Genomic DNA, 144,179 nt, shown 5'->3' on the forward strand with positions numbered 1-144,179 from the left:
CCATAGTACAAAAGGGTTTCTGAGACATCATTATGGCCTTCATTCTACAAACTTAAGTGAAAAGATTATAAACATATTCCTTCATTTTTTGTGAAATTCTGTAGGAGGATGGAGGGTGTAACAGGTAAATAATAATCTCAATAGAAGTTGTATAAAATGGGACCTGATACATCTTTCTTAGAATAAATTGTTACCAGAACCTCGGTATATAAAAAATGTTAAATAAATTAAATAAATAAATAAGACAAATCATTTTTTTCCAGTGGGATATCTAAAGCATCTACTAATGCTTCAAGTGTAATATGTATTTCTGATGATGTTTCAAATCTAATACAAATTATTGTTCATTATTTAGATTCAGCTCTCACCTTTTCAACTGGTGACTCAAAGCGAGTTACCTATGGTACCCTGCATCTATTTCCCTTTTCCCCGAGAAATGAGGCCCAAGGTCACAAGCGATGTTCGTGGGAGAAGTAGAATTTGAATCCCAGCTTCTCTCGCTGGCACCCTACTGCTCTAACCCACAGCTTCTTCCCGCTCTCTAGGCTCTGTGACAGTGCAGTAGTTACAGGACAGGGATGGATTTTCCATTGCCCGGGATTGCAGGGTCTGGTCTCTCTATTTTTCCCTTTCCATTCCCTGTTCAGTAATATTTCTTTGCTGCTCCTAGCTAGGGCTGTGTCCCTCCACTCTTATTTGCCCCTGTTGCTGAAAGTTCTGGGAAGAGGGTCCTGTTATTATGTTATAGTCTTACCTGATGTTTTGAATCAAGAGGTAGCAATATCACAGCATTGGTTGGTTTGTGATATTTTGCCAGTTTTTTGGTTTACTTTGATAGTCTTTTCCAGCTGCTGCATAACTGAAAAATCATTGTTAAAGTCCAAAAATAAGTGTACATTAGACTTCTCATGACTGCATGGTTAGAAACCCAACCGAGACCAGTGCTGTGATCTTAGGGTTAGTTTCATTTAATACAACAATGGAGCTTTAAGTATACTACTTTATTTTATTTCTGATTACACAATCTAAACACTTAGGAATTGCTGTATTTACATTTAGCTCAGACCTTATCATTAGTAACTCAAGGTGAGTTACATTCAGCTGCAGGCAATATTCTGATTCCATAATATCTTTCACAGTGGCTAGTAACATCACAAAGAGGCAGCATTAATGGAGAAAATACTTACCTGATAATTTCGTTTTCATTAGTCTAGACAGATGGACTCAAGACCAATGGGTTATGCTCCACTGCCAGCAGATGGACACAGAGTCAGGTTGCAACTTCATCATACATATACCCCAGCGGCGACCTCAGCTCTCCAGTATTCTCTTCCAAAGCCACTGTGGACATACTAGTAAAAGGACTCAATTGGAAATTTGACCAAAAATTAAAACACGGATAACCGTCACTGTACTCAGTCAACCATAAACACTGAACTCCAGAAAGAATATAGGTACTTTAATCTAGGGACTGGATGAACACTTACCTGTGATCCCTTCGATTCGAGGTCAATTCCACAGGAGGACCCACAGGCAGATCTTGGGCAGCCGTGGGTGGGATGCTGACTCCATCTGTCTACACTAAGGAAAACAAAATTATCAGGTAAGTAATTTCTCCATTTCTTAGTGTGTAGCCAGATAGACTCAGGACCAATGGGATGTACAAAAGCTATTCCTTAAGAGAATGGGAGGCTGCCCGCGGTCCAGTCAACACCGCCTGTGCAAAGGCAGCGTCCTCTCAGACCTGTACATCCAGGCAATAAAACCTGGATGTTGTCAAGGAGGACCACATCGCCACCTGGCTGATATCGATGGGAGACAGCAGTCTGATCTCCACCCATGAGACCGCTTGAGCCCTAGTGGAATGCGCTCTAATCTGAGAAGGGTAATGGCTTTCCAGCCTCCACATAGGCTCCTGTGATCACCTCTTTAACCTAGCGAGCTAGGGTAGCCGGCAAAGCTGGTTCGCTTTGTTTCCTTCCACCATGAAGGACAAACAGGTCTTTTGGACTGGTTTTGAGACTTCCAGATACCGTACTAAAAGCCTCTTGCCATCCAAAAGAGCCGATATTCCTCCACGTCCTTGAGTTTATCTAGGGATGGCAACAAAGTGGACTGGTTCAAATGAAACTCTGAAGACTACCTTGGGCAAGAAGGACAGAACAGTACATAGCTGCTGTGCTCCTGGATTCATCTGGAGGAAAGGCTCCCGGCATAATGCTTGTAGTTCAGAGATGCAATGTGCCGAGCATATAGCTACCAGGAACACTGTTTTCAAAGTCAATAAACGCATGGAAAGATTGCACAGTGGCTGAAAGGAAGGACCTGCAACAAATTCCAGCAGTAAATTAAGATTCCACAAGGAAACCGGCAACCGCACGGGAGGCCGAAGGTGCTTCACTCCCTTCAGAAAACGAGCCACGTCCGGATGAGTCGACAGGGAGACCCCATTCTCCTCATCCCTGAAACAGGAGAGAGCTGCTACCTGCACCTTCAAGGAGTTAATGGCCAAACCTTTATTCAAGCCATCCTGCAAAAATTCCAAAATAGGTGGGACTTTGACCACCCGAGGGAGGACACCACATTCCAGGCCTCAAATACTCTCCAGACCCGAACATATGCTAAAAAGGTGACAGCGAGTTCCATAACCGCTCTGGAATTCATCCCCAAGTCATCAATCTGAGAGAGAGGAAGACACAAACAAGCTACCAGAGTACAAGAAGCGATCTGTAAGGTCATTGATACAGTGTCAAAGGCCTGTTTAAGGATAGACTCGATCCATCTATCATGCGCATCTTTTTAAGGCCACTCCTCCCTTCACTGGGATAGTTCATCACTTAGAGATGGCACAGACCAGTGCATCCACTTTAGGGAAACGCAAACATTCTCTTACCACTGGGTCCAGAGGGTATAGAGCTTCCAACGCCTGGCCTCCTTTAAAACTTTCTTCTAGAGCATCCCATTCCAGATCAATCAACTCCTGGATGGCATCCATCACTGGAAAGTAGCAATAAGCTTTCCGCAGGGAAATCAGAATGGGATTCTTCTTTGGTTCAGTCACAGAATCCACCCCAGGAACTCCCAGCATCTTCAGGGTCTGGGAAACCAACTCGTCATCCAAATGGGAGGATCCTGGCTTAGCAAAGTCCAAGGAGGCCAGTTCTCCTTGGGTTTCCTCACAGTGACGACATAAGTTGGAGTCCAGGTCTGGCTGTGAGGCTCTAATATGGCAAGCATTGCAGAGCGCAAGGCACTTAGGTTTCTTGGTTGGTGTCACCATTGTCAAGTGGTAGTTGTGCGCTCTCTCGGCTTGTTCTTAAAAATGTATGCGTATAAACGAGTGGCAGGACACAGCGAGGCGCACGCTCAGCCTGTGCTCACAGCTCTTCCTGTATCATAAGCTTAAAAAAAAATGTGCATATAGGGATGCGCCCAACATTACATGCATAGCCGACACACTGCACGTACTGACATCCTATGGAGGGCAATATGGTGCGCACACAAACATGCGCAAGATGGCACTGCCGTGGCTTACCAAGCAGTGTGCCGATCAAGTCCACAATGGGGCCTAGCTCACCGGGGGCTGCTCAACCCGCTCAGAAACCTAATTCCCCTTACCCCCAACCGAAGCGGGAACGATGTTGGTATGGCATGTCATGCATGGAGACTGAGGGGAGACCTACCGAAACTCCTTCTAATCATCTCTGAACCGGGAGATAAATCTTTTTTTTTTAAACTTATTTGGGCTCAGCACTTACCGACTGAGTACAGAGACGGGCTCTGGTTAATGGGGGGAGAGGGCTTTGGCTGGCTCTACTGCACTCAGCTTCCTGCCCCTGCTGCCTTTTAGCTTTCTAAGCAGCAAAGTCTAAGCGGTTACCGGACCAAAGCACACATCTGAAGGATCTCAGAAAACACCTCAGGAATTTTCAATGGGGGGAGGGATCTTTAGGTATCACTGCAGGAGAGCGGGGCTCAATTTTCTTCAATTTAGAATTTCTCCTTTCAAAAAGTCAGCAATCCCTATAGGGAGAGGTACGATCACCGTCTGCTGGAGACTGAGAATACTGGAGAGCTGAGGTCACTGCAGCAGTGTATGTACGGTCACAGCAGCTTTGTAATCTGACTTCATCTCCTTCTGCTGGCAGGGGAGCATAACCCATTGGTCCTGAGTCCATCTGTCTTCACACTGGGAAATAGTAGGTTACAAAATGTAAATTCTCTGAGTACTGAGGAAAAATCCTAGATCTTCTGTATCTGCCACATACAAATGCTATTTATCTTTCAGAGAGTTTGTTTTCACCCACCAAACCTCAAACTTCCTGCTCATTAGGAAACTTACATTATTGCAACATTGGTTTTCCTAGCAAGTCTAAATTAAAGCAAAACAATATGTGCATGCATTTTCACCCCAAGAGAAGACCATATCCATTTCTATTCATTCATACTAGACAGAAAGTGGTCACCTCTCTTTTGCCTGTCTCAGTGCTTTGTTGAAGGAATGAACGTTTTCTGCAGTGACCAGGTGCTAGTTTTCTCTTTTGCCTGTTCAGGCTATGGTTGGCTTAGAGACGATCAGGCCCGCGAGTCACCCGAACTACTTTATTAATCCTTAAAACACTCCTGACTAACCCCAGTTATGGGAAACCTGCCTTATTTCTCCCGTCAGTGCTCTGAAAGGCTATTACCCCCTCCCCTCTTAGCTGACCGATAGCATTGTAAGGGCATCATAGGGCATCTGCGTAATTTCTGTAAAGGTCCCTGATGAGACCTCACTTGGAATACTGTGTACAATTCTGGAGACCAAACCTTGAAAAGGATATAAGCAGGATGGATTCAATCCAGAGGGTGGCTACTAAACGTGGTCAGTGGTCTTCGTTCTAAAGCATATGGGGGATAGACTTAAAGATCTAAACATGTATACCCTGGAGGAAAGGCGAGATAGGGGAGATGTGACAGAGCCATTCAAACATCTCAAAAGGTTTCCATGTACAGGAGGGGAGCCTCTTTCAATGGAAAGGAGGTTCTAGAACGTGGGGTCATGAAATGAGGGTGAAAGGGGGTAGACTCAGGAGTAATCTTAGGAAATATTGCTTTACAGAGAGGGTGATGGATGTGTGGAACAGCCTCCCAGTGGACGTGGTGGAGACAAAAACAGTATCTGAATTCAAGAAAGCCTGGGATAAATACAGGGGGATCTCTAAGGCAGTGATGAGAATTAATTCTAAATTAATTGGACAAATGGGCAGACTGTCGTCATGATTCTGTGTTTGTTTCACTTCAGGATTAAACCTTTAAAGAAATAATTTAACAGTTCTGAACTTCCCTATCGTAAGAGGAATATAAAGTTAGAAAAAGCAGAGAGGCACAGGCCTTTGAGAAGAACGAATGGCATGCATCAGTAGGAGGAAAGACTTCGGAGGTGAGCATGGTCTGGCAGGTATAAAGTAACATCACATCGATTCAATCCATGTACTCTCCCTGGCATTTGGACACGTGTTGCCGATAGGTTCCCCAGTCAAGCTCAGGTGAAGTAGAGAATGAGTGGAGTCGTCAACAGTCTTTCTTTAATCAGCAAATCACTGATAAAACCATTGTACATAATGCTAGCAGAGTTACACCAACTTCTGGAGTGGAGCGGCCTAGTGGTTAAAGTAGTGGCTGCAAACCAGGGAAGCGAGTTTAAATTCCGATGCCTAGGCAAGTCACTCTCCATTGCACCACATACAAACTTAGTCTGATTTACTCGGCATATTTTTTCCATAGACACAGAATGGGAGAAAAGCCTTGGTAAATCAGGGCCTTAGATAGTAAGGCCTCTGGAGGGGGGAGGGGGACGGGACAGTGAAATATTTACAGTACCTGAATATAACTCGCTGAACTACCAATGAAAAGGTGCGAGCTACATACAAATAAATAATAATAAAACATCTCAGAAACAGTTAAACACACCGAGGTGCAATGCGTGTAAATATGAGATGGCGACACATGCCGGAGATGCACGGCATGGAGAGTGGGGAGAAGCAGCCATTCTCTGCCTCTAACAAAATCAGCATGAGAAAAGGACCAGAAGCACAGTTTGGGATGAATCGCCTTCAGCTCATTGGAAAGGTGATCCAAAGTCAGAATAAACCCAGTTCCGGGCATTAGTGCAGGGGCTATGAAGAAATGCTGATTCTGATCAGCCCGTTCTCTCACAAATGCCACTTTGGCATAGACTGCAATTACTGAAACTAAATAACAGATCAGATTAATTAAAGGCTGCATAATTTATTCATTCCTGATCTCCGACTCACAGATCCTGTGGATGAGTTATGAAATCTCTTGATCAGCCCTTCCTATAAACAGTGCGGGTACCTAAAAACTGTATGTTTCCTGCTCATGTGATATCATGAGCAGGAAACATACAGTTTAGGTACCCGGGCTGAGGTACAGAATGGACTCTTGCTTACTGTCAGATCTGCTAAAACAGGTGCAGCAGTAAAGACTTGCAAACTGAAGGACAAACTCAGCTACAGCTCAATTAAAAACAAACAAAAAAAAAAACCCCAACCTCTATCATGAGTCCTAGGTCTAGCCACCATGCTGCTTCCTCCTCCTCCACCAGGGGCTGTGAGCACTGCCTCTGCAGCATCGAAGCAGGGCCCTCCATGGGGCAGTGCCTAGAGCTGACCCACATCATGACTTATTCTAACCAGTGGCCTGACCTGCTCGCACATGAAAGTAGGTTGCAATACAGGACAGGCTCCTCTGCTACTAGTGCCTCACTGCAAAATTACAGAACAGGAAGGAAAGCAACCAACAGATTGCATCTTTCCTAGTGATAAAGGTAACACCACACTGCTACATGAAATCAGACGTATGCATAAAGCTTTATATAATGTACAGACAGCATGAGTATGACATTTTAACAGTAAAAAAAAATTTTTTTTTTTTTTTTTATTTATAAAGTACAGCTCAGTCTTAAAGCAAATAGATCACATGCATCACCAAATTTAAAAAAAAAAAACCACATATTTGTAACACTTTTCTTAAATGAGGTCTCGAGACTCTGCCAGTTTATACCCACTGGCAGAATCCAGAATAAACTGGGTCCTTGGTTTATCACAGAGTTAAGGCACTTTTTCTTTCCAATCAATATAACTGTAATAGACACAACAAGGAATTTCTCTCAGAGGTTTAGGACAATCTGATATGTCTGTGCTTCTCAGCAATACTGAACTCCACACATTGGGATGTAAGAAGAGTTTCTTCATTGTTATGAGTCATTTCTGTGATTAACACTGGTTCAGCAGAGAACTCTGCAAAACAGCTTTATGTCAAATCAGCCCAACTATCAAAGTCAGGACGTTGGTATAAACTGTAATACACTAATGGCAAATGTGGCAGCCAGCAGTCTGCGTACAGAGCTCCTGTGAGTCAGTGCTGTCTGGAGTCTCACGGCAAGGAGAAAAATGGCAGTTTCCTGCTTTAAATCTCTACGAGTGCTAGAGGTGGCCACAAAAATTATCTTCAGGTCTGTCCCTTTTGCCATTTCTATTGTTCAGATTAAAAATAAAACTTTAAACCTGTCCACCCAGCCAAGCAGCATGCACAATTAGCAGAAATCTGCCTCTAGCAGTAAAAGACATGTTAGGTTCCTTATTTTACAGCTCCCCTGCAAGTCCCCTGAACCTCTGCTGGGAGCAGCCATGTCTATGTCTCGCTGGACCCCATTGGCCCATGCTGGTAAAGCAGCCATGACATCACAACTCCATAAACCAATCACAGCTAACCTGGACACTGTTCTGACCAGGGCTGAGCAGTACATAGAGTTTAAAGCAAGGAGCTGACAGTTAAAGTTTTGGTATCCAAAGGAGGCATTTTACTACTGGAAATGAATATGAATTAAATATTGCACATAACACAGGTTAATACTGAAATTGGTCACTACGCTTTCTGAGAACAGCTTCTGCCGTGCTGCCATCACACAAAGTCTGAGAAAAGGAGAAGGTAATTGTTGGTGCCAATTAGATTTAAACAAACTCCAGGGAAGAGATGTTCTTTCTCTCTCTCCCTCCAGACATTTCTGAACTTTCTGCAGAAGGCATTAGATTACTGGGGTCTTGAAAGGTCATGGTACATCACCCTCTCTGGAGACTTGTTATGCTGGTGTAAGAAATGAGGTCACAGCTGTTCTCTTAGAACCCTGCAGCATGAGATTTTGGGGTTCACTATGGCCAGATCTCGCCCGTCCCGAAAACCAACCCACTCATAGCTTCCGTGGGTCCCTCTGTTCCTGAGGAAGGCAGTGGGGATGAGGAAGTCTATTGGTCTTACAAAATGCAGACCTTGGGGAGGATAGTGAGGCCACCAGGACTAAACTCACCAAGAAAGGAGGTGCCCGCAAGAGCAGCTCTCAGAGGAGGAGAAAGGGGCTTCAATAACCAGCAATGCACCCAAGTCTCTGCCATCAACATAACTCCTAGGAGAAGTACAAATATGAAAACAAAACTTGCAAAAGAGAGAATACCTGTGAATGTTTCTTTCCCCCAGCAAAAAACAGAGAATTAAACTGCATGCCACATGACCCCCAACCCCCTTCCCACCTGTTAAAGGCACCTACCTGACCCGTTAAAAATGTCCTCGTAAGAGGAGAAACGCAGACTCAGCTTACCATCCTAATTAAACCCAATAACAGTGAAAATGGTTTTCCAAACTTTAGAACTTGTAGCAAGATCTAAATAGAAATCAATAATACTGAAATGCTTTAGCGTGAAGCCCTCGGCATGCACCAGATAGCAGCTATAACCAGCCGCTCCCGAACAATTGCAGAATTCGGTCAAAGAGCGAGCAACTGGCATAGCTCATTAGCCTTCGTCTCAAATGCGAAGAGAGCCCCCCTCCCCCACCATCCACCATCACCACCTACCGTGAGCTTCTGGCTCAGACCATGGCTCGCCAGCAAAGGATTATACTGTTTCATGACTGGCTGCAAGAATTTGCTGTGTCCCCCCCATTCCAGTATTCTCCTCCCATTAATGCTATTCTTTTCTACAGGGAGGTGGCACCTTTTTGCATAGCCGCTTACAACTCCCCAACTGCAGTTGTTCTGCTTGGATTCTCAGAGCAGATTCTAGGTTGCAACCCTGCTTTTTTTTTATCCATACATCTGTTCTATCAATTCCATAACATTTTTTTTAAGCCTGTTTCTCTTAATCATCTCAAAACTTGGCAATAGCAGGTAATCTCATACCATTCAGAGGTGAGGAGACGACATTCAGCAAATCTAAACTGGAATCCTCTCCAGAAGGTTCTCCCTGAAACAGCAGGGACTACGCCCAGGGCTCGAGGGTTGCCCTTCCCTCCGAGTTCCACCTCATTCTGGGTCTCTTTCTACAGAATACCAGCAACCTGGGCACAGTCCCATGCTACTTTGGTATGAAATGCAAGGTCCATCAGGTTTCTCCTGGATGCAGGGTCCAGCCCTCAGCAGCCAATTCTGCACTTCCAGAAAACATTTTATTCAAGCCCTTCTCTTTTGGGATCAGCACGTTGAGATAACAGTTGTAATTGTCTGTCCTGAAGGCTTTAAGAGGTGAGAGTTTACTTCTCCTTTTCAGCACAGTGCATGTTAGTCTCTCTCCCCTACATTTTGTCCTGCTTACAACAAATCTCCAGCGCAAGTTGAGTTTTATTCTTGCGCGCCCTTGGTCTCCTTTCTTTTCTCCCACCGTGTCAATGATTTTCCTCACGGCTTGTGCGATCCGCGCCCTGATCCCTCCGCTTCCGTGCTGAAGAAACTGAACAGCGGCTCGTCAGAGGGCTCCGCCGTTGCGCAGCTCCCCGCGAGGGTCAGGCTGGCAGCCAAGATGGAGCGAGGGTCCCTGAGGAACACCACCATCACGGTAATGTTGTCGCTGGATCCACCATCTTTGGCCGCCAGGACCAGCCTCTCTGCGGTCCTGGCCCCATCTCCGCCACTCTCCCGCAAGTGCTCCAGAACCAGCCCTGCCACCTCGCATGCTCTCACAGAATCAAAGAAGCCATCGCAGGCCAAGACAAGATAGTCTTCTGTGCCCAGGAGCTGGAAGGAGGCCCCATCAGCCACGCCAGAGATGTAGGGTTTCTGATCAATGTCACCTTAGGCAGGAGGCAGAAAAAGACAATGGGCTGTAATCTATCCTTTTTTTTTTTTTAATTAAGGGCAAAGGAGACAACAGTCCTGGCTTCACCTGTAAAAGAGATCTGGTTACTTTCCTCTCTCCATGCCGATGTAACTAAAGAGGAAAGCTGATCCTCAGCTGGTATGCAAATGGCGCTCCGCCTCCCGCCGTATGGGAATTGGGCTCTGCCCCCTTTCCCTATACTCATCAACTTTGCCCAGTCCACTCTCTACTACCACATAAGGAAATTGAGCTCTGCCTCTTTCTGGCTGTACTCTTCAGCTCCTCCTCTCTCTCTCTGAATATAGTCAATCCATTCTCTACTACCACACAGTACCCCCCCCCCCCCCCCCCGAGCTCAGCTTGCACTCTCTACTACCACACAGTACCCCCGAGCTCAGCTTGCACTCTCTACTACCACACAGTATCCCCCGAGCTCAGCTTGCACTCTCTACTACCACACAGTATCCCCCGAGCTCAGCTTGCACTCTCTACTACCACACAGTATCCCCCGAGCTCAGCTTGCACTCTCTACTACCACACAGTATCCCCCGAGCTCAGCTTGCACTCTCTACTACCACACAGTATCCCCCGAGCTCAGCTTGCACTCTCTACTACCACACAGTATCCCCCGAGCTCAGCTTGCACTCTCTACTACCACACAGTACCCCGAGCTCAGCTTGCACTCTCTACTACCACACAGTACCCCCCGAGCTCAGCTTGAACTCTCTACTACCACACAGTACCCCCCGAGCTCAGCTTGCACTCTCTACTACCACACAGTACCCCCCGAGCTCAGCTTGCACTCTCTACTACCACACAGTACCCCCGAGCTCAGCTTGTACTCTCTACTACCACACAGTACCCCCGAGCTCAGCTTGTACTCTCTACTACTACACAGTACCCCCGAGCTCAGCCTGCACTCTCTACCACCACACAGTACCCCCGAGCTCAGCTTGCACACTCTACTACCACAGTACCCCCCGAGCTCAGCTTGCACTCTCTACCACCACACAGTACCCCCGAGCTCAGCTTGCACTCTCTACTACCACACAATACCCCCCCCCGAGCTCAGCTTGCACTTTCTACTACCACACAGAACCCCCGAGCTCAGCCTGCACTCTCTACCACCACACAGTACCCCCGAACTCAGCCTGCACTCTCTACTACCACACAATACCCCCCCCCCCCCCGAGCTCAGCTTGCACTTTCTATTACCACACAGAACCCCCGAGCTCAGCCTGCACGCTCTACCACCACACATCTCAATTATGCACTTCCAACTTTTCACAGAATGTACCCATTCTTGGGTGGGCTTTTATTACTGGTAGTAAATAAATACTAGCAAACCCCAGACCTTAAAAGAACCATACACCCACCTCAAGGGTCTGCATTAGAAAAAAGAATCTAAAACTATGAGAACACATACAAAAACTTTCTTTCTGGGGACAGTGCTATCCTGTGATTTTCCAACCCTCTGATCTACCATAGCCAGCAGCTGATTATCTGAAGAAAGTAAAACTACAAGTCCCAGCATGCAATGGGTAGAGAGCCAGAACTGGCTCAACCTTTTTTCCTACATACACGGAGCCATATGGTAACCCTAATCCCAAGTCCATTTCTCCTTTGGTGAGGGATCACTTACCAATAGCTCTAGAGACAGCCAGAGTCCCATTCACCCTCCAGCACCCCATGTGTGTTACGCAGCCACCGAGTGCCTCGATCCTCTCCTTCTCATCCTACAACACACCAGCAAGCTATCAGGTGTTGGAATGATTTCCCTATGAGGAAAGGCTGAAGAGGATAGGAATCTTCAGCCTGAAGAAGACACAGCTGAGGTCTTTAAAATGAGTGGAGTGGAATGGGTAAACATGAATCTGTTTACTCTTTCAAAAAGCACAAAGACCAGGGGACACACAATAAAGTTACTAGATGATACATTTAATATAAGAGAAAAATGGTTTTATTTAACGCTTAATTAAGCACTGGAATTTGTGGCCAGAGGATGTGGTGAAAGCTGTTAGTGTAGATGCGTTTAAAAAAGGTTTAGACAAGTTCCTGGAAGAAAAGTCCATAAATCATTAAGGTGGACTTGGGGAAATCTAATGCTCATCTCTGGGATAAGCAGTTTGAGAGCACAGAGGACAGGATCACCTTGCTGGTGGCTGAAAGGAATCAGTAAGTTCTGCTTGGGAATTTTTTTTTTTTTTAAGTATTGGGGAGAAGTAAACTATTGGGGTATATTATTTCGTGTGCTTGTGCTTTAAATAGTAAGGAAGATAAACAAAAATTAGTGTGTTTGTATTTACCAACCCTCCCACCCACCCCTAGCTCATCCTTTAATTTATAGGCAGGTGCCACTTTCACACTTAAAAAAAAAAAATCAGCCTTTTAACTTTACTTCACGAATTCCCCACACCTTTTTGAGAGTTTGATCATTCCCTTGTAGGCCACTGCCAGTTATAGAGTGAATTCACTAATACATTTAAAAGACCCTAATTAGACACATTCCTACTGCCATAGCAACCTAAAACTTAACTAGGAACTGAACACATTTAAGATGAAGGTAGCAGTCCAGCAGCAAGAAGGGGGCCTCCCAGTCTTTTGCATTGAGTATCACATGTATGATGTTTTACCCGCATCCAATGCAAAGAGCAGAGACCAATCTCTGGAGGCTAGAGTGGCAGACCTGGAGGAGCTGAGGCAGACAGACAACTATATAGATGAAACCTCCAGGGACACAGTAGCCAAGTCCCAACTCCAGTCTGGCAGCCCTCAAAAAAGATATAGCTGCGATGGAGAAGGTACAGAGAAGGGAGACCAAAATGATAAAGGGGATGGAATATCTCCCCTATGAAGAAAGACTAAAGAGGTTAGGGCTGTTCAGCTTGGAGAAGAGACGGCTGAGGGGGGATATGATAGAGGTGTTTAAAATCATGAGAGGTCTAGAACAGGTAAATGTGAATTGGTTATTTACTCTGTCAGATAATAGAAGGACTAGGGGGCACTCCATGAAGTTAGCATGTAGCACATTTAAAACCAATCTTTTTCACTCAACGCACAATTAAAACTCTGGAATTTGTTGCCAGGGAATGTGGTTAGTGCAGTTAATGTAGCTGTGTTTAAAAAAGGTTTGGATAAATTCTTGGAGAAGTCCGTTACCTGCTATTAATCAAGCTGACTTAGAAAATAGCCACTGATATTACTGGCATCAGTAGCATGGGATCGACTTAGGGTTTGGGTACTTGCCAGGTACTTGTAGCCTGGATTGGCCAATGTTGGGAACAGGATACTGAGCTTAATGGACCTTTGGTCTGACCCAGTATGGAAAGTCTTAAATCTGGATTCCACCTCACAAAAGACCTACGGCACCCGAATGTGATCCGCTCTGAAGTGTCAGGAAAGGTGTAATATAATAAAAGCACTTAAATTAAGACTCCTGGCAATGGTCTCCAAAGGATGAAATCGTAATCTCCCTGGAAATGAGTGCACTGTTAGTTCCTCTGGTGTCCCATTGTCTACAATGAGAGACAAACCCCACTGACCCCCTACAGTTAGTGCAAGTTTGTCAACAGCAGAAGATCCCGACACTCCTCAAGCCATCCCAAGCCTACCCGCCCGCCCTCCCCATCCTCTTCTGGAGCCTAAGGCAGGCAAACGTCTGGACCTTTAATGACTTTTGGCACCGTACAAATATGCTTTCCCCATCACACTTGCTGCTTACTAATACAGTGCTTTACCGCCTATGACCTCATTTCCAGAACAAGAAGCAATTATGTCATAGAATTCTTGCACGTCACTAATGGTTTTACTTAGCGGGAGTAGAGAGGATGTGGAAAAAAAAAATATGAGCCATCTTAAGCAACAATAAGATTACTGGCAAGAGGTTTACCAATGACCAGCACCCCCGGGGACGTCACTCTCTTACCTCTCGCTCCGGCTTGTGGGGGTCCATCAGCTTCACTGCTTTACCTTGCCGTACTAGCATGACCTGGGAATCTCCCAGCCAGGCTACGTGTAGCCCTGCCCCCACAATCATGACTGAGACAGCAGTGGTTCCGCTGCGCAGCCTCTAGGAGGGAAGAAGAGCATCAGCACTCGCTCTCGTCATAGGGAGAGGAAAAGCATGTGCGAGGAGGTGCCACGTCCTGAGGGGGCTCACACACTGACATACCACACTGTCCCTTCACCTACTCAAAATGCAGTTCTTAAAGCAGCCAGGGTCCAACGCTCAGAATCAAAAGAACAGACGTGCAATAGAGCAGTACTAGCTCTGGCTGCATAAGACGCTCGGCAGCTAAGACCCAAATTAGAGGTCGAGATGCTCTGCAGCCCTGCTTGGCCACGTAGGATGCAGGACAGCTTCTTTCTAAGCAAAGTTACTAATGTACTGAATAAAACTGGAGCCCGAGGAGGCAAGAGCACTTACAAGCTCACACCCCAATCTCAGGTGCTCAAGCAAGATTAACACTCCTCTGACCACCAGACTTCACCTCTCTTCCAAGTAACTAATTCATTCAGGTCCTGTACACTCCCTCGCTCCTTGTGGCTCTTCTATCCTGTACACCCTTCTCCTTGGTCACCCTCTGTGTCCCATGTGCCACCTGCCCCGCTCCTCTGTCACAACCCTGACCTATGCACCTGCCTGGCCTACTTCTTATTCACCACTGTTCCCACGCACCTCTTTTCGGTCAGCTTTCTGTCCCATGCGCTCCCTTGTCCCTCTCCCATGAACTCTTCATTTCCCATGTGCCCCCCCTCACCTCTCTCCTGGCTCTCTTCAGGAACATATCATCAGTGCGCTGGAAGGATCCCCTTAGCGCTTCGGCTGGGTTCGGCACTAGCTCTTTGTGACGGGCGACGTTTGTGTGAAGGTGTGTTGCTGCATAGTTGGCAGCATCCACTCCACCATGGCCATCAAATACAGCAAAGTAGGCCCGAAGAAGTCCATCCTTTGGGAAGAAACAGACATTAAAGATACTAAGATGCACTATTTAACTGCTCGTGTTTGCAAGTGCACACAGTAACAGCTCACAACTGGGGCACTGAACATGTCCTCTCTCAATATCATATGTGTGGACAGGTGCATACAGCAACGAGAAACAGCGTAGTATCATTTAATGTAACATCTGAATTACTTTGTATGCTGCTAGAACTTGTTCCCAAGGACAGGGCTATGGCAAAAACTTTCTGCTAGCCCTGGGGCACTGGTAGAAATGTTTTTTGGGGTTTTTTTCAACTGTACACGATCCAAGTCTATTGCAAGAAACCAGGAAACAGTAGATACTGGGGGAGGTGTGCATTTAATTTCCACCACATACTTCACTGCCAGCATACTGGTGTGCATTATAGCACTGATAGGGTTAAAGCTGGAAGGTCTGTGTCACTGGCACAGACTAGGAGAGAGCCCTATATATATATATCTATATATATGGGAACGTAAGGCAGGCTGTGGAGCTCCAGCAGGACATATTTCTGCACGGCGTCTGTTGCAAGTTCACTCTGTGTGAATGATAAAACAAAGCAACTCTCTCCCAGCGAGATCCACCACTTCAAGACACAAGGTCAGTATCCCCCGGGGAAACCCTCCCAGCAAGATCTGCTGTTTCAAGATGTACGTTTTACTGGTTATGCAGTATATACATTATGCAGACTCCCTTCCTGACAGAATTTACTACTTAAGGAAACACAAAGCCACACACACACTCAGAGTCAGCACACAATAAATACCGGGATAAGCAGTGTTTATCATTAATGCTAAGTTATATTCCAGAAAGCAAGGTAGAATGCACAGATATAGCAAAGGCAATAGCTGTACTAATAATGTAGTACAAATACTCTCTTATGATTAGGGCATCTGAGTTGCTTCTGTGGGTGAGGATTCTCTCTCACCATCTGGCCCTCTGCCATCTCCCTTCCCTGCCTCTGTTAGTTATACCCTATCCGTCCGTGCATCTTAAATCATGTTTTGAGAAATGCATACAATTTCCCAAAATTTCTCTTGCAATTCTAACTCCCTCACAACAGATCCTGCACATCTGGTGCTTACTTCTTCCATTCTCACATTTGTTATAGTAACGTGACGTGTGTCAGTGTGAGAACCCCGAATCCACTAAAGGCCTAGCTTCTGATTACATCCTTGGCCAGAGTAGTCAGACGTAGGCTAAGCAATTCCAGGAGTGTCTGACCCAGAAGCTTCTGGACCATGTGTCACATGGCAGGTGGCTGTCAAGGCATGTAGAAAGTGTATAAGTACTGAAGGATCCTAGCCATGACTTACTGTAAGCCCAAAGAGCTGATTGAACTCTGGGAGAGAGACATGCCGGTCCTCCATCTTCCGGCGTGCGTTCCGGATGGCGTGGACAGATACCAGCAGATAGCGTCCGAGCGGGCAGAGGGGTGGCAGCTGCTCGTGCCACTCACCGCATGTCTCCTGGAGTTTGTTCCACCAACAACGCTGCATGGCAGCTGCATCCAAAACTGAGGACACCAGAGGCAAGAGAGGCAAACATCAAAGGAGACACTGCCTCGCCATGCCCCCAACTTCAAATTACATGCACCGACCAAGACAATCTACAGAGGAAGGGTTAACACAGTCTGCAGCGGGCTTAGGCAGAGGATACAGCACTCCGGCATGAATCGCTAACCCAGAGGGCAGCGCTAGGTATCCCCCATGTCAGGTTTTATCAAGAGCTACTCACACTGCTGCTAATGGCTGGGGGTCATTTCTGATTTGCAATCCAAAAAGCCATCACTATGAACATTCAAACCTTTTTTTTTACAAAAGTGATTTTCTCAATTATCAAGTATATTAAATATTTATCATGAAGAAGGGAAGAACCTCAGAAATGATGCAAATGAGAAACAGGCTTTATTTTTATTTCAAATATTTCTCACCTGCTTATCTATAATCCTAGTCAAGGGACAAGTAAAACACATCTAATTTAAACTGACATGAACAATGTCATCTGCAATTTTCTATCACAAGTGAAAAAAAAAATGAATCCTTTCTTTTTCAATCAGTGCAAGCAACTACAGATCCAAATAAAGATACATATAGGGAAAAAAATATAATATAGAAAAACAATCTCATTGGTCTCTAATGAATCCACATTATGAAGCGGGGGAGAGCGAAAAGTAAAAAAGAAAAAAAATCCCTTTTTAAGTTTACTCAACACAGAAATATTTTTGTCACAGAACCTGTGCAAAATATTTGAATGTCTTAAGGGCAATTTCTTTATCTCTATAAAAGGCTTGCACTGGTCAGTCAGACTGTTGTGTCTCTCTGTAGCCACCAGATGGTGCTCAGAAAAATGGAAGGTGCAATGTGCAAAGACAATCAGGCTGAGTCAGTAAGGGGTAATAATAGCACGTGGAAAACGCGCGTTCAATCCTCCCGAAACTAATAGCGCCCTTAACATGCAAATGCAAATGTTGATGGGCCTATTAGTTCCGTGCGATACAGAAAGTAAAATGTGCAGCCAAGCTGCACATTTTACTCTCAGAAATTAACGCCTGCCCAAAGGTAGGCGTTAATTTCGGCCGGCACCGGGAAAGTGTACAGAAAAGCAGAAAAAGCTGCTTTTCTGTACACCCTCCGACTTAATATCATAGCGATATTAAGTCGGAGGCCCCAAAAGTAAAAAAAAATTTAAAAAATCTTAAAAAAAAAAAAAATCTGCCCACGTGTTGGAAGATGGACGGTCAGTTTTGCCAGCGTCCGTTTTCCGAACCCGTGGCTGTCAGCGGGATCGACAACAGATGCCAGTAAAACTGAGCATCGGCTGACAAACCCACTGACAGCCGCCCCTCATACAGAATCACGCGCCCAGGAGAGTGGCCTGGGCGCGCGTCGGGAGAGCGGGTGCTCACCTCGGAGCACCGGCTCTCCCGCGCATTCTACTGAATCGGCCCGCATATGATCTGCCTGCAAAGTACTGTCGCATCCGCACACACACTGGCGGAGACCCCATAAATATAAACACACAAACACCAGGCACTTTTCACTAGTATTTTTTTTTAAACAAGAAAACAGTCTATGATGCAATTATTCACTGCAACAGAAGGAAGCCAGCTCACTTCCTGGAGAGGATCAGAAAGCAGCATCCTGTTCAGATGCAAATGGACATTGTCACATTTGACAACAAGAAAGCTTTTTCTGTGGCTAATTGCATTATTCCTTGCTGCAGCTTCTGAGGTGAAAGGTGGGCCATGTGGGAATTTGATTTTCCATCTTAGGTGGTATTTTGAAATTCCCAAGTCAGCTGGTCTTTACATTTGAATAGCAGGATGCTTCCTTCTTGATGCTCTTCCGGCATCCTTCTTGATGCTGGCTTCCTTCAGCTGCACTGAATAATTGCATCATAGACTGTTTTCTTGTTTTAGAAAAAGAAAGAAACCAACATTAAGACATTCAAATACTTTGCAGTTTTTATAAGAAAAAGAACTGCAGTGTTAATGAGAAAATTGCAGATGTAATTTTCTCACCTGCGAGATTTCTGGGGTTTTCCCTTCTTGATATATTTGATATTTGAGAACTTTGCTTTTCCAGCGTTTTGAATTTTCAGTGCACTCGTAGTAGCCTGCCATTTTTGTCCTTTGACAGTTCTGATTTACACCAGCAGAGGGCGCTGAGCACCACAGTACAACACATACAAGGGACGAGCAGCCTGGGGCCTGACACCCAGCGGGACGTGGATTTCTCCATCTCAGTCCTGCACCTTGGCACTAGAGGCTGATACCCCACAGATCAGCTCAGGAGACAGAACCCATCATCACTCCCTCTCTCCTCCCCAAGAAAGTGAGAACCTCTTGCTTTTACAGTGCCTGTCCCCGAGAAGCTGGGAGCTCCCCGTCAGCCGGGGGCTGGTAACCACAGCCAGGAGTTAGAAAATCCTGCTGCAAATATTTCAACATGCTGCAGTACTTATATGGCACATTTCCATACATTTCCATAGAATTGTAGAAGAAATATTTAAAATGAAAGATTATCTATCATTTTAAAAACATTCCTTTAAATGTCTACACCATGTTCTGCAGTTCAACAGAGTCACTTTGCTCTCTCACACCCCCCCTGTTTCTCCCCTTCTGTGAAGTGCTTCATTTCCTCTCACCACCCTGACAATTTTGCACTTCTTGCACCTCTCTCCTCCTCATTCCAGCCTCACCCCTCTTCCTGCCTCCATTTCCTCCCCCCCCACCAGATGCAGAGCCACGCCCACAGTGCTGACAGCAGCACTTACTTGGCATCTTGGGTGGAGCGATTCCTGCTGCCATGGGGGGGGGGGAGGAAAAGCCGGTGGCAGGAAAGTGGGTGGCTGGAGAGGATTTTAGAGACCACTGGCTGGCACCATCAGCTGATGGGTTTCCCGCCTTCTATGAGAAACAGCAAATTTTGCAACACTTGCCACAATATCGCAGGAAAGCAGGAGCCCCTTTTATACATGGTTAGGAGTATATTTACCATCCTGCGGATACTAGGGGCTAAGTAAATGTTAACACTTGTAGCTCTAACAGTCAATGACATCACAGATTGGCATGTGAAACCCATTTACAAAAGAAGGGGCCGATGCAAAAAAATCAGCGCAGAAGACGGGCGCTCAGTGTTGAGCACCTGCTTTTCCTAACGGGTGCCCGCAGCCACCTCTCTGGGGCCCGAGACTGAATATTTAAATAAGGGAGTCACGCTGCCAAGGAGGTGCTAGGGACAAATGTGCACCCGTAGCACCTCCTTGGCAGCGGGTGCCCAGGAGAGGTGGCTGGCAGTGGATTAGGAGAAGGACCCTCGATTTTACGAGTGTCCATTTTCTTAACCTGACTGCCGGCAAACTTCTTTTTTTTTTTTTAAACCTTTTGGTTCCTCTAACTTAATATTGCCATGATATTAAGTCAGAGGATGTACAGAAAAGCAGTATTTTCTGCTTTTCTGTATACTTTTTTGGGCTGCTCAAAGCAGGCGTTAATTTCTGAGTGCAAAATTGCACGGGTCGGGCACACATTTATTTTGGGATATGAGAAGACTAGCTAATGCCCTCATTAACATGCATTTGCATGTGATGAAAGCTATTAGTTTAACGGAGGATTGGACACGTGTTTGGGACGCACTAATCCCCTTAAAGCATAAGGGGTTGTGGACATGCGTCCAATCAAGAGTTAAACAGTGCATTTGGCTGAAGTCATCCGGAGGAATGGTTCCTGACACAATGCCTGCAGATCAGAGATGCAACATGCCGAGCATATTACCACCTTTTTCAAGGTTAATACATGCAAGGAAAAAATGCACAGCGGCCGAAAGGAGGGCTCTGCCAAAAAATCCAATACTAGATTAAGATTCCACAAGGGAACCGGCCACCATAGGGTTGGCTAGAGGTGTTTCACCCCTTTCAGCAAAAAAACGGGCCTTGTCCGGATGAGCCGACAGGCGGGTTCCGTTCACCTTGCCCCTGAAACAGGAGAGAGCTGCTACCCAGACCTTCAAGGAGTTAAGGGTCAAACCTTTTTCAAGCCATCCTGCAAAAATTCCAGAATTAGTAGGATTTTCACCACCAGAAAAGGGGGAAGGGGCGGGGGGAAACAACACTGTGTTACTCGCACCAGGCCTCAAATACTCTTCAGAACCTCACATGCGCGGAGTAAGGTGGCAATTACTGCCGCAGAATATCCTTGCTTCATCAGGCGAGTCCTCTCAAGGGCCCGACCATAAGATAAGAGTCAAGTCGGATCCTTGTGAAGGACAGGTCCCTGCTCAAGCAAGCCCCTATGTGGTGGGAAGCACAGGGGGGTGTTCTCCACCAGGAATCTCCGCATGTCCACATACCATGGACGCCTGGGCCAATCTGGAGCTACTAGTAGGACTAATCCCTTGTGGTGCTTGATTCTATGAATGACCCTGTCCAGCAGGGGCCATGGAGGAAAGGCATATAGCAACTCTTCTTCCGACCAGGTCTGAATGACAGCTTCGATCCCCCAGGGACCACTGATCTCTTCTGCGACTGAAGAATCGTGGAACCTTCAGCCAGCAGGTCGATGGATGGGAGACCCCTGTGATCTACTATCAGCTGAAAGGCTTTGGCTGACCACGTTTACTCTCCTGGATCCAGACTTTCCCTGCTTAGAAAGTCTGCTTCGACGTTGTCTTTTCCTGCAATGTGGGAGGCTGAAATCATCTGTAGATGTGTTTCCACCCATTCCATAAGGAGATCTATCTCTCATGATACTTGCTGGCTCTTGGTTCCACACTGGTGGTTAATATAGGCTACCTTTGTTGAGTTGTCCAACACTATGCAGACCGCTTGACCCTGAAGTCTTTGACTGCATTGTAGACACGCCAATCTGACTGCCCAGGTTTCCAGGTGGTTGATGTTTCAAGGGCCTCTTCCTCAGTCCAACGTCCCTGGGCCGTCAGTTCCTGACAGAAAGCTCCCCAACCCCGGAGGCTCGCGTCTGTCGTGAGGACCAGCCAGTTCGGAGGGGTCAGGGGAACACCCCTGCCCAGATAAGCTTCCTGCAGCTACCACTGGAGCCGAGAGCATACTCCCATCGGTAAGTGGAGGCGAATCGAATAGTCTTGAGACTGTGGGTTCCAATATGACAGTACTGGGAGCTGAAGTGATCGTATGTATGTCCTTGCCCACAGCACTACTTCCAGGGTTGCCGCTATCAACCCGAGAACCTGGAGATAGCTCCACACCGGTCGAGTGTATTGTGCTCACCAACCAACACACTTGGTACAGCAACTTCCTTATCCGCATAGTCGGAAGGAAGACCTTGCCGTGCTTGGTGTCGAATCAGACTCCCAGATATTCCAAGGACTGGGAGGGTTCGAGACTGCTTTTGTCCAGGTTTATGACCCAACCAAGTTCCTGGAGCAAGGAGGTCACCCTGTTGATCACCTATAGATCCTCTTCTATGAACTTTGCCCACATCAATCAGTCATCCAAGTACGGGTACACCAGGATTCCCTCTTTTCTCAACACTGCCGCTACGACCACCATAATCTTAGAAAATATTCTGAGGCGATGGCTAAGACAAAGGACAGCGCCTGAAACTGATAATGGCGACCCAGTACTGCAAGCGTAGGAAACAATGTTCTTGACAGATTGGAATATGTAAGTAGGCCTCGGATAGGTCCAGGTAGGTTAACAACTCTCCTGATTGTACAGCCATTATCATGGAGCATAGGGTTTCCATGTGGAAATGAATCACTCATAGATATCGGTTGATGCTCTTGATGTCCAGGATGGGGTGAAAGGAACCTTCTTTCTTTGGTACGATGAAATAGATAGAATAACGCCCCTTATTTTCCTGGGGCACAGCTACTGGGATTATAGCCCTCTTCCTGAGGAGGATTAACAGGGTATTCTCCATTGCCTGCTTCTTGTGCTGTGAGTGCGAAGGACATATCATAAATATGTCCCGAGGAATGATGTGAAATTCCAGCACATATCCCTCTTGTATGACCTCCAGTACCCATTTGTCCGAAGTGATCTCGACCCACCGTTGGTAGAAGAGTGACAGTCAACCCCCTATCTCCTTGTTCTGAGGGTGGGTTGGCAAAACTTCATTGGGGGGGGTGGTTTCGGGATGAACCTGAGCCTGCCCCGCTCTTGGGCCGTCGGCTCCAAAAGGACTGAAACCTCCTAAAGGACCGAGACCTCTGAAATGTCATGTTTCTGTAGGGGCAAAAGCATTGGGAGCCCTTGGATCAACCCTTCATAGGCGAGGGGCACTGTAACTGCTTTCGCTTGTCTTCTGGTAGCCGGATTATTAGAGATTCGCCCCATTTATTGGTTAAGTTTTCCAATTCGCTTCTGAAGAAAAGTGATCCTTTAAAGGGCATCTTTGTGAGATTTGCCTTGGAGGTTGCAATCTGCTAACCAATTCTGCAGCCATAGCTGTCTTCTGGCCTGCCACCACAGAGGCCACTCCTCTGGCCAAGGGGCAGACTAGGACCAAGCCTGCATCAGCTAAAACGTCGGCTACCAGGGCACAACAAGTAGCAATCTGTAAGGTCATTGGTATTGCATCAAATGCCTGTTTAGGGATGGACTCCTATTAATCTTGACCCATTCCCGGGAGTACTCAGGTCCAGGGTACTTCCAGTTAAGGCTGTGGCTGACCCATCCTCTGAATGGGAGGAGCCGGGCTTAGCAAAATCTGGGGAGGCCAACTCTCCCTGGGTTTTCTCACAGTGCTGACATAAGCAAGAAACCAGGTTAGACTGTGCAGCTCTAATCAGACAAGCAGCGCAGAAAGAAAGGTGCTTATTTTTCTTTGCTGCCGAAGCCACTGGCGACGGTAACAGCGTGTTCAGTCGGCTCATGCTTAAACTTTTATATGCACAGATTTCAGGCGCCTAAGTGGGCTGCAGCAAGGCACACGCACAGCCCGTGCGCCCGGCTGTACTTGTATTCTGTGCCTAGTAAGTTGAGTGCGTATGTACGCGCATGACATTATGTGCACAGTGCGTGCGCAGAGCTGACACGCACTGTGCGTTCAGACACTCTATGGTGGGCAATACAGCACACACAAAAACGCGTGCAAGGTGGCACCGCCGCGGCCTACCACGTGGTATGCCGACCAAGCGTAAAGCGGGGCCTAGCTCACCAGGGTTTAACCTTCTTGGAAGCCCATTTCCCCCCTTATCTCAAACGGGATCGGGAACGTCGTTGGTATGGCGCGCCGAGCAAGGAGACTGGAGGAAGTCTTACCAAAATCCCTCAAACGATTCTGAATCGAGAGGAATCCTCTTCTCTTTTTTTTTTTTTTTTAATTTACCTGGGCTCAGCGCTTACCTGCTGAGTACAGAGACAGTCTCCGGATGCAGGGTGGAGAAGGCTTTGGCAGTCACTGCTGCACTTGGCTTTCTGCACCCGCTGCTTAAGCAGCAAACTCCACGCCAGGAACCGGCTACCAGACCAAGGCAAACCTCTGAGGGATCTCGGAAATCACCTCAGGAATTCTTAACTGGGGGAGGGACCTTTAGGTATCACCACAGGAGAGTAGGGCTCAACCTTTTCTCCAATTTAAAAGTAGAATTTCTTCTTCCAAAAAGTACAGCGATCCCCATAGGGAAAGCAAGTCCACAACTACTGGAGACAGAGAAATACTGAAGGGCTGAGGTCACTGCAGGTGTGTATCTAGGGTGACATCAGCTTTAAAATCTGCCTCTGTCTCCAACTGCTGGCAGGGGAGCAAAACCCATTGGTCCTGAGTCTATCTGGCTATATGCTAGGAAAAATACAGTTTAATTATAGGTCCTCTCCTGAAACACACTCACCCACCCGCATAAACTTAACACGAACCCTCCTGGCCCACCAGGTACCCCACAAACCAGCTACCGCCACCATGAGCTCCATGCAATCATCCAGCGTTGCTTTCACAGCAGCACTGGTAGTATAATGTAGCAGTGCTCCCGTTAGAATAAGACTGTCAAAGTAATGCTGGATGTGCCAGGAGCTCCTGGCAGCGAAATGTACCAGCATTCCTGTCTGAATAAGACTGACAGCTGCCAGGTGTTGCTGGCAGCACAGGAAGGGATTTGGGAGGTGCTGGGTGGGTGCCTTCAGGAGGGGACCTGCATTTTATTTTGGGAATTTGGTGTGGGGGAAGGGAGGTTTTTCAGGTCTATAGGCCTGCTACGTTTTTGGTACATTTTGAAGGCTGGAGGGGAACCGGGTGCAATACCAACATCTGTTTCACTGGGATATGGCTTACAACTTAAGCAGCTAAATTCTTAAAAGTAAACTTATCCAAGAACACATTCTCAGATACCCTTCAAATCGAACTGGCCATATTCAAATATAGCTACATATACCTGGTTAACTATACGTCAACATTCAGCAGATTTTATCCTACTGATCATCCCAGATAAACGTATCCAGCTTATTTTTTAATCATTCTCGGGCAGCCCTACTGCAGGCACTACCTCTCCCCAGAAACCCTTCAGGGGAGCAGCTAGAGATACTCACGGGTGGCTTCCTCTTCCTCCTCTCGGTCTGGCTTCCTGATGAAGACAGAAAGATCCGCATGCAACAACTTCTGAATGGAAGCATGGGCCAATGCCGCAGCAAGCAGGGGTGAGGCATTCCTGAGAGTCACAGAGAGGAAAGACACAGCTGTTACACCCGCTGAGCAGCTGAGGGGGCGGCCATTACGTCTGAAGGGCTCTTCCTTAGCCTGAGATCTGAAGCATTCTACACAAACACTGCAGCTTGGGTCTGTTTAAATAAGATTTTCCCTCAGATTTACAGAAAAAAAAAAAAAAAAAGGTCATTACAATTAAAACCCAACTTAGTAAATGCCAGCGGCTAAAGACCAATTGGTTCACCCAGACTCCACCATTGAGACTATTCATTTCTGGTCCTCTCCCACTTGATCATATACATTCCCACACTCAAACCAACGCTATGACTTTTATTCACCCTCTCAGCCCCGTTTCCTAGCGCTGCCCTCTGTATCTGTCCCAAGCAAGCTTATATTCTGTTACAGTGCTGGCCTTGCTGGTGGGCTATTGCGGGCCTTGTCGGCTTCCTCTTGGCTTTCATAATCAAACACCCAGGCCTGCCTCCCATGCCTTGCTACCAAGTTTTAGAATAACCCACACAGCCAAAAACTAGTGAGGCTGCTGCCCAAAATATTTGGACTGCCCATGCTCGCTGATTTGTGTGTGTGTGTGACTGCTGCGGCAGTCAAAAAAGCAAACAGAATGTTGGGAATTATTAGAAAGGGAATGGTGAATAAAACGGAAAATGTCATAATGCCTCTGTATCGTTCCATGGTGAGACCGCACCTTGAATACTGTGTACAATTCTGGTCGCCGCATCTCAAAAAAGATATAATTGTGATGGAGAAGGTACAGAGAAGGGCAACCAAAATGATAAAGGGAATGGAATAGCTCCCCTATGAGGAAAGATTAAAGAGGTTAGGACTTTTCAGCTTGGAGAAGAGACGGCTGAGGGGGGATATGATAGAGGTGTTTAAAATCATGAGAGGTCTAGAACGGGTAGATGTGAATCGGTTATTTACTCTTTCAGATAATAGAAAGACTAGGGGGCACTCCATGAAGTTAGCATGGGGCACATTTAAAACTAATCAGAGAAAGTTCTTTTTCACTCAATGCACAATTAAACTCTGGAATTTGTTGCCAGAGGATGTGGTTAGTGCAGTTAGTATAGCTGTGTTTAAAAAAGGATTGGATAAGTTCTTGGAGGAGAAGTCCATTACCTGCTATTAAGTTCACCTAGAGAATAGCCACTGCCATTAGCAATGGTAACATGGAATAGATTTAGTTTTTGGGTACTTGCCAGGTTCTTATGGCCTGGATTGGCCACTGTTGGAAACAGGATGCTGGGCTTGATGGACCCTTGGTCTGACCCAGTATGGCATTTTCTTATGTTCTTATGTGTGTGTGTTTTAATTGTGATTGCTCTGTGCAGGCTGCCCCAGTCTTCTTGGAAGTCCGATGCAGTCACAGCCCGGCTCTTTAGGGGGTGTAACCGCTGGTTCCATGCAGGTTCCCTGGGATGACTGAGAAAGCAAATCTCTCACAAAAAACGTCAGTGGAAGCCCTCTGGGGAACAAGGCTGGGAGGAAAGAGCAAAAGCCTCAAGGAGAGGAAAGAGAGAGAGAGATTTGGGACTGCAGTGAGCAGAGAGGTGACGGCTACAGCACAAAGCTTTCTCTTAACCCAGAGTTACAAGAACTCATTATGGACAATATTTGTGTTCTAGCTGAGAAAGCTGATCACAGTTCAGAAGTGGGTGGACATTCAGAGAAGACAAAAGCACAGAGAGCTTGCAGCGGTCAGCAAGGAAGGAGATGGAGCAGGAAACGGGCCACGTCAGGAAACAGAGTCAAGCCAGCCATTGTGATAGCAAGGCTGCCAACAGGAAGCCTTCTGTGACTGTGCAGCAGAGCAGCTATATCTCACCACCCCCTGCCAACCCCAACCACACGCAGACACACAAGCTGCACACCCGGGCCCTTCCAGCTCCTGCCTGCTGCATTTCCCTGTAGTCTCCTCTGGCACCTTCATCACCAAGACTCACGAAACACGATCACTGCCGCACAGTCGTGCTCGTTGGCTGCTTGTGCTTTGGCTGCTGGTTGGGCATCATTAGGTGTGATTACTGTGGTTAATAGGAAAAAAGTGCTGAAAAAGCAGGGCGTGTACATATTGAAACAACAAGTTATTGTAGGAGATGGAAGCAAGTGAAGGGAAGAAAAGAGAAGAGCATTCCAGCTTGCTGAGTTCTCTGGCACAGGAGTTTTGCTTGGAAACATTTTTTTTTTGAGGCAGACTGCGGTTCTGTGCAGGAGCCAGGGGAGCAGCGAGCAGGCCTGGGGCAGGTATGTGAAGAATGCAGCATTCCAGGGACGTCTTCTTTCTGGATAAACAGCACTAGTGGCAGAAACCCAGAGAACTGCAGTCACTGCAGACTCACTGACCGAGCCCAGGCTTGCTGCAAGAGTCATTCAGTTCTGTTTATGCATTCTTCCACCCTGCAGACCCCTATTCAGCACCACACACATTCAGTTTTTACTCCTGTGAATCTCACTGCTCGTCCATGTAGCTTTCTTTCCCCAGCCACCTTCTCTCTCGGTCTGTCTGCTGAAGGGCAATTTCACCATCTGCGGCAGGGCCATCTCTCTCTGCATATACCTACCTGCCCTTTAGGAGCCTCAGTGCCAGCTCTGACATCTCCCCCAGCACCTCGTCCTGGCTCACAGTGCCGCTCTGGGGCTTCTGCCCATCTGGGCCCAGCAGGGCTGGGAACTCCTGCAAGAACGAGTCCAGGAAGGGCAGGACTTCTTCAGTTTCCTCTGCCATGCAAGCGTTTTCCTGCTTGGATCCAGATGTCATGCTCCCTGCACATGCAGGAGTGAGAGGCACTGCCCTCAGCACCCACACAGCCAGGCAAATGCTTTAAGGAAAGAAAAACAGATAAGATTAAAGCAAACAGGCTTCACCCACTCTAAGGCTCACAGATCTCCTGGAACCCGGCCTCAGTAGCATTCAAGTGATTCTGCTGTACAGCTCTTTCTGCTTATCCTTATCATAAGGGCAACTAATATTTTTGTTAGGAAAGTAAATAAAAGGAAGAGGAAAGAAAGACCATTATGGTTTTCTAAAGAAGTAGTTGAAAAGGTTAGCATTCATAAACTACAAGAGATTGCAGAAAGATGAAGAAAGCTGACAACATCTGGAAAAGCTAAGACAAGCTGGGAAGGCAGTCGGGAATGCAAAAATTCAAATGGAAGAAAAACCAGCAAATATGGTAAAATGGAGGACAAGACTTTTTTTTTTTTTTTACATACATTAGTGATAAAAGGAAGTGCAAAAGTGGGATTGTGAGAGTCAAAACAGAAGGGGAGGAATATGTAGAGGCTGATGAGGAAAAAGCAAAATTGCTTAACAAATATTTATTTTCGGTGTTCGCTGTGGAAGGGCCTGAAGCAGGACCACATAAAACAAACACAAATAAGATTGGAAGTGAGGTAAACCCCAATCGATTTTCAGAGCACTGTGTTCGTGAGGAGCTAACTAAACTTAGGTAAATAAGGTGACAGGGCTGGTTGGGATACATCCGAGGGTACTAAGGGAGCTTAGAGATACCTTGGCAGCTCCGCTGGTGACCTTTCAATGCTTTAGAGTCTGGAGTAGTCCTAGAGGACTGGAAAAGGGAGGATGTGGTTCCTATTCATAAAAGTGGAAGTAAGCGGAGGCTGGGAACTACAGGCCAGTTAGTCTGACCACTGTGGTCAGCAAACTAATGGAGTCACTGCTAAAACAGAGGATAATGTAATTTTTGGAATGCAAGATCCAAGGCAGCAGGAGGTAAATCTTGTCAGTCAAATTTAATCAATTTCTTTGACTGGGTGACCAGAGAGTTGGAACAAGGAAGCGCACTAGACATAGTGTACTGGGATTTCAGCAAGGCCTTTGACACGGTTCCACACAGAAGTCTTATAAATAAATTGTGCGTCCTTGGTATGGATCCCAGAGTGACTGACTGGGTTAGAAACTGGCTGAGTAGGAGGTACAAAGAGTACTGGTAAATAGAGTTTTCTCTGAGGAGGGGGTTGTTACTAGCAGTGTGCCACAGGGATCGGTCCTCGGACCGGTTCTTTTCAACATTTTTGTGTGCAACATAACAGAAGGGTTGTCAGTAAAGGTTTGTCTTTTTGCCAATGATACCAAAACATGTAACAGAATGGGCAGCCAGGAAGGAGAGGAATACACAAGGAGGGATCTAGCGAAGCTCAAGGAATGGTCTAAAGTTTGACAGCTAAGATTTAATGCTAAAAAATATAGGGTAATGCATTTAGGATGCAAAAAACCCAAGGGAAAGGTACAGTATTGGCGGTGAGATTCTTCTAAATACAAAGAAAGAGTGGGATCTGGGGATAATTGTATCTGATTATCTTAAGGTGGCCAAAAAGGGAGATAAAGCGAAGGTAAAAGCCAGAAAGATGCTTGGCTGCATTTGGAGAACAATGATCAGCAGAAAAGGTCTGCTGGTGAGACCTCTCACACAGGCCGATTCAGTAAAGTCCGCGGGAGAGCGGGCAAATGCCTGCTCTCCCGGCGCGTGCACAGGCCACTCGCCTGTGCGCGCGATACAGTATTTAAATGAGGCCCGACGGGAGAAACGGGCAAAAGGAGGCGCGCTAGGGACACTAGCGCATCCCTAGTGCCTCCTTTTTGACAGGAGCAGCGGCTGTCAGCGGGTTTGACAGCCGACGCTCAATTTTGCCGGCGTCGGTTCTCGAGCCCGCTGATAGCCACGGGCTCAGAAACCGGACGCTGGCAAAATTGAGCGTCCGGTTTTCGACCTGACAGCCGCCAGCCGACTTCCAATTTTTTCTTTTTTTTTAAACTTTTTTTTACTCTTCGGGTCCTCCGACTTAATATCGCCATGTTATTAAGTCGGAGGTGCTGGAAGAAATTAGCGCCTACCTTTGGGTAGGCGCTAATTTCTGAAAGTAAAATGTGCGGCTTGGCTGCACATTTTACTTTCTGAATCGCACACGAATACCTAACAGGGCCATCAACATGCATTTGCATGTTGAGGGCGCTATTAGGTTCGGCGGGTTGGACGCGCGTTTTCCGCCCCTTACTGAATAAGGGGTAAGGGAAAACGCGCGTCCAATGGCAGGTTAACAGTGCGCTCCGTCGGAGCGCACTGTTCTGTATCGGCCTGTTGGTATTCTATTTACAATTCTGGAGACCGCACCTTCAAAAGGATATAAACAGGATGAAGTCAGTCCAGAGGGTAGCTATTAAAATGGTCAGTGGTCTTCATTCTAAAGATTATGGGGTCAGACTAAGATCTAAACATGCCCACTCTAGAGGAAAGGCAAGATAGGGGAGATATGACAGAGACATTCAAGTATCTCAAAGGTTTCCACGATCAGGAGGTGAGCCTCTTTCAAAGGAGAGGTCAAGAGACAAGTTTGAAGGTGGGTAGCCTCAGGAGTAATCTTAGGAAATATTTCTTCACAGACAGCGTGATCGATGTGTGGAATAGCCTCCACAGAGGTGGTGGAGACAAAACCAGTACCTGAATTCAAAAAAGCATGAAATAAATAGAGGATCTCTGAGGAAAGTGATGAGAATTATAATGCTAAATTATTGGACAAGTGGGCAGACTGGATGGGCCATACAGTTTTTTTCTGCCATATTTCTTTTTATGTACGCTAGAAAATTTGGCCCTGACACCATAAAACTCCATTCTGCTTTTTCATTATTTGCTGCCCCAGTATTTCCCAGCACTCATTCTTGCTGGGTTCTCTCTTCTGCTCTGGAATATTCACAGACCATCACAATCAATCAGAAAGGCAGCAACGAGCTGAATATTCCCGTCTGTCCATTTGTACATCTGTCTGTCTCTCTCCCACCTCCTGCCCAAACTAGACCATTCCCTTCTGCATGCTCATGTGTCCGTCTCCATCAGTTTTTGCTCCCAGGCATGTCCCTGTGTATTTCCATCGGTCTCTGCCCCCGGGCATGTGCCTGTCCGTCTCTATCAGTCTCTGCCCCCGGGCATGTTACATTGCCAGCTCCGGGTGCATTTCTGGCCATGCTGTAGGCGGGTCACTCGCACTCCGCCCCAGCACAGCATGAGCATGGTCCACGTGCACTGCGAGCTTCCGGACAGATGGTTCAGTTTGGTTATTTTGGTCTGACGTTTGCTTTTCTTTGTAATTCATATTAAATGGTATGAGTCACCTTATTAATTCCATGCACGGGCAAAATACTTCCATATCATTAAAATCAATACTGTATTTACCTTATCAGAAGTAGGTGTCCTGTAAGTGAGCTGCTTTGCTTGTGTTCATTGCCCTTACACTCTTGATATTGCAAATGCTGGCGACACGATCACCTCTTCAGGACCCTAAAGAGAAGTTGAGGCCAAAACAATCCGCAATCACCAGGCAGGGGAGCACAGGAAAGGAGCCTTCGCTTCCAGCTCTGACCAGGGTCCCTGCAGCCGCGCCCAGCTCCAGCCCTGCAGACAAGACGCGCTTCCGCGCCCCGGGGCGGACCGCGCTCTGCTCCGCCCCCCACTCCTTCCCTCCTTCTGCCGCGGGTACGGCAGACCGAGGAGCGCACGCGTGCTCCGGAAAGTTGGCCTGCAGCCAGCTGCGCGCTGCAGACAGCGAACCCCGGGAAATCGCGGCGACTTCACACAGACAGAAGTCCCCTGGGCCCAGTCCAGCAGGGCTCTGCACCCTGCTGTGGAACGGTGTTGGCACGTCAGGGGGTAAAGGGCAGGAACATAAGCCATGCCAAGGTGGGAGACTCTCGCCAGCGCCAGACCCAGCAGTCACTCAAGCGGACGGCGCGGGGGAGCAGTGGCTGTCCCCCAGGCTAATAATGGTTTATGGACTGTTGCTCCAGGAACTTGTTCAAACCCTTTATAAATTCAGCTCTGGTAGAAGCTTTAATCACATCCTCTAGCAACAACTTCCCCAGCTTGATGGGAGGTTAAGTGAAAAAATACTTTTTATACTTTATTTAAAATCTTTTACTACTAGTTTCATGAAGGATAAAAAACTATTACCTAATTTTTTTTTACCTTTTATATGCCTTTTCTTTACAAGCTGTTTCTGGTTTGTGCACCTTTAACGCCCACAGCAGTAGCATAGCATTAGCTTAATACATCAAGAATTAAAACATTTTTTATAAACTTACGGGCTGAGACAGTAAAAATCGCACTCCTGTGCACGTGATACAGTAATTTAATTTATTTAAATGAGGGGCGGCAGTAAAAAGAGGCGCTAGGGACACTAGCGCGTCCCTAGCGCCTCTTTTCGGACAGGAGCGGCAGCTGTCAGCGGGTTTGACAGCCGACGCTCAATTTTGCCGGCGTCGGTCCTCGCGCCCGCTGACAGCCACGGGGTCGGAAACCGGACACCGGCAAAATTGAGCGTCCGGTTTTCAACCCATGGGCCTATTTCAAACTTTTTTCTCTTTTTTTTTTTTTACTTTTTTTTAAACTTTTGGGCCCTCCACCTTAATATCGCCATGATATTAAGTCAAAGGGCACAGAAAAGCAGTTTTTACTGCTTTTCTGTGCACTTCCCAGGTGCTGAGAGAAATTAACGCCTACCTTTGGGTAGGCGCTAATTTCTTAAAGTAAAATCAGGCCGATACAGTACAGTGCGCTCTGGTGGAGCGCACTGTTAACCCGCGATTGGACGCGCTAGCTTTACCTCTTATTCAGTAAGGGGTAATAGTGCGTCGAAAAAGTGCGTCCAACCCCCCTCCCCCCCCCCGAACCTAATAGCGCCCGCAACATACAAATGCATGTTGATGACCCTATTAGGTATTCCGGCGCGATTCAGTAAGTAAAATGGGCAGCCAAGCCACACATTTTACTTTAAGAAATTAGCACCTACCCAAAGGTAGGCGTTAATTTCTCTCGGCACCGGGGAAGTGCACAGAAAAGGAGTAAAAACTGCTTTTCTGTGCACCCTTCGACTTAAGATCATGGCGATATTAAGTCAGAGGTCCCGAAAGTTTAAAAAAAAATATTTTTTTTTGAAATAGGCCCGCGGCTCGAAAACCGGACGCTCAATTTTGCCGGCTTCCGGTTTCCAAACCGGTGGCTGTCAGCGGGCTCGAAAACAGACGCCGGCAAAATTGAGCATCGGCTGTCAAACCCGCTGACAGCTGCCGCTCCTTTCCGAAAAGAGGCGCTAGGGACGTGCTAGTGTCCCTAGCGCCTCTTTTTACTGCTGCCCCTCATTTAAATAAATTAAATTACTGTATCGTGTGCACAGGAGAGTGTCCTGTGCGCTCTCCTGCGATTTTTACTGTATCGGCTCGAATGTGCGGCTTGGATGCACATTTTACTTACTGAATTGCGCGGGAATACCTAATAGGGCCATCAACATGCATTTGCATGTTGCGGGTGCTATTAGGTTCGGGGGGGGGGTTGGATGCGCGTTTGACACGCTATTACCCATTACTGAATAAGGGGTAAAGCTAGCGCGTCGAAAACGCGCGTCCAATCTCGGGTTAACAGTGCGCTCCGACGAAGCGCACTGTACTGTATCGACCTGTTAGTTTGTACATTAAGAAACTGCACTGAATTTCAGCTGACATTGGGCCCTTGGTTAGAATGGAGATATACAAAGATTATAAATAGGTAGCAGCCAGATATAGAGGGTGAGGATATGCAGGAAGCCAGCCCCTGCTGCCGTTGCAGCTGTGAAAAGAATTCTAGGACTGCTAGAGCTGTTCAGATTGTGGTAAAGAGCCATCAATACCAAAAGGGAAGCCTTGTACTGTTCAAACCATGGCACCTGCAAATGCCACATCACAGGCACTATTATAAATGCATTTCTGAATAGAGATGTTTCTAAAACAAAAACTGATTCGGCTATGAACCTAGTATCATACAGGATGAGAGCCCCCTGCCGGAATGTACTAATCCAATCCCACTGTATTAAATTGATCTTTATTAAGATATCACACAATAGAAATTTTAAAGTATTTTTAACTACCTTAAAAAAAAATCATAAGACAACAGTCACCTCTCTCTTGGATGAATGTCACTGCTATGCTTTGTCTTCAAACTTCTGACCACCAGTGTTACAACTTATAATGCAAAGACACCTCCACTGCAAAAGTGACCAGATCTTGGTTAATCAAGGCCGCTAGTTGTATAGAATTACCGACAACACTGCGATGTCATCAGGTTTTGGCTCCCTGCCAGCAGATGGAAATAGTGTCAGTAAAACTTGCTCTGCTACAAAACCTCATATGCCCCCTGCAGTTCCTCAGTATTCACCTGTACCCAAGCTTAAAAATCAACAAACAAAACTCACCCAAAATTTTTTTTCCCCAACAAGTCTGCATTCCAACCCAAGAAAATAGAATAAGCAGACCACTCTCCCCCTCTACAGATCGAGCAGGTTCTGCTCTGTGGTACTACAGGAACAAAAATTAGCAGGTAAGAACCAAATTTTCCTTTCCCTTTTCGTCTCCAGATCAGTCCAGACTCCCGGGATGTACCAAAGCTCCCTATGCAGTGTGGGACCTGGAGAGTCCTGCTCGCAAAACACTCTCCCCAAAAGATTGGGACCCTGTATCTCCCACCTCTAGACGATAGACGTCACTGCATACTTTTGCAAGGCACGAAGTCACTGCCCTGCAAATTTCCATGAAGAAACTAGCTGAACCTCCACCCACAAGGCCACCTGAGAATGCATAGAATGAGCATGCAAACCCTTAGGAACCAGACAACCTTTAGATATGTAAGCCGACCCAATGGCCTCCTCACGCCACCACACAATAGTAGCCCTTAGATGTCTGAAAACTTCTTTTTGAACCACTCCACAGAACAAAGATGATCTGACCTTCTAAAGTCATTAGTTACCTTGAGATATCTCAACAACGCCCTGTGTACGACCAAAAACTTAAGTTACCTTGCATGAGGAGCGGAGGTGTCCATCTCAGGAAAAGCTGGAAGCTCCACTATCTGATTCACATGAAACGCTGATACCACCTTTGGTAAAAAGGAAGGTACCGTCTGCAATAACACCCCCCCCGAGTCAGAAATCTGAAGGAATGGATCACAGCAAGACAAAGCCTGCAACTCGGATATTTTCCTAGCCGAACATATAGCCACCAGAAAAACAACTTTAAGGGTCAAATCCTTCAGAGTTGCTCTCCAAAGCTGTTCAAAAGGAACCTCACACAAACCCCTGAGGACAAGGTTAAGATTCCAGGCAAACTCCGTACCCTGAGGACAAGGTTAAGATTCCAGGCAAACTCCGTACCGGCGGACGCAAATTCTTTACCCTCCTGGAGAAACCGAACCACATCCGGATGAGTTGACAAAGAGGAACCTTCAGCTTTGCCTGGAAGACAACCTAGACCAGCTACCTGAACCTTAAGAGAGTTTAAAGCCAAACCCTTGACCAAACCTTCATGCAGAAAATATAAAATGTGTCAGACACTGTAGATTTTAGAGCTTGGACTCAGTTACTGATGCACCAGGACTCAAAAACCTTACAGACCCTCACGGACAAAAGAGAAGTAGACTTTCTTCTAGCCTGCAACAGCGTAGCAATAACCACCTCAGGATAACCCTTGCATCTCAATTGCCGCCTCTCAAAAGCCATGCTGCAAGACAAAAGTGAGCAGCCTGGGCTGAAAATATGGGTCCCTGCTAAAGATGTCCGAAGCATATCAGACCCTCCACAGTCAAGTTGACCAGATCTGTGAGTTATGGCCGATGCAGCCACCAACACTGCTTCGCCATGATGTCTCTCTGTCGCAACACCTTCCCTATGAGCTGCCACAGACAAAAGATGTAAAGCAGAATCTCCCGAGGCCAAGAAACCACCAAAGCATCGACACCCTTGGCCCCGTGCACTCTTCTCTGACTGAAAAACTGAAACACCTTGGCATTCTGGCGAGTCGCCATTAGATCCACGAAGGGGGGGGGGGGGGGGAAAAGAGTCCCATCTCTCACGGATGAGCTGCATCGCTGTCTCAGACAGTTCCCACTCCCCTGGATCTAACAATCTGCGATTCAAAAAAAAAAAAATCCGCTTGGACGTTTTCGACCCCTGCAATGTGCAACACTGCTATCCGCTCCAGGTATTGCTCCGCCCAAATAATCAACTCTTGAGCCTCCTGGACCACTGCTCAATTCTTGGTTCCGTCCTGCTGATTAATATAGGCTCCTGTCATTGCATTATCCGACAGCACCCTCACAGACTGACCTCTCACCAACGGCACACACACGTAAGTCTAAGTGCACTGCTCTGGTCTCTAACGGACTGACAGACCAGGAAGCCTCTTTCACAGACCAGCAGCCTTGAGTTGATTGCTGCTGACAAACTGCTCCCCAACCAGATAGACTGGTATCAGTGGTAAGCACCACCCAATCTGGAACCTCAAGCTCTACACCACGAACCAGATTGGAACTTAGAAACCACCAAGATAGGCTGTCCCGTGCGACGCCCTCGAGTGGCAAGGGAAGATGAAACTCCTCCAAGAGCAGGTTCCACAGAGCCAAAAAGAACTGTCTGTAAGAGTCTCATATGAGCAAACACCCACGGCACTAACTCAAAGGTTGAAGCCATTGAGCCCAGAGCCTGCAAATAATCCCAGACCTTGGGCATCGGCAACCCCAACAAGCGCCAAATCTGCCTCTGTAGCTTTTGAACATGCTCCTCCTTGAGAAACACTTTGTCATTCCGAGTGTCGAACCAAGCTCCCTGAAACTCCAGGGACTGCGACGGAACCAGGTAACTCTTTGCCAAATTCACTACCCAGCCAAGCGACTCGAACTCTGATCTCTTTCTGAACCAACTGGTGACAAAGATCCTCCGACTTTGCCCTGATAAGCTAGCTGTTTAGATAAGGATGCACCAGAATTCCTTCTCGACGCAAAGCCGCCGCCGCCACCACCACCATATCCTTGGTGAAGGTGTGTGGCACCGTGGCCAACCCGAAGGGAAAAGGCCTAAAACTTAAAATGAGGACCCAGAACTATGAACTGCAGAAACTGCTGATGTTCTGAACGAATGGGTATGTGCAGATATGCTTCTGTCAGACCTAAAGAAGCCAGAAACTCGCCTTTGTGAACTACCACTATAACACACCTGAGAGTCTCCATTCGGAAACACGGTTCCTTGAGTGCTGCATTTACCCTTTTTAAGTCCAGAATTGGCTGAAAAGTGCCTTCCTTCTTCGGAATGAAGAAAATGGAATACCTTTCCATGCCCTGCTCCTCACAGGGAATAGGAATTACTGCCCTTAGCTTCTGCAACCAGTCCAGCATCTCCCGAACCACGAATTGCTTTTCTAAGGACCTGCAAGGGGAAACCAGAAATAAATCTCGGACGGGTCGAGCAAATTCTAGCGCATATCCATCTCTTACTACAGTGAGGACCCACTGATCCCGAGAAATTTTGGTCCATTCCCCATAAGTCCCATTCCAAGGGACCTCCTATGACAGGAATGATAGAGTGAACCAGCCTCGCCTCATTGTGAGGACTTAACTCCAGTTGCGCTACTACCTGTGGCATCCTGGGTCTTCGGTGGCTCCCCCCTCCCGAAAGGGCTGACACCAGGACTGGGCCCAGAGGGAAATTGCTTCTATGGACCTGGCATTCCCCTTGCCGGATGAGACCTCCTGCTATCCTGAAAGCGTAACAGAGCCTGAAAAAAATCTCTTGCCCTCTGGCAACCTGTACACCTTATTCTCGCCCAAATTCATCAACTGCTTCAGTCCTCCCCAAACAAGAGTCCGCCTTTGAAAGGCAGATATCCCATCTGGGATTTGGAGGACACATCCGCCGACCAGTTACGCAACCATAACTTCCTGGCTGATACCGCAGACACCATAATTCAGGATGACATCCTTACCAAGTCATACAAAGCATCTGCCCCATAAGCAACCGCCACCTCTACATGCTCCGCCCCTGCTCACCTCCTCACCAGAGGTCGGCTGATTTTCCGGCAACTGTTGAACCCAGTGCAGACAAGCCCGCCGCATAAAACAAATAGCAACCCATAGGGCTCAGGGCCAACACCTCAAAAATCCTCTTAAGGAGTACCTCCAATTTTTGATCCTGAACATCCTTCAATGCTGCAGATCCTGCAACAGGAATAGACATCTTTTTAGTAACCGCCGAAACCTCAGCATCGACCTTAGGAAGGGCAAAAAGCTCTGATTGCTCAGGTAAGGGATAGAGCTTCTCCATAGCCCTCTCCACCTTCAAGCCTGCTTCGTGAGTCCCCCACTCCCTATAATCCAGCTTTTTCAGACTTGTGCATTGGGAAGGCTCTCGCTGGATCCCTCAGCCCATCCAGGACCAGATCAGCCCCTTCCAAATCCGAATCCTACTGAGGTATCTTGACCCCAAGTTCCTGAAGAGCCTGAGGAATTAAAGCCCTAACTCTTCCTTCCGAAAGAGATGGCCCACCTTAGGGTCATCACCCTCGGAGACCGAAGTCTCCTCCAGATCAGCCACCTGATCAATGCCTCCTGCACCTGGATCAAATTGGCAACTCATGCCCAGTAGGTTCCCCTGCCCCCACTGGGGCATCATCCGAGTCCTCAGACTCATCCCCAACAGGTCTTGCTTCTGGGGTAAGACACAACAACCACTGGACAGGGGAAGCGCATTTTATTGCGGACTGATCAGGCTTGGACCCCATAGAATGACCCTCAGACAGTTGGGTCCAGGATTCCAAACTAGACGTCGCCGCCTGTTGCTTAGCCAAATTGTTTTGCTGCTGCATGAAGCCTACGTCAGCAGAAAAAGGTTTTGAGGCCCTAGCCAAAGATGGAAAGGCTTCAGGAATAGGCATAATAGGAATTTCTTCCCCATCTGAACCCCCCCGATCCCCTCCGGAGCCTGAACATGCTGGGGACAGTCATAGAGGAACATCCCCCTCTCCCTCCCTTTGGCCACCATTCCCACATTGAACAGGAAGGGATCCTCACCCAATGCGCTATAGGAACTGAAGCAGAGGGCAGCCGTTGCCTCTTAGTGCTCACCCAACCATCAAAGGAACCCTCGCCCGCCGAACAGCCGGAGCACAGCCTTCGCCTACTGAGCCACAAACGCACCGAGCCGCACACGCAGCAAACCGACCCTCATCCCACAGCAATGACAGCGTAGACAGGCAGACTCCCACAGCGTAGACAGGCAGACTCATCCCACAGCGATGACAGCGTAGACAGGCAGACTCATCCACTACAAAATATAAGTACCCCAGCCACCAAAACCACCAAGGTGGAAGTCACCTGCAAAGTACTGCTGTACTTGTCTTTATTTATTTTTAACCTTTATGAAGCTTCCTCCCTAGGCTGGAAAACAGAGCTGCCAAAGGAATTGGCTGCTTCAAAAGAAAACCTCCCTGAGCCTGCAGCCACCTCAGCAAGGGGAGGGATCTGGACCACCAGATTTGCACCCCACGGATACAAGGATCGAGCCTACAAAAGAGTCACCAACTCCCAGCTCATCCACCTTAACCAGACAGGAAAGGATCCACTAAGACCCAAAATTCCCCTGGAAAGAAGGCTCCAAAATCAAAAATCATTTCCAGACTGCAGAACTGCAGGTTCTGCACCATCACCATCTGCTGGAGACAGAGAAATACTGGGGAACTGCAGGTAGCAGACGAGGTTATGCAGCAGTGTCAGTAAAACTCTCTCTGTCTCCATCTGCTCGCAGGGAGGCAAAACCCAGCAGTCTGGACGGATCTGGGTACGTACAGGGAAGGAGCGATTCTACAACTGGCCAAGCTTCTGCAGCTGGCAGTTTGGACAGTAAAAACTGAGTAGACTGGATGAACCAATTGGTCTTTGCACTCATCTGCTATGTTTTTAAAAGGACATATTTTAAAGTGATTTATACAAAAATGGAGAAATTACTTACCTGATAATTTCGTTTTCTTAGTGTAGACAGATGGACTCAGGACCAATTGGTTATGCTCCCCTGCTAGCAGATGGAGATGGAGTCAGGTTTCAAAGCTGACATCACCCTAGATACACCCCTGCAGTGTCCTCAGCCATTCAGTATTCTCTTCAAAAGCCATTGTGGACATACTATTGAAAAACTTGAATACAATTTAATAACTTGATTAAGAACTTTATTAAAAACTTGATTAAAACTGGTGACCGTGACTGTACTCAACCAAACATAAGCACTGAATCCCAGCAATATTACTGATGCCCAGATCTAGGGATAGGGTGATGGCTTACCCAAGACATCTTTGGGATCGAGATTCATGGATGATTCCTTGGCAATGTTCATGGCAGCCATGGGTGGGATGCCAAGTCCGTCTACACTAAGGAAAACAAAATCATCAGGTAAGTAATTTCTCCATTTCCTAGCATGTAGCCAGATAGACTCAGGACCAATGGGATGTAAAAAAGTTACTCCCGAACAGGGCAGGAGGCTGCCTGTTGTCCGGTTAGCACCGCCCTCGAAAAGGCAGAGTCTTCTCTGGCTTGGATGTCCAGGTGATAGAACCTGGAGAAGGTGTGCGAAGAAGACCATGTCGCTGCTCAGCAGATGTCGACGGGAGGCAGTAGCTTAGCTTCCGCCCAGGATACTGCCTAGGCCCTAGTGGAATGAGCTTTAACCTGAAGGGGTAAAGGTTTCTCTGCCTCTACATAAGCTTCTGTGATTGCTTCCTTGATCCAGTGAGCTATGGTAGCTTGTGAAGCTGCTTCACCTTGTTTCCTTCCACTGTGAAGAACAAACAAGCGGTCCATCTTGCACACCGGTTCTGTATGTTCTAGATACCGTACTAACAGCCTACAACATTTAAGTGGTGTAGGAGGCAGTTGTCTTCCGAGTCCTTGCACCTATCTAGGGCACCACAAAGTGTTCCCTAACCATGCTCCTCAAGAGGGATGGGAACAATGGCCTTTAGGACGAGCAGCCTTTGCAGCATCCCCAACACTGCCTCCCGCCTAACATGAGAGAGACTACGTGGGAATCCACAAAGGCATCCCAAGGCGGGCACAAAAGAAAATCTAGAGCATAGCCCTCTCATATCACTTCCAGCACCCAACAGTCCGAGGTAATCTTTTCCCACTCCTTGTAGAAGCTGGACCAATCTGCAGGTGCAGCTCTACCATCTGCTGGAGTCAGAGAAATAATGGGGTTCTGCAGATGGCACTCTCAGTTAAGTAGCAGTGCCTCAAAGCTTTGTTCTCTGACTCCATCTGTTGGACGGCATGAATAACCCACTGGTCTGGACTGATCAGGAACAATGTGGATTCCCCTGCCAGTTTTTTTGTGCTGGGAGTGGCAAGATGATATCATGAACATGTACAGAGGGATTCTGTGAAATTCTAGAGTGTATCCTTCTCGTATGATGTCCAATACCCATTTGTCTGATGTGATCTCGACCCACCTCTGATAGAAGAGGGATAGTCAGCCCCCTATCTCCTCGTCCCGTGGATGGGTCGGCCAAACTTCATTGGGAAGTTCGGGTTGAACCTGAGCCCAAACCAGTTCCTCTTTTTGGTTGTCGGCTCCTAAAGGACTGAGACCTTCCTGAGGGCTGAGATGTCTGAAATGAATAGTTTCTGTAGGGCCGGAAGTGCTGGGAGCCCCTGGCCCGACCCCTTATGGGCGAGGGGGCGCTGTGACCTCTTTTTCTTATCTTCTGGTAGCCGAGGCACTAGAGACTTGTCTCACTTACTGGCTAGCTTTTCCAATTCGCTTCCGAAAAAAAGGGATCCCTTAAAGGGCATCTTTGAAAGGTTTGCCTTAGAGGTCGCATCCGCTGATCAATTTCGTAGCCATAGCTGTCTTCTGGCCACCACAGAGGCTACTCCTCTGGCCGAGGTACGCACTAGGTCAGAGCTTGCATCCACTAGGAAGGCCACAGCAGGCTCCATTGCCTCTCTGGGATGCACCCCTGAGCTATCTGCCTCTCTCAAGAGAAGCAGACATGAACTAGCCACCAGGCCACAACAGGAAGTGATCTGCAGTGTCACTGCTGTTACATCGGGGCTTGCTTAAGGATGGACTCCAACCGCTTATCGTGTGCATCCTTCAAGGCCGCTCCTCCCTCTACTAGGATGTTCGCTTTGAGATGGCACAGACCAGGGCATCCACTTTTGGGAAACGTAGGTGTTCTTTGGCCGCTGGGTCCAGAGGGTACAAGGCCCGACCTCCTTTAAAACTGACTTCCAGGACATCCCACTCCAGGTCAAACAACACCTGGAAGGCTTCTGGGAAATATTAAGAGGTTTTCTGTAGAGACACCAGGATGGGATTCCTCTTTGGTTCCGACATTAGGTCTGTGCCGGGAACTCCTAAAGTCTTCAGGGGTCTGGGAGACCAGGGCCGGCAATTCATCTTTGTGGAAAAACCGTAGCATGGTCCAGTATGGCTCCAGGCCTGGAGAGATTTCCCCATCCTCCAACGAGTCTGCATCCCCATAGTTATCCATGGTGTCTGGGTCCCTTGTCATGGATACCCTTGGTGAAGGGAGGCATGTCCAGAGACTTGCTGGGAGGATGAGGCCTTCCCAGCTGGGGCAGCAGCTGACTGCGCCTGAACAAAGGCTTGAAGGCCCTGAAAGAATTCCACCCAAGAAAAGATTGCCGGGTCCATACTTAGCCTAGGTGGAACTGGGGTAGGGGCCGTTGAACTGCCCTCTCCCAGGGAGGATGCAGCCCTGGGATTGCTCAGATCTGGGGTGCTACCAGATAAGGTCGTGGCTGACCCGTCCTACGACTGGGAGGGGCCAGGTTCTGAGAGTTCATCCCTCCCTGGCTTCCTCACAGTGCTGACACAGGAAGGATTCAGGGTCAGATTGCGCAGCCCTAACATGGCAGGGAGCATAAAGGAAGTGTCGCTTGTGCTTCTTTGTTGCCGGAGCCATAACTGTTGCTTGTGCATTCAGCCGGTTAGCGCCTGAACTTACAAATCTGCCCAGACGCGCATAAAGTATAAGCGTCCGGTTGTGCGCGAATGTATGCGTGTACTTATGCATGCGGTTATGTGCGTGGTTATGCATGCAGGTGTGCACGTACAACAGGCCTGGCCCGCACCACTCGTACCGATTGTCAATGGGGAAAAATGGCACCACGCCAAACCGCGCGCAAGATGGCGCCGCCGCGGCCTGCCACATGGAGTGCCCACCGAGTCTGAAGCAGGACCTAGCCCATCGGGGTGGGGGGGGGGGGGGGCCGCTCAACCCGCTCGGAAATCCCCTTCCCTTGCCCTAACGGGATCGAGAATGTCATCAGTACGGCGTGCCGAGCAAGGAGACCGGAGGAGACTTACCGAAGCCCTTCCACGACTCTGAATCGAAGTTCTTCTTTACTTACCTGAGCTCAGCGCTTACCAGCTGAGTACAGAGACGATCTCCGGCTGCGGAGGGAGAGGGCATAGGCTGTCACTACTGCGCTCGGCTTCCTGCACCCACTGACTTTCAGCTGCTTCGGCAGCAAAGTCCACGCCGGGAATCGACTACCGGACCAAGGCACACCTCTGAGGGATCTCGGAAAATGTCTCAGAAATTCTCAACTGGGGGAGGGACCATTAGGTTTCACCGCAGGAGCGAGGCTTGATCTTTCTCCAATTTAAAGGCTAAATTTAAAGGTAAAATTTCCTCTTCTTAAGAGTACTGTGTTCCTGATAGGGAAGGCACAATCCACATCTGCTAGGAGACGGAGAGATACTGAATGGCTGAGGTCACTGCAAGAGTATATCTAGGGTGACATCAGCTCGGAAACCTGACTGTCTCCGTCTGCTAGCAGGGGAACACATAACCCATTAGTCCCGAGTCCATCTGGCTACACGCTAGGAAATTGTGATTTATGCAGGAGACACTGTTTCGTGCGTGTATTGTTAACTGAATTAGGAGAGATATTATCAGGGTCGGTTACATCAAGGCAGTGTAATAACACACCTAGACAATTTTTAAATTTGTGTGAGTTATTTTCCATGAAAAAGTAGACAGAAAAAGCAGGTCAATGGGAAGAGCGGAAGCACCTGCGCAACTTTCGCTTGGCCTCATGGGGCAAAGGCCCATGGGCTTCGTATTACAACTCCTGCTGGGCAGAAGCAGCCATGTCTTTTATTGGGATGACCAGAGAGTTCACGTCGGCCACCGATGGTGCATGGTGACCTCAGAACCACTGATCTACCCCCATGGTATAAATGTTCTACTGCACGCCTGAAAGGACCAGACATCATACTTCAGTCCTTCTCCTTTATAAAGCACAAAGAGGTGGGAGGGAGGGGGAAAATAAAACAAAACAAAACAAAAACCCCCAAGAGAATCTTTGGAAGAGGGGACTTTTATTTTTCTGTAAAATCCCATTCTGGAGAACAGGGGACGACAAGTCCTTATACGAAATATGCAGCCAGAGCTGCCATCTTGTCTTTAGGTTTCTTTGGGTTGCCCCTCCCCCCCGGCCTCCGGCCTCGGCCTCGACCCCGGCCTTGCCCCTGCCTCTTCCCTTGCCCTCCCCGATGCATAGGATGCCTCATGGCAGCGTGCTTCAGTTCCACAAGGTCCTGGAAGACAGGGTCACAGAATACACAACCCGAGTGCTGGGTCTCCTCCCCCGGCAGCGGGGACTTGGCCTTATTGAAATCAACGTCCACCAGCGCAGCGTCGCAGGAGTCACAGTTCTCAGAAGACACTCGCACTTTGTGGGCGTTCTCGAAGAAATGCACAATGACATTGCATTTATTGCATGCCATCTTCCACTTAGGGCCAGAGGTTGGGTCAAGCACCAGGACCCCGTTTTCACACTCCACACACTGGCCGATTCCCAGCATGCCCAGAGAATGCTGGCATGTGGGGTGAGTGCATTCATTGCATCCCATTCCTGGACAAAGAAACACACAAAGCATTCACCAGATCATCTCTGAATCATGGAAGCACACAACACACTCCAGCAATAAAGTAACTTCAGATTGTTTGCTATAATACACCGTGTGTCACCCAAGAGTGCACGGAGACAGGCAGGCTATTCCCTGAAGAGGGGCTTGATCGCTGGGGGTTTACAGTGACAGAAGTGCAGCTGGAAAGCTATAGGGTTCGCAGGCCTTCTGCCACATGTTAGTCACATGTTCACAGCTCCAGCATCCAGCACCCCCTCTTCTCTCAACACAAGCATCCCAAGGAGGGACCGATTTTAATCTGAAGAGCTCACAAACTGTACATCATGTTGTGGAGTATGGAGGGAGAGGATACCCTCACCTTCTCTGGATCCTACCTTTCTTCATGTCCCTGAACGGGGTGTGGTTGTAGCAGTAGGGACACAGCGGGTAGCTCTTTCCCCTGGATCCTGAGGACCACAGGACCAACTCAAAGTCATCCAGCGGGCAGCGCAGCTCTTTGTATAGTTTGATTGTGCCATTCTGAGGGAGGGTGTAGGTCTCATCACAATGTGAGCAGTGAAGGCGACTGGGCTTTGCCTGCAGGGGAAATCAAATAAATATCACAACAAGATCTGCAAAGATATGGATCTGTTAAGATGTTGCTTGGCTTTTATCGTTGTTAATTATTCCAGTAAAGGTAAAATTGAAAAAAAAAAATATAAAAAACAAGATCTGTCATGATTGCTTGCATTAGGCGTGAAGCACCTTTTGACTGTCCCCTTGCAAAGATCAGACAGCGAGTCAGGACTTCTGGGTTACGTTTAACTCTGCTCCAATCAAAATGTTACAATTCTGCAAGACAGCAGAGTGAAGCATTGGGTCAGCAGGGCATCATCTGAAGCTCCCTAGAGAGCTGCTTGTGACACTACCTGGATGTACTTCATAAAGCGATGGCACTTGCCGCAACGGGAAAGTGGCTTGCCAGTGGCAGCCAGGGGTGAAAAGGACACTTCCATCAACTCGTCCATGCCTAGAAGGTTAAAAAAAAAAAAATAGGGTCAGCTCTGCAGCATCTGAACCTGCAGTCAGTTACACCCACTGTAAACATTCTGCTGCCCAGTCTGTACCTCTCCCTGCTGCTCCGAGGGTAGTCACTCAACCAGGCTGCCTCTAAGTATTTATTTGCCTATAGCAGAAACAGTACTAAGCAAAGTTCAGTAAAATTAATCCTCTACTCCATGGGCTTTCCTTTCCCCATTGGGATACACCCTATTCTCATCATAAGAACATGCCATACTGGGTCAGACCAAGGGTCCATCAAGCCCAGCATCCTGTTTCCAACAGTGGCCAATCCAGGCCATAAGAACCTGGCAAGTTCACAAAAACTAAGTCTGTTCCATGTTACTGTTGCTAGTAATAGCAGTGGCTATTTTCTAAGTCAACTTAATTAATAGCAGGTAATGGACTTCTCCTCTAAGAACTTATCCAATCCTTTTTTAACACAGCTACACTAACTGCACTTATCACATCCTCTGGCAACAAATTCCAGAGTTTAATTGTGCGTTGAGTGAAAAAGAACTTTCTCCGATTAGTTTTAAATGTGCCACATGCTAACTTCATGGAGTGCCCACTAGTCTTTCTATTATCTGAAAGAGTAAATAACCGATTCACATCTACTCATTCTAGACCTCTCATGATTTTAAACACCTCTATCATATCCCCCCTCAGCCGTCTCTTCTCCAAGCTGAAAAGTCCTAACCTCTTTAGTCTTTCCTCATAGGGAAGCTGTTCCATTCCCCTTATTTTGGTCGCCCTTCTCTGTACCTTCTCCATCGCAACTATATATTTTTTGAGATGCGGCAACCAGAATTGTACACAGTATTCAAGATGCAGTCTCACCATGGAGCGATACAGAGGCATTATGACATTTTCCGTTTTATTCACCATTCCCTTTCTTATAATTTCCAACATTCTGTTTGCTTTTTTGACTGCCGCAGCACACTGAACCGATGATTTCAATGTGTTATCCACTATGATGCCTAGATCTCTTTCTTGGGTAGTAGCACCTAATATGGAACCTAACATTGTGTAACTATAGCATGGGTTATTTTTCCCTACGTGCATCACCTTGCACTTATCCACATTAAATTTCATCTGCCATTGCGATGCCCAATTTTCCAGTCTCACAAGGTCCTCCTGCAATTTATCACAATCTGCTTGTGATTTAACTACTCTGAGCAAATACTGCAGACCCCAAATAGAACAACTTTTATACAACGGACTCTAGAATTTCCTAGAACTGTGAAGAGACACAGAAGGACTTGTGGGTCGCTCACTCGGTTAACACACTGTTCTGGGGCTGTGCACTTTTGGAGCCCTTGCTATGTTAGTCCCCCTCTTGGGGGTCACAACAGAAGATACACCCCCATGGGCACTTGTCAAGTTGGGTATAAACACAACCCTACTTGATGCAAATTGAGGCTAAAAGTGAGATCCTTTCAGCCAAGGAAACTTACCCGCAATGGAATCGACAAAGTAATGAAATTTCCTCTTAAATATATCCAAGGTGTGCTCAAGGACCTGCTGGAAGTTAGCTTTTCCCTGGGCTATGAGGTTCAGCTGCTTCTCAACAGCACTACGGATAGTGGGTAGCACCAGCTCCGAATCTAGGGATACAGAGAGGAATCACTTTCCATGGCCTACTAAAAGCATGCCCAGCCTCCTGCTTGCCACAACTGTTAAAAGTGAGAGAATCTGACCTATTTTATAGTAGCCATGGACCAGGACAATGCCCAGGTTTGTGGGTTTTAACCTGCGGCCACTTTCCACTGTAACATAATTCCGCTGACAGATGTTATTAATGTGCACTGGAATGCTTGCATCTGTGCCTGGGGTAGAAACAGAATCACAAGTCAACATCAGATTTAACCCTGCACCATACTGCTGCACTACCTTCATAGGCCAGGCCTAGCCCTACCCCTTCCTGTTGCACCTCCTACTCTAGTACTGTCCCAGTGCCTAGAAAAATAACTGTTTCCTGTATTTGTCAATTCACTGCTACTCTTCAAGCCAAAAGCAAAACAAAGGACAACTTCAGTAAAGATACATCAAACCGTGAGGCTGAATGGCTGTGCCGTACACTGCATCCAACCCCAGGTCAGGTCCTGGGGACACTGTGGAGGCCACATTCCCAGCCCGATAGGGCGAGAAGTCCCAGTCATTGCATGACTGACAAGTGGCTGGATTTAAGACCCTCAACTGCATGGTTCCAGAAGGATCCCTGGTGATTGGGCCCCAGCTGAGGATTGCCCCTGTAATGACTGGTAAGTTTATAAAAGAGAAAAAAAAAAGTCTCATAGCATTAGATTCCAGCCACAGTTCTGACAGAGCTAGAAGCCCAAAGGAGGAGGAAACCACTAGTTCCCCCCCCCCCCCCCCTCTCCCACCTCAAAACAAACAAAAAAAAAATCCAGGGCCATTAAGATTGCCACCTCACCCCAGACCAGCAGGCCAGGCTAATCCAGTCCTACTTTTTCCACCATTGCATGCATAGGGCAAACTCAGGACTGGATCAGACTATTTGGTTGACAAGCCTACACCCTGCCCCCATCCCCTTCTGCTTTTAGGAGCCAGCCTTCTCCCAACATGTCCCCTCACATGTATCCAGCACCACCTTCAGACCCAGAGTTGAAATGGCAGTCACACAGTGCAGCAGCTCTCAGAAATTTAACAAACAGGCCAACCCAAAGGTAGAACTAAAACAAGTAGCGCATCTCCTACCAATGCCGTGCCTCTCCATCAGTGTGATGAGTTCTGCCTCTGTCAGGTAATCCGGCGGGCTGGTCTGCTTCTCCAGCAGCTTCACCTCATCAATGCTGAACAGGTCTCCCCTCTCACAGGTGGGGAGGCTCTCTTCATTAGGGATGGCCTGCCAAGGCATCACCTCTGTATACCCTGCACACAGACAGACGGAGGCTTTGTGCACTGGTTACAGGAGCCGTGGCGAAGAGCGCGCCAAGGCCAATATCATGATGGGAAATTAGGGGGCGAACTAAGGCACTAACCGCAGCAGGGGAGGAAGAGAAGGCAACCCAAGGTTGTCTCTGCAATAAGAATGGGAGGGGGAACAGAGGCCATTGCTGCTATGGGAAATGGGAATGCTACATGAGGCCACTGCAGCAAGATGAAAGGGGAGAGCAGAGGCAGTTGCTTTGACAGGAAAATCATGGAGGCATTGCCACGACAGTGGAAGTGGGGGAAGGAAGTGAGCAGAGGCTGTCGCCGCAACAGTGGGTTAGAGAACCTATGCTTTATGCTCGGTGCTTCCTGGCCTCTCTTACCTGGTGACAGAACTGTCTTCCCAGAGCAGGTGAAGCGCTCTGGGCCCACACTGAAAGCAATGGTGGTCTGCAGGTACTTGCAGTCATAGCTGATGGTGGCAATGAAATGTCGAGTGATATACTCATACAGCCTCCATGCGTCACCACCTGCAAACACAGAATTATCACTGCATGTGTCATGCCTTGCTGCCCTGTCCATTATGTCAAGTTCTGCCCTAGTTCATTCTTGAGATACTGATGTGGTATGTGGAACAGACTGCCATGCTAGTTCTCCTTCCTTTGCTAGTATCATACTCTACAACAGTGGTTTTCAACCTTTTTTTTTTGCCGGGACACACCCGACAGATGGTTCTCACATGCGTGACACACTGAACATGTGACCATCATGGGGCTAAAAGTAAACATGCACTCTGCATCCACAGGAATCCCCTCAACCCCCAGCAATGAGTGCAGAGCAGATCTAGGGCATTACCTTGTACAAGTCGCCATACAAAAAAGATATTCTGGTTCTGATGACATCTCAGTAAAAGCAAAACAAACCCCCTTTACTACCAGGCACAATAGCTTTCCTTATGAAAAGACAGTAATTTACCACTAATGCATATCCTTTTGAGAAAACACAACAAATAAGATTGATACAAATGCCTACATGCTAGTAAATTACCTCACCTCGGTCACACACCCAGAACTGACCTTCATCAAGTACAGAAAACACAAATTATAAATATGGACACAGAAACTGGAATGGAAAACCAAAAAAGCCACTCTGCATGCAGTGTGAACCTGGAGAAATGGAAAGAGAAATATAGCACCAACAGACTCTCAGGATAATGCACACAAACTAACCCGCACATAGTTACACCTGTATTATGGAACACACTCAAACAGTAACAACCGTATCTAAGAAATACAACTATTAAACCAGGCCCTAAACACGAATACATTTCCTATTGGGAAAACAGAATAAGCCAAGCTGCTATAGAGCCCCACACAGAAATAATTGTAAAGCTATACTAAAAATGTTATAAAACAGCTGCTGAACAGAATAATATCCAACAATTAAAAAATTATTAAAACATGTCCAAATATCAATAAAATATTTCAAAATAGCAGACATCGCATAATAATAATAATCGTGCCCTTCTGTAAACCGTTGTGATGGTATTTAACTTAACGACGGTATAGAAAATTTTTTAAATAAATAAATAAATAAATACCCAATAATTAAAATGGCAGTCAATCAAGAAAACTAAATTTAAAAAGCTACCTTTACTTACCCTCTCCAGTAACTCTCCTACTCCTTTCCCTTCCAGGCCAATAGCACTCACCAGAAGCAGCAAGGGCTGCTGAAGCTCTGTCCTCAGTCTTCTTCCTTAGCACCCACAACCAGTCACTCTCACACACACCTCCAATTAGACCCCACGACCAGTCTCGGTCTCTCTAATCTTCCTGACCAGTCTCTCTCACACAGAAACACATCACCTCCCTGACCAGTCTCTCTCACATACGCACACTAGTCATCTTCCTGACCAGTCTCTCTCTCAATCACACTCATGCTCTCTTATATCCAAGCTCTCAATCACACACAAATGCTCTCGCATCCATTCACACCAGCTCTCACCCATGCACCCATTCACACCCACAGTCATGAGCTCTCACCCATTCACACCCACAGACACGAGCTCTCACCCATGCACCCATTCACACCCACACACACAAACTCTCACCAAAAACTTCTTCTTCCTTCACTGCAGGATGGGCTCCAGTTCTGCCGCGGCTTTATTCCGCCAGGCCTTCTTTTTTCGCCGCCACAGGGATGGGCTCCCGTAGCGGCCTTGCTTGGTCGGGTTTTCCTCTTCGCCGCCACGGGAATGGGCTCCCATAGCGGCCTTGCTTGGTTGGGTTTTCCTCTTCGCCACCACGGGGATGGGCTCCCGTGGCAGCCTTGCTTCGTTGGGGTTTGACACTGCCATTCCTCCCACCCCACCCCCGGACTATGCGATGCCTGCCTCACCGGCCAATCAAAGGCTTCCTCCCTTCTTCCTACTCCCACTGGGAGGTAGAAGGGAGGAGGCTTCCGATTGGGCAGTGGGGGTAGGAAGAAGGGAAAAAAAGTACAACGAGGCAGTGGGACACTGGGAGACACGATACACTGGTGTGTCGCAACACACTGGTTGAGAAGCGCTGCTCCACAAAGTTATTAGCACTAATGATATCTGATGATTCCCTCAGAGGAGCTGAAGTGTCACAGAGATATACAAGGCCTCTAGAGAAAATTTCTAGGTTATACAAAAAAGAACAGGCCCAGAGTTTCCCCAACCCCAGGAGAGGAAGAGAATCCTGTACCCAGCTCAGCTTCGGTAGCAGATCTCATGGGGGTTATTGGAGGGTGGTCCCCAGCATCAGAGCCTTTCCTCGGACGATTAATCCCTTCCGCTAACAAAGTCTTCACCTGTGGGAAGATGAGGAGAGGGGAGGATTACCTGACATGGCGCACAGCGTGTCACCTGTACTTCTTTCAGGCTTCAAACATGAAGTAGATGCAGGCTTGTATGAGCACCAACTACTTAATCCCATGAAAATGAACAGGCACTGCCCGCCTAGGAGGATGCGAGCAGGCAGGAGCACTGGTTTCCTGTACTCACTGTTTCTGCCCAGTAGGGGTTATTTGCCTGCTGTCTCAGAGATGCCTTCAAGTCAAAGTTTTCTGGATAATGGGTGGTTTCAGTTCTGGGGTAGCTGATATAGCCCTGGGTATAAAGTCGCTCAGCAATCTGCATGGCATGCTGGGGTCCCATTCCTATAATAACATGGAAAATAAATAAATAGAATTAGATGAAATGTGTGATGAATCACTTTTCACTGCTGGTAGGAGGTGCCATGTGCCTATGATGGGATCTAATGAAGCAGGCAGGAGGAGCTGTCACCACAACATGACAACCTGACACCAGAAATCCAGATCACCTGAGCACATAAGCCCTGAATTTCTGAAGCAGTCAGGACACCAGCTTTAACCACAAGACTCAAAACATGGCTTTTTATGAAAGCATTTCCTGACCTAAACTGAACCTTAATCAGTCTTTGACTAATCACTCTGACTTTACCTTAACATAGAAATTAACTCCACAGCATTAGGGCAATTCGTTATTACCCTGTTTTATTGTAACTGCAACCCTTAACTTGCACTTGTATATTGTTACTATTACTACTACCTTTTTTAATTTTTGTTATTTATTGTTATTTATGAACTCTTGTTACCTCTTCACTTGTTAATTGTAAACCGACATGATGCAATACCCATCGCGAATGCCGGTATAGAAAAACTTAAAATAAATAAATAAATAAGCTTTTCTTAGGCCTATTAAACAAAATCCTCCTTGAAATACCCTCCGCAAAACTAGCCAGATTAGACTTAAGAAAGTGCCTTCTCGGTCGCAGGTCCTATAGTAGGGAACTCCCTCCCTAAGGCTTCAATCCAGCTCCAAAGAATTTAAGAATGGGAGTGAGGACATGGGTCAAAAATCAGAAAAGTTTGGATTGGCACTGTGTTATTTGGAATAGGAGTTACAGCTGCAGTTTTTAGTTTGAAGGAGAGTGCACCAAGCTAAGTCCTTGATGCAACATCCGCTGACCAGTTGCGCAGCCACAAGAGCCTCCTGGCCGAGACAGCATTGTCCTAGAAGAGGTGTGAATAATGAACACAAAGTGTCTGCCCTGTAAGGCACCGCTGCCTCTTGGTGCCCTGTTCACTCAGATTCCTGGAATGAAAGATCTCTGGAGCTCCGCTGCACCCAATGCAAGCTCACCCGAAGCATAAAAACTGCTACACAAGCAGCCTGGATGTCCAGAGCAGAAACCTCAAAAATCCACTTGAGGGACACTTTGAACTTCCTATCCTGGAGATTCTTCAGAGCCCCCGCTCCAGCTACAGGGATAGCGGTCCTCTTTGTGACCACTGACACGGAAGCATCCACCTTTGGCAGTTGCAGGAGCTCCAGCGTACCCCTCAGGCAAGGGATAAAGCTTATCCATAGCTTTACCAACTGTAAGAACATAAGAAAATGCCATACTGGGTCAGACCAAGGGTCCATCAAGCCCAGCATCCTGTCTCCAACAGTGGCCAATCCAGGCCATAAGAACCTGGCAAGTACCCAAAAACTAAGTCTTTTCCATGTTACCATTGCTAATGGCAGTGGCTATTCTCTAAGTGAACTTAATAGCAGGTAATGGACTTCTCCTCCAAGAACTTATCCAATCCTTTTTTAAACACAGCTATACTAACGGCACTGTGTCAGGAGTATCCCACTCCCTGACAATCAATTGCTTAACTATTCTATAAAAAGGAAAAGTTTTGGCCGGGCCCCACAAGCCTGCCATGATCGGATCCACCAGGTCCTGGTCCGGCTCGTCCTGTGGTACTGCTATTCCCATGAAACAGATGAATGACCTTAGGAGCATCTCCTTCCATATCAAAGGGATCTTCTCAGTGTCCCATCTCTGGACTCAGAACCGGATTAGAACACAGGACCCCAGAAAGACCCTCTCCTGAGAGCTGATCCTGATCCGACCCACCCGAAGAAAAATCCTCTGAGGTCCCCCAAATCCCTGGACCTTTGCCCTTTCGGACCCTCGTGGCCCCCGGCGCTCAGAACGTCTAGGTCTCTTACAAGACGGCCCCTGTAGGGACCTGTGACCAGGACAGCCACTCCCTTTGCTGACCAGAAAAGCCTCAAGCAGCAAAAGGGACAAAATTCTGGCAAAAAATGGATTGGGGCCTCTAAATCCCCCCTCCAGAGGACCAGAATCCTCTTCAACCCCCCCCCCCCCCCCCCAGGTCCTCCCAGACCTCCTGGGGGCTGAGCTCTGCTGGCGACAACGCTGGTGGGAGATCCCCTACCCCTAATCGCTCTCGCCTCAGCCATGCAAAAAGTTTTCAAAATGGCTGCTGTTCCTGTGCTGAGCAGAAATGGAATGGCCTCAGCACTCAGAGCAGCCGGCATCCTGCCAGGGCCATGCTGCTTCAGAAATGCCGGCGCAGCAGCCCGTGATGAGCCCTTCCCTCCGGGGAGACAGCGGGAGCAGCGACTCTCCACATGCTACACAAGGCTTCCCTGTCCGCATGGCTCTGCTGAAGAAAGAGTCACGTGGCAGCACCTGAAGAAAATCCCCGTGGGACTAGAAGCCAAAATGACAGCGTCGCGTGCCTGACCCCCCACTGCTACCCGAGACCAGGAGGGAAAGAGAAAACTGCACGAAAATGCTCACTCTCTTTTCGATGCTCTTGCTACTTTTTTTTTTTTTTTTTTTAAACTTACTAAATAACAATATAAGTCTACTTCCCTGTAGAAGGATGGCAGTGGCTTTCTCAGGTCCTTGCTGAAGGGGAGGGAGCCAGACCACCAGCTATCACCCCCAGCACTTCCAAATGACCAGTTTTGTGGTCCCCAACCTCTGCTCGTCCGAACCCTGCTTCCAGGGAGGATGGTCCCACCAGGACCTGCCAGCCCCCTGAGAGGGAAGATAATTTAAAAAACTAATCCTGAAATCAATAACTTTTCTTTTTGAACCTAGTCTATTCAGGTACAGAACTGAGGGTTTTGCACCACCTGCATCTGCTGGAGACAGAGAAATACTGGGGAGATGCGGGTGGCACACTGGGTTAAGAGGCGGTGCCTTCGAAACTCTCTCTGTCTCCATCTGCTGGAAGGAAGGCAGAACCCAGGGGTCTGGACTGATCTGGGTACATGCAGGGAAGAAGCAGTATCTAAGATCATTGCTACTGCGTCAAAGGCCTGTTTAAGGATGGCTTCATCCATCTATTGTGTGCATCCTTTAAGGCTGCTCCTCCCTCCACTGGGATAGTTTTCGCTTAGAGATGGCACAGACCAATATATATGGATTACATGAGAAGTTCGGGGGGGGGGAGAGGGGGGGGCTTTACAGGATTTTATGCATAAAACTGTAATCTGGCTTATTTGTTTATGTAATGTGTGCTACGGTGGGAACCATGTATGAAGTTTCTTACCGTTTTGACTGTATATCCTACGCTGGTACAATACTTTGTATGTTTTCGTTATGCCAGTTAATAAAAAACTTATAAATTAAAAAAAAAGAGATGGCACAGACCAGGGCAGCCACTTTAGGGAAACGCAAACACTCTCACTGCCTGATCCAGTGGGTATAGAGCTTCTAACGTTCATCCCCCTTTAAAACTTGCTTCTGGGGCATCCCATTCCAGGTCAATCAACTCCTGGATGGCTTCTAGTACTGGAAATAGGAAGATGCTTTCCGTAGGGGAAATCAGAATGGGATTCTTCTTTAGTTCCATCATAGAGTCCGTCCCAGGAATTTCCAGCATCTTCATGTTCTAGGAAAACAGGGCCAGCAATTCGTCTCTATGGAAAAACCATAACATGGCCCGATACAGTTCTAAACCAGAGGGAATTTTCCCATCTTCCAAGGAATCTGTAACCTCCTCTTCATCCTTGCCTTCTGGGTCCTTGCCAGGGATACCCTTGGTGAGGCGAGGCATGCCTCGATGTCTGCCGATAGGACTGGAAGAGGGAGGGCTTACCGGCTGAGTTCTGTCCAGACAGGGGCAAGTGAGGTAGCAGACCGTGCCTGTATGAAGGCTTGAAGGCCCTGGAAAAATTCCACTCAAGAGAAGACAGCTGGGTCCATGCATAGCCCAGGAGGTACTGGTGTAGATGCCGCTGAATTTCCCTCTCCCATGGATGACCCAGTCCCAGGGTACTTCCAGTTACGGCTGTGGCTAACTCATCCTCTGAATGGGAGGAGCCGAGCTTAGCAAAGTCTGGGGAGGCCAACTCTCCCTGGGCTTCCTCGCAGTGCTGACATAAGTTGGAATCCAGGTCAGACTGTGCAGCCCTAATATGACAATCAGCGTAGAGAGAAGGGCGCTTCTTTTCTTGGCTGCTGGAGCCAGTGGCAGCAGTAACAGAGTGTTCTGTTGGCTTGCGCTTAAAATTTTAGGCACTCGGATTTTGGGTGCCTAGGCAAGACATGGCGAGGCACACACACAGCCCGTGCACCTGGCTTCACCTGTATTCTGCGCTTAGTAAGTTGTGTGCGCATATACATGCGTGGCATTATCCATACAGTGCTCGTGCAGCACCAACCCCCTTTGCGTACCAATGTTCTATGCAGGGCAATATGGCAGGCACAAAGATGTGCGCCAGATGGCACCGCTGCGGCCTGCCGACCAAGCCTAAAGTGGGGCCTAGCTCACTGCGGGGGCCGCTCAACCCGCTCGGAAGCCCACTTCCCCCGATAGGATCGGAAACAGCGTCGGTATGGTGCCCTGAGCAAGGAGACCGGAGGAAGTCCTACTGAAATCCCTCCAAATGTCTCTGAATCAGGAGGTAAATCTTCTCTCTTCTCCCCCCCCCCCCCCCCACTTACCTGGGCTCAGCGCTTACTGGCTGAGTACAGAGATGGTCTCCGGCTGCGGGGGGAGAGAGCTTTGGCTGTCACCACCACGCTCGGCTTCCTGCACTCGCTGCCTTTCAGCTGCTTCAGCAGCAGCAAAGTCCATATTGGGAACCAGCTACCAGACCACGGCAAACCTCTGAGGGATCTCGGAAATCACCTCAGGAATTCTCAACTGAGGGAGGGACCTATTAGGTATCACCGCAGGAGAGTGGGGCTCAATCTTTCTCCAATTTAAAAGTAGAATTTCTCCTTCCAAAAAGGACAACGATCCCCAAAGGGAAAGCATGTTCACCATTTGCTGTAGATGGAGAAATACTTAAGGGCTGAGGTCACTGCAGGGGTGTATGTAAGGTGATGTCAGCTTTGAAATCTGACTTAGGCTCCATCTGCTGGCAGGGGAGCATAAACCCATTGGTCCTGAGTCCATCTGGCTACATGCTAGGAAAGCGGTATACAAACATTTTTTAAATAAATAAATAACTGAATTCAGAGTACGGAGTCAAAAAGACGGGGAGTGGCACACGTGTGCCATCCACTCTTATAGAAACATAGAAATGACGGCAGAAGACCAATCGGCCCATCCAGTCTGCCCTTCTTTCCTTTCATACTTATCTGTTTCTCTTAGCTCTTTGTTCTATTCCCCTTCCACCCCCACCATTAATGTAGAGAGCTGTGATGGAGCTGCTTCCAAGTGAAATATCAAGCTTGATTAGTTAGGGGTAGTAGGGGAAGTAACCGCCGCAATAAGCAAGCTACACCCATGCTTATTTGTTTTACCCAGACTATGTTATACAGCCCTTATTGGTTGTTTTTCTTCTCCCCTGCCGTCGAAGCAGGGAGCTATGCTGGATATGCATTGAAAGTGAAGTATGCATTGAAAGCCACATTAACTATCAACAAATATTGAATAAGCCTAATAATTGGTAATACCTATAGCCTATGAACTCTCCGTTAATTTTACATACTCTTACCCACCCCTGTTGTTGTTTTTTGTTTGTTTGTTTTTTTAATTTGGAGATGGCAGGCCTCCATCCTTCCGCTCCGTGAAGGTGGAACACCAACCACTGGCCACTGGCATCCCGCTCCGTGAATGCCTCTGTGGCTACTGCCACTCCGTGCAGTGTTTTGCTGCCTCCTCTTTATACACGTCCTCTAGACCTGATGGATCCACAATGTTTATCCCACGCCCCTTTGAAGTCCTTCACAGATTTGGACTTCACCACTTCCTCCGGAAGGGCATTCCAGGCATCCACCACTCTCTCCGTGAAGAAATACTTCCTGACATTGGTTCTTAGTCTTCCTCCCTGGAGCCTCAGCTTGTGGCCCCTGGTTCTGCTGATTTTTTTCTGACGGAAAAGGTTTGTCGTTGTCTTTGGATCGTTAAAGCTTTTCAAGTATCTGAAGGTCTGAATCATATCACCCCTGCTCCTCCTTTTCTCCAGGGTGTACATATTCAGATTTTTCAATCTCTCCTCGTATGATATCCGATGAAGACCCTCCACCTTTCTGGTCGCTCTTCTCTGTACTGCTTCCATCTTGTCTCTGTCTCTTTGTAGATACAGTCTCCAGAACTGAACACAGTACTCCAGGTGAGGCCTCACCAAGGACCTGTACAAGGAGATAATCACTTCCCTTTTCTTACTTGATATTCCTCAGAATATATTCCTCAGAACAATCACTAGCATGACACCGGCAGGTCAAGATTTTGAAGGAAGGCTAAAATACAACAAAACTATTAGGCAAGTCCCCTACTTGGCCATAAACTCCTAGCTGTGGCTTTGTCTGTATTAAGAGAGCATCCTGAACTGACAGTATTTTCAAGGCATGTTTTACTGCCTTTTGCACCTCTGACTACAATCAAGAATGTCACAAACAAACACTCTGGGTACAGTACCTAATGCAGAACTGGCCACTCGCAGCATTTCCACCGTGTTCAGGGCTAATGGCCTTTGTTTCACCTTTTCCTTCCTGCTCAGTGATTCCACCTGAAAGACAAACACACTTGTAGGAGTGCTAGTCCCTCCTGGTCTTGTTAATACAGAATGCTTTGCTCCAATACAAGCTACAATATCATCATGGCAACATACTAGTGATCTATAGCTGGAATACAGTGGCCAGAGATGCACTGTCCAAAACTGATCCTTACTGCTTTACACAGCATGCTCAGTGCAATCTGCAGGGGAAGTTACAGCAAAGCATAGCACAATGTTTCCTAATATAATATAGGCAGTGTGCTGTTGAGGCACCAGACACAGAAGGCAAGTTTAACACCATAGTCCTGCTGGGGGTTGCAAAGGAGATAGAAAATGCTTTGTGTTTTCTCACAGATCAGGTCAGTGCAAACAGCTTTCTTCAGTTAAAATGAAGACAAGATGCCATAGACTACTTCCAAAAGGACCTCTCCTGCTCTCAGGAGAAATCTTTTGAAAGAGATCTGCGAGGCTGGAGGTGCCTCGTAAAGAGACAGTTCCTGCCATAGTGGGAGTCTGTATTTGTACAGCATCATGTTTATTTCCAACCACAGTCCCTAAAATTAATTGAAGATCCACCCGTACCATGGCCTGCTTTTCCATCTTTGTTATAAGGAGGAAGGTCTGGGCTATCTCTCTGTCAAACACTCTGACACGGTCCCACTCCAGTGTGAGGGTGTTGTCCTCCTGGCTCACCTGCAAGGGAAAGAAAGGTTGCCTTGGTTAGAGACACACGGCTGCCCCTTCTTTACCAGAAGCCTGTGCTCACCACACAATCTAACTTCACAACCAATGACCGAAGACTGCACTCATCATACACCATGAGCTACTTCACAAGTACACGACTATGGAAGTCTGTCTTAAACTGCTTTAAATAACACTAGTGTAAGATACTTTTTCAGCACAAGGCAGAGGAATGCTTGTTGATTAAATTGTCCGACCATTTCAGAAGAAGGACAACTTTCTTCCAAGTGGATCAGTTTGGGTCAGATTTAGCATTAAACCCAACCATGGGCCCTGGAATGCCTGTTGACAATGACCTCATCCTGTTGAAACTGAGATCACCTTGCCAAGCACAGGACAGTTCATGTGTCGCCCAATTCTCACTCCTTTCCTTCTTTAAAACAATTGATGCTGTCACCCTGCATCTCTTAACCTTGAGGGCCTCAGAGTTTAAGAAATCACAGTAATCACAATCAAAGTTTGGAGCTGTACTCACTGGTAGTATGTCAGGGTCCAGACAAAAGAACCAGAAGATGAGTCTGATGGGGGGGTTTGTGACTTCCCACCCCCAGAGACTGGAGGGTGTGGCAGTGTCAGCAGATAAGGGCCACGATCCATCAGGTTTGCCCGCTTGTGCTGCCATAGACCCTATGTGATAATGCCCTTCCCTTTGTACACTCAAGAATGCCCACAGGCTCTACATGCCCCATATATACTCTTTGTAAAGTCTTGTCTTGGGGAGAGGTTATGGTTAGTGTGTGGTGCATTACTTACGCAAGCTTGGAAGGGACACATATTGCATGGCCATGATAGCATCTCATTCATCCACATCCCTTCTGCAGTCAATACACAAGGGTTCATTTTCCTACTTAACGGTAAAGTGGTACTGCACAGTTTGCAGGTTACTCCTGACAGGGGCCTGCAAGATCATGTCAGATCACATCCACCCCTCATGAGTATGACCCTAAGGATACATATGAAAATCATGCAAATGTGCCCCACATCCGTGCACACCTTCGCCTGCAGCAGCCAGTATGCCTCCGGCTTGAAGGACTGGATTTTATCATGCCTCTCCACACAGAAGCCAAGTGTCGGTGTCTGGCACGGTCCGAAGGAGATCAGCGAGCTATCCAAATTACCATACTTCCCCTGAAAGTATTTCGTCTGAAACCTGAATAAATTCAGGAGAAAGAGGGAAAAATAAGAGTTGTAAAATCCAGTCTGCATTAAATAAAGATTCCAGTTCCACTGTATTTATGTGGAAAACCCCATATTAACCCTAAGATACACTGGGGAGAATGATGACCAGCTGGTTGATTTCTTTACAAAGGCACCAGTTTATACAGAGGGAAGAGTACTGCTGATAGCTTAGTTAAATCTGAAATGCTAAAACATTTTTCTTTTCCTGGAGAACATAAAAAAAGGGACACAATTATCCCCTGGCTGGGGAAAGATACAAGTCAGATAGCGAGATAGATTATTTAATCTATATATTGATTTACTCATCTCAATGAAACCTTAAGAGCTAGATGGTGCGAATATGATTGTTCAGTAGAGCAGAGGAACCAAAAATACCCAGAATTTAAGCATGAAATCGCTATTACAGTGTCACCACTCTGGAGAGGAGGCGAGAGCCTCACTAGTAATAAAGAGAATTAAGCTCACTGTGTCAGGGAATGAAGTGAGGACTTTGAATTCAGCATTGCTTTGTCAGGGAGATGAAGGTGTATGCTATAGCCTGGTTTGTATTGATTTAGCCATGAATTAAAGATGTTTAAATGCTGAACCCGCCCAGTAGCAAGTGTGGCATACTGTCACATGGAAGATCCAAATTCAGCTTCCAGGCCTGGGGATGCTAAGACAGCAGCATGCATAGCCTTTTGAGTGAGCTAGATTCAGAAGGGTCCACATTAGTTGGGCTCCAAAGGGAACACGGTTTGTGGCCCCTGGAAAAGGACTGTTGCAGTGTTGGCTTGGCTGAGTTGCAGGGAATATAAAAGAAGGGGGAAACCCACTGAGCACAGAAAGAAGATTTTAGTTCAGCTGCATGTTAAGTGAGGGAATGCCAGCTGGAGCTGCCATCCTACTTACTAATCTTAAGAGAGAGTCTGATGCAAGAAGTTCAAACAGTGGTGTGTGTCAGTCACTTTGAGAGATTGCTGTGCACTCAGGAAGATGAAGCCCAAGACTAAGCAGTCACAAATGGAAAGTACAGTCACATGCACAGTCCTGCTTATCACATTTATTGCCAAAGAAATCCTCCAAATCTACCGCTTTAAAGTAAAGGAAATTTGGTTCTTACCTGCTAATTTCCGTTCCTGTAGTACCTCAGATCAGTCCAGATTGCTGGGTTCTACCTCCCTGCCAGCAGATGGAGACAGAGAAAGTTTCACTGACACTGTACATAACCCAGTGTGCCACCTGCAGTCCCTCAGTATTGACCTGTACCCAAGCCAAGATGACAGCAACAACCATAAATTTCTAAGCAAGTTTCTAAGCAAAATCTCTCCCCTCCAACCAACTAGAAGAAGGTGAAGATGTGAAACCAACAACTTCGCACTATATACAAAGCAACAGTACAAGTGGCAGACCCCCCTCCCCCCCAAGTAAGTGAACTGATCTGTGGTACTACAGGAACAAAAATTAGCAGGTAAGAACCAATTTTCCTTTCCCTGTACATACCCAGATCAGTTCAGACTCCTGGGATGTACCTAAGTTCCCCTTAACTGGGGTGAAACCTGGAGAGTTCCGCTTGTAGAACACACTCACTAAAGCACATGGAAGCTGGAGCCCCGACATCCAAGCGATAATGCCTAGCAAAAGTGTGCAACGATTTCCCAGTAGCCACCCTGCAAATTTCATGCGGAGATACTTGTGACTCAGCCCAGGAGGTTGCCTGAGAAAGAGTCGCGTGAGCTCCTAAACCTCCAGCATTGGACACCCTTTAGAAATGTAAGTTGATGCGATCACTTCCTTCAGCCACCATGCAATTGTAGCCTTAGACACCTTACTTCCCCTTCTTTGGACCACTCCACAGTACAAAGAGGTGATCCGATCTACAGAAATCATAAGTGACCTTCAGATACCTCAGTAATGCATGCCTCCCATCTAAGAGCCTAAGGACCCCCGATTGAGGTGTAGAGGAATCCAAATCTGGAAAATATGGAAGCTCCACTGTCTAATTAAGATGGAACACTGAGACTACCTCAGGAAGAAAAAAATGGCACCATGCATATAGATACCCCCGAATCAGACATCTGCAACGCCTGGAGATTCGAATTTCTTCTGGCTGAACAAATAGCTACCAAGAAAACCCCTTTAAGAGTCCATCCTTAAATGTAGTTCTCTTTAGTGGTTTAAACCGAGCCTAACACAATCCTCTAATAACTAGATTCAGATTCCAAGATGGAAAAATGTTCTGCACCTGAGGACTCAAGTTCTCCCCGAAGGAACCGTATAACATCCGGATGTGCAGAGAGGATACCCTTGCAACTTATCCCAGAGAAAACCCAATGTCGCTACCTGGACTCTAGGAGAGTTAAAGGCTAGTCCCTTGACCAAAACCTTCCTGTAGAAAAGCCAAAAAATGTGACACTGTATCCTGAACAGGCTGAGGCTGCACTCAATCAACAGCAAACCAGGACTTGAAGATCCTCCAAATTCACAAATACGCCAAGGATGTAGACGGTCGCCTAGCCTGCAATAAGGTGGAAATAACTGCTTCAGAATATTCCCTCCATCTCAGTAGCGAAGCCGCAAGAGAGAAGTGAGCCACCCGACGCAAAAATATTGGACCCTGGTGGAGAAGAGTTGACCGATGTTCGAACCTCAGCAGCCCTTCTATGGCCAGATCTGGGAACCACGGTCAACGTGGCCACTCTGGAGCTACCAGGATCATGTTGCCCAGATGTTTCTCTATCCGCCGTAATCCCTTGTCCACAAGAGGCCACGGAGGGAAGACAAAGAATCCCTTGAGTCCACAGAAGAACCAGAGCATAGATTCGTTCCGTACCATATTCTCTTTGGTGGCTATAAAACTGCGATGCTTTGTGTTCTCTTTGGTTGCCATTAAGTCCTTTTCGTCCCCGGTGCCTAGATCTCCAGAACTTCGGGCTCTAGGTGACCTCCTTCACGCACTGCAATGTCACCTGGGCATATGCCCTCACCCCTCCAGGATGCACACAAATACATGCTCAAGTCTAGGTCATGGTTGTACGCACATAAGTAACTTGTGCAAATATGCGCTCCAGTCTAGCTTGCGGTCTTGCGTGCTCAAGTACCTGTGCAAATATACGCTTAAGTCTAGGTTGCAGACATACGCGCTCAAATCTACGTTGCAGCGAGAATGTGCACACCCACTTGTGTGTGAGGGAAAAGAACCGCTGCCATGGCCTACCACACAACTAAGCAAAGCCTGCCTGCAGCTTTAGTGCATTTAAGCCCAGATCCATTCAACATCCAGCACTGAAAAGCACCAAAGGCCTGAAGACTCTCTCAACAGCTCAGGTCTCTTGACCAGTTGAGAACCATGGGGACTGGTGCCAAGAACCAACATACCCCACTGCCTGATCTGCTAAACAAGTTTTGCGCATAAGCAAATTAAAACAGACAGAAGCCTCTACCAGAACCAGAGACGACTCCTCGGTGCAAATGCCTCCCTGCACCTCCATGGGACAGAGAACCGCCAACGATAGATGAGGAGGGGATTCCCCTGCCTCTCACACCGACACCGCTAGGGAATCGAAAATGGTTGCCATTCCCGCTGCAAGGCTCATCTAGCCATTGGTTTAGCACTGGGCTCCCACGAAGTGCCTTTCCCACCAGAGATGCACACAGAATACAAGCCATCTGAATTTAGGCACGACGGTGAGCATAGTCCATACGAATGGCACAGACTGCCTTGTGCCATTGCCACGCGACCCGAGCAGTGCACAGCTATCACCACCCCATTTATCTGAACCTCAGGAAACCCCTGGGTGATCAGAAAGCAGCAATCAAGGCCCTGTGCGTCAAGCACAACGATTCTACTGCCTCCTGTTCGCTCTTGCTTGTTTAAAAAAAAAAAAAAGAAAAAGCCACAAGCTTTTAAACTGCATCCACTGCTGTAACTTCCCTGCTCAGACAGGACCAGAAATGCAGAGCTGCCAGCAGAACTAAAGGCTGCCTCATGGGGGGATGAGGGATCTGGACCACAAGATATACACCCCTAAGGAATCTTGGAGCAAGCTGTCATCAATGGTCACCAACCCCCTGCTCGTCCACCTCAAATCAGGGAGGATGGCCCCACCAGAACCTAAAACACCCCTGGGAGGAACTGGAGATCTATCTTCTCTTTTTCTTCCTTTTATATACACTGCAGATTGTAACACCATCCTACTATCTGCTGGAGAGAGAAATACTGAGGGATTGAGGGTGGCACACTGGGTTATGTACAGTGTCTGTGAAACTTTCTCTGTCTCCATCTGCTGGTAGGGAGGCAAAATCCAGGAGTCTAGAATGATCTGGGTATATACAGGGAGTATTTTATCCTTTGCAAATCACACAGAATACAAAGTGCTATAGGCTGAAATGGCATGAGCTTTACAGAGCTTCAGGGGACTGTATTTTCTGGCACTATGGACAAAAAGGAAAAATTGGTTCTTACCTGCTAATTTTTGTTCCTGAAGTACCATGGATCAGTCCAGACAAGTGGGTTTATTCATCCCTACCAGCAGATGGAGGCAGAGAACAAAACTTTCAGACCCTGCTACATAACCGAGAATGCCACCTGCAGTCCCCTCAGTATTGACCTGTACCCAAGCCAAGATGTCTACCTTAGCAAACCCCAATAAACCTTGGGCGAACAGAGACTTAAAGTTGGAGCCCCTGCAAACTAGGCCCCTGTGATTTAACAAAAACATATACCAACTATGTACAGTTTTCATCATTCTGACCAAATCAAATGCCAGCTCAATCAGCTTAGCCAGCTCCAGAAGCGAGGAAGTCTTTCGTCAGAAGGGAACGGGTCTCTGGACTGATCCATGGCACTTCAGGAACGAAAATTAGCAGGTAAGAACCAAATTTTCCTTTCCTGTTCATACCGCAGATCAGTCCAGACGAGTGGGATGTACCTAAGCCGCGAGAACCCGAAAGACCCATGCGCAATACACTCTCCCCAAACATCGCTTGTTCTGGAGCCCGCATATTAAACGATAATGGTAAAAGTGTGAAGAGAAGACCATGTCGCCGCACGACAGATCTCCTGTGGAGAAAGCGATGGACACTCCACCCACGAGGTCACCTACACCCTAGTGGAATGCACTCACAACCCCTCCAGCACCGGCCGGCCCTTGCGGATATAAGCCAAAGCTATTGTCTATTAATCAGCAAGCAATGGTGCCTTTGGAAGCCTTATTTCCCTTCTTTACTCCACTGAACAGGACAAAAGATGATCAGATCTCCGAAAAGGATTAGTCACCTTGAGATATCGCAACAGGATACAACACACATCAAATAAATGAAGTTCTTTAGCTATTGAAGAATCATCTGCCAAGTTCGAAAAGGCAGGAAACTCGACCACCTGATTAAGGTGAAAAGAGGAGAGTACCTTCGGCAAAAAAGGAACCATGCGTAAAGAGATTCCATCGTCTGCAAAATGGAGGAAAGGGTCCCTACACGACAACACTTGCAGCTTAGACATTCACCTAGCTGAACAGATGGCCACCAGGAAAACAGTCTTCAGGGTTAAATCCTTCAACGATGCCCTCCACATTGGCCCAAAAGGGGGCACACAAAGCACCCGAAGAACCAAATTCAAATTCCACATGGACAGATCTTCCACACTGGAGGGCGAAGATGCTTTGCCCCTCTCAGGAAACGAGCCACATCCGGATAGACACCAGCAGCTTTCCCTGAATCCTGCCGCGCAGGGAACCCAAAACTGCTACCTGGACCCGAAGGGAATTATACGCTAGCCCTTTAGATAACCTGCACTGCAGAAATTCCAAGATCTGCAGGACGTCCACCTCAATTCAGCAAACACCAAGAATTGAATACTCTCCACACCTGGACATAAGCCATTGAAGTGGAAGGCCTCCTCACCTGAAGCAAAGTTGCAATCACCAGCTCCGAATGTCCCTTCAAACGGAGCCGCCGCCTCTCAAAAGCCAAGCCGCTAGACAGAAGCGACCCTCCAGTCTGAAAATACGGATCCCTGGCGAAGCAACCCAGAGAGATAAGCCAAACGAATGGGTCCATCTACCGCGAGACGCAGCAGACATGGCCACTCGGATGCCACCAGAATCACCCTGCCCGGATGAACTTCGATGCGCCGCAGCACCCATCCTATGAGTGACCACGGAGAAAAGATGTACAGCAAGAGGTGGGTTAGCCACAGTTGAACGAGAGCGTCGATGCCCTCCGATCCGACCTCTTGTCTGCAACTGAAAAAGCGATCCATTTTCGCATTTGCCAGAGTCGCCATGAGGTCTATCACTGGTTTGCCCCACACCTTGCTTGCAGCAAGGCAAATGTTTCCGCCGACATCTCCCACTTCCGGATCCAGACGCTGTCTGCTGAGGAAGTCCGCTTGTACACTGTCCACTCCAGCCACATGGAAAGCAACTAGTCTCTCCAAATGCTTCTCTGCCCATAGGAACAGGTGCTGCACTTCCAAAACCACTAGACAACTCTTCATATCGCCCTGACAATTGATGTATGCTACAGTCATCGCATTGTTCGAGAATACTCACACTGATTTGCCCCTAACGAGCGGAAGAAATGCCAACAAGGCCTTGCGCACTGCCCTGGTTTCCAGTTGACTGATTAACCAAGCTGCTTCCTCTGGTGACCACTGACCTTAGGCCGATTTTCCCAGACAAAATTGCCCCCCATCCAGAGAGGCTGGCATCCGTAGTTACCAGTACCCAGTCGGGTATTTCCAGATCCATTCCCTTCTCGAGATTGTGGAGAGACTGGACCTGGCATCCTCTGGCAATGGCAAAGGAAGCTGAAATTCCTCAAACAGCGGATTCCACCGGGATAACATAGCCCCTGTAGAGGATGCATGTGAGGAAAAGCCCACGGCACAAAATCCAGCGTAGAAGCCATGGACCTGCAGGTAATCCCAGACCTTGGGCACCGCCATGGCTCTGCAACCAAAGAACCTGACTCTGCAGCTTGAGGACTCTCTCTGAAGTCAGGAACACCTTCCCCAGTTGAGTATCAAAGCGAGCGTCCAGATACTCCAAGGATTAAGTCAGCTTTAGATGATTCTTTGCTAGGTTCATCACCCAGCCCAATGTCCCCAGAAGCTGGAGTACCCCCTAGACTGAATGACCACACTCTACCTCCAACTTTGCCCGAATCAGCCAATCGTCCAGGTACAGATGTACTAGGACACCCTCCTTCCTGAGATCCGTCGCCACTACTACGTTTGTGAATGTGTGTGGCACTGGTCGCCAAACCAAAAGGGAAACGCTTGAAACTGGAAATGTTCTCCCAGAACCATGAATCTCAGAAACCACTGATGCTCGGGTCGAACAGGGACATGAAGGTAGGCCTCTGACAGATCTAGGGATGCGAGAAACTCCCCTTTGTGCACTGCCGCTATCACTGTGCGCATCTCCATCCGAAATTGCAGCACCCTGAGGGCAGCATTCACCTTCTGCAGATTGAGAATGGATCGAAACGTCCCTTCCTTCTTTGGCACCACAAAATACACTGAATACCTATCCTGCCCCTCTCCTGAGGGGGCATCAGAACAACTGCACGTAGAAGCTGTAAGTGCTGGAGCGTGACCCGAACCACCTCCTGCTTGCTCTGGGAGATGCAAGGGGAAACCTCAAAAAGGCGTCCCTGAGTAGCCGAGAAAGTACTAAGGCATAACCATCTCTTACCTCCTCCAGGTCTCACCGGTCCGATGTTATTCTGGTCCACTCCTCATAAAAACAAGAGCTCCTCCCCCCTCCAATAGCCTCCTGAGAGGAGTGGACCCTCACACCTTCATTGTCTGACCTTATTTCTGCTCCCCTCTTGGGACCCACTGTCCCTAGGGGATGTGCGCTGTTTCCGAAAGGGCTGTTGCCTGCCTGAACTCTGTTTTTGCGAAGCTTGCACAAGGGCTCTGCTTGCTTGAAGTGTCCTAGCCTCTCGAAAGCGGGCTCAAGGCAGAAAGGACTTCCTAGGACCCTTGTCTTTGGGCAGCTTATTGCCTTTCGACTCTCCCAATTGCTTCACAAGCTTCTCCAAATTCTCCCCGAAGAGGAGTTTCCCCCTAAAAGGGAGGTTCAACAGCTGGGCCTTAGACCACATAATTTCGTAGCCACAAGAGCCTGCGTGCCACCACCGCCGAGACCATACTCCTGGCAGAAGTCTGGACCATATCATACACAGCATTGGCCAAACAGGCCACTCCCGCCTCTAAATGGGCCACCTGCGCCGCCTCAGATGCCGTTCCTGAATGCTAGTCATGCGTCTTCTGCACCCAGGACAAACAGGCTCTCTGCATTGGACTTCAGCACAGCGCTGCTCAAAGGGCCAAAGCTGAGACTTCAAAAAGCCATTTGAGCAGAATCTCCAGCTTCCTATCCTGGAGATCCTTGAGAGCCGCCGCTCCCATCACCAGGATGGTAGTCTTCTTAGTAACCGCCGAAACAGCTGCATCCACCTTGGGAATCCTCCATAACTCCAAGGTCTGTTCTGGCAAGGGATATAAATTTCCCCATAGCTCTCACGACCTTCAGGCCCCCCTCTCAGGAGATTCCCACTCCCTATCCACCAACATTTTCACCTGCTTCGGTAACGGAAAAGTGGTAGAGAGTCCCCGCAATCCCTCCAGGAGTGGGTTCACTCCTTCCTGAATGTCCTTGATGCCAAGCTCCACTAGCACCAGGGGAATCAATGGACCCAGTTCCTCCCTGTGGAACAGCTAAACCACACATAGCTCTTCTCCTTCCACGACTGGCACTGCCTCCGGGTCCAGAGCACCCAGATCCTGCATGGGATCCCTCAAGACATCCAATGGATCTCGGTCCCAGTTCTGTGTCAGATCTCCCAGGGCACTCATAGGGATCTTGTCCGGTGCCACCGGACCTCATGGAGCTGATCAGGACCATCCGGGTTATCTGACAAATCACCTTCCTCCAGAGAGCTTGCCTGAGACCCAGCATCCGCAAGATCCCTCCTGACTCCACAGGCCCTCTTGGCCATCCAGGACTTCTTAGGCAAAGGCTTCTTTGCCCCTAACTCCTTCCGGGCTAAATAAACCTTATGAAGGAGAAGCACAAAGCCCATGGAAAAGCCTCCGGGTCAGAGGAGGAAGAGTCCTGATTAACTCCCTCCCGAGCGCCCCCTCCCCCTGCCACCAGCAGTATCCTTTCCCACGGGAAAAGGCGTGGGAGGGAAATCCCGGGGCTCAGAAATGGCGGCCTGCACTTCTACATGTGCTGCCAAAATGGCCGCCGGCTCCTCTGATTCCCCTCCCCCCCCCCCGAGCTTCAGAGTAGGCAGCTGGGTTGGCTCCTTTCTCACCGCTCCCCGGGGGTCCTGCCAAAGTCCCGCCCCCCAAAAGCACAACTGCAGCAAAACGAGGCCGCATCGAGGCGAGATTGCCTCGGACCGCAGCCATGGCAAAAGTCTGCCACGCAGCACAGGAGTCGGCATGTCGGGGTGATCAGGCCTAAAAATAAACGTAGCAGCAGCGATCACACCTATCGCTGTTCCAGTGCAGAAATACAGCACTATCTGACCCCGATAAAGGCAGGCAATTCAGCCTGCACCCTCCTGCCTGCCTCCCGGCAGAAAGCACAAAACTTACCTGCTCCTCAGCCCTGCTGCTGCAGCCTCTCTCTGGATCCCTGCTCTTCATTTTTTATTTTTTTTAAAGAAACAGGGCCTAAAGGAAACAAAGGAGGAAAGACTACTTCCCTGCTTCAGGATGCTACCTGCTGAGGAGCCAGTCACAGCAAAGGAGCAAAGGGCCCAGAGGGGGAGAGGGAACCAGGGCTGAGTCCTTAAAGGGATTTGCCAATCCCCCGCTCACCCTGAGGGATGGTCCACAAAGAAACCTAACACCTCGGGGAGCTAAATCCTCCTCTTATGCTTTTCCTTTTTTTTTTTTTTATATATATAAACACCTCCAGACTGCAGGTTTGCACCTCTATCATCTGCTGGAGACAGAGAAATACCAAGGGACTGCAGGTGGCACTCTAGGCTATGTAGCAGTGCCTCAAAGTTTTGTTCTCTGCCTCCATCTGCTGGTAGGGGATGCATAAACTGAACAGGAACTATGGCATTCTTACCCTGGACGAATCTGGGCTTCGTAATTCAGAGTTCCTCATTCTCCTCCTTGCAGTAGCTCCAAAGAATCAAAGCACTGCATTACCGTGTAAAGGCACAGCCAATGCGCAGGTCCAGCTCCTGCCGCGCATCCACAGACAGTGCTTCGTTCTGGTTGGGCTCCCCGAGCCGGTTCATGGCATTACAGATGTCTGTATCTGTGATGGAGCTGAATTTGGCTCTGTGCACGGTCCTCTCGTTGCCAAAGGATTTATTCATCATAGGAAGGACAGCATCCAGCACCTAACACAGTAAGCAAACACACTTTAACCCCTCACAGCCTGCACACCACTGATGTTTTCAGAAGTGAACTGCTTTAGTATTGGCAGTGAAGGGCATTTATTTAAAAAGATCTATAGCCTGCTTATTCACCAATCTAAGTGAATAACAAAATCACATTCATAATAAAATATAGTTCTCCTCCCTTCAGAAATAAGCTAAACACAGTCAGCATAATGCAGTCTGAAGATGGATCTGAAAACGGCCACTGTTTGTTTGTTTTTTACCTAAGACTTGCACAAACAATATATTTAGTTGTATACAGGAACACGTGCCCATCAGCATGTGTTTTTACCTACAGGGAGTTTCCAAATGACCATTAAGGGAGTCACACATACAAATGTTACAGAAACTGAACTGCAACCATACCTCAAAACAGATGTTTTCTCCTTCTTTATCACAATCCAACCATAAAACAATATAGTCACAGCCTCTGCCCTCCACCTAGCAAAATGAAAAAAGAAAAAAAAAGTCAACCAACCAATTTCTTTCTAAATCACTTTCAAGCCATGGGCTGTCCTGGATCGCTGATATCATAATCAGTGCTATCACGGGGGCTCTAACTTGTGACCGCGAGGGTATTAATGAAGAAAGGTGACGCCCTCACTGAAAAGCATTCCTAGCATGAGGCTTACAAAACACAAATCCTTAATAAAAATGTGTCCTCAAAAGAATAAATGTAAGGAAGTGAAAAAAATCCATAGACCAAAAAGAGTGGAGAAAAATGCCTTTTCCAGGTCTGCATCCACAGTGCATCTCCCCTTCCCTGCACAATCAAACCAGCACTAGGACTTCCACATTAATGCACATTAATGTTCCAGGGCATTGCCAGAGATGGGGGGGGGGGGGGGGGGGTGTCACACAGCAAGGCAAGCAATGTGTGATCACATTACTGAGCATCCTGCTTTGGGGGTGCATGTGTGGATTACCACCCCCCAGTATTCACCAGGGACTCTCTGCCACTTCCAACCCACATGCAGTGTAAAAGTGACAACACCGTCTGAAGCTGAGCCAGCATCTGCTCCATTCCAGAAAGCCTCAAAACATGAAAAAAGTGGAGAATATTTCAGAGCCATAACTCAAAAAAGGTAGTCATGTCACACCACGAATGTTCATTTTCTTCGGTTCCTATGCCAAGAGGCAGGAGGGACACACAGGAAAACAAACTTGCTAGCACTTGTCTAATTAAGCACTTCTACTTTTGGAGCTTGTGTTTGGCTCAGTGCAAATCATGTAAAACTCCCTTGTAAAACTCAGGCACATTAATTTCAATGCGCAGGCATTAAACCTCTAGAGGGACGTTCTAGCCCTCTCTTTACCTGGAGGAACTTCACCATGCTGAGTTTTGGATTGGCTTCTTTCTTTTCTGTTGGAGCTTTGCTAAAGAGCTCTGCTGGATCCACTTTATCCCAGTTATTATATTTCCCTGCAAAATGAAAAAAAAAAAAGAAAGATTAAACGGCTAAGAGGTAGCCTCTATCCCAAATTATACAGAAAGACAGATAAGGATGAAAAGACCTATCTAGTCTGCCCAATATATTTCCTGTTCCAGTGCTGTAGACCCCAAATTATAGGAAAACTGGATCTTACCTGCTAATTTTCATTCCTGTAGTTCCACTGATCAGTCCAGACTCCTGGATTTTGCCTCCCTGCCAGCAGATGGAGACAGAGAGTTTCACTGACACTGTACATAACCCAGTGTGCCACCTGCAGTCTCTCAGTATTGACCTGTACCCAAGCCAAGATGACAGCAACAACCATAAATTTAGCATACGCGATCAGCATTGAAAACCTCCAACCACTCTGCACTATATACAAAGCAACAGTATGAGCGGCAGACTCTTTCCTCCCACCCCAATAAATGGGCGGGTCTTTGAACCGATCTGTGGTACTACAGGAACAAAAATTAGCAGGTAAGAATCAAAATTTTCCTTTCCCTGTACGTACCCAGATCAGTCCAGACTCCTGGGATATACCTAAGCTCCCCTTAACTCAGGTGGGATGTGGAGAGTTCCGCTCGAACACTCATTAAAGCACATGGAAGCTGCATCCCCCACATCCAAGTGATAGTGCCTAGCAAATGTGTACAACAACTTCCCAGTAGCCACCCAGCAAATTTTATAGGGAGATACCTGTTGTGACTCAGCCCAAGAAGTTGCCTGAGAATTTGTCAAGTGCGCGCCTAAACCCCCCAGCAGTGGGCACCCTTTAGAAAATAAGTTGACTCAAATCGTTTCTTTCAGCCACCGCACAACTGTAGCCTTAGATGTCTTATTTCCATTCTCTGGACCACTCCACAGAACAAAGAGGTGATACAATCTATGTAAATCATAAGTGACCTTCAGATACCTCAACAATACAGGCCTCCAATCTAAGTGTCTAAGCTCCGCCACATGAGGTGTAGAGGAATCCAAATCCATAAAAGCTGGAAGCTCTACTGTCTAATCAAGATGGAACGCAGAGACTACCTCAGGCAGAAAAGGCACCATGCATAAAGAAGGGATCTCAACACAACAGTGCCAGGAGCTCCGAAATTATCCTGGCTTAACAAATAGCAACCAAGAAAACCACTTTAAGAGTCAAGTCTTTAACCGTAGCTCTCTTTAGTGATTCAAACAGAGCCTCACACAATCCTCTAATGACTAGATTCAGATTCCAAGATGGACTAATGTTCCACACCTGACAGCGCAAGGTCTTAGCTCCCTGAAGTAACTGTATAGCATCCGGATATGTGGACAGAGAATACCCTTGTACCTTACCCCGGAGACAACTCAATGTCACTAACTGGACACTCAAAGTTGAATGCCAGTCCCTTGACAAGAACCTTTCTGTAGAAAAGCTAAAATATGTGACACCATAGCCTGAACAGACTGAGGCTACACTCAGTCAACAGCAGACCAGGACTCGAAGATCCTACAAATTCGCACATACGTCAAGGATGAAGAAGGTGGAAATAACCACTTTGGAATATCCCCTCCATCTCAGTTGTCTCCTCTCAAAAGTGAAGCCGCAAGACAGAAGTGAGCCACCTGACCCAAAAATATTGGGCCCTGGTGGAAAAGTCGACTGATGTCTGAACCTCAGGGGCCCATCTATGGCCATGTTGATCAGATCTGGGAAGCATGGTACTGTGGTCACTTTGGAGCTACTAGAGAAACATCCAGGCAACGTGATCCTATCTGCTGTAATCCTTTGTCCACCAGAGGCCATGTGAGGGAAAATAAAAAAGAATCCCCCAAGTCCATGGCAGCACCGGAGCTCCGATTCCTTTGAACTGTGTTCTGTTCAGGGGCGGTAAAAGGAAAATTATGTTTCTTACCTGATAATTTTCGTTCCTGTAGTACCAAGGATCAGTCCAGACTGCTGGGTTATGTCTCCCCTCCAGCAGATGGAGTCAGAGAGAAAACTGAAAGCACCTCCCAGATATACTGGTGCGCCACCTGCCGTCCTTCAGTATAATGGATAACCAAGCAGAAGAAGAAGAGAACTCCTCCGCACACTTAGCCAAATAACCATGGCAACTGTCTAGATCAAGTAGTAAGGAAGGTAAAAAACAGTAACCTCGTGCAGAAAAGGCAAAGCGCAAACACCAATAGAACGCAATGCGCAAAACGAAGAGAACAATAAATCTGCAGCCCCTAAGGCATTCCTTCCCCAAACGAGAAAGAAGGAAAAATTCCACTTACCTTGTGAAAGCGGAATTGTGATAGAAATGGGAGTCGAGCGGATTCTCCTACGCACAATATAGGGCGGGCGTCTGGACTGATCCTTGGTACTACAGGAACGAAAATTATCAGGTAAGAAACATAATTTTCCTTTCCCTGTACGTACCAGGATCAGTCCAGACTGCTGGGATGTACCCAAGCCGCTTTAAATGGGATGGGACCCCGAGAGTCTTGCTCGAATTACACTACTGCCAAAAGAATCAGCCGACGGCCCACAAACATCCACCCGATAATAACGAGCAAAAGTATGTAATGACTTCCAAGTGGCTGCCCTGCAGATCTCCTGGCTAGAAACCAGAGGATTCTCTGCCCAGGAAGACGCCTGAGAACGCAGAGAGTGGGCCTTAAGGCCGTCCGGAACGGGCTTACCACAACCAATGTACGTGGACGCGATCGAGCCCTTCAGCCAACGGGCAATAGTGGTCTTGGAGGCCTGTAGTCCCTTTTTTGTGGCCCCTGCCACAAGACAAACAGGTGATCCGACCGTCTGAAGGCATTGGTGAACTCCAAATAGTGCAAGAGCATGCGACAAACATCCAAACGCTTCGACTCGGACCCGTGAGAAGACTTCAGCTCCGCCTCCGAGAAGGATGGTAAATCTACAGACTGATTAACGTGAAAAACCGACACAACTTTAGGCAAGAACGAAGGAACCGTATGTAACGACACCCCGGAGTCAGAAATGCGCAAGAACGGCTCTCTACACGAGAGCGCCTGCAGTTCCGATAAGCGACGGGCAGAAGCGATGGCCACTAAGAACAATGTCTTGAGGGTGAGATCCTTTAAGGAGGCTCGCCTCAGCGGCTCAAAGGGCGCGACGGTGAGGCCCTTGAGTACCAAATTCAAGCTCCAGGAAGGACAAAGGGCTCTGAGAGGAGGACGCAAGTTTCGAACACCGCGCAAGAATCTGGCCACGTCCGGATGCGAGAGAGGATCCTTCAATCTTTCCTCTCAAACAACCCAGAGCCGCCACCTGGACTCTCAGAGAACTGTAAGCTAAACCCTTCTTCAGACCATCCTGTTGAAAAGTAAGGATATCCGCTATCACTGCACGACGAGGCTCAACGTGGGCGGTCGCGCATCAGGAGTCAAATACTTTCCCCACCCCGGCATAAGCAAGTGTGGTAGAAGGTCTCCGCGCGCGAAGCAAGGTAGAAATAACCGGTTCCGAATAACCTTTCTTTCTCAACCGCCTCCGTTCATAAGCCAAGCCGCCAGACAAAAGCGATCCGCCAGATCGAAAAATACTGGTCTTTGACAAAGAAGGTTCGGAAGGTGGCTCAACCGTAAGGGCCCGTCCCTGGCGAGATTGACTAGGTCCGCAAACCATGGTCTTCTTGGCCACTCGGGAGCCACTAGAATCACTGGACCTTGATGGGATTCTAGACGTCGTAACACCTTGCCGACTAAGGGCCAGGGGGGAAACACATAGAGTAGGGTGTGACAAGGCCATGGAATCGCTAGCGCGTCCGCCCCCTCCGATCCGTGTTCTCGCCTCCGGCTGAAGAAACGCGCTGCCTTGGCGTTTAGCCGGGTTGCCATCAGGTCTAGTCGCGGCACTCCCCATCGCCGGGTGATGAGACTCATTGCCTGGTCCGAGAGCTCCCACTCCCCGGGATCCAAGTACTGACGACTGAGATAATCCGCTTGGACGTTGTCTACGCCTGCGATGCGAGTAGCCGCGATGCGAGCCAGGTAGCGTTCCGCCCAGGTCATTAACAAAGACGCTTCGACCGCCACCTGCTGACTTTTCGTGCCGCCCTGGCGATTGATATACGCTACCGTGGTTGCGTTGTCTGTCAGGACTCGAACTGCCCGACCCCGTACCATCGGCAGAAGCTGACGCAAGGCTAGGCGTACCGCCCTGGTTTTCAGACGATTGATGGACCAAGAAGCTTGAAGAGGGGTCCACGACCCTTGCGCCGCTCGCGATTGACAGACTGCTCCCCAGCCGGTCAGCCTGGCATCCGTCGTCACTATGACCCAAGGGGGGGGGCTCGAGGTCCACTCCTTGTAAAAGATTGTCCGGGACCAACCACCACGCTAAGCTGGACCGCGCTCGGATTTCTGGTCCCAGCGAGAAAGAAGAGCCCTTTGCAACGGCCGCATGTGAGCAAAAGCCCAGGGCACCATCTCCAGAGTAGACACCATATGTCCAATGACTTGCAAAGAATCCCAGGCCGTGGGCAACGTGAGATCCAGAAGTCTCTGTACCTGAAACATCAGATGCTCCATTCCCTGCCGAGTCAGGAATACCTTGCCTACCAAGGTATCGAAACGTGCTCCCAAAAATTCCAACCGTTGACTCGGGAGCAGCTGGCTCTTTGCAAAGTTGACCACCCAGCCTAGCGACTGCAGTTGCTGTATCACCAGCTGGACTGCCCGGTTGCACTCGCTCTCCGATTTCGCCCGGATGAGCCAATCATCCAGGTAGGGATGCACCAATATTCCTTGACGTCGCAGGAAGGCCGCGACTACCACAAGCACTTTGGTAAACACCCTCGGAGCCGTTGCTAGGCCGAATGGAAGGGCGCAAAACTGGTAGTGTTCGCCCAACACCATGAATCTCAGAAATCTCTGATGACGTTCCCGGATTCCGATGTGGAGATATGCCTCGGCTAGATCCAAAGAAGCCAAAAATTCTCCCTTGTGGACGGCCGCAATAACAGACCCTAGAGTTTCCATGCGAAACCGGGGAACGCGCAAGGCCTTGTTTACTCGCTTCAAATCCAGGATAGGACGGAACGTACCTTCCTTCTTTGGGACTAGGAAGTAAATGGAATAGCGGCCCGTCCTTACCTCGTCCGAGGAAAACGGGCAGCACTGCTCCTAGGGCCCGTAAGTGATTTACCGTTTGGGCTATAACCAGTTGCTTTTCTCGAGGCCCGCAAGGAGATATCATAAAAAAGTCCCGGAGGGGCCGAGCAAAGTCCAACTCGTAACCGTAACGCACCACGTCGAGGACCCATTGATCTGACGTGATTTTGACCCACTCCTCCCAAAACAGGGACAAACGACCTCCGATTCGGGGGAAGGAGGAATGGGTCAGCGCGCCTTCATTGCGAGGGTTTCCCGGCGGGCAATGGCTGGGAGGATCCCAATCGCTGCGGTCGCCTGCCTCGAAAGGAAGGAGACCACGATTGAGACCTCGGGCCCTGCTGTTTCTGGGAAAAAGAGCCACCCCTGCCGTAGTGAAATCTGCGCTGCCCCCGAAACCGGGATCGCGCATTCCCGAAAGGCCGAAACCGACGGGGCTTGTCTTCCGGTAATTTATATACCTTATTATCCCCCCAGGTCTTTGATGAGCTGAGCCAATTTCCCACCGAACAATAACTTCCCTTTGAAGGGGAAGGCGGCTAGACGTGATTTAGAGGAGGCATCTGCCGACCATCGACGGAGCCAAAGTAACCGCCGAGCCGCGACTGCCGAAGACATAGTACGGGCAGAGGTTCTTAATAGATCATACAAGGCGTCCGCCGTGTAAGCAACCGCAGCTTCTACACAGTTAGCCTGCTCCGCCTCAGCCGGCGGAAGTTCCTGTGTGGTAAGCAATTGCTGAACCCAGCGGAGAGTGGCTCTCTGCACCATACTGCTACAAGCCGCTGCACGGACCCCCAGGGCCGCTATTTCAAAGATGCGCTTTAAAAGAACCTCTAACTTTCTATCTTGGAGATCTTTCAAGGCTACTCCTCCAGTGACCGGAATGGTAGTATGCTTAACCACAGCGGTGACCGCCGAATCAACGGACGGAACCTTAACGATCTCCAAAGAATCTGAGGGCAGGGGATACCACTTAATCATTGCCCTACTCCCGCGCAGCGATGCCTCTGGAACGTCCCATTCTTTAGAAACAAGCTGCACTACCTTGGGATGTAAGGGAAAAGTTTGAGGGGGGGGATCTCCAATTCCTTCAACACATGCAGGATGAGAAAGTTAAGCTCGTCCTTGCCAAATAAGCGCAACACTTCGGGGTCATCTCCCTCGAGGGACCCCTGTAGGTCCGAGACCTCCGGGCCTGCGCCATCCGGAGATTCCTGGGTAAAATCTTGGCCCTCCAGGCCACCCGTACCCCCGAAAGAGATATTTCCCGTTCCTACTGGAGCCACAGCTTTTCCAGGGAGCTCAGGCTTACCTGGGATAGGAGACACCCTAGGGACCTTCACGGTAGGGGGCTCATCTGGCTCCCAGCCTGCCTCTGCCTCCAAGAATGCCTGGTGCATTAAAAGCACAAACTTTGATGAGAAAGGCACCCTCCGTTTAGTTGAGCCTGAAGGGGGAGGGGCTGGAGGAGCAGCTTCCGACCCACAGCGTGGGCTTAAGGCAGGCGGCGAGAGAGGAGAGAGAGCCTCCTCATCTGACGCTGAACCCTCATTTTGCCGCGCTGTCAAAATGGCCGCCGGCTCCCTCACACAGGGAGGCGGGGCTGACGACCGCGCGGCAGCCAGTCTCCCCTGTCGCGCCAAAGACGACTGCAAAGTGCCGCTGCGGGCAGCGCTCGGCCCCAGGGAGGGTCCCTCGCCCCCGGGAATGCAACGGGAGCAGAGACCCTCCCTGGAGAGTCGCGCCCCCGCCCTACCACAGGCCGTACAGGCCGAAGATCGCGGCATGCCGAGACCGGGACAGAAGACACGCCGAAGGTAAGAGTTCGCACAGCCCCAGAAAAGCGCGCCAAACAGCAGCTCGAGAAATCGCCGGGTGACTCAAAATCCACCCCCTCCGGAGTCCCTGGTAAGCGTGGCAGGCTAGGGTTTTAAAATAGGGCACTGCCTGCAACCAGCAGGCCTTACGTGTCCGCGAAGGTTCAAATTTACAAATTTTTTTTTTTTTTTTTTGTAAAATGAAAAAACCCTCTTCAGCTTATGCTGGCAAAGATACCCCTAAAGAGGGGAGGGGGGAGGGTGACCGGCCCACCGGTAAGCTCTCCCCCGATACCAAAGGGACACTTAATCCGGGTAAACAGGGAGAGCGAAGCTCTCCACGCCTGCCTGAAACCCCTTAGAGCACTGCTGTTAACTTAATAAATCCAAAAATCTTTTTTTTTTTTTTAAACTAGGGAAACCCCAGTTGATCTAGACAGTTTTGACAGTTTGGTCAGAAAAAGAGAAGAAAAGACCTAAAAGAAAATTTTTGTCAGGACAAACCGCAGGTTATGTCTCTCATCTGCTGGAGTCAGAGGAAATACTGAAGGAACGCAGGTGGCGCACCAGTATATCTGGGAGGTGCTTTCAGTTTTCTCTCTGACTCCATCTGCTGGAGGGGAGACATAACCCAGCAGTCTGGACTGATCCTGGTACGTACAGGGAAAACCGCAATGCCTTGGTGTTCTCTTTGGTCAGGATATCTCCATCTTCTGTGAATGACATCACTGACTCAGACAGCACCCATTCCCCTGGGTCTAACTTTCTCCGACTGATAAAATCCACCTGAATGTTGTTCACTCTAGCGATGTGAGACGCTACCAGCCGTTCCAAGTGCTGCTCTGCCCAGAGAATCAACTCCCAGGCCTCTCAAGTCGCTGCCTGATTCTTGGTTCCATCTTGATGGTTGATGTAGTCCACAGTCATTTCATTGTCCGATAGGATCCATACTGGAAGGCTGCGTAACCTTGGCAGATAGGCAAGCAATGCGAAAGGCACTGCCTCCTGTTTTGACCACTGGCCCTGCGCCAACTGATCTTGCCACGCTGCCCTCCATCCAGAGAGGATTACATTGGTGGGGACTATTATCCAATTCAGAATCTCCAGTTCCGCATCACGCTCGAGATTAGTGCAAGTAAGAACCACGAAAGACCGTCCCTGGCTTCCCTCTCTAACAGATGAGGAAAATGAAACTCTTCCAATAATGTATTCCAGCAGGGGAAGAACCCCCAGCAGAGGCTGCATATGTGTGAACGCCCAATACATTAAACTCCAATGTCAATGACATAGAACCCACCTGTAAATAGTCCCAGACCCTGGGCATCAAAAGCTCTAGCAGAAGCCTAATCTCACTCTGCAATTTCAGCAATCTCTCTCTGTGAGAAACACTCTCCGCTAGTATGTTGAACTGAGCTCCCAGATATTCCAGAGTTTGAAAGAGTACTAAATGGCTCGTTGCTAGGTTCACCACCCATCTAGAGACTTCAAGCGCATCTGTACCTTTTGTACTGATTGTCAGAGGTCATTTGATTTCACATGAATAAGCCAGTCATCCAGATGTGGCTACACCAACAAACCCTCCTTTTGCAATGCAGCCGCCCCCACAAGCATCACCTTGGTGAAGGCATGTGGTAGCTGTCACCAGCCAAAGGGCAGGGCTTGAAACTGAAAATGTTCCCTTAGGACAATGAACCTCAGGAATCTCTGGTGCTCTGGCCTGATGGCTACGTGCAGATACGCCTCTGTCAAGGTGAGGGATGCCAAGAACTGTCTCGTGTACCACCACTATGACGGACCTCAGAGTTGGACCTCAGCGTTTCCATGTGGAAACGGGAAACCTTGCGTGCTGCATTTATCTTCTTTAAATCCAGTATCTCTTGAATTGGATACACGGAAAAAGAAACAGGATGCTTAAAATTGACCTCCGGTCACACTAAGCATGTTCAGGGTCTGAGCCAACAAACTCAGCAAGACATCTCTGTGAAAAAAAGAAAAATCTGAGCAGAGTCCAAAGCCACTCTCAATCATATGCAATTTCTCCCTCTTCTAGAAGTGAGAAAGCCAATTCCCCATCAAAATCATCCAATGTCTCATAATCCACACCCCCGTGACTGACAAATGGGAGGCCCAAGCACTCGATTCCCTCATAGTAGGTTGCTTCGCCTTCACTGAGCGCCCCTGCAGAAAGGTCTGCAGGCCCTGGAAACATTTCACCCAGGAGGAAGAGGATGGATCTATACCAGAGTCCATAAAACCAATCTTGCTCAGGGAAGCTTCTGCCCTCGGGAACAAAGGAGAACTGACCATTGCCTTGCCTCCCACTCCTCTCCCCCTCCAGAGATACCATAGGCCAAGGGGATGGGCAAAAGCTGTAGTAGGCAAATCACTTTGAGCATGTAAACAGCACTATCACAGAGAGTGAGGACAGCATTGCTATCAGACAGCAAGCCTCACAGACAGCAAGGTGCCCGATTGTCCCTGGCGCCTAGCTCTCCTGAACTTTGGCTCCAGTTGGCCTCCTCTGCGCACACCAATGCCACCTGGGTGTACATGCACACCCCTCCAGGATGCATGCAAATACGTGCTCAAGACTAGGTCATGGTCGTATACGCTCAAGTACATGTGCAAATACACGCTCACATAGGCCATGGTTGTATGCGCTCAAGTAGCTGCGTAAATATGCGCTCAAGTCTAGGCCACAGGTATACACGCTCAAATCTAGGCAATGGCCTTACCTGCACAGGTCCCAGCACATGCAACTGCCATGCAGTGAGAATGCACACACATCCCTACGCACGCGAGAAAAGAACCGCTGCAGTGGCCTTCCATATGACCAAGTAAAGTCTGCCTGCACACCTTCAGCGCGTTAGGCCCGGATCCGTTTAACATCCAGGACCAAAAATCATCGGCCTGAAGAGCTTCTCAACAGCTCAGGCCTCTTGACTGGCTGAGAATCCATGGAGACTGGGGCCAAAAGTCAGCATCTCACTCAATACGTTTTGCGCATAAGCAAATTTAAACCAGCAGATCTCTACTCCTCCTCAGTGCAAGTGCCTCTCTGCAACTCTGCAGGACAGGGAACTGCCGGCAATAGTTGAGGAGGGGATTCTCCTGCCTCTCCTGCCCACACTGCTAGGGAATTGAAAATGGCCACCGTTTCCACGCTGATGGGGCAAGCCTCAGTGCTAGATCCCAGCCCCCGTGAGACTTGTTCTACCGGTGCAGTTATGCTTGACGCAGACCCCTGAATGCTTTTGCTGCACGCACACGCTGTTCCTCCCCGCACCTGCGGCACTACCAGCACCTCTACGGCAAGCAGGGGAACAATCCCTCAGCGCCAGGGAGCGAACACCTAGTCTCCTCCACAGGCAAAGAAGCTGCTGAAAAACCCCATTGCTGACCTCCCTGAGCTGCTAAGATAGCTTTCCACCCTGGAACCTCACTGCTATACAAGTTCCTTGTTCTCTTTTTTTTTTTTTTTTATTCTGAGAACAAATAAAGATACAAAGAAACAAATACTTTCCTTTGGTGCAGAGGTTCAGAATCCAGGAGCACAGGCCAATCAGAAAAAAGCCAGACTTTTTTTTTTGTCTTCAAAACTTTACCAAACTTACAATACCTACTCCCTAGAATGGAACACAGAGCTGCTAACAGAAAAAAAAGAAAAATCAGTCAAATTAAAAAAGGAACCGACTAAAAGAAATCAGCCACTCTGAGCCTGAAGCTTCCTCAGCAGCCTCATGAAGAGGAGGGATCTGGACAAGAAAATTATTCCTTACCTGCTAATTTTCGTTCCTGTAGGACCAGGATCAGTCCAGACCGTGGGTTGTCTCCCCCTTCCAGCAGATGGAGTCAGAGCAAAAGCTGAGAAGGCAGACCCTCTCTGTGTCCCCTCAGTATTAAGTATATCCAAGCAAGAAGCAAAAAACAGTTTGGATGGATCTAAGAATAAACCACCAAACGTATAAACCACCAAACGTATAAACCACCAAACGTATAAACCACCAAACGTATATCCCCTCAGTATTAAGTATATCCAAGCAAGAAGCAAAAAACAGTTTGGATGGATCTAAGAATAAACCACCAAACGCGTAGTAACTTTCACAGCCAACTAACGAAAGGAACTTGCAGAATGAACTCCTAGTCAGACAAACCCACCGGGTATGACTAGGAAAAAACAGCTGCAATATGCTTTCCCAAAAAAACCCCCAAAATTCCAAAGGAGGGCATCTGGACTGATCCATGGTTCTACAGGAACAAAAATTAGCAGGTAAGGAATACATTTTCTTTTCCCTGTACGTACCAGGATCAATCCAGACCGTGGGATGTACCAAAGCTTCCCTAAGTAGGGTGGGTCCCTGAAAGCCCAGCTCGAATTACCTGAGCCCCAAAGGAACCAAAATCCGGAGGTTGAAGATGCAAACAATAGTGCCGAGCAAAGGTATGCAGTGACTTCCAGATCGCCGCTCTGCAAAATCTCCTGCGGCGACACCGCCTGGATCTCTGCCCAAGAAGCTGCTTGGGCTCGAAGAGAATGCGCCTTAATGCCCACCGGAGGCTGTTGGCCAGCACCAAGGTATGCGACAGATATAGTTTCCTTCAGCCAGCGGGCAATGGAGGTCTTCGAAGCCTTGTGGCCCTTCTTAGGACCTCTCCAGAGGACAAATAGTCCGACAGGCGAAACTCAGTAACTTCCAGATAACGCATGAGCACACGCTTAACATCGAGCCGCCGCAGTTGCGTGGAATCCTCAGAGAAAGATGAAAGCTCCACCGATTGATTCAAATGAAAAGAAGAGACCACCTTCGGCAAAAAGGAAGGCACCGTAGACAACGTTACTCCCGAATCCGTAATATGGAGAAAGGGCCCCCTGCACAACAGGGCTTGTAGCTCCGAAATTCAATGGGCAGAACAGATAGCCACTAGAAACACCGTCTTCAAAGTGAGGTCTTTGAGAGTGGCCCTCTTTAAGGGTTCGAAAGGCGGACCTCCCAGGATCCAGAGTACCAAAGTTTAAGCTCCAGGAGGGACATAAACTGCGAACCAGTGGCTTGACATGCTTCGCTCCTCTAAGGAACCGAACAACATCTGGATGTGAAGACAGCGGAGCTCTTGCCAGACGCAAGAGAGCCCAGAGAGCTGCCACCTGAACTGAGGGTTCAGGTGGCAGCTTGCAAATTGCAAGCCAGTCCCATGTCAAGCCCCCGTTGTAGGAAAGCCAGGACCTGGGCTATCGACGCCTGGCGCAGCGAGATATTTGAAGATACAAACCAGGCTTCAAAGACCTTCCAGACCCGGACATAGGCCGCCGAGGTTGAAGTCTTCTGAACCTTCAGAAGGGTAGAGATAACCGCTTCATGATACCCCCGCTTTCTCAGTCTGCGCCTCTCAAAAGCCAGGCCGCAAGACAAAAGCGTTCTACCTGGTCGGAAAATACGGGACCCTGTCGCAGAAGGTTCGGCAGATGTCCCAGGCGCAAAGGACCATCCACTGCTAGGTTCATCAAGTCCACAAACCACAGTTGATGCGGCCACTCCGGAGCCACCAGGATGACAGGCCCCGGGTGCAACTCGATCCTCCGGAGTATCTTTCCCACCAGAGGCCAGGGTGGAAATACATAGAGAAGGACGTGCCGAGGCCACGGCAAAACTAGGGCATCCACGCCTTCCGCCCTGTGTTCCCTTCGTCGGCTGAAGAAGCGCAGAGCCTTCGCGTTTCTCTGAGTGGCCATCAGGTCCAGATGGGGATGCCCCCACCTCTTGAAGAGAAGGGAAGTTGCTAGCTCGGACAGCTCCCATTCTCCGGGATTGATATGCTGATGACTCAAGAAGTCCGCTTGGACATTGTCCACTCCCATAATGTGCGAGGCCACTAGATGGGAGAGATGGAGTTCCGCCCAAGGAAGGAGCTTGTCCGTTTCCTATGACACATGAAGACTTCTGGTCCCTCCCTGACAGTTGATATAAGCCACCGTTGTGGCATTGTCCGAGAGTATGTGAACCACTCAGCCCTGGATCTGTGGGAGAAAAAACCGCTTGAGCGCTAGACGGACAGCTCTTGTCTCCAGACAGTTGATAGGCCAGGCTGTTTGATTCAACATCCATTGGCCCTGTGCCGAGAGCCGTCCACACACTGCTCCCCAGCCTGCGAGACTGGCATCCGTAATGATGATTATTCATTGAGGGATTTCCAAGTCCACTCCCTGCAGTAGGTGATCCAGACTGAGCCACCACGAGAGACTGGCCCTGACTATCAGAGGAATCGGTAGCGGAGCCTGAAATTCCCGGGAGATCGGCTTCCAGCGGGAAAGCAAGGCTCTTTGTAAAGGCAGCATATGTGCCAGAACCCACGGTACCACATCTATCGTGGAGGCCATGGTACCCAGAAGCTGCAGATAATCCCAGGCGGAGGGGGGCAGAAGGATCCGAAAACGTCGCACCTGCGACTGAAGAGCCAGCGCTCTATCCACTCGGAGAGAGACCTTGCCCACAGCGGTATCGAAGTGCGCCCCCAAGAAGTTGAGAGACTGCGACAGGGTGAGCTGACTCTTGGCAAAAATTTACCACCCAGCCCAGCATCTGAAGGAGATGCAGAACCCGGTCAATCGCTTGGTGACATAGGTCGCTGGACTTCACCCGGATGATCCAGTTGTCAAGATAAGGGTGGACCAAGATTCCTTCCTTCCGCAGAGCTGCAGCTACAACCACCATAATCTTGGTGAAGGTTCAAAGCGCTGTCGCAAGGCCGAAGGGCAGGGCCTGGAATTGGTAATGCCACCCCAAGATCTTGAACCGCAGAAACCGCTGATGGTCCTTCTGAATGGGAATATGAAGGTAAGCCTCCGTCAAATACAATGAGGGAACTCTCCGCGGCATACCGCCGCTATCACCAACCACAGGGACTCCACCCAGAAGTGAGGAATCCGGAGAGCCTTGTTGACCATCTTGAGGTCCAAGATTGGCCGGAAGGACCCCTCCTTTTTGGGCACCACGAAGTAGATGGAATAGTGGCTGAGCCCGTATTCCGCTAGAGGCACCGGAATGATGGCCCCGAGTGTACGGAGGCGATCGAGGGTCTGGCGGACAGCCTCCTGGCTTTCTGGAAGGACTGCATGGGGAGAAGACAAATCAGTCCCGAAGAGGCCGAGCAAATTCTAAAGCGTAACCGTGTTGTAGAATATCCAAGACCCAACGGTCCGAGGTGATCTCGGCCCACTCCCCGAGGAAGAGGGAGAGGCTTCCCCCTATTCTGGGAGTCGAAGAGTGGACCGGAAACACTTCATTGGGAGGATTTAGAGGCTGCTCCTTGGGCAAAGGTATCGTGAGCGGGCCGCCACCCACGAAAGGACTGAGACCAAGACAGATCTTGAAGGAGAAGACTTGTGAGCCGGAGGTCTAGACTGTCGGAAACGTCGTTGTCCCGGGAAACGGGTGCACGAGGAACTGAAGACCCTTGAACTGCGAGGACGGTCCTCCGGCAGCTTATGCACCTTATCGTCTGGTCCAGTTCATCCCCAAACAGTAATTTCCCTTTGAAAGGAAGAGAACCCAGCTGAGCCTTAGATGAAGAATCCGCCGACCAGTTACGTAGCCAAAGGAGATGCCTCGCCGAGACCATGGACCGCACTAACACCCGGAGAAGATCATATAAGGCATCCGCCCCATGTGAGATAACCGCCTCCAGGCATTCCGCTTGCTGTGCCTTCTCCAAGGGAAGGTCATGGGTACTAAGCAGTTGCTGGACCCACCTTAACCCTGCCCGCAGCATCAAAGAGGTACAGACCGCCGCTCGGACACCCAAAGCGGATACTTCAACAACCCGCTTTAAATAAACCTCGAGTTTGCGGTCTTGCAAATCTCGCAAGGCGGCACCTCCTGTGACCGGGATGGTAATCCTCTTCATGACAGCCGTCACCGCGGAGTCCACTCGAGGAACCTTGAAGAGCTCCAGGTACTGCTCTGGGAGTGGGTACAGCTTGTCCATGGCCCTGCCGACCCTCAGGGATGCCTTGGGGGTTTCCCATTCTTTAGTTAATAATTGTAGGAGGCTAAGGTGGAATGGAAAAGTCTTAGCAGGCGGACGGAGCCCTGCCAGAACCGGGTCCCCCTTCTTGGAAGTGGTAGTGGGTTCTGGAGACTCCTGTGGAGGGTCGACATCTAATTCCTCCAGGACATGTGGAATAAGATGGTCTAATTCATCTCGCTGAAAAAGCCAAAGAACCCTGGGATCATCGCCCTCTACCTGCGGAGCTGTGTCATCTAGATCCGGGTCCACAAAGGGGTCCTGAGGAAGAGGAGGGGACTGTAGAGGGGGCTGCGAGACCACCCGCCCCCGAGAGCTTGAGGGGGCCACAGCCGACCCCCTTGAGAGACACTCAGCACCCCCTGGGACTCCTCAACCCAAGGGACTTTCAGTGGGGGAGAGGGCAAAGCCGGATCCTGCTGCTGCTGTTGCTGGCTCAGCTGAGCCAGATAGGCACTGTGCATCAACAAAATGAAGTCCATAGAAAATGGCCCGGGGGGAGGAGGGGGAAGAGCAGGAGGATCCCCCCAAGGCAGGTCTACATCTGGCAAGTCCACCGGGGTAAGAACCGGGGGGCAAGGGAGCCTGCGCGAGGGCCGGATCAGCGCTAGAATGCACGGAGGCATCATCGGAAAAATCCAAGATGGCCACCGTTCCCGGCCCCCCGAGAGGGTCCCTCACCCCCGGGAAGACATTGGGAGCAGAGACCCTCTCGGGAGAGTCGCGCCCCCGCCCCCCCCTGCAGGCCGAAGATCGCGGCATGAGAAGAGCCGGGAAGACAAGCGGCCAGAAAAGCGCGCCAAAAGGTAATGCACTGCCTCCTAGTTAGAGCCATGCGCGGGTGAACCAGCCACCCCCTCCGGAGTCCCGGGGCTGAACCGCGGCAGGCCGGGGCTGCAAGAATAAGCCCACTGCCTGCCACCAACAGGACTTAAGTGGCTCCTTTTAGGGTTGGTTTTTTTTTTGTTTGTTTGTTTTTTAACAAAAAATGTGACTGCTCCTAAAAGCCCCCTTCAGAGGAAAAAACCTCTGGAATAGTGCACATGTGGGGGGAGGGTGACCAGCCCACCGGTAAGCTCTCCCCCTGGACCCACCGGGACTAACTAGCTCCGGGCAAATGGTGTGAGGGCAATGCCCTCCCAAGCCTGCCACAAACCTGCCTTCTCGCTGCGCAAGAAATTAACTTGCCCTAAAACATCCTTTTTTTTTTTTTTAAAGAAAGAACAAACTAGTTGATCTAGTCAGTGTTACAGTAATCACAAAACCTGGATAACCAAGAAGAAACTGCAGAAGGACCAGGACTGCAGGTTATGCCTCTCAATCTGCTGGAGTCAGAGAAAATACTGAGGGATCGCAGGTAGCACACCGGTATATCTAGGGGGTGCCTTTCAGCTTTTCTCTGACTCCATCTGCTGGAGGGGAGGCATAACCCAGCAGTCTGGACTGATCCTGGTATGTACAGGGAACGGCCCTTCAACACCCCGGTGCAATTTAGCGTGCAAAACAGTGCGCCCACCCGGCACAAAGACCCTCCTGAGACATCCAGGAGGCCAGCTCTCTGCATGTGGAGCATCATGCAGCATGGAGGCAAGAGCAGGGAACACCTCCGAAGGCTGCCTGCAGCTGAGAAACCACGCTGCTCCTCAAACCAACACTCGACCCCGGACAGCAGGCACGGGACCTGGACAAAAAAAGCTCCCCTTCGTTTTTTTTTTTCCCCCCTGTCAGAGGAATGTCGCGTCTGACCAATGAAGGCTGCTGCTGAGGAAGTACGGCCTCTCAGGCAGCAGGTCGGCAAAATGGGGGGGAGGCTGGACCACCAGCTTACACCCCAGGCAGCAGAAGAGAAGAAGCTGAAAAATTAAAACTACACTTACCCCAAACGGAGACAGGTAACAAGAGATAGAGAAAGAGATAAAGAGAGAGGCCAGTCTCTGACAAGAGTCCTGCCTGCAAGCTCAGACCCAAGTGCCAGAGGCAAACTCTCCTAAACTTCTTTGTATTATCTTTTTTTTTTTTTTTAAACCAGATCCATCCAACAAATTAGAAGGGAAAGCTGTACGTTAAATAACTATCCCTTTTAAGCTGAGTGGGGAACCGTAGGTGAGACCCGCATCTGCTGGAGTCAGAGGAATACTGAGGGGACACAGAGGGCGCTCTTACTAATAAGGGTCCGCCTTTCTCAGCTTTTGCTCCGACTCCATCTGCTGGAAGGGGGAGACAACCCACGGTCTGGCCTGATCCTGGTACGTACAGGGAACACCAGATTTACACCCCCCGGAAGAAAGGAGAGAGCGTACAAAAGGATCACCAACCCCCGAGCTCATCCACCTTGATCAGACAGTGAAGGACTCACTAGAACCAAACCTTCCTGGAAGGCTCATAAATTCAAAACAGTCTCCTGATTGCAGAACTGCAGGTTTTGCACCTCTACCATCTGCTGGAGACAGAGAAATACTGAGGGACTGCAGGTGGCACATGAGGTTATGTGCGGTGTCAGTGAAACTTTTTCTGTCTCCATTTCCTGGCAGGGAGGCAAAACCCAGGAGTCTGGGCTGATCTGGGTACATACAGGGTACTCTGCCTTCCCTTTCACGTCTCAAAAAGGATCCCGTGAATTTACCATTTTGCCTCCATCATTCATGTTTTCGACATCCTCTGTGTGAAGAAACATTCTTTAATGCTATTCCTGAGTCTTCCTGCTTAAGCCTCATAGCAGCTCCACCTTGTCACAGTCAGGGTGGAAGGCAGGTGCACCCTTCCTCCAAGTCTCTCACCTATGAAGTCCAGGGTCATCACGTGGCCACACACAGAGGTCATCTTGAAACGGACGCTTTGCCCCATGAATGACCCCATGTATTCATGCACTGAACATGCTCCATTCAGGCCTTTACGTGTGGACATGGACCCTACAAGAAAGCAATGAGAAATACAAGTAGCACAGATCAGAAGACATTGCACCTTAAAATCCACAGCAGGAGAGTCCATGCTCAGAGGGCTGGCACGCTTCCTGAGAGCAGAGATTCGAACCCCATTGTCAGGGTTAAATTCCACCTCAGAATGTGCAATCTGTGACCTGCTGGGAAAAGGTTCTGCCCCTTGGGTTGTAACATTTTTCCCCTTGTTACGATCTGTGCAATATCACTTATACAAACAGAATAAGAAATATTAATATTTCCTTTTTTTTTTTGCCTGCAGCTATTAAAAGACAGGGAAGCTAATATATTATGCTATTACAATTTGCACCATGAGAAGGGTAAAATCTCTAGTTTTGGTATTTTTCTCTTACAACCATCCTTTGATTTTTCAAACAATAGGATAATCGCTCCCTAATGCCGAGGGTTCACCTCTGCCGACCTGTGTTGCCCCGAGCCGTAAACACATCCAGCCAAGGAAGAGAAGGTAACTCTTAAAACAAACAGTGAAACATTCATTCCCAGGTCTCCTTTTCCAGCTAAAGCAAAAAGGGGGCCCCACATTAGTCAAGCAAATGCTTTGAAGCTCTTATTTAATGGAAAAATAAACCTCTCTCACCATCACTGTTTCTATTTCTTAAATTCCTTACAGCCCATCTAGATTTTTGGCACGCCCTTCCTTCCTGTCATCATCCAAATGCGGTATAACCTAGCCACCCTTTTCTCAAACCTGCTGCCGGTCACAGACACTGAAAGCTGAGCCATCCACAGGATAAAGGCCTCTCTTTCTATGGAGCAAATACATTTGAGAATTTAAAAAATTCTCTACTCTAACTTCTTTTGTGATGTTGTTTGCCCTTGGCCAGAGTTTCAGAAATTGTCAAGTGCCATTGTTTCTTGGTCCTGAAGATTTAACTAAACAAAAATGACAGATAACATGGATGCAAATCCTTGGATATGTTTGCAATTAGAGGAACACACCTGCAGTCTCTATCAGACGTACTGCAGACAGAAATGAAACTGCTGGGGAGCACATTACATTTTTTCATCAATACCTCTTGAGAGGATTTTGGCTATGGACTGTGCCAGGGATGGCTTCTCGGCAACCATTAGCACCGTCTTCATCTTCTGCTACTGCTGGGTTCTTCAGAACTTAGCGATCAAGTTCTTCTTTGCTGGTGATACTGGTCGATGGTATCATCGTCAAGGGCTGTGTCCTGCCACTTGAAGAGAAAAACAATCCTAAACTCAAAGAGAATGCCAAGCAAACATACCTAACACCATCCAATTGGGAAGGTGGATTCACCGCAAGCAGAAATACAAGGAGCTGGCTTTAGTAGGCAGACTTCTCTCTGACTGCACATGGATTGCCCCAGGAAGCCACCTCCCTAATCTCTCTTATAAAATCATCTTAGCATTGTGTTTTCTCTAAATTCAATAAATTTATAAAATTCTTGGTTTGAAAGGAAATTCACTGTTCACATTAAGTGAGTGTTAGCTGTATCCTTTCTGCCTTCTGCTCTCCCAGAATGAAATCCAGAACCTGGACACCTCCAATGCTGCAGGCCAAAAAGGCATTCTCCTGCAATTTATCAAATGCAATGAACTAACCAACTACTGTAACTGAGTCCCAAAGAGCTGCATCCTCTCAGTGCTTCCTAGGAGTGTGCTCTGCCTGGAATTGGATGAGGAGCACACCACCTAGGTTGCAAATCTGTCCTGGGGAAACCCAGAGCCAGTCAGGTTTTCAGGATACCTGCGATGAATATGTATGAGATAAATTTACACGCAATGGAGGCAGTACACACAAATCTCTCTCATGCATATTCATTGTGAAAATCCTGAAAATCCGATTGTCTGGCAGTTCCCCAGGACAAACTTGAGAACCATTGACCTTAGGGCTTCTCTAATTAAGGACTTTTCCTGTGGAAACAGTGAATTCCAGCTGAATGTGCAGCCACTGACCCAGATAACCCCAGAATGCTGTGCCCAGCTCTCCCTGCAGGATGAGGCTCCTGGACATACATCTAGTGAGGGTAGGGAGGGAAGTGATGCTATTAGGTTGCCAGCTAGCCACATTTTCTCCCAGACAGGCTGACCCAGGCCTGGTCCTACTTTTCTTAAGGAAATCAGTACTACAAGTCCCTATACACACACAGTGGTGCAATACCAGGCCTGGATTAGGATGTAGGACAACCTGGAGGAAGCAGATGACCCCAAGGGGAGCACCCTCCCTACATATAAAGAGCTCAAGGAACACCACCTCCAGTCACCTGCCAACTTTGGCCACCTCTCAGGTACCACCAATGCTGTACGCCTTCCACTTCTAGGTCGACACTCATGACATCAGAACCATCGCACCTGCCCTAACTGAAAATTCATGAAAGGCTGATAACACTTGCAGAAAGGGTGCTGTCCCTAACCCTCACCCCATGCCATGCCATGCCAGGCTAGTTATGTGCCCCTGGGAGCAGTGTGCATAGGCAGGTTTAGGTGCACCTCACCTCGTTCCCAGCCTGCTGTTGTCACAGCTCTGGGTTTGTGCGTTTCATTGCTGCAACACAATATGCGTGCTATTCTAATCTTGCAGAAGATTAAGGGTGCTACTGAGAAAATGTCATCAGTCATAGTAACCAAAACTATCCTGGGCCATTATCTGAGCACAGTGTGGCTTGCTGAACCCTTTGATTGCAGAGTTTGAGTTTTCTGATCAGCATGCCCCTTTCTCCCTGTATTTGATTTGTAGGATTTTGACGTTTCCAAGAATTTGTAACCCAGTGTTTGCAGGATGTTTTGATTTAAGATACTGTAAGGAAGCTAAACTAAACTCAGGTGCTGGAAATGCATGGAGACTACAGCAAAGCACTCAAGGTACAGTGAACATTGTGTATCTATAGTACCCAAGAGGGGACAAAATGCAAGACAAAAATGTGCATATATAATTGAGATTAATTTGAATATGCAAATATGTTTACATAGATGCAACACTACAAATTACTATAATTTAATTAGAAATACAACTCAGCATACTGCAGAAGACTATGACCATGTAATTTTAATTCCTGCTTAGTCCATGCCTGGATTTCCCAATAGGCATCCTAGGCTTGTGCCTAGGGCAGCAGTTTATGGGGTGACAAACTTCCTGTTCCCTTCTGCCCTATAGATCTCTAATCTTGTGCCCCTCTTCAACCAGATTCCCTCCCTCCACCCCTCCCTGTAAGGTCAGTAGGGATCCCTAGATCCCTCCAACAGAAAAGGAGAGGAGCCAGGATTGGAGCCGCAAGGCTGGCAGAGATGCCCAGGACCTGCCGGTAGAATATGAGAGAAGGATTTGGGATAGACCTGGCATTTGACAGGGGAAAATGAGTTAGGTGTTTGTGGGGGAGGGGGGGAGGGGGGGAGGCAATTGGAAGGGATTGAGGTCTAAGGTGGGGCAGTTGCTGAGGGAGGCCAAACGGATGAAGCGGTTGCTGAAATCGAATCAGATAACTGCAGAGAAGAATGATAAGAGTATTAGGGGGGTTGACATGGTGGGGAATTGGTGGTCAGTAAGGAAGGGTGAGTCAAGAGGTCAGCAGGAGGGGGCAGCAGGCAACAAAAGCAGCAATCTGTCCCCGGCTCAGTGTCCTACCCAGCCTGCCACTCAAATTTGTGTTTGTAATTTTTTCTTGTTGCAGTGATGCAGTAATGTTAATGTTTTCAGCTGCAAAGGTGCATGCAGTAAAACCTGGTATCAGAGTTGCCAGGTTAGTCTATTTCACACCTAAATGGGCTAGTACTTTTGTTGTTGTGCAGGAACAAAAATTGGGCACATATAAAAGAAAAGTTTATAGTTAACAAAAAAAAAAAGTCAAAACAAACATATACCTAAAACACAGTCCACACATGAGGGGGAGAGAGAGCACAGATTGAGAAAAGTTGTGTCTAACTCACACCAATAATAATATGGCTTCTAATCACTGCAGTACCTAAGACATCTTGTAATTTCTGAATCCTGTAATTTTATTTTTACTGTTTTGTAACTTTATTCCTCTCTCTTCATCCCCTTTTATTTTAATTATTTTCTATATTACTTTGGCAACACATGTAAAATTGCCAGGCCAATAAAATGATCTGAACCTGCTTGCTGCCTGATTGGTGCTGCTTGTGAGAAAACAAAGCAGACAGCCTGAACAGCTCAGCCTGTCTGCCCATCCCTCTGAATCTGCTGTCACTGCTGAATTCTTCCTCCATATTGGCCTCAAATCAGAAGCTGCTGAAGTCTCCACTTCACCCTGCTGATTCTTGATTACAGAGTCTAAATGCAGGAGTGGATGGAGTTGTCTGTCTCCTGGGCAGGAAGCATCAACCTGCTCAAGATGAATATATTGTCTACACTTGTATTATTTCAACACCTGCCATGCAACATTCTGCTTAAAATATTGGCAGAATTGCATGGCACATTGAGCATCTTTATTTTGAGTAATTAGTTAAGAACATAAGATGTGCCATATTGGGTTAAATTAAAAGCCATCAAGCCCAGAACCCTACCTTTAACAGTGGCCAGTCCAGATCAACAAGCAGATCCCAAAGATTAGATCATTGTTTCTTACTTACTCCCAGGAATAAGTAGAGGCTTTCCCAGGTTTACCTGACTAATAGTTTATGGACTTTTCCTCCAGAAACTTCTCCAAAGTACTTGTAAATCCTACTATGCTATATGCCTTGGATACATCCTCTAGCAACAGATTCCACAGCGTGATTGTGCATTGCATGAAAAAAAAAAACCACCTTCTCCGATTTGTTTCAAATTCTTGTCAGTTTTGCTTGATGCAGTTTTGTACATCCACCTGTTCCCATACTGTTAATATACTACGTTTATATGTTTTGATACAGCAGAAATAAAATAACTTAAAATACAATTTATAGTATCCTTTATTTCGTCTTTTGAAGATTAGGCTACTTTTGGGCTTTGAACCTCCCTTTCCCAGGATATTTGGGCTAGTTTTGGGCTACAGCGTGTCTTACTTTGGGCTATAAACTCCTCGTAAACCCTGGTGGTGGTGAGGGAGAGTGAACTGGAGCCAAAATCAGACGAAACCAGGCGTGAGCTCAGTTACCAGCGGGCAGCCTGCACGATGTAACCGCCCGTGTTAGTCACATGCAAACGATACTCCTCCCACCCTCCTCCTCCTCAGTTTGCTCACCTCTGCCCACGGCGCCTGCGGTCACTTTCGTTACCCGTTTTACCTCCACCTCCGGCTCTTGCACGGTCGCGGCCTGCGCCTTTCCTCGCATGGACTCGCTCGGACGATGAGCGGAGGGGGCTCGGGCTCCCGCTGGGACCAGCAGCGCTGTCCAGCCTCTGCCCCGCCAAGCCCCACTGCTTTCGCCTTGCTCCGACCTTCTCGTGTTCTGCGCTTGAGCTTCTCTTGCCTTGCAGCCTTCCGGGTTACTCTAGGAAAGAGAGGCAACCATCTTGGCAGTGACATCACTGCTGACAGCAGAGGCAAGCGAGGCATTATGGGTAGCTTGTGGTTACTATGGTGATCAATACCATGTGACTGTCAGAGAGAGGAGGAATAGGTACGGTAACTCGGAAGCTTCAGTTTCCAGCAGCCTGATTCTCAAAACTGCTTTGCTTTTAAATTTGGGGGGGGGGGGGGGGGGTTTATTTTTAATGGCTACCTTTGGAATTGGCTATTTCCATGATACAACATAATAGCAGTTTGCTAGTCTCTATTCCAGCTGACCCCCGCTCGATGCTGTAGAACACTGCATGGAAGCGACTGCACCCTTCTCCCGGCCCCAATAGGCTCTGCTGATTGGTAAATTCACCCCTGGAGATGGTGGAAGAGGAGTAGAATTGAGAGAAGACGGGGAAAGAAAAGTGGAGAGGTTGAGAGAAAAGTTCATTACAGTTTGCACCTAGCCCTGTCAACTCTCTTGAAATGTTATGTGGCCCTTCGCATGAAGTGTGCTAGAGATCCTATACTGCCTCCCATAATGTGTGCGCAAGATCCTAACCAGCTTCCCATGACATGTGCTGGGGATCCTGTCCTGCTTCCCATGATGTGTGCTCAAAATCCTAACCAGCTTCACATGACGTGTGCTCAAGATCCTAACCAGCTTCCCATGACATGTGCTAGAGATCCTGTCCTGCTTTCCATGATGTGTGCTCAAGATCTTAACCCACTTCCCATGAACTGTGCTAGAGATCCTATTCTGCCTCGCCTGATGGGTGCTCAAGATCCTAACCTGCCTCCCATGATGTGTGCTAGGGATCCTATCCTGCTTCCCATGAAATGTGCTAGGGATCCTATCCTGCTTCCCATGACTTGTGCTAGGGATCCTATCCTGCTTCCCATGAAATGTGCTAGGGATCTTAACCTGCTTCCCATGACTTGTGCTAGGGATCCTATCCTGCTTCCCATGAAGTGTGCTAGAGATCCTGTTCTGCCTCCCATGATGTGTGCTAGGGATCCTAACCTTCCCATGAAGTGTGCTAGAAATCCTATTCTTCCTCCCATGATGAGTGCTCAGGATCCTAACCTGCTTCCCATGAAGTGTGCTAGGGAACCTATCTTGTCTTCTGTTCACCAAAATAAACTCTTGACAATTATCTGAAAACATGATGAGTCATTTTCCATAAATTTTCTCCTTTTCTGTACATTCCTGGTAAAATTAAATAGAAAGTGAAAGTGAAGGTGGCAGTATGTACATCAGGCCGTGTACTGGCTAAAAGCTGAAGAGGAAAGCTCCCAGGCCATTCCAAGGAGGTCACCCATGCCAGCTTCTGCCCGTTCCCCAGATCAAAAGCATCAATTCCATGCCCAGGAATTCCTGTGCAGACCCGAGCTTGTCAGAAAGCACAAGTAAAGGCGTTCCTGTTTCTGGCCTGCCACCATTTCTGGTTTCCTTTTCTCTCTAGGTCCTAGAAATGTGCACAGAAAAACATTTTCATTTTTTGTTTCATTTTATGTTTCCTTAAACAAAAAATAACAAGAAGAAAAAAACAAAAAATGAAGTGCCTAGGTTCTTCCCCCCCCCCCTTCAGTGCCACTACAAAATGACGCCCACCACCACCACCCCATCCTTTCCTTAACCCCCCACCTATCTTATCCCATTTGTGGGTTGCAAGAAGTCAAAATGGGGCTCCTACTCTGGCTGGGTCCCAATGTTTAAAATGACGTTGGCCGAAGAGGGGGCACTCTCGCCGCGGAGCAAGATGGCCGCCAAGCCTTGAGCTCCCGCACATCCCGGGCAGAGTTTCGCCGGCACCCCCGTGCAAACCGCGACAATTAGCTAGCGAACCGCCTAATTTTGTTGCTGGAGGCCACCGCGATGTCGCAGCGTAAAAAGGGACCGGATCTTAAACAGTTCGCGTTCTCTAAACTCCCTGACCTGGAAGAGGGGCCTGAGAGCACGCCGGAAGCCTCGGCGGCGGGTGGGCCGGACCCCGAGGAAGAGGGCATGGCGAGCAGAACGCAGATGGCAGTCCCTGATCTTCCCACGAGGGATGATTTTCGCCAATGGTTCGGAGACATACGCAAGGAAATGAAGGATAACAAAAAGGAGCTTCTAGCAACCATTCAACAGCTGAAGGAGGACATGGCAGATATAGGCAGGCGAGTGGATGACTGCGACATGCGCCTGGATGCCCAATCGGAGAAAATGGATGGCTTAACAAAGTCAGTGCAAAGAGTTACTCAGGATTCTGATACTCTCCTAGTTAAACTGGAGGATTTAGAAAACAGAAGCCGTCGAAATAATTTAAGGTTCAGGGGCATACCTGAAACGGACTTGTATACTGACTGTGCAGCCACGATTCAAAGATTTTGTGATTTCCTTCTGCAGAAACAGACAGCAAATACTGAAGGTCAGGAACTGGCTGCGCAGGTTGAGCTGGAACGTGCACATCGGACTCTGGGACCCAGAATTACTGGTAGACCACGAGATATCATAGTGTGCTTTACCAGATTCCCAGTGAAGGATCAGATTTACCAAATTGCACGGAAGAAGGCAGCGTGGGAATGGGAATCTCATCAGATACAGGTCTTTACGGATCTTTCTCCCTTAACACTGAAGAAACGTATGGAATTTAAAGAAGTTACTGCTCTCCTTCGCAAAGAAAACATCAGATACCGCTGGTTGTTTCCTTTTGGCATCGCTATCACCATTGAAGGAGTCACTACTGCAGCCAAGAACTTGAAGGAAGCAGCAGCTATCTTAAAGTCAGCGGGTCATCACGTGAATAACCCCACTACAGTTTCCAAAACTTCTGCTGCATCGACCTCCATTGCATTCATGGAGACTCCACGTTGGCAGAGAGTCCGAAATGGGGGGAAGCGACTCAGACGACACTCTGAAGATAATTCCTCTGACCAGGACAAGGAGAAGGGCTGAATGCTTCGTGAACAAGCTGGGTGATGTTATTCTCTGTTGGACTTAGGTTCATGTTTCTCTTGACGCTGTTCCATGTCACCTTTACATGTTGGGTTTTAGTTTGACATGCGGTTTGCTTATTATGTACGAGGGGGGGCCGGCGGATGGGCCGGGATGGGGGGGGCGGGCTCCGTGTTTGATTGTCACCCCCACAGCCGTCACGGAATGTTATCTGTACACTCCGATGAGGCACTCTTGCAGATTTGGGGGGGAGGGAGGGAGATGGGGTTCAGGGGTTTTCTAAATTTCATGCACAACAGTAATAATGCACAATACAGTTCCACACGTGTGATTTTACTTTCTGAGATACAGCAGGGATGGTATAGCGGTTTAGCAGAGTTCATCTCTGAGAGCCGCAGGTTTTGGAGGTTGAAGTGTTGGGGAGAAGATTCTTGCTACGGTTGGGGTCCGCAAGGGGCAATATGGGGAATGTCTTACCATGATGTCCTTTAAATTATGGTCTTTGAATGTGAAAGGTCTCAATAGCCCCCAAAAGAGGCAACATTTCAAACGGGAAGCACAGCGGTCACAGGCAGATATTCTGCTATTACAAGAAACCCACATACAACAAAAATATCTCCACTTACTTCATTGGCCTTTATACCCTCATCAGTATCACGCTGCGGCCCCAAAGGATGGGAAATTTACTGGGGTCAGTATCATGCTACATAAGGATTTTCCGGGCACTGTAACCCAGCATATAGCAGACCCTTTGGGCCGGTATATATTGATTCAGATCGTTGTCCATAAAGAGAAGTACACTATCCTCAATGTCTATGCTCCCAACACCTCCCATTCTGCTTATCTGGACAGTTTAGACTATACCCTTAACAAGGTGGAGGAGAATCATTTAATCATTGCTGGGGATTTTAACTTAACTATTCAACCTAAGTTGGATAATTCGTCTGGGGGAGGATTGGGATCTGCTGAAGGCCGCAAACGTCTCAAAAAATTTATTAAGACTAGGGAAGTATTGGACATATGGCGTCATAGGTATCATGACACTAGGGACTACACCTTCTATTCCCACCCGCACAAATCGTACTCCCGCATCGATTATTTTTTATTGGATAAAACGCTTAATTTCCGAGTTCATGACCTAGGCATAGGCCCCATTACTTGGTCTGATCATGGCGCAATCTGGCTGTCACTGCAGACACAAGTCCCCCGGTCCGGGTTAAGATATTGGAAACTGAATGATTCCTTATTGGAGAGCGATGATTTTTGCCAAACTATTCGCCTCGCAATAGAGGAATATCAAACATTCAATGGATCTGCTGCCCACTCCAGGCCCCTATTGTGGGAATGTCTAAAGGTGGTCCTTCGGGGTAGGTTTATATCTCAGGCCTCGTATCAAAAAAGGCTTACTCAAGCTAGGGAAGCGGAGTTATTGGCTACTATCTCTGCACTGGACAAACAGCATAAGGCGTCTTTATCCCCCAAAATTTATGGCAAGCTTCAGACAGCTCGCATAGATTTGAAAGATCTCCAAGCTAAAGATATTGCACATAAGTTACAGCTTATCCGGCAAGAACATTTTGAGTGGGGCAACAAATCTGGCAGGCTGTTAGCACGCAAATTGAAACAATTGACCACTCAAAATCAGATCACTAGGATTAAGGCGATGGATGGCTCTATTTTAGATTCCGCAGAGCAGATTCAGGGCCGCTTTCAGCGATTTTATGGGGATCTGTACACAGCAGACTCCAACATTTCTTTGGCAAATATTGATGCTTACCTGGCACAAGTTGCCTTACCCCAGTTATCAGAGGTGGAGAGACAGTATTTTGAGGGACTTATCACACCAGCTGAACTCACGCTAGCCATCAAGGCTCTTAAGCTTAATAAAGTGCCCGGTCTCGATGGGTACACTGGTCTGTTTTATAAAAAATTTTCAGACCAGATATCCCCCTATTTGCTTGACTCTTTTAATGCATTGCGGGACGGAGGCTCTTTGCCTAATGAGGCTAATGTTGCAGGTATTACCATATTGGCCAAGCCAGGCAGGGACCCGTTAGAGTGTGGGTCATATCGCCCTATATCTCTCATTAACATAGACTTAAAACTATTAGCTAAAATTTTAGCTACTCGATTGAATAGGGTGATGGCGAAACTTACACATCCAGATCAGGCGGGTTTTATCCCCGGGCGCAAGGCAGCGGACAATGTCCGGAAAATAATAGACTTATTATGGACAGTACAGAAGGACCATACTCCAGCTATTTTGTTAGCTATAGACGCTGAAAAAGCGTTCGACATGGTCCATTGGCAATTTTTATTTCGAACACTGGAAAAAATGAATTTTGGCCCCCTATTCTTAACCTGGCTTCATAGACTTTACGATAACCCTAGAGCTCGAGTGAAGGTTAATGGGACATACTCAAACCCATTCCCCATAACTCGGGGCACTAGACAGGGCTGTCCACTCTCCCCCCTGTTATTTGCCTTATTCTTAGAACCCCTCACTACAACAATCAGGGGAGATCAGAACATCTCGGGTATAATGGTGGGGGTGGAAGACTATAAAATGTCGCTTTTTGCGGATGATGTGTTATTCACCCTCACCAACCCCCAACAATCTTTGGCTGGTGTGATAGGCCGCTTGGCAGATTTCAGTTCGGTATCAGGTTTTCGCCTTAACCTTGATAAATCAGAGGTATTGAACGTCTCTCTGCCCTCGGAACAAACGATCAACTTACAGCAGCAGTTCCCCTTGAAGTGGGCCGGGTCAAAAATCAAATATCTTGGGATCCAAATTGGCCCACATCTGGAGGATTTGTTCAAGCTCAATTACCGCCCTCTGGTAGCTAAGATCTTCCAGGACTTGGAGAACTGGACTAACTTGCCCATATCTTGGACCGGGAGGATTGCGGTGGTTAAGATGACTATCCTTCCTAAATTTAATTATTTCTTTCAGTCCCTGCCGATCCCAATTTCCACGGCTATGCTTAAAACTTGGCAAAAACGTCTATTTGCATTCATATGGAAGCGGAGACCTCCTAGGGTAGCGCAAGCTACTCTTTATCGCCATAAGCTAAGAGGAGGATTAGGGGTTCCCAAACTCCAATGGTATTACGCTGCGGCCCAAATAGCGGCCGTCTTCAATTGGCATAGACATGGTGACCGACCTAGATGGGTGGCAATAGAACAGGACATCTTGGGATCAATCCCATTAAGAGCCCTTATATGGCAACCTAAGAAATCCTGGAAAATTGATGATTGCATTTCTCTCTCCTTACAAACCACGCTACAATCTTGGGACCGTTGGAAGGTTTTGTTGGTGGGCACGAGACGTTACTTTCTGAATACACATTTATTTCATCATGTATCCTTCCCTCCGGGGTGGGTATCTGCATTATTTTCTGAGTGGAAAAGCAAGGGTATAACGATTCTAGGTCACCTTAGAGTTAGAGGTGACTTACTGTCCTTTGCACAACTGCAGGACGTGTACCGACTGCCATCCACCGCCTTATTCTCACACTTACAACTTCAACAATTTATTAGACGGGAAAACATACTAGGAGAACTCGATAAAGGTAAATCGCAATTCGAAGGTTGGTGTGATTTGGCTGACCGTGTCACCGGTGGTTTATCAAAAATCTATACCCTGCTGCAAAACTCATTACCCAGTCGCCCCAACTATGTTTTGGCATGGGAAAGAGACTTGGGGACACTATTATCCGAGGAGGCGTGGGATCAAATTTTTCTCCATACTAAGCGGTGCTCAGTTTCCTCCTCTCTCACGGAGAATGGGTATAAGGTATTATTCAGATGGCACCTTACTCCGACTAGGCTATATAAGGCTAACTTATGTGCTCATGACTTGTGTTGGAAGGGATGTGGGCAGCATGGAACTTTTTTACACATGTGGTGGCACTGCACTCACGTCCAGAAATTATGGATGGATGTCCAGGACATCATTTATTGTACACTGAAGCAGCGGTTAGTCTTATCCCCTGCTCAAGGTCTTCTAAATGCACCAGTTGAGGGTTCTCCATTTGCAAGTACACTCATTAACCAGTTTTGTTTGGGGGCAAGATGTCTCTTAGCGCTTTATTGGAAGCAGTCAACAGGGCCTACTAAGCCTTTGTTACTACACAAACTAGATCTTATGTGTGTGATGTATAAGATCACGGCTCAAAAACATAGACAACTACCCAAATTTGAGAAGACGTGGTCCCCATTTCTTACTTGGAGGAAAACAGAGGGACACACACCCGAGGGGACTACTTCACTACTGTACCCATAGTATGAGAAATGTGACTTCCGTCTGTCAAGTAGCCTGTGGCTATGTTTTATGTTTTACGTTATACTTTAGTCGGCCATTAATGTACACTCAGTCTTAACCACACCCTATATTTGTTAATGATCTTGGTTTTACATTCCCGATGAGAGCTGTCTTCACACCGGTGGTTCATACGAAGCTTTTCTTCTTCATTTATTATTTGTGCATTTCTTCTTCATCACATGATAACGTTGTACAGTGGTATTATGCATTACACACTCTGATTATATGCAAACGTTTTTTATTGTGAGATTTTGTCATTTTCTGAATGTTATTGTACAATGTTCACATTTTGTGCATTTGAATAAACATTACATAACAAAAAAAAATAAAATGACGTTGGCCTTGGATGAGGTAAGATGGGTCCGGGCAGAGTGTGAGAAGAAGAGAAGGCCCGGGGGGAAGGGAAGGTTAATATTTTTATTTCTGCAGCACTGGTGCTGGGGGGGGGGGGGGGGCCGGCAGTGGGATACTTCGCGGGGGCTGCATTCCAAATTGAAAAGAAAACCCCCAAACCTGTTGTTGGGTTTTTCATTTGCTTTAAAATGGCAAGGAACAAGACAGTCATTTTCATGAGGTTTCTAAACAAATGCCCAGCCTTTCTGTACAGCCCTTCTCTGATCCTCCCTGGCTAGCTTTTGTGGGGCACTGGTGTTTTCCTTCGCTAACCTCATTTGCTTGCTGGGGATGACAGCTCAATTCAATCAGTGTCTATCTGCCACCTCTCTTATCTTGTTTAAACCTCTGTCAATGCATGTTTGGAAGGATCATGCTTCCCCTCTGAGATAGATGCGGGCCATCCCTATGGTGTTTATAAAGTATTCAAATAAATTCAGTTATGTCTCCAGTATATCAAAGTTCCTGCTCTTTGCACCAGTGAAGAAGATCCTGGTTTGATATAGCCTGTGCTCCCCTTTACCAAGCACAGGGAATACCTCAGACAATGCTTCTATTCTTGCTTGCTGCAAAGTTATTAAAACAGCAATGGACTGCAAGAAACTGCAGAAAGGCCTTGTGAGAGTAGGAAAAGTGCAAAGTCATGCACATAAGGAAAAATAATCCCAACCACAGGTACACACTTCTGTGTGCCAACCAGAAAAGGGGCTTTTGAATCCTTGTGGAATGCAGGCAATACTTTGAAATCCTCAGCTCAGTGTGCTGCGAGATTAAAAAAAAAAAAACAAATAGAAAGTTAGGAACGATCCAAAAAGGAATGGAGAATAAAACTGAAAACATCAATATGCCTGTGTATTGATCCATGCTTTATCATCCACAATGAGAAAATGCTACTCTTGTTCGGGTAATCACACATGAAGAGAGACAAGGAACTAGAACAAGTGAAAAAATCCTATGCTGTTTCATAGCAATTGATATACGTGCATAATACAGGGTCTTTGAGACTTTGAACTTTTAGACTGTATTCACGTAATGGGGTTTTTCGTTAAGGTGCTTGTTTATGGAAGACATGTACATGTGAAATGTTGCACAGATGTTTTCACCAGCAATAAGAAAGATTAACAAAAAGAGTGACTTTGGGGTTAATACTAGAGAGGACCGGCATTGGCTGTGAATTTCAGCCAGACGGCATTTACCAGCTTGCTAAACCCTCTTTATACGTACGTATATATAATTGCTGTAAAGTTGAGTGGCATTTTTTCACTTGTTCTAGTTTCTTGATCCACGTTATGACAGCACCTTGAGTACTGTGTGCAGTTCTGGTCTATCCATCTCAAGAAAGAAATACCAGAACTAGAAAAGGTGCAGAGGAGAGCAACAAAAATGATAAAGGGGATGCTAATGCCAGAAGTCTAAGAAGTAAGACGGGAGAATTAGAATGTATAGCAGTGAATGATGACATAGACTTAATTGGCATCTCAGAGACATGGTGGAAGGAGGACAACCAATGGGACAGTGCTATACTGGGATACAAATTATATCTCAATGACAGAGAGGAGCAGTCGGGAGGAGGTGTGGCGCTTTATGTCCGGAATGGCGCAGAGTCCAACAGGATAAACATCCTGCATGAGACTAAATGCACAATCAAATCTTTATGGGTAGAAATCCCTTGTGTGTCAGAGAAGACTATAGTGATAGGAGTATACTACCGTCCACCTGGTCAAGATGGTGAGACTGACAGTGAAATGCTAAGAGAAATTAGGGAAGCTAACCAAATTGGTAGTGTGGTAATAATGGGAGACTTCAATTACCCCAATATTGACTGGGTAAATGTATCATCGGGACATGCTAGAGAGATAAAGTTCCTGGATGGAATAAATGATAGCTTTATGGAGCAATTGGTTCAGGAACCGACAAGAGAGGGAGCAATTTTAGATCTAATTCTCAGTGGAGCACAGGATTTGGTGAGAGAGGTAACGGTGGTGGGGCCGCTTGGCAATAGTGATCATAATATGATCAAATTTGATTTAATGACTGGAAGGGGGACAGTAAGCAAATCCACGGCTCTCGTGCTAAACTTTCAAAAGGGAAACTTTGATAAAATGAGAAAAATAGAACAAAACTGAAAGGAGCAGCTACAAAAGTAAAAAGTGTGCAAGAGGCGTGGTCATTGTTAAAAAATACCATCCTAGAAGCACAATCCAGATGTATTCCACACATTAAGAAAGGTGGAAAGAAGGCAAAATGATTACCGGCATGGTTAAAAGGGGAAGTGAAAGAAGCTATTTTAGCCAAAAGATCTTCATTCAAAAATTAGAAGAAGGATCCAACAGAAGAAAATAGGATAATGCATAAACGTTGGCAAATTAAATGCAAGACATTGATAAGACAGGCTAAGAGAGAATTTGAAAAGAAGTTGGCCATAGAGGCAAAAACTCACAGTAAAACTTTTTAAAATATATCAGAAGCAAAAAGCCTATGAGGGAGTCAGTTGGACCATTAGATGATCGAGGGATTAAAGGGGCACAAAGAAGATAAGGCCATCGCAGAAAGATTAAATTATTTCTTTGCTTCGGTGTTTACTGAAGATGATGTTGGGGAGATATCCGTTCCGGAGAAGGTTTTCATGGGTAATGATTCAGATGGACGATCAAATCACGGTTAACCTAGAAGATGTGGTAGGCCTGATTGACAAACTGAAGAATAGTAAATCTCCTGGACCGGATGGTATACACCCCAGAGTTCTGAAGGAACTAAAAAATGAAATTTCAGATCTATTAGTAAAACTTTGTAACCTGTCATTAAAATCATCCATTGTACCTGAAGACTGGAGGATAGCTAATGTAACCCCCATATTTAAAAAGGGCTCCAGGGGCGATCCAGGAAACTACAGACCGGTTAGCCACTTCAGTGCCAGGAAAATAGTGGAAAGTATTCTAAACATCAAAATCACAGAACATATAGAAAGACATGGTTTAATGGAACAAAGTCAGCATGGCTTTACCCATGGCAAGTCTTGCCTCACAAATCTGCTTCACTTTTTTGAAGGAGTTAATAAACACGTGGATAAAGGTGAACCTGTAGATGTAGTGTACTTGGATTTTCAGAAGGCATTTGACAAAGTTCCTCATGAGAGGCTTCTAGGAAAAATAAAAAGTCATGGGATAGGTGGCGATGTCCTTTTGTGGATTACAAACTGGCTAAAAGACAGGAAACAGAGAGTAGGATTAAATGGACAATTTTCCCTGCGGGAGTGGGCAGTGGAGTGCCTCAGGGATCTGTATTGGGACCCTTACTTTTCAATATATTTATAAATGATCTGGAAAGAAATACGACGAATGAGGTAGTCAAATTTACAGATGATACAAAATTGTTCAGAGTAGTTAAATCACAAGCAGATTGTGATAAATTACAGGAAGACCTTGTGAGGCTGGAAAATTGGGCATCAAAATGGCAGATGAAATTTAATGTGGACAAGTGCAAGGTGATGCATATAGGGAAAAATAACCCATGCTATAGTTACACAATGTGTTAGGTTCCATATTAGGTGCTACTACCCAAGAAAGAGATCTAGGCGTCATAGTGGATAACACATTGAAATCGTCGGTTCAGTGTGCTGCGGTAGTCAAAAAAGCAAACAGAATGTTGGGAATTATTAGAAAGGGAATGGTGAATAAAACGGATAATGTCATAATGCCTCTGTATCGCTCCATGGTGAGACCACACCTTGAATACTGTGTACAATTCTGGTCACTGCATCTCAAAAAAGATATAATTGCGATGGAGAAGGTACAGAGAAGGGCGCCCAAAATGATAAAGGGAATGGAACAGCTCCCCTATGAGGAAAGACTAAAGAGGTTAGGACTTTTCAGCTTGGAGAAGAGACGGCTGAGGGGGGATATGATAGAGGTGTTTAAAATCATGAGAGGTCTAGAACAGGTAGATGTCAATTGGTTTTTTACTCTTTCGGATAATAGAAAGACTAGGGGGCACTCCATGAAGTTAGCATGTGGCACATTTAAAACTAATCTGAGAAAGTTCTTTTTCACTCAGTGCACAATTAAACTCTGGAATTTGTTGCCAGAGGATGTGGTTAGTGCAGTTAGTATAGATGTGTTTAAAAAAGGATTGGATAAATTCTTGGAGGAGAAGTCTATTACCTGCTATTAATTAAGTTGACTTAGAAAATAGCCACTGCTATTACTAGCAACAGTAACATGGAATAGACTTAGTTTTTGGGTACTTGCCAGGTTCTTATCACCTGGATTGGGCACTGTTGGAAACAGGATGCTGGGCTTGATGGACCCTTGGTCTGACCCAGTATAGCATGTTCTTATGTTCTTATGAAGCGAGGCTATACAGGCTGGGGCTATTCAGCTTGGAAAAGAGACAGCTGAGAGGGGATATCATAGAAGTTTATAAAATTATGAGCAGGGTTATTTACCCTTTCAAATAATACTAAAACAAGGGGCCACTCTATGAAATAACAAGCAGCAGATTGAAAACAAATCATAGAAGTACTTTTTTACTCAATGCAAAATCAAGCAGTGGGATTTGTTGCTGGAGGATGTGGTCAAGGTGATGAGCATAGCAGGGTTTAAAGGAGGTTTAGACAAGTTTCTGGAGGAAAAGTCCATAATACATTAGCCAAGTAAAGCTATTGCTATCCCTGGGAGTGATTAACAAAAATAGATCTACGTTTTTTGGGATCTATGACCCAGACTGGCCACTGCCAGAGACAGGACACTGAGCTCAATGGATCTTGGTCTGATCCAGTGAGGCATTTCTTATGTTCTCTCATTTTATGAACTCCTCCTGTACTATAGTGACTTGATTTCTAGCCAGGTCATGACCATGACATCAACTTCTCCTTCCATTCTATCTATTCCTGTAATGCTAAGAATATCATGACTACCCATGCTAGCTGAGAATTCCAATATTTAATCTCACCTATTTCCAGTCCTGCCCCCAAGTCAGTACCTAAGATGATTGAATCTCCCATCAGAAGCGGGTTTCCTGCTTTTTGGGGATCTTCTGACCTATGCTTTGGTTCTCATCAACTCTGTCACCACATCAGATGCCTTTGTGGAAGTATCTTCTATTTCCAGTTCTGTGAAGACTTTTTGTGTTGGTATTATTTGAGGATTGTATTTCTGATTCACAGGTCTTATCCTACCAGAACCCACTGTAATCCATTTGCTCCTAGTCCTGCGGACTCCTTACAGGAGCAAAGATAGATTTCCAGGACTCTGAATATGGCCATTTCCTCCCTGAGCTGAGTGACTTCCCTTCTCAGTGCAGACAGCTGTATAAAGATAGGGAAACTCCTGATGCCACCAGAAAGCTTGTCTAAAGACAAAAGCCCCACAGTGTCTGTGAACACAGAATGCAATGATTGCCTCTGATAGTACTCACAACCTTGCATAGTCAGATGGCTAAAGGAGTCCATCTTATCCTGGCAACTCTGGTGTATGTTGTAAGATGTGCATTTGCTGCCCTTCCATTCTGTATTTATCTGGAGTCTCTAATGGGGTCACTTGAGCCTCTCTAATGTATCAGAGCCTCCAACCAAATCAGCGAACCTTGAGCAAAATTCCTGATCCTTTCTAGCAGAGCTCTGAAGCCCTGTTTGAGTGAGTGTGTTGTGTTTGTATCTGAGTGTGTAAGCGTGTAGGGGCTAAATATGCACGCGGGGATCAACACCACACCTGTTTTTAGGAAGTCCCGGGGGCATATTTAGAGCAGAGGAAAGAAATCTTCAGGCCTATGCAATATCGGGCAGTAAGGTCAGCGCGCCTCTGAATGCACAGTTGGACGCACATTTTAGACACACTAGACTTACGCCTGATGCAATACCAGGATTACCGCGTCCAAAATTCACGCCCAAACCTGCACGTAGCTAATAGTGCTCATCCCATGTAAATGCACATTGAGGCTATTAGCTAGTATGCCCAATGTACAAAGATACTGCATGCTGGACGTGCACGTTTTTATGCTCAAAAATGAATGCCAGCCCCAGAGCGGGCGTTAGGTTTTGAAGCACCCCAAGCCATGCACAGAAAAGCAGAAAATACTGCTTTTCTGTTGTTCCTCTCACGATACTAAGCAGGAGGAACAACGGAAGCAGAAAAAAAAAAAGGTCTTTAAAGCGCTCAGGTTAGGAAAAGAGACACTCAATTTACGAGAATCGATTTTCCTAACCCGTGGCTTTGCATAAACACGCACAAACACATACATAAAGTCAACAACCTCAACGAGAGAAAATAAAAAAACTTCCCATGCATCTCATAACTAAAATGGAAAACAGCTAAATCTTCAGTTAAGAAGATGGGGCCCAGCTGGTCTATCAAGGTGAGACTCACACAGGGGCAGGACAGTAACAATCAGCAGCGTTCTGCCTCTGTTTCTACCATTTAACTGGAATGGTAAATGAGGGAACACTGCCCTCTGCTGGCTGTAGTGTGGTGTAATTCTTCATTTACCAGCACATAAAAGCCAGACTGCGCCAGAGGTGGCTGCACAGATATTTCTAAAGTGTACCAGGACTCCTTTAATTATAAATTACTTGCTATAAAAGTAATATGAATGTAAGTTAATACAGGGGATTCTTGTAAGTATATGACTTGGGGAAATGTGCACATATATTGCATATGGTGCCTCGGGGACAGAGCATGGTAGAGATTCCAGGCGGAGGCAGATACTCTACATAACACGGTAGTTCTAGCATATTTCCACACTCAGGGGCAAAGCAGGCACAGACTCCAGGCAGGGAAAGCTGAAAAGAAGGTAGAGGGCTGATGTGATTTCTCAGCATTTCAACTGTTTGTAAGTTATGGCTCTCTTCCCTTTGTCTCTGTTATTCATGTTCTTTGCTGTATCCAGATATCCTCAAAAGTGCAACTAAGACACCCTGGAACATACTGTGGGTCTAGTTAAATAACATTTTTTTCCATAGGCACAGAATGGGGGAAATTCCTTTTTGGATAAGGCTGCTTGCAGGACTGTGACATAAAGGGCTGTATGGTTGAGTATGGGATAAGAAGGTGATGGAGGGATGGGGCTGGGGAGGTTGGGTTTACAGTGGACAGTACGATTGGGAATGGGGTAGGTAGGATGTGGGGAACAGTGGGGTTGTGTGGATGAAGGATGGAGGGAGTGGGTGGATAGGAGGGATGGGAATTGGGGTATGGAGTGCGTGGTTTGGGGGCCTGTAATAGATGGCTGGGAGTGAGATGACAGATAGGTGGTGTGAGGGGAGGTATCAGTTTTGGGTGATGGAGGGGAAGGGTGTAAGGCCAGTATGTGGAGGAATGAGGAGCTGAGGGTAGGAGAGTAATCAGAGCCTGAAGATTAATATTTGAAAAATCAATCAGTTCTTTAATGACAGCGATTCAGAAAATCACTTTGAATTTATTTGTTTAAAAGTATTTCTTTCCAGCATCCTCCATAGTTTGAGGAAGCCAGTAAAGCTTTGTGATCAGAATCAGCCCTTGCAAAATAATGGCTTTTTTCTCGGTAAGGTTCATCCTCTTCTGCCTTGATTCTTGCAGGCGGATGCCCCCGGACACAGAAGTACCAGCCAGAAGGGCTAGGCAGGGACGGGGCCAGCAGCACTTCAAGTGTTCCTTGAAGAATTAAGACTCTGAATTCTGGAAATACTTTAGGATACCTGGGGGCTGCATTAGCACTGCAGACTTGACCTTTCACTCCTGGATTTTATCAGCTCCTCTCTAGTTTTGGGGAGGGGGGGGGGGGAAGGGGGTTGCAGTGGCTTACATTCTTGGAATTCTTAAACTGTCCTGACCCTGTTATGAGAGAAAAGAGAAAAAAAAGCTTCTTTCTCCTCAGCTTGCTGCCGCCGCAGTGTTTCGGGGCCTGGCTGCATTTCTTCCCTCACTTCTAGATTGCAGGTTTCCTTTGTCAGGTTCCTTCTCATATGCTTTGTGGTCGTTTCTGGAGTTTACATATTTCTTTTCTCCTGGGTGATGGAAAGCAGTCTTCAGATTCCCTTGAAACCAACAAGATTCTGCATTTACCTGCTGTTTTGTTGTTAGCACTTTGTGCTAGCTATTATAACAGTTTTCCTACAGGTTTTCTATAATTAGATGCATCAGAGTTGTTCTTTAGCCCTAGGCCTTAAGTGTTCAAAGTGGCAGAAGTCCTGCTACACTGTGCTCCAACACTCAGATGAACTCAAATAGGCTTTTTGATAATTCAGTAATAAAATGATCCTTTTTCCCATATGATTTGGATTTAATTCCTGAGGCAATGTCAATGTATAAAATCATCTGAAACCTTCTGCATAGGCCCCCATCCTTCTAAATCTCTGGAGTACTGCCCCCCTGGCAGGCATGGAGAGTCTGAGCTCAGCAGGATAAGATGGAAAGCTGAAGAGAGGGCTCAAGCAAGCGCAGATTTAAAAGCAGCAGAACTGCCATGCTCTGGTTAGCTTGGTGTAAGACCTCCCCATACATTTCTTCTGGGAAAAGTGATAACTTGATCCCCACCTCCAAATCTGACATTCCCCCTAAGGACCTACTTCCGCACAAAGCTTGGTGGAGCTGGGTCCAGCCACTCCAAAGTTATAAGAGAGGAACAGACACTCAAGAACTTAAACTGCAACACACTCAAACATCCAGTGTCATCTGCTAACGCCTCTATTCCTATTCACCCAAGGGAGGTTGGTTACATTAAAAGCGGCAATTCCATATATTCTACCACAAATGCATGAAATAAACAAAATAAAATGCATTAGAACTAGCAGGCAAAGTGACTAAAAACAGAGGCCAAAGGATCAGATAAGAGAATATTTTAAAAAATTCAGAACATGCAGTGAAGAATAACTCCAAAATTATCACCATTCTGACCCTTATTGCTTTCCACTGCTTTATTCATCATTCACTTTTGTCCATAATTCAGTCTGATTTCTCCAAGTTATCTGTTTTCTTTCATAAGAATTCCAGATCCTGCGGTCCTGGGAGCTCCTCCTCTATAACTGCAGGGTATGGGCCCCTGGGTGCTCCTCCTCTATAATAACTGCAGGTCCTGGGTCCCTGGGAGCTCCTTCTCTATAATAACTGCAGAGTCTGGGCCCCTGGGAGCTCCTCCTCTATAACTGCAGGGTCTGGGCCCTTGGGAGCTCCTCCTCTATAATAATTGCAGGTCCTGGGCCCCTGGGAGCTCCTCCTCTATAATAACTGCAGGTCCTGGGCCCCTGGGAGCTCCTCCTCTATAATAAATGCAGGTCCTGGGTCCCGGGGAGTTCCTCCTCTACAATAACTGCATATCCTGGGCCCCTGGGAGCTCCTTCTCTAAAACTGCAGGGTCTGGGCACCTGGGAGGTCTCTTCTATAATAATTGCAGGTCCTGGGCCCCTGGGAGCTCCTCCTCTATAATAACTGCAGCGTCTGGGCCCCTGGGAGCTCCTCCTCTATAATAACTGCAGGTCCTGGGCCCCTGGGAGCTCCTCCTCTATAATAACTGCAGGTCCTGGTTCCCGGGGAGTTCCTCCTCTATAACTGCAGGGTCTGGGCCCTTGGGAGCTCCTCCTCTATAATAATTGCAGGTCCTGGGCCCCTGGGAGCTCCTCCTCTATAATAACTGCAGGTCCTGGGCCCCTGGGAGCTCCTCCTCTATAATAAATGCAGGTCCTGGGTCCCGGGGAGTTCCTCCTCTACAATAACTGCATATCCTGGGCCCCTGGGAGCTCCTTCTCTAAAACTGCAGGGTCTGGGCACCTGGGAGGTCTCTTCTATAATAATTGCAGGTCCTGGGCCCCTGGGAGCTCCTCCTCTATAATAACTGCAGCGTCTGGGCCCCTGGGAGCTCCTCCTCTATAATAACTGCAGGTCCTGGGCCCCTGGGAGCTCCTCCTCTATAATAACTGCAGGTCCTGGTTCCCGGGGAGTTCCTCCTCTATAATAACTGCAGATCCTGGGCCCCTGGGAGCTCCTCCTCTAAAACTGCAGGGTCTGGGCCCCAGGGAGCTCCTCCTCTATAATAACTGCAGGTCCTGGGTATTATAATTAGTGGACCCTTGAACACTGTGGCAGCTGACCACGCCCATGGGGGGAAGTCCTTGAGGGGCCACAGGTCAGGCTCAGTTAGGATACACAAACACAGAGATTGATCTTTTATTAGACAATGTGGTGAAGCCACCAGAGGTGGCAGTGATGAGTATTTAAGTAGCCCGGCTGGGCTAGTATCCCTCAGGCGCTGGAACAGCGACCTCTCCGGTAGCAATGCTGTAGTAGAAAGAACTGAGAATAATGAGTACAGTGGAATATGCACAAAGCCCTAGTATGGAGAACCCCAGGATAGGGAGAGCAGACCCTCGAGGAGCGAGTACCTGATCCCTGAGAGCTGAGAGGCTTGAAGGTAATGTACTCACACAGCAGTTCCACGTAGGAGATGGCACTAGGGCTGGAATGGAGGCAGGCCCTCGAGGAGCAAGTACCTGGTTCCAGGGAACAACTCTGAGGTGAAGATGGTAGTACTCACTTGTGTTAAAGATAGTGAATCCTTCCAGGCAGAAGAGAAGGTAGGAGCAGGCAGCGAGTCATGGAACATGGGCCCTCGAGGAGCGAGTACCGGTTTCCTGATAGCGACCTGAAAAGCAAGTGAGGCCCCCGAGGAGCGGGTACCCCGTTAGCATTAAGAGTCCAATGGAAGATTGGAGAGGCAGAGTAGCTGGGTACAGAAAGCGAATCCCATCCGTAAGATACCCCTTGCTAACTCAAAGGCTACCAAACATCGTAGGCTTTAAATATCTGGGCAGCATGACGTCATTACAGGGGGACGCCCCAGAGGTTCGCGCCAAGTAGGAAATAAGAGTGAGGGCTGCACAGTGCGAGCGCCCTAAGGTACCAGCTGAGCATGGCGGGAGGCAGCGCCCAAGCCAGTCCGGGGACGCTGGAGAGGACGGCAGGCAGATGCCGTGGCAGCCAAGCGAGCATCTATAGCGAGAGGAGGTGCAAAGAAAGAAAGGTAGGCGGAGTGAAGCCATCGAGAAGGGACGGTTGCAACACTGGGCCGCTGGGAGGTCCTCCTCTATAATATCTGCAGGGTATGGACCCCTGGGAGCTCCTCCTCTATAATAACTGCAGAGTCTGGGCCCCTGGGAGCTCCTCCTTTATAATAAGTGCAGGTCCTGGGTCCCTGGGAGCACCTCCTCTATAATAACTGTGTTATGGTTAAGCGGTGTTTGGGTGGATTCTTAGGTACTGTGGCAGATGACCATGCCCACGGGGGGGAGCCCTGTAAGACGCCACAGTACTGGGCTAAACGGAGACGCACAAACACAGAGTTAATTCTTTTATTAAACAGCTTGAAGTGTACCACGAGAGGTGGCAGTGGTGAGGTAGGTCTGGATGTAGCAGTCTCAGGACCCATGGCAGAGGTGACCCTTCTCACCCCGTTGGTATAGGGGGATTCCTGTGTAGATATCCTAGCAAGGCAGTACTGTGGTTGAGATAGACTGAGAGTTAGATTACTCACTAGATGGTTGCTGTTGGTATGCGATTCCACCAGGCTGAAGAAATTTGGTAGCGGAACCGAGGCAGGGAGAGCAGGCCCTTGAGGAGCGAGTACCTGATCCCTGTAAGGCACCTGAAATAAAGCAGAGGGCCCCCGAGGAGCAGATACCCAGGTTAGCAATACCCCGAAGGGCAGAGAGAGCTTCCAGCGGCAGCACAGTAGCGGCAGAGTAGCTCAGACCGGCCGAAACAAATCCTTTGCTAACTCAACGAGCTAGCAACAAAGTACAGGCTATATACCCGGATAGCGTGATGTCAGTAGAAGGGAACGCCCCCGAGGTTTGCGCCAATGCTGGACTAAAGACGTGGGTGGCGTGCGCGCACCCTAGTAGGCCCTTGGGAGGAACATGGTGGGAGGCAGCACCATAGCCATTCTGGGGACGCCGGAGAGGTCGGCATGTAGACACGGCGGCAGCCATTTTCCCAAGGAAAGCAGGAGAAGCCATGAACCAGGTGAGGCAAACGGGGCAAAGCCGTCTAGCACCGATGGACGCAACAAACTGCAGGTCCTAGGTCCCTGGGAGCTCCTCCTCTATAATAACTGCAGGTCCTGGGCCCCTGGGAGCTCCTCCTCTATAATAACTGCAGGGTCTGGACCCCTGGGAGCTCCTCCTCTATAATAACTCCAGGTCCTGGGTCCCTGGGAGCTCCTCCTCTATAATAACTGCAGGTTCTGGGCCCCTGGGAGCTCTTCCTCTGTAATAACTGCAGGTCCTGGGTCCCTGGGAGCTCCTCCTCTATAATAACTGCAGGTCCTGGGTCCCTGGGAGCTCCTCCTCTATAATAACTGCAGGTCCTGGGCCCCTGGGAGCTCCTCCTCTATAATAACTGCAGGTCCTGGGCCCCTGGGAGCTCCTCCTCTATAATAAATGCAGGTCCTGGGCCCCTGGGAGCTCCTCCTCTATAATAACTGCAGGTTCTGGGCCCCTGGGAGCTCTTCCTCTATAATAACTGCAGGTCCTGGGTCCCTGGGAGCTCCTCCTCTATAATAACTGCAGGTCCTGGGCCCCTGGGAGCTCCTCCTCTATAATAACTGCAGGTCCTGGACCCCTGGGAGCTCCTCCTCTATAATAAATGCAGGTCCTGGGCCCCTGGGAGCTCCTCCTCTATAATAACTGCAGGTCCTGGGCCCCTGGGAGCTCCTCCTCTATACTAACTGCAGGTCCTGGGCCCCTGGGAGCTCCTCCTCTATAATAACCGCAGGTTCTGGGTCCCTGGGAGCTCCTCCTCTATAATAACTGCAGGTCCTGGGCCCCTGGGAGCTCCTCCTCTATAATAACTGCAGGTCCTGGGCCCCTGGGAGTTCCTCCTCTTTAATAACTGCAGGGTCTGGACCCCTGGGAGCTCCTCCTCTATAATAATTGCAGGTCCTGGGCCCCTGGGAGCGCCTTGATCTGTTCTTCTTAAGAAGATCTTGGCACATTTCATTTCTGGAGGATTTATCTTGTAGCATTTTCTCCTTTGTCTCGTTTCCATTTCTAATGGAACAGTGGTTTGTTCAGACTATAATCAGTGCATTGATTACAATGAGAAAACAGAAAGCATCCAGCGTGGAATTATGGGGCCTATTGTTCTGTCATCTCTGTACTTCATGAACACAACAAGCAGATGTTTTATTCACAAGTGACACTGGCACGAGGAAGGGAAGCTCCTCCACACCCCAGCACTGGTCTCTTCCTCCCTCTCTCTCTCTCTCTCTCTCTCCTTTGCAAATTCGCAATGGGGGATCAAGCAGGAGAACCTTCATTAAATGCTGTTATTCTGCCTTTTCCCTGATGACAGAGTAATCAATTGCCTGGGGGAGAGAGTGTAGGCTTCTTTAAAGCTGGCATTGCTTGGAATTTCAGTATCATCTCAGCCCAAATACTTGTATTTTTTCTAACTGAGAATAATATATGATTGTTTTCTTGGGCCTGTAAGGTTCAGGGATGTGTCTGTACTTCCCCTGGTGTGCAGGCGAGCACTTGTATCTTACCCCATCTGCTGGAGGTTTCCTCACACACATCTTAATTTGTTAATGGCTGTGCTTCATCAGACTGACTGTTCAGAAAGCCATAAAAATGTAATTGTCCATTTGTGGCTTTGCTGCTTTTAGCTACAAGTGTTAATTCATGGGCTCTGCTCTCAGAGCACACACCTCCAGCTATTAATGAAATGGAGGAGGTGACCCTGCGAGCAAGCTCATCATATTATGCAGTGACAGATTAAGCTCTGCCTGTCACTCCCAGTACCCACAGAGTGACATCTCTGCCACTGCTTATAAAGGCGCCGGCTGCAGTGAGGGTGCACAAGCTAGTGCAGGAAGTAGACAGCATTCCTGACCCACAACCTGATTTTCCAAGGGTTTGCCCTATTCTGTGACTGCAGCGCATCTCTGTCTTTCTGATATTCAACCTCTCCCCTGCCTAAAGGACTGTCCTTGTGTCTGCAGAACACCCCATGTTTGTATCTCAGAAGCTCAAAACTTTACAGGTGCGCTGGTTTCTTCCTAACTACCTTTCTGATTTGACTTTAATAGAATAACCTTGAAAAATAGGGTCAGGTGACCTCAGTCAGGCCAAACAGGCCACGTGAAGAATTACAAAGAAAGGCCGCAGCAGAGCATGTGCAAGGAAAGTCTGCCCCACGCAGCTGAGCGCAGCCTCCAAGAAGACCTACAAAACTTTCTTCTGTCGGGCACTCACTTAGAAGGCCTCCGGTCACATTTCTGGGACTGGTACATGGAAAATAGTTTCTTTCAAGAAACATGGAATGTTGGGCTGTCCACTGGGTAAGACTTTACAAGATGTAGGCTGAGCTTCCCCTCAGAATCTGCTCTGGCCAGGTCATCATTTCCCCTTCACACAGCAAGAGACAAATGTTAGGAAATCTGAGGCAGAAGAGAAAACAAAGGAGGGGGGCCTTGGGCCTGAAAAGGAGCTTTGTTCCTGGCACCATTTGTAGGTGTTTAAGGCCTGAGTAATAGATTTGGATATATCTGAAGAGTCTCTTCCCTGCCCCCTTTGATTGATTCATTCCAGTCTCTTCAGATCTTTGCCAGTTCCCACAAACCTGGAATCCCAGGATTGTTTGATTAAGCCATGGTTACCAAGACAATGGAAAGGCCTCTGGCCAGCCTGACCTTTGACAGAGCAGGGACAGGAAGGATGGAGCGCCTTTCTCTCCTGAAACTGACCAGCTCTTGCACGCAGCAAAGGGCTTTACCACCGCCCACCAAAGCTGTCGTCCCCCAGACAATATTTCTGAGACTTCCAAAGTCGGTTTCTGCACGTGCACTGTAAGAACAGGATGTACAGATAGATAGGGAGAGAGGATCCAACAGGATGCGCACTGGACACATGTTCTCGGCTCTGTACTCGACAGTCCTAGGAAGGGAAGAATATTATAACCTCGTTATACCAGTGTGAGTCTGGGAACGTGAACAACAGTAGCAGCAGGTCCAGAATCTGCTCTGAAATCTTTCAGGAACGATATTGTATTTCTCTGAGAAGAAGAAACAGGAAATGAATCGTCACTGTTCAAGCATCTCAGTCCCTCAGTGAAAAGGATTCGTCATTCCAGTGACGTCATGCCATGTCCGGTTTGCACAATATTTATCCTTCAAACTCTTCATTGTTCTGCCTCTAGTGAAGAGGCCAGGTAAAATGAGCCCCAGATGTTGAGGTTAAAGGAATGACTGCGTTATTTTCTGATGTTTTCACACAGACCCTTCTGCTCCTGAATTAGTAACGCCAGTACAGTATTTGGTTCTGAATTAGTTCATCTGACTACACCTCATGACCTATTCACACTGAAGAATTTACTCCAGCATCAGGAGCAAATGTTTGTGTTCAACCTTAATTCTGATCCTGACTCCAAAACTCCATTCCTATACATGTAATCCAGCATTAATTACTCCTGGAATAATTAATCCAGGATTGAAACTATTTATTTATTTATTTATTTATTTATTTAAAGCTTTTTTTTTATACCGAGGTATAGCTAGCTGCCTTCACTCTGGTTTACATCATCAACAACCATTACATAAAACAGCAACACGATTACTCCTTATTACAGTTTAACACAAACCTTACATCTAACAGTAACTGGTCTTATTAACAAAGTTAAAAAAAAACTAACCAAAAATGTCTTCTTATTCTTGAAATATATAGTCAACATTACACATTGTTCAAGGTAAGTCCAAAGGTACGGGGACTTTTCCTGGGAGGGATGAGCTCCTTCAAATTGAATGTGCACTCTTCTTGTGTAAACAGAAGTCTAGAGTGAATGAGCTTCACTCCCATTTCAGAGGCCTATCTGTGTGGTTAATGACGGAGCAGCTGCTATGCCGGGCATACAAATCCAACCTTTATAGCATGAAGTCAATTATTGTCATCTCTGACACAACTAACTAAAAAATTGCTAGCAGGAATTAGAATTCATCACGCCAGGTTGACTTAACAGGGTAATCCAGCCCTGCATGTAATAAGGAAGGCATGTAGGAAGGAAGGCAGAAAAGGAACAAATAGCCATCCAGACTGCCCAGCAAGCTTATGGTAGTAACTGCTGCACTGTGCAGGCTACCTCCAAGTTTCTCTTAAGGGTAGCAACTGCTGCTCCATGCAGTTGTTCCCAAACCTTATGATAACCCATTAAAATTTACTGCTAGCAACATTTTTCCTGGGTGATGAGCCTCCTTGAAAATTCAGACAGTGCTGCTTGACGTGCTTTGCTTGTGGACTTGGCCGAAGAAGCAGTCCTGTGAGTTTTCCCTTATGCCTGCATATCAGTACCCCAGACCATTAAAGTCAGAGCCCGTGTTCTTTGTCGTCTGAACCCAATTCCTCTTCCCTTCCCCCACCCCCGCAGTCAAAGCGGAGAGCGATGTTGCAGTTGCGACAAAAGCCTCAAGGCTCATTGGTTAAGGGTAATAATCCCATGCCTTCTGTTAAGAGTAGTAACTGCCGCTCCGTGCAGGTTACCCCCACGCTTATCAATTCCCCAGGCCATAAAAGTCAGGGCCCTTGTTGGTTATTGTCTGAATCCAACTCCCCTCTTCCCCCTGCCATTGAAGTAGAGAGCAATGTTGCATTTGCATGAAAAGCATCAAGGCTTAATGGTTGAGGTAGTATCTGCCACACCAGCAAGCTACCCCCATGCACTCTTTTCTTCATTTCCATCCTCTAGCCTTTAGGGGTTGACAATGTTTATCCCATGCCCCTTTGAAATCTTTCACTGTTATCATCTTCACCACCTCCTCCAGAAGGGCATTTACCACCCTCTCCCTGAAGAAATGTTTCCTGACGTTAGTTCTGAGTTGTCCCCCCTGGAGTTTCATTTCATGACCCCCCCTAGCTCTACTGATTTCTTTCCAATGCACTGCCTCCGTTGTATGCAAATCTACCTCATGCATATTCATTGTGAATATCCTGCACGCAAGGCCTGTGTGTGGCGCTTGGGGGATGGGAATTTGCCACTCCTAATCTATTCATGCATACAGTGAATGACTCTTGCTCACAGTGTGAGGATGCAACTATCTATCAAATCCCTCAGTTTATCTTCAGTCTTTTATATCAGAATCCATCATCCGGAATTGGAATCAGAGAATGAGATCCACTAGAAGGCAATGTTTACAAAAGGACACTAATTTCAGAGGCTGGAAACCTGGGGACTAACAGTTTTATTCCAGGAATAGTTTGTGACATCTGTAGAGACTGTGAAGGCAGCATCCATTTACAGCTCTGCAGTTTCCAACTTTGACACAGTTAATTCCTATGTTTGTACTCTCATTCTCATCCGCTCTTCCCCTTCCTACAGATAAACCCCAGGTTCACTCACTCTAGATATATTGGGGTTTCAAGTCCTTTGCTGGGCACGTCCCTTTCTCTCTCCCTCCCCCTGCACCCAGCTCTCCACTGGGCACAGTTCCTCTCCCCTCACCCTCGTCCCCGATACCCTCCCCTTCCCTTCTTCCTCACCTGTTCTCTTTCTCCAGGCCCCTCTCCACACCCTGGTGGAAAATTAGTTTCAAACTGGTTTAGATAAGCTGCTGTAGTATCTCCAGTACTAAAGGGGTAACAGAACGTCTCTGTAAATGTTGGTGGCTATTCTGAGCATGTCGTATTCGGTTGTAATATAAATTAACCCAGCTGCTCTTGAGGTTTAAGAATGGCAATGTGATGAAGGCATTACAGCTTCCTGAGTCAGCGCTGCATGAACTCTGCACTCAGCGGAGGGTCCCAGGGCCTGCTCAGCCCCGCGGGATCGGTCACTGAGTTAGGGAGTGACTCTGGAGTCACGCCGAGTTAGCACTGCTCTACCAGAGCAGTGAGGAGAGATCCCAGGCCCTGCTCAGCCCCCCCCCCCCCCCCAAGGGTCACTCAGTTTCAGAGTGACTCCGGCGTCACACCGAGTAACAGTGACTCTGCCGAGGGAGGGATTTGACGTGGCTTCCCTGCAAGGCTGGAGCAGATCCTTTCCTTTGCTTCCAAATTCCAGCCCCCCCCCCCAAGGTCTCCGGAGAGAGCATTGGAGGGGGGGGGGGGGAGAGCACCCTGTGCTAGAAGGGGGGATCTGGCACAGGAGGAGCTTTTTTTCTTCAGAATTCCTCTCCTTTCTCCCAGTGAGCTCCCTTATAATGCTGTTTCTCGGAGGTCTGAATGCTGTGTGCCCTGGGGTGAGGCCCATCTACCTGCCCCAGAGCCCAGGCTGGCGCCTCTCTGCCTGGGAAACCTGGGAGGGGCTGTCCCTGCCTCTGAACCGTGACATCTGTGCATTCCATGGGTGCTGACCCCGGGGCTCAGAGGTGCCTCTTAGGGCAAGCAGTTTCCTCTTTCACCACCAGTGCAGACCTTGGCCAGCGGTAAATGATGCTGCAGTTGAAGGAAATAATTTGAAACACTCTTGTAATTACAATAAATTTTGCTGTTTACATTTTAATCTCGGGGCCCTTTCACCCTCCTTCCCCCAAACCCTGCTCTCTTGCTTAAAAAGAAGGTGGGGGGAGGGACTTCTGTATTTGCCAGAAAATAAACTCTTTGGGTGGTGCCTAGAAAGCAGCAGAGATGGGGGAAGGTCCCGGCCCCACCTCCCCAGGGCAGTGACTCAGAGCCATTTCTATAGGGATGGAGATGTCCCTGGCTGTGTGACACTTTCTCTAGTGCTACAAAGTGGCTTTGCCCACGCCTGCTTTTCGGTCTTTTGCTTTGCTCCCGGGCTCCATGTGCAGGCCGAGCTTGCACTGAAAGGAGGGGGAGAGGGCTCTGCTGCTCTCCCTGTGGCATCTTTCCATCAATCACCTTTCCTTCCCTCCTTCCCCTGTACTTCAGGATTCTCCTCTTCCCTGCTCCCAAGCGGTGCCGCTGCCGAATCAGCACGGTCAGCCTAATTCCACAATCCTCAGGAAATGTGAGCCCAGTTCTGTTCAGGGGTTTTCTTTCTTTTTTTGACTATGGTTGTTGGAGTGTAGTCCGGAGATTCTTCCAGCGACAACAGCAAGAGATCAGGAGGTTGTGTAGGCCCAGGACTGCGTCTCATGCCCTGGGGACTTGGGTCTTCTGCCAAACCCTACAATGGAGGGATATATTGGGTCATTTCGGCTTCTCAGAGCCCTACACCATAAATCCTTCACTGCTTAAGGTCCTCTGGGGAGGGGGGTGGAGGAGATCTAACTATTCTATCTCCTGCCTCTCACCTTATTGCCTCCCCCCATCCCCAACTTGTCTGAAAGAATATTAGCTTTTTTTCTGCAGTCCTTCCCAACACACACGCACACTTCTTCTCCTTCCTTGTCCTTCACTGATGCTGTCCCTTCTCTCTCCAGAGAAAAGACACTCAGCCCAACTTGGTGTTTGGGAGACCTCATATGGCAACCAGGGCAGAGAGCAAGCTGAACCCCAAGCAGTCAATACCCCCAACCCCACCCACTACACTGCTCAGAGTATGGAGCGGCGCACACGTGATGATGATGTCTGCACAATTAAATGATTAATGGTTATTAATCAAGCCTCACCTCCTTAGGGGACATGGAGGGACATGGAGAGAACCTTCTCCTTGTGTTCCTGCATTGGAAGAAAGTGACTAAGTCTTTTGTTGTCTTCAGAAGATGTCTCCCTGGGAAACATTTACAAAGGGATGGTATAACATTTCTGCATGCAGGTAACCTGCACGGAGCGGCAGTTACTACCCTTAACAGAGACATGGGGGTAACCTGCAGAGAGCGGCAGTTACTACCCTTAACAGAGACATGGGGGTAACCTGCACGGAGCGATCGTTACTACCCTTAACAGAGACATGGGGGTAACCTGCACAGAGCGGCAGTTACTACCCTTAACAGAGACATGGGGGTAACCTGCACAGAGCGGCTGTTACTACCCTTAACAGAGACATGGGGGTAACCTGCACAGAGAGAACATTACTACCCTTAACAGAGACATGGGGGTAACCTGCACGGAGCGGCAGTTACTGCCCTTAACAGAGACATGGGGGTAACCTGCACGGAGCGGCAGTTACTACCCTTAATAGAGACATGGGGGTAACCTGCACGGAGCGGCAGTTATTACCCTTAACAGAGACATGGGGGTAACCTGCACAGAGCGGCAGTTACTACCCTTAACAGAGACATGGGGGTAACCTGCACAGAGCGGCAGTTATTATCCTTAACAGAGACATGGGGGTAACCTGCACAGAGCGATCGTTACTACCCTTAACAGAGACATGGGGGTAACCTGCACAGAGCGGCAGTTACTACCCTTAACAGAAATATCGGGATAACCTGTAGCGATGTGTTTCGTTAAGCCCTATCGTCTCACACCCCCCCATGGGAAATTTTGTATTTCCCGCGGTTCGTGGTTTTTTTGGGGGGGGCCCTCATTTTCATGTTAGTGTGCCCTATTGGGAGTTTTGTGTGCACTAACTCCCTATAGTGCACAGTAACGGGGCAAAGTTAGTGTGCACTAACGGGAGTTAACGTGCATTAGCTCCCGTTAGTGCTTGTTAACACGAAAAACAAATTTTTCTGAAATTTCAGAAAAATTTCTTTCGTTTTTCGGTTCCCCGAACCATACTGAATTAGGCAATTTCGTTGAAATTGCCTAATTCGGGAAAAATGAATGCACATTACTAATAATCTGCCCAGAGCGGCAGTTACTACTCTTAACAGAATGCATGGGGGTAACCTACGTGGAGTGGCAGTTACTAACAGAAGCAAATTGCTGGATATACTGGATGGACCATTTGGTCTTTATCTGCCGTCATTACTATGCATTTTACTATGAAAGAAAAAAATGAGAAAAAAAAATTAATCTTAAAAGCTGAGTGTGTCTGAACTGCTTTAAAATATGTCAGAAAACAAGAACAAAGGGAAAAGGTGTTATTCCAGATCTTAGTGGAATATGTCAATAATATGTTTAAAAAAACCATGTTAATATCTCTCTATAAGAGACCAATGATATGGTGCCAGGTGCAGTCCCTTACAATGATTCTCATCATCAGGTGAAGGCTGGCAGCTTTGGTGGGATCATTCTGGCAGTACTCACCTTTCCTCTTGATTCCCGCCATGCTTCTGGATCTTGACCATTTTTAAATGCCATCACCCCAGTCTTTTTTCTCTGCTTTACTCTCTCTCTCTTTTGACCTCTATCATTCCCTCCTGTACTAGATTAGCTAATTTGACACCAGAGCCTCTGAATCTAGGAGCAGCAAATTCTATTTTTCTTTTCACCAGTACTCTTCCACCTCCAGTCATTTCATGCACTCCTTCGTATGAGGACATGTTCTTTCAGCCAGATGCACTGAGCATGTGTGGTCCTTGCCATCTTTTAAAAAATGTGCTTCCAGGAACATTATAGATGGGTGTTTTACTGAACCAGCCACATACACACAGCAGGGCTTAATGGAAGTGGGGCTTAGAAGAGGACAGGTATACCAGGGACCCAAAACTGCAAGAATAGATTTAGGGAAATAAAAATTATCATTCAGGCCGATAAGGTAAAGTGAGCTCCAGTGGAGCGCACTGTTAGCCCCTGGTTGGACATGTGTTTTCGATGCGCTATTTTTACCCCTTATACAGTAAGGGATAATAGTGCGTGGAAAACGTGCGTCCAACCCCCCCCCCCCCCCCGGAAACTAATAGTGCCCGCAACATGCAAATGCATGTTGCGGGCACTATTAGTTATTCCCGTGTGATACAGAAAGTAAAATGTGCAGCCTTTGGCAGGCTTTAATTTCAGCCAGCACCGGGAAAGTGTACAGAAAAGCAGAAAAAACTGCTTTTCTGTGCACCCTCCGACTTAATATCATAGCAATATTAAGTTGGAGGCCCCAAAAGTAAAAAAAAAATTAAAATCTGCCCGCGGCCCACGGGTTGGAAGATGGACGCTCAATTTTGCCGGCATCCGCTTTCCGAACCCATGGCTATCAGCGGGTTCGACAACCAACACCAGTAAAATTGAGCATCGGCTGTCAAACCCACTGACAGCCGCCAATTCTGTCAAAAAGGAGGCCCTCATTTGAATATTTTTTTTTTCTGAATCGCACACCCAGGAGAGTGGGCTGGGTGCGCGTCGGGAGAACGGGTGCTTGCCGGCTCTCCCACGGGGTTTTCTGTATCGGCCCGATTGTTAGGAACGTGATTACATCAGGAGACTGAAGAATCCATCAAATTGCAAAGTGTGATTAAAAGGGAGGGAGAAGAGAGAACCTGTGATTTCTCATGAACTTGATAATACTTACCAGATACGAATAACAAAAATCTTTTATTCACTAATTTTTACAGGTTATGGACAATAAAAATGCAATCATAAAATCTACCAGTTTGTTAGAATGCATTCATTAATTCATGTAGCAGCAGAGATAGTAGCTTTGATCTGTTATAGAGCTACTGATGTTAACTACTGTCTTATGCTTCATGTTTTATTGGGGGGGGGGGGGGGGTCCTCGATAATTAATGTCTATTTGTGTGCACTGCTCTGTAATATAGAAATGGAAGAAGATTTGCAGGCGTGGGATTTGCAGGAGTGGGATAAACACTGTGGATCCATCAAGTCTAGAGGACGTGAATAAAGAGGAGGCAGCAAAACACTGCACGGAGCGGCAGTAGCCACAGAGGCATTCACGGAGCAGGATGCCAGTGGCCAGTAGGTGCTCCACCTTCAGGCAGCAAAACACTGCACGGAGCGGCAGTAGCCACAGAGGTGTTCACGGAGCGGGATGCCAGTGGCCAGTAGTTGGGGTTCCACCTTCAGGCAGCAAAACACTGCACAGAGCGGCAGTAGCCACAGAGGCATTCACGGAGCGGGATGCCAGTGGCCAGTGGTTGGTGTTCCGCCTTCACGGAGGGCTGCCATCTCCAAAAAAACTAAAACAAGGAACAAACAAACAAAGCAGGGGTGGGTAGGAGTATGAGGCAGGGGTGCGGCCTGCTTGTTGCGGCAGTTGCTACCCCTGTCTGAGCTGGATGTTCACTGGGATGCGGATACAGCGCTGCTCTCTGCATGGTGGAGGGGTGGAAGGGAGTTGGGGCCGGAGGGTGCTGGAAGCCAATAGTGATGGGTGGGAGGGAGAAAAAGGGTGGGAAAAAATAAATAAAGAAAGAAATAAATGGATGAACTGCGTGGCTTGCTGGGCAGACTGGATGGGCCGTTTGGTCTTCTTCTGCCGTCATTTCTATGTTTCTATGTTTTGCTTTCTAACAGGTGTTTAAGAGGAACACCTTCATCAAGCACAAGTTTCTGCATTTGACAGTTTCTGGTACACCTGTGAGCAGAAGTTTATGGGAAAAGAAAATAGAGGGGGTCTGGTGGACTTGCTGTACATGGGCACGTGGAAGGACCTGAATCTCACTGACTCTTTTATTTGCAGCTTTTGTGGCTGCTCAGCCACTTCAGAGCAGGTTACATCATGTTTGGTTAGGTCCTTACATTCCCAGGTCTGTTCTTCTGCTTCCTGGGGCGGGGCATTGTGCAGAGGCAGTGCTCACCTCCCCTGAGGGGAGGAAGGAGTCCCACTCAAGTTGCATAATGGCCACACCCTGGGGCTGGATTTAGGATTCTAGAAGGAGCCTTAGGACCGTTGCTGCACTGGCAGGAAGAAAAATATCCGTGAGGTTGTGGCTAAAGGCTCATGGATCAGTGTTACAGTGAAACAGGGACACTTATAGCAAAAGATAAAGATTGAATGGTTAGAAGAAATAGCTCTGGGTAGAGAAAACATTAAAAAATGTTATGACTTAACATTCTTCAGTGCTAAATTTACCCTGACACAGTTCGTGCAAAACGCTGGCTATCGTCGTTTGTGGTTTGGCAATTTTCTGCATAGAGAGCAGTGAAGTAGAAAGAAGTAAAGACCTTTTTTGAAAGCTAAGTTTTTATTCGAAATGATTAAAAAAAGGAAAAAAATATGGACATAAGATTTAAAGAGAGAAAATGCTTTGGAATGAAGTGGGGTTGGGCCAGAGGTTTTTGACCTGTGATTACAGATGAGCATATGCCTTCTCTGGTTAATTGTTTAACAATGAGGCACCAATGCGCCTCTGGGGTCTTTTCCTCCCATTAACATTAGCGTGGTTTACGTCCACAAACACTGGATTGTTAAAGTTTAGTGAAGAAGTCTTTGTTTTTGCTTTGGACAGTATTCTGGTGGGAGAGTTCAGGTAATTGCAGCAACTCATCCGTGAACTCTGAGGCCACTTGGAGCCTGCTGAAACCAAGGTCCTGCTCACCCAGCTCTCCATCTCCCTTCACCCTCTCCCAGCCTCCTCCCCATTTCCTTCTCCTTCTCTTCCTCTTTCCCAATCAGGTCCTCTCACTCCTCCTTTTTCTTTCATCCCCTCCAAGCCCTCTGTCTGCTTGTCTTTCCTTCATCCCCTTTCTGCCCTCCAGATCTCCCTCTTTCTTTCACCTCCTCCCATCTCATTACTCTTTCTCTCATCCCAATTCTATCTTTTTATTTATTGATTTATTTAGATGTGAAAACTGCCATTCCAAAGCTCGAAGCATTGCACAGTATAACATAGAACATGTCACACAGAATCAATAATACAACCAGGCCTGCATAATATACAGTTCAGATACTCAGTACACCAGCTCATTCCCACCAGAATCTCAGTTCTGTCTCTGTGTCTCTCCAACATTTCTCAGGGGCCTGGGAGCAATGATGGAAGGCACCATGGGGACAGTGATAGAGACACAATCCATGCCACCTCCTCTTCCCCCTCCCCCCAGCAGCTCTCAGGACTCCACCCTGAGCAGGGGGGGGGGGGGGGTCTCCCCTCTGCTCATTCTTCAGTGCTGCTGGAGGTAGAGCAGCAGAGGGGACTCCACCTTTGCATCCCGTGTCCCTGCAGCCCCTTCCCATCCCCTGCCCCCAGTACAGGAAGAAGAGCAGCTGCGGAGACTTGGAGCACTGTCCCAGCTCTTCCCAGCTACTTACACTGCCTCCTTCTTCAGTCCTGCTGGGAGACCTGGTAAGAGAACTGGGAGGTGGGAGGTGGGAGATGGGAGGAAAACAGAGAAATCAGGAATCTTGGGCTATCTGAGAATATTTACAAAAAATTCATTTCAAAATGTAATCAATTTAACACACACAAATTTTGTAAATGAAGGTTAAGTATTAACAAACAGAACACATTAGAACTATGGCAATAAAGAATTATCGATACTGGGACAATAAAAGAAGCTTGCATATGATTTGCATGAACACTTAAACAGAAGGGCAGAAAAATTAAATTTTGCCTGGGTTTCCAAAACTGCAAAGGACAGCAACAGAAATTGTAAACAGCTGCAAACATCTGTCCTTTGTGAACAAAACTCAGATGGATTATATGAAGGGGACCAGAGAATAATCACATACACACAGAAATAGACATATGCATTTACAGAAATATGGACTCTACTTAGATGCACACCCAGACTGGACTGCTCTTCCAATGCAGCTTCGTTTAACTGATGATTTGCAGACATTCAAGAAGAAATGTAATTTTTGTAAAATTTAGAGGTGTTTAATTGAAGGCAATGTTTCTGTATAAGTGCAGGAAAGATGCATTTGTATATGGTTGGTCCAGAAGCAGTGCAACACCTTTTTGGTTCGGGAGGCCAAGTCAATCAAGCTCTGCTTCCTCCCCATCCCTTCCCCCTTCCCCCTGCCCCTCACCAGTCTCTCTCTCTCTCTCTCTCTCTTTGCCCTAGTACCCACACCTCCCTCTCTCCTACTCTTCCCTCTCCTCTTTTGCCCCACCCTCCCTCTACCTTTCCCTGCCCCATCCCCTATCTTACTCTCCCTCCCAGCATCACCCTCCTCTCACCCTCTTGACCTTTCTTCTCCTACTTCTTCTTTCCCCCTCCAACTCTGATTAGGTGACAGAGGAGAGCAGGGGTGCCTCAGGCCACATCCTCCTCCTCCTCCTCTGTTGTGGCTGGGCAGTGTCCCATACACTTCCAAGCAGCAGTCAGATCCAGAGCCATAGAGGTGGGGGCGGCAGCTGATACACCACTGCTGTCCCTTTCCTCCTCCCACTGCCTGCCCCCTGCACCAGACCTGCCAGACGGGCCAGACTTTAGCCCTTGTGGACCATTCCACTCTGATGCCTCTGGGTTGGTCTGTGGCACTGGTTTGGAGTATAAAGATGAAGCTTGCTGATTGTTATATCTGTGTGTATGCTTTTATTCATTTTGTACATATTTTAAATTGTTTTGTTATGAAATTCAATTTCTTTCTCACCAGGGGTGTAAAAATGTACAGGGAAGTAAGAAATTATAGTAAATAAATAAAAAGATAAATAAATATACACGAAACATAAATATAGGCAGAAACACACACACAGTAATAGAGATACATACATCCACATACAAACACCTACACACAGAGTAATACAGAATCATACATCCACAACCAGATGCACACAGAGTAATACATATACATACATTCCCACACAGAGAGTAATACAAATATATACATACACATATAGACACACACAGAGTAAAACAGATACATATATTCATATACAGACTCACAGAGTAGTACAGATACATATATATATACATAGAGATACACACAGAGTAATACGGATACATACAGACCCCCCCACACAGAGTAATACAGATACATCCACAGAGAGACAGACACAGAGGAATACAGATACAAACATATACATACAGACACACACATAGTAATTCAGATATATACATACACATATAGACACACACAGAGTAATACAAATACATACATCCACATACAACCAACACACACACAGAGTAATACAGATACATTCACAGAGAGACAGACACAGAGGAATACAGATACAAACATATACATACAGACACACACATAGTAATTCAGATATATACATACACATATAGACACACACAGAGTAATACAAATACATACATCCACATACAACCAACACACACACAGAGTAATACAGATATATCCACATAGAGAGACACACAGAGTAATATAGATGCATATACTGACATATAGAGACACACAGAGTAATACAAATACCTGCATCCACATACAGACCCACATACACACAGAGTAATACAAATAAATCCACATAGACACACACACAGAGTAATACAGATACATCCACACAAAGACAGACACAAAGGAATAGAGATATAAACATACACATACAGAACCTCACACAGAGTAATACAGATACATACATCCACATTCAGACCAACACACACACAGAGTAATATAAATACATCCACATGCAGACACACAGACAGAGTAATACATCCACATACATACACACAAAGAGTAATAATGATACATATATCCACATGCAGACACACACACCCACCCACACACACACTCACACACACACACAGAGTAAATCAGATACATCCACACAGAGACACACACAGTAATACAGATACATACATCCACATACAGACACACACAGAGTAATATAGATACATATATACACATATAGATACATGAAAAGAGTAATACATATACATACATCCACAAACAAACATATACACAGAGTTTTACAGATACATACATCCACCTAGAGATATACACAGAGTAATACAGATACATATATCCAAATGCAGACACACACACACACACAGAGTAATACAGATACATCCACACAGAGACATACACAGTAATACAGATACATCCATGTAGAGACACATACAGAGTAATACAGATACATATATTCATATACAGATACACAGATACATACATACACACAGAGTAATACAGATACATACATCCACATACAGACCCCCACACACAGAGTAATACAGATACATCCACAGAGAGACAGACACAGAGGAATATAGATACAAGCATACACATACAGGCACACACAGAGTAATACAAATACAATATCCATATACAGACACACACAGAGTAATACAGATACATACATCCACATACAGACCAACAAACACATGATAATATAGATACATCCACATAGAGATACACACAGAGTAATGCAGATACATACATACACATACAGATGTACACACATGGAGTAATACGGATACATACATACACATACACAGACAGAGTAATACAGACTTTCTCCCTTTGCGCTTACTCCTGTGGCATCAAAACTCTGATATCATCAGTCAGCGACACCGACAGCAGTCTTGGAGCAGAGTCCCTCCAAGCCAAAAACGGAAAATGTCATAATGCCTCTGTGTCGCTCCATGGTGGGACCACACCTTGAGTACTGTGTACAATTCTGGTTGCCACATCTCAAAAAAGATATAGTTGTACTGGAGAAGGTACAGAGAAGAGCAACCAAAATGATAAAGGGGATGGAACAGCTCCCCTGTGAGAAAAGGCTAAAGAGGTTAGAGCTGTCAGGTTGGAGAAGATACGGCTGAGGGGGGAGATGATAGAGGTCTATAAAATCATGAGAGGTCTAGAAAAGGTAAATGTGAATCTATTATTTACTCTTTTGGATAACAGAAGGACTAGGGAGCACCCCATGAAGTTAGCAAGTAGCACATTTAAAATGCACAATTAGCTCTGGAATTTGGTTAGGTAGCTACTGTAGCTGGGTTTAAAAAATGTTTGGATAAGTTCCTGGAGAAGTCCATTAACTGCTATTAATCAAGTTGACTTAGGCTTCAGTAGCAATGGTTTTATTTATTTATTATTTATTTTATTTATGCTTTTTATATACTGTCATTCCAACAGAAGATCACAACGGTTCATATAAATTGCATTCAATTACATTGTATAATATTGTATTAACAGGTTCTTACTTAAAGTAATTGTATCTATTTTCATACCATTGAATAATCAAAACATTCAAAGTTAACAATCTAATATTGATATTTACTGTTTCTGTTTTGAAAAGATATTAGTCAAATATTATTTGCTCTGCTGAGAAGAAGTAATATTTCTGGAAAAATAATATTAAGTGGCTTGCTTGATATTTCTTTACATTAGTTTGTAGGCTTTTTTGAAGAACCAGGTTTTAAGTTCTTGTTTGAATTTCTTTTTTTCCGTTAACAGGTAGATCGTTCCATAGTTTGGGTCTTGCTTTTGTGAACATTCGTTCTCTTATTGGGTTAGATGAGTGTTCAGATTTGAAAGAACTGTAAAAAGATTTTTGTTTTGAGATCTGAGATATCTTTGCGGGTTGTAGCTTTTTATTGTTATTCCTAGAGGAGACACATTATAGTTGTTTATGATATTAAAGATGAGGGATAAAACTCAGCCAGTGAAGGCTGATTAGAGAAGGGATAATATGATCACATTTTCTAGTTCCTATAAGGAGTCTTGCTGAAGCATTTTGGAGAAGTTGTAATGGTTTAATTGTGCTTGTGGGAAGGCCCACAAAAGGGAATTGTAATAGTCCAGGTTTGAAAATATTAATGTTTGTAGGACTGTGAGGAAATCGTGGAAGGTAAGTAATGGTTTTAGATGGTGTAAGATTCTGAGTTTAGAATTCCCAGATTTTATTATTTTACGTATATGTTTTTTCGTGTTGATGTTTTCATCAATCTGTATTCCAAGGTCACAGACTTCAACTGAGGGTGTAATGTTGGCTATTCCAACATTGAGGGTGGGTTGGTTGAGGTTTTTGTTGTCTCTTCTTTGCCATATTATTTCAGTTTTTCTGGTGTTAAGTGTAAGTTTTAGAAGAGAAAGTTCTTGTTGGTTTGATCTTATGTATGTTGTTAAAGTTGCTGTAGTTCTTTCAAAGGTTTTATCGAATGGAATATAAAATTGAATATCATCGGCGTATACGAAAATGTTCATGTTCAGATTTTCTAAGAGAGTGTATATTGGTAGGAGGTAGATGTTGAATAGGGTTGCCGAGAATGATGATCCTTATGGAATTCCTGTGTCTATCGTGAATATGTCTGATAATTGGTTGTTTAATTTTACTTGAGAAGTTCTATTCTTAAGGAAGGAGGAGACCAATTTGTGAATTTTTCCGTCAATTCCAATTTTTTTTAGTTGGCAGAGTAGATGATGGTCCACAGTGTCAAATGCTGCTTAGTGTTTGGGTGCTTGCCAGCTACTTGTAGCCTGGATGGGCCACTTTTGGAAACACGATGCTGGGCTTGATGGTCCCTTGGTCTGACCCAGTATGGAAATTTCATATGTTTACTCCTGGGGGAATTCTACGCTACTGCGGAGCGCAGAATTTGCGCAGAATTTGGCAATTCTGCGCAGAAAATAGCAGAGGAGACCCCAGCATGCCGCGAACGGAGCACGTCCCACGGCACATGGGACGCGCTCCATTCATGGCGAAGATGAAGGCCCGGCACGCCGTTCGTGGTGAAAAGGGAAGGCCCCCATGCGCCGTGAACAGACTGTGCTCTGCTCAAGGTGAAAATGGAAGGCCCCCCGTGTGCCGCAAACGGCGCATCTGAGCCTTCATCTTCACCGTGAACAGAGCGCATCCTGCGGCACATGGGGGCCTTCCCTTTTCGCTGCAAACGGCACGCTGGGCCTTCATCTTCGCTGTGAACGGAGTGCGTCCTGCAGCATACCGGTGAGAGAGAATGTGTGTCAGAGAGGGGAGGGGAGGGTGAAAGAGAGCAGGAGGGTGTGAGAGAGAGCATGGGAAGTAAGAGAGGGTGGGTGGGGGGGATACTTGAGTGAGGGTTTCAGAGAGGGAGCTTATATGAGGGGAGGGGTGTGGGGGAGGGGAGGGTGACAGAGAGCAGGAGGGTGTGAGAGAGAGCTTGGGAGGTAAGAGAGGGGGGGCTGGGGGGGATGCTTGAGTGTGGGTTTCAGAGAGAGGGAGCCTATATGAGGAGATTGTGAAGGAGTGTGTATGTGTGTGAGAGTTTGGGAGCTCTTGTGTATGTAAAAGGGATTGTGTGTATGTGAAGGGATTGTGTATGTGTGAGACAGAGCCTGTGTGAAGGCCTACGTGAGAGAGAGACAAAGGTAGCCTGTGTGAGGATGTATGAGTGAAAGAGAAAGGGAGCTTGTGTGGGTGTGTATGCAAGAGAGAGAGAGCCCTGTATGAGGGGATGTGTGTGTGTGCGAGAGAGTGAGGGAGCCTGTATGAGGGGGTGTGTATGTGGAAGGGACACTCTTACAGTGAATTTCTAGGGAAATTCTGCTCAAAATATTTAAAATTCTGCAACTTTAAGAAATAACTTTTTTCTGTAATAATTTAAAATGTAATTACTTAAAGACCGTCATGCAAATTGTGTTATTTTGACCAATATAAAGTTTGCAGAATTTTGCAGAATTTTCAGTTTTTGTGCGTAGAATTTTCAGTTTTTGTGCGCAGAATTTTAAATTTTTTTGCGCAGAATTCCCCCAGGAGTATATGTTCTTATGTTCTTATGACTGTCTGTTAATGGGATTGCCATTTTTGCAATTTGAATTTGGAGGAATTTGAAGGTCCATCACATTCAGCCTATAGATCTCACTGGGATTCCCTGACAAAATGATCCCCAAATAATGAAATGAATTGTTTACTCATTTCAACTGAAACCCACCATCCCACCATCCTGTAATCTCATTCGGAATACCTAAGACTTCCAATATATCTAAATTCAGTTTGAATCCAGAGCAGTCACCATACTCCCTAATAATATCCAGTAAATATGTCAAAGATTGCCTCAGGTTGGTTAAAATTACCAGAATATCATCCACAAATGTGTCAGTTTTAAATTGCATGCCATGGAAATCAGTTCCTTCCACTGTCCTCTCAGCTTGTCTTCATACCATCAACAGTTCTAGAGAAAAAAAGAACAAAACTAGAGAAAGTTGAGTCCCCCTCCTAAGCACAGATTCATCTGCAAACTCTCCATTCAATGCTCCCACTGCCCTTGGAGAATCATATAGCAAGTGTATATGATTGGCCACTGTTGGAAACAGGATGCTGGGCTTGATGGGCTTGATGGGCTTGATGGACCCTTGGTCTGACCCAGTATGGCATTTTCTTATGTTCTTATGTTCTTATGCATTGATAAAATTACGGTACCTTCAAAGTCAAAATGCCCTAACACCTTGAACAGATAAGTGCACTCCACATGGTCAAATGCTTTTTCAGCATTGAAACTAACTATCAAGGATGGTGTCTTTGTTCTGCTACACTGTTCTGATGCAGCCAAGATCACCCTGATATTAGCAATCGGGTATCATTGCCTAACAAATTCAACTTAGAAACCAAGGAGGGCAGGATTAAAGCTAATCGGCCTGCCAAAATCTTGGCCAAGAGCCTCACATCAAAATTGTTCAAAGATATGGGTCTATAATATTCTGGGAGGGTTGGGTAGTGGCCACCCTTAGGAATCACCATTATCAACACCTTGTTGGCCTCATAAGGGGAGGATTTTTATATTTTTTATTTATAACTTTTACTAATACATGCACGTATTTTATCATAAGAGATACGCATAAGCCATTACAATTAGTCATACCAATAATACGTCATTAACAACAGAAACATTTCTTAATGGCTTATTACTACATTACAATTCAGTAACTACTGTCGGAGGTGGTTAACGAGGAGTTCAAAGTAAATACTGTTGTGCTTGGGGGTGGACCCTTGTCCTGGAGCAGTGGAGAACGGCTCCCTGGTAGGGACCAGGAAGCACCTGCCCTCAGGGGGCGGAGCACTGGAGGAGACAGAGGCTAGGATGAGCTTCACCACTGGAAGCCCGGGATCCCACCGGGTAGAGCCCATAGGGACCCAGGCCACTTGGACTTAGGTGGGCCTCGCAGTAAACAGGCGTGCCCACGGACAGCAAGGGAGCCCGGTCAGACTCGAGACTGTGGGTCAGATGAAGCAAGGAGGACCAGAACAACTTAGGCAATGACAAGGCAAGGGACAGAGCCAGAATCAGGAGTCGTGGTCAATCAGGCAGAGGTCAGAATCCGAGGGTTAGTCCGAGGAGTAGTCAGCAAGGCAGAGGTCAGAATTCGAGGGTCAGTCTGAGGAGTAGTCAACAAGGTCAGTACCAGAGAGACAGTCCAAGGGTACTACCTGGGAGACAGACAGACGCAGGAACAGAGGGACACTGGAACAGTAGGATGCAGGAACAAGGCAGGAACAGTAGGATCCTGGAACAAGGCTGGAACGAGACTGGAACAAGGCTTAGATCACAGTGACAATGTAGCACACAATACAATGCTGACCCGAATGCCAAGGCAAGGAAGTGCAGGCAGGAACTTCCTTAAGTAGTTCCTTCAATCAGGGCGCGCCGAGGAGCTAGGACCCGTCCCTGGCCCTACAAGAGGCTGGACGGTCCCCGCGCGCATGTAGGGGCGTGGCCAATGCCACGGGAGACACCGAACTCCGGCATGAGGCCTGGTGCGCAGTGGAAGGCCCGGCGAACGTCGCCGCGGGACACCGAGGCCTGGAGGCGCTCGCGGCTGCCACTGGGGAGGCCGACCCAGGACCTGCAGAGGAGCCAGAGAGGTGAGCAGGCCTGTGCGTGGGCTGGCTGCGGACGGGGCTCGCAACAAATACTTTCAGAAAAGGGTATAGTCCTTGATAAGAGAAGCTTACATCCTATTTTGGAGACAATGGGATATTATTCAAGAAGTATGTGAATCAAGAAAGACTCTCAATTGTTCTGGTACGAAACATATATATGAATCATTATCCTTTTTTTACTACACATTTGAAGGGGTACCTCAGTAAAAAAGAGGCTCCCAATGATATAGTTTTTTGTCTCATTGAAAGGAAACCTTTACGTCTTTCTTGTGTTACTTTTGAAATGTCAGGAAACATTCTTACTACAGAACCATGAAATGGTATATTTAAATGGTGAAAATAGGATGACATCAGTTTACTGATGTCCTGTTCAACAACAAGAGAGACCAACAAAGTAGAACGATCGATAATTTCAATGGCCTATGATTTGCATATCTAATTGCAGCCCTCCCGGATCCGCAGCAGAATATCTCTCAACCAATGATTTGGGTATGAAATACACTTTATTGGTCGGAGATGCCTCGGGCATTTGGAGTACCTCACTCAGGTACCTCTTAAAGGTAATTTCTGGCATTTCACCCATTATCCTGGGAAAATTAATCAGTCTCAGATTTAAACGGCGATTCCAATTTTCAAGGATCTCTAATCTCCGGGATAAAGCAGTTCTATCCTTTACAGTAGCCAAATTAAAATTCTTAATCTGCTGTATCTCTATTTCTGCTTTGGCAACTGAAACTTTAACAGCTTCCAAGGAGTTTTCATGGTCCGAAATTTTGTTATTCAAAGAGACAGTTAAATGATCCATTTTGCTATTACAAGCTTTTATAGTGACAGAGAGACCTGCAGTCAACTCCCAGAGACTCTCCAAGGTTACAACCGCTGGCTTGACCGGGGTTAGTAGTTGCTCACTCAATGTAGAGGGTCCTCTTTCCAAGGGTGATGTTCCTGTGAGTCCTACCGGGGTTTCAGGACTTTTCCCCAATGTGCTTCTCCCTGTCTCTGGTGGTTCAGATGCCGGCAGCTCTCCTTCCTGCGCCACCTGAGCGATGACCTCATCATCCCTTGACGACTGCAGCATGTCTGAAGTCAACTCCACCCTGGCCACCGGCGATTGAACGTCGGGGGGGGGGGGGGGGGGCTGAGGGAAACCTCCGCCCCAGGCGTCAGCTACTCTCCTCCAGCCTCTAACTCCCCCACTTCCACTTCTCCCATCGACATGAAGCGCGTTATTAACGCTTGGTCGGTGAGTTGAGTTGTTATTGAGGGGAAAACTCTCACTTTTCCTTTTGGTGGCATTTCAGCGATAAAGGGTAATTTTTCAGGAGCTCTGAAGCCAAGCTGCTTCACGTTGAACGCTCAGGACGCCATCTTGCCTCCCTATGTTTTTTCAGGGGAGGATTTCTTATCCATCAACTCTACATACATACATATCCCTCAAGGGTTTGCTAATTTTGTCTACTGATATTTTATACATCTCAGCACAATACCCATCCCAACCAAGTGTTTTGAGTAATTTAATCCTCTGCTTGCCTCTTGCACCATCAAAGGTACAGTCAGTTTCTCCAGCTGTTTCCTAGGCATAAATAAGTTTGCCTAGGCTTCATAGCCTTGACTACAAATTTAAATAAAAGATTTCTCCTATTCTGTATCTATGATAAAAATGCTTAGCAAATGACCCCCTTAGATTGTGAGCCCTCTGGAGAAAGGGAAACCCCTACAGTACCTGAATGTAACCCACTCTGGAATGCCTGGAAAAGCAGAATATAAATAAATAAAAACTGGGTTTTTTTTTCAAAGTTACCACTTTTTGTAAAATTAAACAAATATTCTTGCAATACCTCCGGTGGTATTATTTAAATCTTCTGTTCTTGTCTTTCAGAGTTGCCACCAACTTGGACCCTGACCAGTTCTTTACCAATAAAGACATCAGTTTGCCTGCTTTGTCTCCGTGGGCACACAAACTTAAACCTGTAATCCAATAAACTTTCCTTAGCCTTTTGATGGATCAATGTACTCGATGATATTTGGGTTGCAATAACATTTTCTCAGGCCTCAACAGAATACGTGCTTCTTAGTTTGCATTTGGCTTTCTGCAATTTTTTTCTGGCTTCAGTATTCTGCTGTTCAATTCTCTTTTCCTTCTTATAGTAGAGTTTATGATACTTTCCTTAAAACCATTTTTCACAGTCTCCCAAAACAAATCAGGATAAGATGCAGGTACCTGATTATATTCTGCAAAATCATCCCATTCACTTTTGGAACTTAGCATCCTCCGCCAAGTAGGTTGGAAATCTATGCTACACGACCTGTTCAATAGATCCCCCAAGCCTACAACAATATGGCATACCTTTACTTTTGTTCATTTTTTCATTTGGTTTATGGCATGACCTATCCAATGTTGGATCCTGGACACAGTTCAGCCCTCCACCCCCACACCCCAGTATCACTATTTCCTAATGTACCACTAGATACTTGATCAAATCTGAGAAGAAACAATGGTCATACTTGTTTGGCGCATAAATATTACATAAAACCAGGGGTCGGCCAGTGTGCTAGATTTGTGTATAGGGGACATAGGCAATTGCATAGGTTGCCAAATTTTAAAGGCACCAGTTTATTTCTTGTTGAACTTTTAACCTGCTTGACTCTCTGCCATCCCCTAATTTGATCTGCCCTATGATTTCGACATATTTTGTACCTGGAATCAGTGTCCCATTGGCTCTCCTCTTTCCATCAAGTCTCTGAGATGCTTATCATGTCAGTACATTCACATTTTCCAATCTTATAGTTCAGACTTCTGGCATTTACATACAGACAAGGAGATTTATAGGATTTTTATCCTTAATTACAGCTTCCTTATTATTGTTAACAACAGATTCATTTATTTTTTTCTATAACTTGTTTTTTTGTTTTTTGTTTTTTTTTTTCCAAGCACATGTACGAATAACGCAACTTAATAGAACAAGATTGAACAGTATCCTGTTTATCATTACCTAAAACATTGATAAGATTTTCTTTAAGACAGAGGCACAATAATTCGTTGCAGTCAATATAAAACTAATTTCTATAAATCTGAGTGACATCAACTTGAAGTTACTTAATTCAAAATGTTTGAAGCATTCATACCTATTTGCTCTTCCTTTCATTTCACCTGAGCTACCTCATCTGTTACTATCTCCTTTATCAGGAAATCCTGATTTTTCTGTTGTAATAGTATCCTTTGAAAATATTCAGTCCAAACCATGTGTTTCTAAGTGACTGGTCGCTTCCCCCCAATAATCTAGTTTAGCAGCTGCTCAATATCACCTTTTTAATTGTTAATGCCAATGGCCAGATTCTATTCTGGTTAAGATGAAGCCCATCCCATCAGAATAGGCTCTCCCTTCCCCAAAATGTTTCCCAGTTCTTAACAAATTTAAAGTCCACCTTTCTGCACCATTGTCTCAACCATGCACTGAGACTCTGAAGATCATCTGCCTCGGAGTCCTGCATGTGGAACTGGAAGCATTTCTACGAATGCTACCCTGGAGGTTCTGGATTTCAGTTTTCTACTTAAAATCCTAAATTTGGCTTTGAGAACCTCCCTCCTGCATTTTCTTATGTTGACAGTGGGCTCTTTCCCAGCACACTCTAAAATGCTATCTGGGTGACCCAAGAGGAGCACTACTTTCACACCAAGCAGAGAAGTTACAAGCAATCCTCTGCCAAACAGTCACCCAGCTATCTACATTTCCAATGATTGAATTGCCAATAATGGTTTCTCAGCAGAGCACACACCCCTGGAGACACATCCTCAGTGTGTGAGAAAAACTTATTACCAGGAGGGCAGGTTTTAGCAACAATATCACTTTCCTGCCACTCCAAGGTGATGTTCTTTTTGGAGATCTTGTTTCTGCAAAGCAGGACAGAGGCTGCCAGAGTGGATATGGGACTGTTCTACTATGTTCCTGAAGTTCTCCTCTATGTACCTCTTTGTCTGCCTATGTTCCTCCAGGTCTGCCAATCTAGCATCCAAAGATTGGATTTATTCTTTGAGAGCCAGGAGCTATTTGCATTGGGTAGATAATCATTTACATGGTACTCAATGAAAAAGACTGGGTAGCCCTAATCTTGCTGCAGTCTGTAGGCGTTTCTTTTAAGTTATTATAAAAAAAGATTTCTCAATTATACTTGACCTATTTGTTTATGTTGCAGCCAAAGGCTTATAATTGACTTACTATTTCTTTATAAATTTGAGAGAGGGATTATTTTGTACTTATTTATCCAAAGCACTAGTTGGTTCCTATTACATAAATGTTCTCCAGTCCCCCTAATTGAACAATGGTCTATAAATATAGATTTCAGTCAGGGGTGGCTGAGTGGCAAAAACAAACAAGGAAACAGCTCTATCACACTCTCAAACAGTGAAATTGTATGCTTGTAAAAAACTTTATCAGATGGTCATAAAACACTTAGCTGCTAGATAACAGTCAGAGATATGCAATACCCTCACAATATAACTTTAGTCTTTCTATAGTGTTTTAGTTTTCAAAGCAAATGTTCATATAGAAAACACCCAGATTAGGGGTGAGGACTTTAGGGATTACAGCACGGAGTAGTCATCCTGCACATGGAAATCATCTTTTTCTTTCTTTCTAGCTTCCCTTTTTCTATTGTTCTCCCTTTCTTTCTATAAATGGGGCTTATTTATTAATATCCCTGTTTTAATTTTGCAATAGCGATGTTTTCCTTGATAAATTTAGTGAAAACATTAATAAATTAGTTTCATGTGAAACAAAAAGCCCTTTGTAAAACTGAAGATGGATTTATAGAACACTTTTAGAATTTACATTTTATAGTGTTACAAATTGAAACTTTTGTATTTTTTCTTATGGTAAGGTGATAGTTGTGTAATTAGTTATTTTTTAATGCCCAGGTGTTTCCTCTCTCTGCCCTCTCTTGGTGGTTGTATTCTGCATTGATAGGGAACATCATTTTCAGTTTTTATTTAATATCACCCAGGAATTTATCAGTGTTTATTTCAACAAAAACAGGAGAAATCAGTGAAATGAAATTACATCATTTTTTTTTTAATAAACAAAATTCCTGGGAGATATAAAATAAAAACTGAAAGCAAATGTCCCTTTGCATTGATCATACATTCTGTCTACAATAAGGTAATGTAGAAAGGTGTGGTTTGAAGTTTAGTAGACAACAAGTTGTATTTTGTTTTAGCAATACTGATGTTCAGATTCATGGATTCTGAAAAGCTTTTAGCTGATATTTAATTGAATGCACTTTTGTGACTTTGGTAAAATAAAATGTAAAATGTATTTTTCAATGTTTTATGTATTTATTTTCCATATTTGTTACCCTATCAACATTTCTAGGTGGTGTGAAGGGAATTTAATTAGTCTCTGACTTCCATCTTTTCTCATTTTCTGTCTTATTCTTTCCTCTCCCTCAGAGAAGCAGAACACCATGCTCAGTTACCCTGTCTCCTTTATATGTGGTTGTACAGTGCTGTGTTCATCTTGCAAGGCTGTAGAAATGATGAATCAGAGTAGTAGTACTATCTATGTTGTCTGTTCTTATGAAGAGCTTTGGGATACAGTTGATTAAAAAGGACCTTTCCCTTCTTTTCTTGGCAGTACTGATGGACACAATCATTTCTTCTACTAAAATTTATTTTTATATTCTGCTTTTCACACTTTTTCAGTGCTTCAAAGTGGATTACATTCAGGTACTGTAGGTATTTCCCTATCCCCAGAGGGTTTATAATCTAAGGGGGTCATTTTTTAAAGCTAGCACCCTGGAAGAGGCAATGGAGGGTAAAGTGACTTGCCCAAGGTCACAAGGAGTAGGACTCAAACCTTTGTCTCATGATTCATAGTCCACTGCTTTAACCACTAGGCTACTCCTCCACTCCAACAAATATTGTTTTTATTTTATAGGGCAGCTTAAACACGCAAACACATTTTGACAGGCACTGGTGTGTAACTGTTCAGTTAACCTCTTTTAACTGTAATGTGCATGTTTTTCTCACCACTGCAGATTATTATGGACATTCTCTGACTGCTAGATCCCTCCAGTGATGTCACAATCCGGTCTTTGTGACTTCACATTAATCTGTGACATCAGTGAAGAAGAAAGACAGATGGTGAAACCTATTTGCTTTAATTTACCACCAATCTTCCACAAGCAACAGACATGAACACAGAAATGTACATGACAGTGAAATAGGATTTTATTTGAAAAGATACCAGTTTGATTGGTACGGTTGAAATAAATGGATGTCTCTACCACCTGAATATGTCAAATATTTCAAATTGTTGTTTTATATTTTATTTATATAATTAGTAGATTTATAACTCATTAATCCTAAATACTTACTTTTAGTGGATTACAAGCAATATAAAAATATACATCTTACAAAAATAATTTTGAATGGACATTTAATTTTGTCCTTTTCTGTGATCTTTTTTTTCCTGATTATCTTCATATGTGTATAAGACAGTATTCTGAGAACTCAATCTCATATAAAAGCATCATTCTCCAGTATATGTGATTGTTAGTAACTAATTATACCCAGGGCAAGCCAAGGCTAACCAGTTGGTTTGGTTTTCGTTTTTTATTAAAGATTCTGAAGTTTATTGAATCAAATCTTGATAGGATCAGATTGTAAACTGCTAATCAGAGAAGAATAACAAGCAGCAACCAAATAGTAACCTGCAGGTCTTATGACAGTAATGCTAGACTTTTTAAAAAGATGAATAATGTATTTCTTTTTTTTAAATATTTCTGTTAAAATATGCACATTTATATATAATCATTTATAGTGTTTCAATGTAATCCAATAGATGAAAAAAAAAATTGGTTTGATATCTGTGAAATGTAATTCTACATCACCAATACCATTATTAAGAATCCAATAAAACTGGTGTGACACTGTGCTGTTTGTTATCAGCTACCTACACTAAACCTGCCTGGAAGAGTTCAGTATAACAGGGATAGCATTCCTATTGCTAGACTATATCCAATGGGCTAGATATATCAAAAGATGTGCCTTGTGCCTATGGGAAACAAGGAAAGTCCCTAAAGTGTGTGTGTGTGTATATGTATTGATAAAGAGATAGATAGATACAGATGTTCAAATGTGTAACAGGAAAGTGGCACAAACAACATAGGATACTATTTAACTGTGGTGAACCCTTAATAAAATGATTTGTTATAAAACCAGTTTTAAAAGTTGTTTAATGAATTAAAATTACCTTAAGGAAGATTTTCAGAATGTTTAGGACATATCACAAATCAAGTAGTGGTATTTTTCTTA

The 144,179-nt window shown here is 47.0% G+C and overlaps 2 protein-coding genes across 7 annotated transcripts; both read right to left on the reverse strand.

Annotated features, from left to right (window-relative positions):
* Positions 1-6,581: 6,581 nt before the first annotated feature.
* PPM1F (protein phosphatase, Mg2+/Mn2+ dependent 1F) lies at positions 6,582-32,394 on the reverse strand. 3 transcript variants are annotated; one of them, XM_029571413.1, is made up of 8 exons: positions 31,439-32,394; positions 27,812-28,069; positions 25,115-25,233; positions 16,426-16,625; positions 14,909-15,097; positions 14,074-14,217; positions 11,791-11,884; positions 6,582-10,122 (listed from the first exon to the last, which is right to left on the reverse strand). In XM_029571413.1, exons 2-8 carry the CDS (start codon positions 28,006-28,008, stop codon positions 9,731-9,733), a joined length of 1,335 nt encoding a protein of 444 aa, XP_029427273.1. In that variant the 5' UTR covers positions 28,009-28,069; positions 31,439-32,394; the 3' UTR covers positions 6,582-9,730. The 3 variants fall into 3 exon arrangements, with proteins under 3 accessions (XP_029427273.1, XP_029427274.1, XP_029427275.1); XM_029571414.1 differs by lacking the exon at positions 31,439-32,394 and having other exon boundaries at positions 27,812-28,834; XM_029571415.1 differs by lacking the exons at positions 27,812-28,069; positions 31,439-32,394 and adding an exon at positions 27,122-27,805.
* An 11,275-nt stretch (positions 32,395-43,669) lies between these two features.
* TOP3B (DNA topoisomerase III beta) lies at positions 43,670-95,847 on the reverse strand. 4 transcript variants are annotated; one of them, XM_029571187.1, is made up of 18 exons: positions 95,596-95,847; positions 91,422-91,589; positions 90,229-90,360; positions 72,387-72,493; positions 71,437-71,511; positions 70,835-71,031; positions 60,487-60,643; positions 59,335-59,445; positions 58,674-58,764; positions 51,973-52,127; positions 51,674-51,779; positions 49,328-49,474; positions 48,768-48,941; positions 47,747-47,875; positions 47,504-47,653; positions 45,917-46,017; positions 45,383-45,584; positions 43,670-44,992 (listed from the first exon to the last, which is right to left on the reverse strand). In XM_029571187.1, the coding sequence occupies exons 2-18, from the start codon at positions 91,489-91,491 to the stop codon at positions 44,505-44,507; spliced, it is 2,592 nt and encodes an 863-aa protein (XP_029427047.1). In that variant the 5' UTR covers positions 91,492-91,589; positions 95,596-95,847; the 3' UTR covers positions 43,670-44,504. The 4 variants fall into 4 exon arrangements, with proteins under 4 accessions (XP_029427047.1, XP_029427046.1, XP_029427048.1 ...); XM_029571186.1 differs by having other exon boundaries at positions 91,422-91,583; positions 95,553-95,847; XM_029571185.1 differs by having other exon boundaries at positions 43,671-44,992; positions 95,553-95,847.
* Positions 95,848-144,179: the final 48,332 nt, after the last annotated feature.

Source organism: Rhinatrema bivittatum, chromosome 11 (genome assembly GCF_901001135.1).
Source record: "Rhinatrema bivittatum chromosome 11, aRhiBiv1.1, whole genome shotgun sequence".
In the NCBI taxonomy this organism is placed as follows: Eukaryota; Metazoa; Chordata; class Amphibia; order Gymnophiona; family Rhinatrematidae; genus Rhinatrema; species Rhinatrema bivittatum.

What these genes read in the sequence shown, in the direction of transcription:
- TOP3B (XM_029571187.1), bottom strand. Translation starts at nt 91,491, where the DNA reads ATGAAGACGGTGCTAATGGTTGCCGAGAAGCCATCCCTGGCACAGTCC. An exon ending in ATTGGCTGTGCCTTTACACG is followed by an intron (nt 60,644 to 70,834) that starts GTAATGCAGTGC and finishes GAATTTATTCAG; the next exon opens with GTTTCAGACGAAATACTTTC. An exon ending in CTTTGTCGATTCCATTGCGG is followed by an intron (nt 46,018 to 47,503) that starts GTAAGTTTCCTT and finishes TTAACCTTCTAG; the next exon opens with GCATGGACGAGTTGATGGAA.
- PPM1F (XM_029571413.1), bottom strand. Translation starts at nt 28,008, where the DNA reads ATGACATCTGGATCCAAGCAGGAAAACGCTTGCATGGCAGAGGAAACT. An exon ending in ATCAGCTCTTTGGGCTTACA is followed by an intron (nt 15,098 to 16,425) that starts GTAAGTCATGGC and finishes TTCTTCCCAAAG; the next exon opens with GATGGACTTCTTCGGGCCTA. An exon ending in TGAAGAGAGCCAGGAGAGAG is followed by an intron (nt 14,218 to 14,908) that starts GTGAGGGGGGGC and finishes CTTCCCTCCTAG; the next exon opens with AGGCTGCGCAGCGGAACCAC.